Raw genomic sequence first — 144,179 nt, 5'->3', positions numbered from 1 at the left:
TCCAACGGGGGCACTCATTTTTAAACATATCATAAATTATTCTCTGCTAAATGTGCAATCCGGGTAACCCAATGGAATATAAAATTCCGTTCTGGGGGGCCGTGGAATTTATCTCCATAATCGTGTCTTTTTAGGATTTTTAGCAATCTAGCCTGCGCGGTCTGCCGCTCCAGTCTTCACGTCACGCAGATCAGACCCCGAAATCCACTAGTTAAGTCCCTCGCCCGTCTAATTCTAGTATTCCTCCTCCTCTCCCTCCTTCTTCTATCCGCTCCACTCCTTCCAGTAACATTTGTAACAATTTCAATCTAGGCAGATGTCAGAAAAACCCATGCAAATACTTGCATGTCTGTTCTTTTTGCGGTGGAGCACACGCTAAAATAATTTGCCCGATTTTCAGAGCAAGCAATAAAAAATATAAAAACTACCTATCGACTCCAGTGAATATTCCTCACCTCATTTCTGAGTTAAAGAGCCCATATTATACATGAAATAGGGTCAAATCTTGGTTGTAAGGGTCTCCAACAACAGTTTATTATGCATGCAAGGTCAAAAAACACTTTCGTGGTCTTATAATCTGCATTTATTTTTACCTAATTATCCCAGCGACTCCTGTATGAATCGTCCAGTGATTCATTTGTTCCCAAACCCCTCCTTATCGCGAAGCTAATCTGCGCTGATTGGACCAATGACTGTCTGTTGCGATTGGTCGACTGCCTTCAGTCAGAGAGTGAAATGCCAAACAGCTAATCAGCAATATAAAAGTAATCACAGTTCATACACGCTCGATAGTGTAGGCGTGGATTTTAGCTGCCAGTGGGTCAATGTAAATACAGACTATGGACTTGAAAATTCAGACGACTAACTATTTTATTGAGCAAAAACTTCAAAAACAGTTGAGGAGATCTCCTAGCTTCTCACTCTGCTCTTTTCACAGACACACACACACATATTGCACACAAACACACACACACACACATGCACTTAACCCTGCTCCGGACGACAACGCGCGCGCACACACACACGCACACACCTCCGGACGACAGCGCGCGCACATGCACACACAGACACACACACTACTTACTCCTCGTCCACGGAGCTCCGTTAAAAGCAGCACGCGTCGTGTTTTTAACGTGACTTTGCACGCGATAAGAGAATATAGCCAGTTAACCTGATACAGTACACGCGGTTACAAGTAACAAATCACAACTAAATACATTTGCAAGCTAGAGTCAACGAGGCAACTTTAATCGCACGTACTTACACTTGAGAAATGGAGGAAGAAAAATCCATCCTTACGTCCATCAGTAAGTTACTCTTTACTGATCCTTCCTTTAACAAAAGTATTCTTGATGAAGTATTCTTTGTAGCATGTAGTTTCCAGAAGTTTCCAGTAGTTTCCAACTGCTTGGCTATAATGCTGAGGTTTCATCTTTGGGTAGAGACTCAATATATCCATCTGCAGTGTGACTTCAATCGACCGGCATGTTTGTGTGTGTGTTTGTTTGTTTGTGGGTGTGTGTGTGTGTGTGTGTCTGGGTTTCTGCGTCAGAGGGCGGGGCCTCAGGTTTGAAATCTCCCGGGTTTGCACGTGCACGTGAATAACTTGGTTTTGTTCGTACGTCATGGTGAAACACCTAATGAATCGGTATCAAAGCGACTCGTTTGAAGCACTATGAGTCGACTCTTTTATAGATGAATCAACAGTATTAAACACTGTACACTAACAGATTTAAGCCTTAGCTGGATACTTCACTTCACTTAGAGCTGTGTTACACACTACATAGAGGGGAATTTTCAAAAACCCATAATATGGGCTCTTTAAAAGATCACCCTGATACTAACTTCTCTGATTTTCTCATTTCAGTTTTAACTCACGGATTTCACCCAAGTGTTTCAGCCTCCCCCTCATACAACCTCTGCTGTCCTAGCAAAAGCCGAACCTGAAACAGTCGATCAGCTTATCAAAAAAGAAATTGATAACGATTTTTTGATCTGGCCTTTCGCAGCTCCGCTGTTTGACATATTTTTTCAAAATGTTTTTTTTAAAGATATTTTAAATAAGCTATAACCTCACACAGTGATAAAATAGCATAAATAAATCTTGTAATACTTTTAATAATAAATAAAACATAAAATATATTATTTCAGTACCCAACAACCAGTTTGACATATGCAAGTTACAAAATATGTACAATATTGTACCTGGTGTGCTTGATGATGAAGTCAAACAATTAGTAATGCACTGATGTAAGAGTTGTCCTTTTCTTCAGCTTACATCCTTGCATGATTCCATTCTTTTCTGTAACAAATTAATACAACACAATCAATTTATAAAGATATTATTTTTACTTGCCACAAAACCATTTGTTTGGACTTGATACATAGAGTACAAGATTAATGGTGCAATTCAGTTTCCAGGCTGTTAAAAGTAATATAAAACACAAAATATGGATTTTATGCTTATTTAACACAATTTTTTTTAATAGTTTAATATTTCATAACACCTTTAGCCTTCTTTTTTTAACTAATTAATGTCCTTCATAAGTAAGTTAACACATCATGTTTCAACTGTGGATTTTTTTTCAAACGTTTTGGCTTTAAAACATTTTGCCGCTTTAATGCAGACCTCTCTTAACAGTGGCCAGCAATAACCACTAACGTTACTCTGCAAACTTTAGCTGAAACTTGATAAAACACACATTAACAAGCAAATCAAGATCATCAGGATTAACATTACAGAAAAGAGACCAATTGTTCAGTGTTTGAAAACCAGTACAAAACCGGAAATCGGCACCTGTCACAACTGTATCTATAAAAGGGACAGCATATGATTCATTCACGCTCCAGTTTCGACACTGTTCTTCATATAACATGTCTTATTGATAATTTAATTAGGACTGACAAGCGGATAAAAGGACATTTGTAACTTAAATTAATTCGTTAAAACCCCAAGAAACAATCAACTTAACAGATCACTGAACTGACGGCTGACATGGCCATCATACTCAGCTGATTTTAGCCATATTATCCACATATTAGTTACAGTTTTATCACTATTCAAAACAGAGGCTTTTCTAACAAATAAAACATTACCTGATGACAAATATCTCAGAAATATGATTTTAAAATAATAACTTACCCGATGTATAGAAGAAGATGAAATGGCGGACTTGACATCTTTTCCTCGTTTGAAAAAAAATAACCGTCACTCACGAGGCTCTGCCCACTCAACCGTAATGCAAGGATGAAGCTAAACACATATTTGCCACCAGGGGGCAGTTTTATGATTATGTTTTTAAACAGTCTGAAGAAAACTGGTTAGTTTATTTATTTCACAATTTGTCAAGAAATTAAATATGATGTGTTAGGCAATATATAACATATAAAAACAATGGCAAACTATGGAAAGTCACCATAATTCACAAAAACACCCTGTGTGTGTACTGATATATTGGTGTGTAAAAAAATCTTTTCCAAGTGATTTTACACTGGATATGTAAATTTACAGTATTTTCCAGTTATTTTAAGATTTCAGAAAAACATGAAAAAAAAACTGTAAAATTATATATATATATATATATATATATATATATATATATATATATATATATATATATATATATATATATATATATATATATATATATATTAGGGTAAGGGTAATTAGGCAAGTTATTTTATAACAATGATTTGTTCTGTAAACTGAGGAAAAAATATATAGCTTAAAGTGGCTTATAATTTTGACCTTAAAGGGCACATAGTTTACACACAGTTCAGATGTTTTTTATATAATGTGGTTAAAAGGCAAGGCAAGTTTATTTATATAGCACATTTCATACACAGTGGCAATTCAAAGTGCTTTACATAAACAGGAATAAAAAAGACAAGTTTAGGAAAATAAGATGAGACAATAAAAATTATTAAAAACAGATAAAAACAAATTAAAATGAGTTAAAATAGGTTATAAAAGAATGAAAAAGAAAACGAAAAACATAATAGTGCGATCTGTCGGACACAGCACAGTGCTCATTCAGTAAAGGCACAGCTAAACAGATGTGTTTTCAGTCTTGATTTGAATGTGCCTAATGTTGGAGCACATCTGATCATTTCTGGAAGCTGATTCCAGCAGCAAGGGGCGTAGTGGCTGAAGGCAGATTCACCCTGCTTAGACTGAACTCTTGGAACTTCTAGTTTATATGATCCTAAAGATCTGAGTGATCTGTTAGGTTTGTATTCAGTGAGCATATCTGTAATGTATTGAGGTCCTTTGCCATTTAGTGATTTATAGACCAGTAATAATACTTTAAAATCTATTCTGAATGTAACCGGCAGCCAGTGTAGAGACCTGAGGACAGGTGTGATGTGCTCTGATTTTCTGGTTCTGGTCAGAATTCTGGCTGCAGCATTCTGGATGAGCTGCAAGTGTCTGACTGTCTTTTTGGGAAGGCCAGTGAGGAGTCCATTACAGTAATCCACCCTGCTACTGATAAAAGCATGAACAAGTTTCTCTAAATCTTCACTAGAAACAAAGCATCTGATTCTTGCTATGTTTTTGAGATGATAGTATGCTGATTTACTGACTGCTTTGACATGACTGTTGAAACTCAGATCTGACTCCAGCGTCACACCAAGATTCTTGACCTTATTTTTTGTCGTATGACCTTTAGAGCCTAGGTACGCATTCACCTTGAGAACCTCATCTCTGTTCCCAAACGCAATGACTTCAGTTTTCTCTTTGTTTAACTGAAGAAAGTTTTGGCACATCCAATTTTTAATTTCATCAATACATTGGCAGAGGGTGTCAATGGGGCTGTAGTCATTAGGCAGTAAGGCTAGGTAGATCTGAGTGTCATCAGCATAGCTGTGGTAGGAGATTTGATTCTTTCTCATTATTTGGCTCAGAGGGAGCATGTAAAGGTTGAACAGGAGAGGTGCCAGAATCGAGCCTTGTGGGACTCCACATGTCATGGGTGTCCACCTCGACCTATGATCACCTATACTGACATAGTAACCTCTCCCTTCAAGGTAAGATCTGAACCATTTGAGGACTGTCCCAGACAGCCCAACCCAGTTTTCCAGCCTATCCAGAAGTATGCTGTGATCGACAGTGTCAAATGCAGCACTGAGATCCAACAATACCAGCACTGTTATTTTACCTGAATCTGTGTTTAGACGTATATCATTGATTATCTTTATAAGAGCGCTCTCTGTACTGTGATGTGCTCTGAAACCAGATTGAAAATTATCTAAACACCCCTTGAAGTTTAAGAACTTGTTAACCTGGTTGAAAACAACTTTTTCAATGATTTTGCCAATGAAAGGGAGATTTGAGATTGGCCTGTAATTGCTCAATAGGGTGTTATCCAGGTTGCTCTTCTTCAAGAGGGGTTTAACAACTGCAGTTTTAAGTGAGTTTGGAAAAATCCCTGAGAGAAGTGAATCATTTACCACTTTTAGAAGATCCATTTCTAAACAGGTAAACACCGTTTTGAAGAATGATGTGGGGAGCGTGTCAAGACTGCAGGTTGATGTTTTTATAATTTGCACCATCTCTTCTAAGATTTTACCGTTAATTGCCATGAAATCAGACATAATGTCTGACTTCTCAAGTTGTGGTTGAGTTTGTTTGATATCGACACAACTTGGCTGATTGGATGAGCTGATTGCCTTTCTGATATTATTGATCTTATCAGTAAAGAAATTAGCAAATTCATTACATTTGCTTACAGAGAGTAGCTCACTGGGAATCCGACTGGGGGGGTTTGTGAGCCTCTCTACTGTTGCAAAGAGTGTGCGAGCATTATTTACATTGTTGTTTATAAGGTTTGAAAAAAAAGTCTGTCTAGCAGTTTTTAGTTCCACATTAAAAGCCTGAAGACTGTCTTTATAGATATTATAGATACTGTCTTTATAGATAAAAGTGTCATGTTAGGGGCGTTTACACAGTTTACTGTTTTAGGGGCATGTTGCTTCACAGTTTCGGCTTTCCGTCAAATGTAACAAGGGGGCGGAGCCAAGAGCTCCTACGCTCTGTGCTTGCAACAGATAGGCTGACAGACAGAGAGAGAGCTAAGCTAACCTGAGCTAGGATGAGCATTCAGCCGTACATGTACGAGTCGGACACAGACCAAGCAGAGAGTTTAAAATCTTTTGTGTCTTTGAAATATGAAGTGTCCAGAATCGTCGCGCCACGCATTCGAGAAATCCAAACCAGGCAAACACAACGGCGACACGCTGAGCCGCTGACCCGAAGCTTCGCCGTGTGCACCGCGACAGAAACCCGCGCCGAGCCGCTGACCCGAAGCTTTGCCACGTGCTCCGCGACAGAAACCCACGCCGCGCCGAGCCGCTGACCCGAAGCTCCGCCGCGATGTGCCATGCAAAAGGTACAAGCAATAAATCCAATTACAGCGATAATGTGGAGAATATTGATCTTGTGTTGAACCCAATAAGCTTTTCATTAAAAAAATAGAGCAAGGGTGATCCTTTAATGATATCGCTTTGACTCACACACTGAAAATGGTGTTTAAATTGTAAATTGTCACAGTAAAATCTAGTATAAAGTAAGCTGATAGTTATTATTGTTATAATGCTTTTCTAATGTTTGTAACTATTTGTTTTTCTCCACAGATATTTGAGTGTGTCCATGTAAAATGAGCAGACTAGCAGGTATGAGTTGCTTGAACACTTTAGACTACTACATTTACACTATGACCACATTTGCTGGTTTCCCTGTCCATATGCAGATTGCCCATGTGCATTCACAAGCTGGATGAAGCTTTTGAGTCACATCAAACACACAGAATGAATATTAAACAATGTTCATGCATAATCTATATAACTGCGGTTGACATAAAGAAACATTGAATATAACACATTGACATTAAAATAGTTAAAATAAATTAATAAATATTTGAATTTAATTTTGTAAATAAGTTATAAGCTTTAAGCTGTAAACCTGTGGCTAGGTGTTTTTTTCTTCTTCTAGTTTTAATACGTAACCATCAAACACGATTGTGTTGCGAAGACCTACCTTATTTGAAGAGTGTGTGCATCTACCTCAATGAAGACTTGTAAAAGAGTATGTGTTAAGTTTGTCAACCTATCTTCCTTTCATAAATGTATTTGTAAAACTTACAGGGTGACAGGACTGAGTTTAGAGCACATATTTTTTTTCCTTTTTCTCTAGGACTGAAAGTGCAGTGGCTAAATTTCAAAATGCACACACAGCAGTGGAGATCTTTATTATTTGAGCTGAGGATGCTGGTCCTGGGGACAGACCTACAGATGTTGGTGTAGAAGTTCTGCAGAACCTGCTAAGTGTCACTTATGGATTGGATGGACTTTTGGGTTTATGACAGTACATCTAAAGGGTTTGTTTAACAGGAAATGAAATCGTTTAATTAATCATGTTGTACCAAACATTGATTTGTCTTCGATGTACAAATTAAGAAACTTCAGGTGAAATCTGAGAGCTCTCTCATTCTCTATAGACAGCAATGGTACTAACTTGTTTAAAGTCCAGATAAATACCTAAAACATCCTCAAAACAGACCACATGGTTTTAGTTGTTCAATCAGAATATTTTTAAGCTACAAGAATAATATTGAGTGCATATAAAGCAAAAAAAAACAGCCTTTTAATTTTCTTTATTCTGTTGAACACAATATATTTTGAAGAAAGCTGAATACCTGTAACCGTTGACTTTCATAGTATGTTTTTTTTATAGGTTTTCAGCTTTCTTCAAAATATCTTATTCTGTGTTCAACAGGAAAAATATCTTTGATTTATCTTGTTTGTTTTGTCATAACTTTGACATTTTCATTCATTCATTGATTTTCTTGTCGGCTTTGTCCCTTTATTAATCAGGGGTCGCCACAGCGGAATGAACCGCCAACTTATCCAGCAAGTTATTACGCAGTGGATGTCCTTCCAGCCTCTACCCATCTCTGGGAAACATCCATACACACATTCACACACACTCATACACTACGGACAATTTAGCCTACCTAATTCACCTGTGGCCCATGTCTTTGGACTGTAGGGAAACTGGAGCACCTGGAGGAAACCCACGCGAACGCAGGGAGAACATGCAAACACCACATAGAAACGCCAACTGAGCCGAGGCTCGAACCAGCGACCTTCTTTGCTGTGAGGCGACAGCACTACCTACTGCACCACTGCTTCACCCTACTTTGACATTTTATATATATTTATTTTTTATTGTTTAATGTTTTTAATATTGTTAATGTTGCTTTCATTAATAAAAACTTTGTTTAATCAGTTTGAGTTGATTGCATTTTTGAGAACCTGTTAATTAAAAATGTTGATATGTATATGTGTATTTTTGTTGTTTATTAAATGTATAAACATAGTCATTCATTAGCTGAAATTTTGATGACTTTTTTGTGATTGGGCTGTACTTAGACGTCTATTAGATTTTCACTGACAGCCCACATTTAACCATAATTTAGCCTTGACTAAAACTCACCAGCTATTAGACGTATATATATGTAGTCATTGAAAAGGCGTCTAAATCACATCTAGTCTAAACTTGGGCTATGGTTAGACATCTATTAGATTTTCACTGACAGCCCAAATTTAACCGTGATTCAGCCTAGATGTCTAGGCTATGTTTAGACGCCTAATAGACATCTTTTAAACCAAAAAATGCTTGATGGGTGACAGCTTCTAAAAGTGTCTGAGAGGCATCCCCTTTTTGCCCAGTAGGCCTACCTTGTGTTTTATTTGCTAATTTAAGCTATTTTTAAAAAGATAAATATAAAGTATAAACGGCTTGACATTATCTTTTTTGATCCCCAGCCACTTTGGCCAGTAGCTTTCGAAAACTTTTTTTTCGTTCGACATTACGAGCACTGCTCTGTTTAAGCTCTCGCAATATGCGTTTAGCCGGGAGAGCTCGTACGGAGCTCTTAGTAAGGGACCGTCTGAATGTGTCAGGAATATCAAAAACAAAACCAACGTAACCCCGCTTGACAACTGAAACGGCAGAAACATTGCCAATTCTGTCAAAGCGGCCGGATTTTTAACGCATATACGATGCTTTGCTCACACTGTTAATGTGGCTGCGCAGAGAGGGATGGGCGTTCACCAGATGCCCCGACTCCTCTGCAGAGTAAGGAAAGATGTCACGTTTTTTCACTGCAATGTTGACATGATGGTGTTTCTGAAGGATTTTCAACTCCCTTAAATCAAACGAGTTTGGTATTCTTGAGAGAAATACGTTTTTTATTTGTTTAATGTTTACTTGATTTGTGGTTTGCAGCACAGGCATTAAGCCTCAGTGTGAAACAGTAGCCAAAAGGTAAGTGAATTATAAAAGCGCAAACTTTTCTGTAACCTTGCTGTGCACTTTCTGTTTGAACCTTTGGAAGTGCTGACTGACAGGTGCGCGATGCTTGAGGTCAGGAAACTCGACAAAGCTTTCAGTTAAGATGAACACAGTTTCCATAGTTATGCTTTATTTAGAGTTAAAGGTATATGGCTCTGTATATAATCACTCTATCTTGCTGGAGTTTATAGCCGTTTCGCTTTACTTTAGGATGCATTAATGTCACTCTGAAGGTCTAATCGCTGTTTTAAGTTATCCAGAGCTGTATGAATGTACAAATCTTCAATATCACAATAGTATTAAATATTACAATTGTAACAACACAGACAGCAACACTTTTACACAATCGATACCCAGCTGATTCAGTCGTTTCATAAGAGGATTGCGCCTCTTCTTTTTTCCTTGTCAACATAAAGGCAGTGAGGTGCGCCATGTTTTCGGCCCCTTATTCAACTGCAAGGCATACTTAATTTGCGGGACGATAACGTATAACCCGTGCCTACAGACACATTTGCCAAAGAAGCAAAATGGAAGAAGAATATTGCTGTTTGATACAGATGTGTTGATGCTAAATCAGCGCTGATGTTGACCTGGATCTGCGTATTAAACGCAACAAATAGGCTTTACCTTTTATTTTACAGTTTATAAAGCATGTATGCAAATTAATGCAATATCATAATTAAACAACAAAACTGTTTACAAAAAGTCAACATATGCGCGCGTTGTTGTCTTTTCATCACGCAGCGCGCACTTGAACTGCGAGGGAGAGAGAAGAAACCATATAGCAAGACATAATCTTTAAAATAATGATTTCTATTAAAAATGTAAAAAAATTTTGTGATTATAATAATAACAGCGGGGCATTAAATAAATGCATATTTTCCGTGGAGCGGGCAATTTAAGAAAGTCAGCTATTTTTATTTGACGGAAGAAAAAAACATTTGATTGGAAAAAAAACAGCCTATGCCGGTTATTAAAAAGAATCAGTCAGTATTTTCGTTTTTTAATATAAATTAATTATTTAAGTGAAAATAATTTAGGGCAGTCCTATTTATTTTATTTAGATTATTCTACTCTTCTGTGCTAAACACTGCAGGTGCGTGAAGATGCTCTGTTGTTCTGTTCCGTTATTAATATGTTAGCATATAAAAATAAATCAGTATTTTAAAATGCAATATTTAATGTGTCAGACAAAAAATAGACACGCCAATTTGTTTAATATAAAATTAATAGTAATCTGATCAGTTAACCGTTAATAACCGATTAATGAGTGGCGGTTGTCGGTTAGCAAAATTAACCAAAATGAGCATTCCTAGTAGCCATTTAATTTACTTTTTCTATGTAAGAGAACTTGATTGAAAAAGAATTTTCAACATGCTTGAACCATCTACACAATGGAGTTTAGTTCTGTTTGTTTTTTTAACAGTATTTTGTTACAAAGAAAACATGAGTGATATAGCTTTGGCTATATCTATTTATTTGATTTTATTTATTTTATATATGGCTATTTATATTGTTAATAATTTGCATAGTTAATATTGTTCTTTGATGTTCAGTTTATAAAGATTTTTCAAATGTTATTTAATAAAAAAAAAATTTAAAAAAATTTTTCCCACCCCCCACGAAAACAAAATCATGATACGAACCGAATTGTGGGTCAAAAATTGTGATAAGAACCGAATCGTGGGTTTGGTGTATCGTTACAGCCCTACGATTAACGTTAGGCCTATCAATTAAATTAATCTGTCCCAAGTCTGATCACGCTGTCTTTTTCTGTGTGCTTGTTTACATGTCACGAGTGCATGTGAATGTTTTGTTTTGATCTGTCACCTTGTGTTTACCTAAGGCATCCCTCCCTCTTGTTACCCAATCTTTCTATTTACATGATTGATTCCACTCACCTGCACTCCATGAGTAGCTCTCCTCCTGCCCTATTTATTCCCCTCGTGTGTGTCGTCCTGTGCTAGATCGTTATTTGCGAGTGCGCTCACGCTCAGCCACTCGTGTCATGTCGTGTCCTGTCTTGCTCCCTCTCTCTCTCTCTCTCTCTCTGCTAATCCAGTGGGATTTCTGTGTCGCTGCATCGCCAGGCCCATTACATCCAGTGTTGGGTCTTTTCCCTCATCTCCTGTTTCCAGGCCGGACTTCCTCTCGCTCTCGGAGCCCGCCGGCTTTCTCCAAAACACCGGCTTCCTCTCTCTCTCTCACTCGCTGCTCAGCATTCCCCACACGTCCGCCTCATTGAGCGCCCCCTGCCGGGCAGTGTTGAGAAGACAGCTGAATTTCTGTTATTATTTATGACTTTATTCCGGCTGTTGTTTTGCTTTTCCTTTTTGTCTGAGAATCACAAAGGGGACGATCTCCACCGGAAATATTTGTGCCAGGACTGTTGTCAGTTGTAGACGGCCCACATACTTTTTGTTCCACTATTTTTTTTCCTCCTCCTGGCTGGATTTTTGGTCTTTTTCAAGAAAGATAATTTTGTTTTGAAATTGAAAATAAATACCCCTGGTTCTCTCAAGCCTGCATTTGTGTCTGTTTAAGGTTACTGACAGAATGATCTAACTGCTATGGACACAGCAGGCTCAGATTCCGTCCGAACCGCCGTTACACAGCAGGAAGCGTTGCTGGGGCAGCATGAGGTCAGGTTGACCAATACTTCACGAGAGGTGGATTTCCTGGCCAATCAGGTAGCTGAGTTGACAGCAAGAATTCAAGAGCTGCAGCATGACGTTGCCCAGGGAGGGAAAGCAGCTCCTGGCCCTCATTATCAACATGAGCCTCGCTGCAATATCCCGCCACCCTCTAATGGACATCTGAATTCCTGCAGAGCCTTCCTATCCCAGTGTTTGGTGGAATTTGCGCTACAGCCACGCACCTATGCCACAGAAGAAACTAAGGTGGTCTTTGTCCTGATGCTTCTCACTGGTCAGGCTCGTGACTGGGGGATTTCAGTCTGGGACACTCAAGCTCCTTGTTGCACTTCTTTCAACAAGTTTAGACAGGAAATGATAAGACTGTTTGACCGATCTGCTCGGGGTCAGGAGGCTGCTGACCAGCTGGCCGATTGCAACAGGCGGGGCGTTCAGTGACTGAGTACGCCATCCAATTCAAGACACTGGCAGCGTCTTGTGACTGGAACCAGGGGGCCTGCAGATCCATGTTCCACGCAGTACTGGAGGAGGAGATTCAGGACGAGTTGCCATTATCGATCTTCCTCATGACGATTTGATCAACATGGCTCTACGGGTGGAGGGACGTCTACGCCGCCGCCATCAACGCTCGGTACCACGCTCTTCCTGGAGGACTGAGGACACCTTTCCCGTCTCTAATGCCTCCAACTCCGCTTCCGCTGGTCCAGAGCCCATGCAGGTGGGACGCCTCTGGCTCACTTCTCAAGAGAAGCAGCATCGCCTCACTAAGGGCTTGTGTTTGTACTGTGGAAAGCCAGGACATTTCGCAGCCACTTTTCCTTTAAAAGGCACAGCTCGCCAGTGAAGAGGGGGATCCTGGTAAACGCTACTCCTTTTTTGCATTCCTCCCCTTCTCGTACTGTTATTCCTGTCTCTGTCCAGTTTGGGGATCTTTCTAACTCCTGTTCGGCCCTGATCGATTCTGGAGCCGAGGGTAACTTCATGGATCGCTCCTTGGCCGCTTTGTGGGGGATCCCTGCTCTTGCTCTTTCTGACACTATCCCTGCCCATTCCCTTAATGGCACTCTTATTACCACTGTTTCCCATAGCACCCCTCATATCACACTCATTGTCTCAGGCAATCACCGTGGGGTCACCACGCTGCTCCTCCTTGACTCCCCAAGTGCCCCTATAACTTTAGGGCACCCATGGCTACTGCAGCATGGTCCACACTTTGATTGGTTGAATAATTCAATTTTGTCATGGAATGAGTGTTGTCTTGCTACATGTTTGGGTCCTGCCTCTTTTCCTGTTTCTTTGTGTCCTGTCCCGCAGGTGGAGTCGACTGATCTGGCTGAGGTTCCGGCGGAGTACCATGACCTGCGTCAGGTGTTTAGCAAGTCTCGGGCCACCTCCTTGCCTCCCCATTGTCCTTATGATTGTGCCATTGAACTCCTCCCTGGCACTTCTCCGCCAAAGGGTCGATTATTTTCCCTTTCTGGTCCTGAGAGAGAGGCCATGGACCGGTACATTAACGAATATCTTAAAGCTGAACTCATCCGACTCTCCTCTTCCCCTGCAGGCGCTGGGTTCTTCTTTGTCAAAAAGAAGGATGGCTCCTTGGATGACTTAACGACATCACTATCAAGAACAGGTACCCCTTACCTCTCATGTCGTCTGCCTTTGAGTAAATGCAAGGAGCCAAGGTCTTTACCAAACTTGACACTTTGAGTACCGGGTCCTACTATTCAGTGTGACCAATGCCCCGGCGGTCTTCCAGGCCCTGGTCAATGATGTGTTGAGAGACATGGTTAATTGCTTTGTCTTTGTGTACCTTGATGATATTTTGATATTTTCCCCATCCCCACAGGTACACACTCAACATGTTTGCCAGGTGCTACAACGGCTGCTGGAGAACCAGGTCTATGTTAAAGCGGAGAAGTGCGTATTCCATGCCCAGTCAGTTCCCTTCCTAGGATTCATAATTTCGGCAGGAGAAATCCAGGCATACCCCTGTAAGGTAAGGGCATTTGCCGAGTGGCCAACTCCTGACTCACGTATGGCTCTGCAGCGATTCCTGGGGTTCGCCAACTTTTATCGGCGATTCGTCAGGAATTTTGGTCAGATTGCTGCACCCTTAACGGCACTCACCTCTCCTAAGGTACCGTTCAAATGGAAAGCTGATGCACAGGAGGCCTTTGATAAATTAAGGTCCCGTTTTATCTCTGCTCCTGTAGTGTCTATTCCAGATCCTGAATGGCAGTTTATTGTTGAGGTAGATGCCTATGATGTTGGAGTTGGCACATCCCTATCTCAGCGGTCACGTCTGGATGGGAAAGTGCATCCCTGTGCCTTCTTTTCCCACCGCCTGAATCCTTCTGAACGGAATTATGACATAGTTAACCGGGAGTTGTTGGCGGTCAGGTTGGCGTCACTGGTTGGAGGGGGCAGCTCAGCCTTTTCTGGTCTGGACGGATAACAAGAATCTGGAATACATCCATTCAGCCAAGAGGCTGAGCTTCCGACAGGCTCCCTGGGCCCTTTTCTTTGGTTGTTTTAATTTTACCCTGTCTTACAGGCCAGGATCCAAGAACATGAAGCCGGATGCTATCTCCCGTCTGTTTGAGGACCCAGGGGAAGTGGAACCACCCGACACCATCATACCCAAGGAAGTGGTGGTGGCATCCCTCTCCTGGGACATCGAAGGACGGATTGAGCAAGCCGAGCAGATGGGTCCAATACCGAGGGGGGTCCCGGCGAGCAAACTGTTTGTTCCAGCCAAGATGTGCTCAGAAGTTATCCAGTGGGGTCATTCCTCCAAGTTGACCTGCCACCCAGGAGTTCGGAGATCACTGGCTGCCATCCGCCACGTCAGGCAGTTTGTGGCCGCCTGCTCGGTTTGTGCTCGGAACAAGACATCCAGTGCACCTCCTGTTGGTCTGCTCCACCCTCTTCCCATCCCTTCACGCCCCTGGTCACACTTGGCCCTTGATTTTGTCACTGGTCTTTCTGAATCTAAAGGCAACATCGTCATCCTCATGGTGGTGGACCACTTTTCCAAAGCAGCCCATTTTATTCCCCTCCCCAAGCAGGTGGGACAACGCAGGTGGTGATTGATCAAGTTTTCCGGATTCATGTTCTTCCGGTCAATGTGGTCTCTGATAGGGGCCCACAATTTGTCTCCCGGTTTTGGAAGGAATTCTCTCGACAGATCGGGGCCTCGACGAGTCTGTCTTCTGGATTCCATCCCCAGACCAACAGGCAGTCCAAGCGGGCAAACCAGGATTTGGAAAGTACTCTCCACTGCCTGACGTCCCACAATCCTAGCTCTTGGTGCCAACACCTGCCCTGGGTGGAGTATGCTCATAACTCCCTCCAGTCATCTGCCACAGGTATGTCTCCATTTCAATGCTCTGTGGGTTTCCAACCTCCTTTGTTTCCCTCACAGGAACCTGAAGCTGCTGTCCCGTCTGCCCTTGCGTTTGTCCAGCGATGTTGCCGCACTTGGAAGAGAGCTAGGGAGGCCTTGGCTCGGGTTAATAGACGGACTAAAGCAGCGGCTGACCAATATCGGACTCCTGCTCCCCGCTACAGGTGTGGTCAAAGAGTATGGTTTTCCACTAAGGACCTGCCTCTTAAGGTAGCCTCACGCAAGTTGGCACCCAGGTTCATTGGACCATACCGCATCACCAAGTTCTTGAGTCCGGTGGTGGTACAGCTCAAGCTTCCCCCCACGCTTGGTCGGGTACACCCTACTTTTCATGTATCTAGGGTTAAACCTGTGCTGTACTCACCCCTTGTTCTATCTGCCCCAACCCCCCCTCCCCCGTCTAGTGGATGGCTCACCATTTTAAACTGTGCAGAGATTGCTAGATGTCAGACAAAGTGGTTGGGGCTTCCAATACCTAGTGGACTGGGAGGGTTATGGTCCAGAGGAAAGAAGCTGGGTTCCGGCCCGGAAAATTCTGGATCAGGCGCTGGTCAGGGACTTCCGTCGGCAACGAGGTGAGCCCCTCCATGCAACGCCTGGTGGCGTTCGTAGGGAGGGGGGTACTGTCACATCCCCAGTCTGATCACACTTTCTTTATCTGTGTGTTTGTTTACATGTCACGAGCGCACGTGAATGTTTTGTTTTGATCTGTCACCTTGTGTTTACCCAAGGCATCCCTCCCTCTTGTTACCCAATCTTTCTATTTACATGATTGATTCCACTCACCTGCACTCCATGAGTAGCTCTCCTCCTGCCCTATTTATTCCCCTTGTGTGTGTCGTCCTGTGCTAGATCTTTATTTGCGAGTGCGCTCACGCTCAGCTGCTCATGTCGTGTCCTGTCTTGCTCTCTCTCTCTGCTAATCCAGTGGGATTTCTGTGTCGCTGCATCGCCAGGCCCATCACATCCAGTGTTGGGTCTTTTCCCTCATCTCCTTCTATTTCCAGGCCGGACTTCCTCTCGCTCTCGGAGCCCGCCGGTGTAGTGGTTTCTTCGGTTTTTCTCTTACTAAATCAAACTCAGTCTGGAGGTTATGAATATCAGAAGAATATACTTTATTGTCGACAACAATGGAAAACTCTCAGGAGACCCCCAGTAGCATCTCTGTCTGAAAAATTCTGTCTCACTCATCTTTTGGCTTGCTTAAATACATATGTCACACAAGATCCCTCCTGGTTTAACCCTTGACCCCAAATTCCACCTCTGTCATCTGTTTTTCCCTTATTTCTACATATATCACACAAGACCCCCCTAGTTGAGAGGGTGTTTGCTGCAGAGCCATTTGAGGAGAGCTGAGCTCCAGCGAGGGGGAGCATGAGCTGTCGCTCCTCCTCCTGTAAGCTGTTTTAATGCGTACACCAACCCCACCCCTAACCCTACCCCCAGTGACATCACTCGTAAAAGAAGTGCAAAAAAGGTGGAGCTCACACTTAAGCTCCCCCTCCTGGGGCTCACCTCTCCTTAAATGGCTCTGCAGCGAGCACCACTTGCCCTAGTTTAACCCTTGACCCCAAATTCCACCTCTGTCATCTGTTTGTCCCTTAGTTCTACATATATCACACAAATTCCATCTAGGTTAACCCCTGACCCAAACCTGATAACTATATAACTTATCCATTTCTTGTGATATGGTAATTCTTCTAATGGTATGCAAGTCTACAAGCAGATTATACACATACAATTTGAACATATACATTAACTTCACACTTTAAAGAGTATAAAATCCACTTCATATAATCCCTCCTCTTAAGACTTTAAGTCTTAATCTTCTTGCTTTTGGCCCATGGTGCAACTCCATGATCTAGCCCTAAGCCATACCACCTAATGACAAATATATGTCACAGTATTATTACAAATGACCAAATCATGTAATTGCACTTTGGAATAAAATCGAGCCAAACTTCTGCGTCCACTTTTGACGAGGACACAGTAAAAGACTCGATTCTATTTTGTTGTTATCATAAGAGGTAATGTTTTAAGCATACAGGTGGTTATACATTTGCTTCTGGGGGTCATGGTTATTTAACACACAGTAAAGAATAAAATTAAAATACTAAAATAAAATAAAAAATAAACATACACAATCTCCCAATATATGGTCACAACATAATATTCTAATCTAACACCCACAAAACATAATCAGTAGAGTACGTTGATCTTCAGCCCAGATACTTTGCGTATCGTAGAGAGCCGCCATTTTGGGGTAGAGGTTGACTAGCACTTACACCCAAGGCATGGATCCTCTTCATCATCCTCTTCTTTATCTAAACTTTTAAAATTTTTAGCACTCTGCTTTCTTAATCACAATCAGATTTACTCTTGCAAATGAATAGTTTGTTTATTTCTTTCATTCTGGCCTGAAGAAATGCTGCTAAAGACTTTATGTTGAGAGTCTGTACCCTGAAGTTATGATTATCATAGCTTGAACTTGTGGCACCTTCTGTATATCTCACTCAGGTATATTATCAGAGTTACTCTTTTAACTTTTCTGATAAACTACTTCTGCCACACTTTGCACTTTGTTGGTTTGAGCTTTGGGATTTTCTGCCTCCTCTGTTTCCCGTTAACTTTCTCTTGCTGGAGTTTTTTCCTTTGGCACCCTTGTGCAGTGGCTCCGATGGTACCCAATTGATGACATCCCCTTTGGCAACCTTGGCATAAGGTCCATTTCTCCTAACTTCACTTTCTCCAGAGCACCTCAGATATACTCGATCACCGGATTAATCTCCTTCTTCTGCTCCTTTCTGGTTTCCTGTACAGATATCGCTTTGCACAATGCAGTTAGTTTCCTCATAAAAGACCAAACTTCTTTTTCCAATGTATTAAACATGTTTGCCAAACATTCCAAACGGTTATATGTGAAGTTATATGCGAGTTTACATGCAAGAGTCGACCCAATAGCATTTCATGCAGTGTTAGTTGCTTGTTTCTGTCAGTTTCCATGCAATCACTTATTAATGCAAAAGGTAACAAATCAATCCAGTCAAGTTTATTATTTTAACATATTTTGTTAAACTAGGCCTTGAGGGATCATCTTCAGCTGTTTCAATCATTCCTTACAATTATGTGTAATTTGCTCAATTTTGTTTTCCAATTTCCACAACTTTATCAATACATTTACTCATCTATTCACTGAATCACATATCCACTTATTTATCTACTTAATTACCTTTATTCACTTTAATTGACTTTAATTACTCTAATTTATTTTTAAATGCAGACACATTGAACTTATTTCTGAAGGTATTCCAAATATGAGACTTACTTCTTTTGTCTTAAATATAGTAACTGTTTCTTCTTCCCTGCTCTGCTGATGGAATTACCTTCACTCATCTACCACAACTGCCATGCCCAAAAGCTTGTATCTCTTGTCCTAAGCTAATTTTATTATATCACAACATCCACAATAAAGTTCTTAAATATCACCTTAGGCCTATTGCTGATCTTTTACTCACATTCTACTTTGCACAGATGTCACATGTGGACAACAATTCAGTAATCACTGCATTTAAAATGGATAATTTTTTCCAAATCATTTTGCTTGCTGCTTAATTTTCCTTATCGCTTCACCCATGATTCAAACCATGTACATCGCCAATGACAATATCTAGAAATGCTGTTGCCTCAACAATCTGTACTTTGTATGTATTACATAAATCTTATTTGTCTTTTTAGTTCACCTCTAATGCTACATATATTGTTCATGGAGACTAATATGTTGTTTAATTTGCACATAATCTAATTAACGTTGTGACTCTACTATTGTTAGACCTGCTACCCTATTTTCTTTAATGAAAAATCAACTTCTTATTTATCATCTTAACAGTTATTATTGCATCTAGATTAGATACAGAATCCTGTTAACACTAAACCCGTCATCCCTAAAAAGTTTTATTTATGTCTTTTAATTAGCTTGAGCTAGATGTACCTGCAGATAACTAAATCCTACACGTTACAATATCCATCACAAAATATTCTAAATCCTTTTAGCATTCTAATGTATGTATAACAGCCTATTTACTTTAAGTGTAGCCAAGTGTCTACCCTCCTCTGATAATTAACTGAACAGAAATCAATTACTTTAACATATTTGGCATCCAAACTAACAAATTTAAGTACAGTGCGTGTTAGGAACCTCTGCTAAGAAATTCTCTATCACTGACTGTTCTTAAATCATAAATTTTACAACATCTACTTTTGTCTGTTTTGACTAATGCCATTATCAAAATTTAAATTCAAATCAAATTCAAATAGAATCCATTTCATTCATCACCTACACAATCACAACCGAATTGAAATTGACTTTAATTAGAAATGCCATAACATATCTATATGTTTCTAATATTGCTATGTTCTCAAAAGTTTCAATAATGCCTATTCCAGCATATAACAGAACTGCATCTGGTTTAATTTTAATTAATCCTCCCTATGCTGGTTAATTTTGTCTACCTTTATGTCCTGAACTGTTAATCATTATTAAAATTTGACACTTACCTAAATAATTTCTGATTTTGCATTTTATATTAATAAGCATTTTTGCTTTTCAGCATTTTCAGCTCCTAATTCCTTCCTGCTCTCACATCAAACTAGTTATACATAAATTTTTGTTGTAATTTTTTACAAGTTGACTGAAAAATCACTGGATTTCTTTATAGGTTGCTCTCTATCTGATCTAATTTTTCATCTCTTAGTCCTTAATTTTTTTTGCTTTTAATTATTTCTTCACATATGTAAAACAACCTGTTTCCTGTTTTCAAACACTTTTTTCTTTCAAATATTCTTTTAGTACATTTAGAATTGTTACTTTTTGACCTATTCAGTATTGTGAGTTCATTTTATTTTTTTTGTGTTTCTCTCTCTTCTTTAAATCACTTTTCTGTTTTAATCTCTGACATAATTTTTCTCCCAAATCTTGGTTTAGTTTACTCAAAATAAGTTTTTCCTAATTTTAACTTAAATACTTAACTCCATCAACTTCTAACCCAAATTATTTTTTTTAGTTATCAAAAACTGTCTTTTATTATCTTTTTTATCACCACCATGCATTATAATTTATCCTCTTATGTTCAATAATCTCTATGAGTTAACCTATGAAAATGAACCAAAATAATTTAACATTCTTCATAATTTATCATTTCAACATTACACATTTAAAGTTTTATCGTACATTATGATCTAAGACTTTTCTTACAGTTTACATGATACTTTTCTTTTTATCAAATTGATAGGAGTCTGATTTGATACAAGAATGGGTAGCTACACTTTTGCTCTTATTTTGCCCTCTGAGTGGTCACATTGTACTTAATTTGGACTATAGACTATAGACTTTAGACTATAGACTGCTTTGAGATGGACTGCCATACTCTCCCTCCTCACACCCTGAGAAGACAACTGGTTCATAGATTGGTGCAGTCTTTTCTGTGGTGTCCATATCAGGGCACAGTGTTTCCCCCTTCTCTCTTAGTGCTGGCTTCTTTTCTTTCATTGAGCTGATGTAAAGTTTAGGTGGAGCGCTTTTTCTCTTTGATCAGTTCATCATTAGCTTGTTTGCCTCTTTTTAGTGTCTCTGAACATAAGTAGCTTTTCCAGTCCTCAGTAATTCCTGGGCATGCAGTGCCTGCCTCACTGCTTTCACAAATGTCCGCAGCCAACAGTTTGTCCATTGCGTTTTTCAAACACCTTTTCCATTTGCCAGTGCACTTAGAGATGTCTGGTAGGTAAAAGACTACAGTCCCCCAAAGTCTATCCCTATGTCCTCCTTATTAATATATGGAATTGAGCTTATGACCTATAAAAGTCTTTTCTTCTTTCCCATTTTTTCTCCATCAAATGAAGACTCCTTCCATTTATTTTCTTCCCCTTACGGTTTTAACAGTTTATTTTTCTCTAATTCACAATCATTTTATCATATGTAAATATGTTTAATTTTTTTATTTCTTTAGTGTTATTCTAATAAATTTCTTTAGCTCCAGATTGTGTTTCACTTTACATTTCTCCTCATCTATGCTAGTGTTTCTCTACTAACCACTCATTTTTAAATTGTAACATTTTCTATACTCAGTTTCTATTTTCTCACAGCTTACATCAAATGTTTCTTCTGTTTGTCATTTGTCATTATTTTATCTTTTATTTTCTCTGCCACATAATTGAGTATTGCATTTCTTTTTTCCATATCTGTTTTTCCATACTTGTTTTAATTTAATAGTATTACATGGTGGCCCAATATCTGATTTAACTATTCAAAATCATTACTGCTATAGCTCAGGGTTCATATTATTAATTAAACCCACATATTTATTTACTAAAAGCATTTTTCATTTTTGAAATGCAATGTTTAATTATCAATTTAGCTTCTTACATCCTACACTCTCAAATAAATATGTATATATATATATATATATATATATATATATATATATATATATATATATATATATATATAATATATATATATATATATATATATATATATATATATATATATATTTTTTTTTTTTTTTTTTTTTTTTTTAACTCACTCTATCATGTTTTTTAACCTTTACCCAGTTTGATTTTCATCTAAATCACTGTACTTTACTACAAATAGATGATGGCTCAGATCACATTATGTAGCTGACTTTAAGAAAGATGAAACAAACATTTTTATTGCCCTTAAATACAAACAAATTCTCTAAAGTGAATTCTTTCTTCAAATTGTTACTGCTATTTTACTTTTTATCTTATCTGTTCACGGTACCTATATTGTAAGCATATTTTAAACATCTATTTTTATGCTTGAAACAGTGAACTTATTTTTTCTATTTCTATTTTATTCCTTTTCCTTTATTTTATTCTTTTTTTAGCTCTTAGGTTTTCTTATACATTTTAAAGCTTATTTTGTTACACATTTTATCACTAAATCTTCAATTAATCACTATTCATTTTTCAAGTTTTCTTTTTCTATTTTATTTTCAATCAAAGAACTAACTTATATGTTATTTATTCATGCTTATTTAGTAAATCTATTTGTTTATTAATACATTCTTTTACTCCATACTTCCTTTATCTCCATATATGCTGGGCTTCATTTATTCTTTTTCATTAGTAGAGTTTCAAAACTCTTTTCTATATAATATAACTCTATTATTAGTATTTCCTCATTTCATTTATCTTACTATACTACTTTATAATATATCTATTCATTAATTACTTATATTCTATCGACAATTATGCTAAAGTCTATGTCATTATTTTATCTATAGTTTGAAACTTCTCTTTTACTCTTCTCTGTTTGCCTTGTGCTGTAAATAGACATAATCTATTTATTGTTCACACATGGACACCATAAATCTTTCTCTTACCCCATCCTGGAGCAGACTGTCTCCTCTCTTTATATCATAATCTCTTCTCTTAAACTGCATAAATCAGTATTCCTATTGTTCTTTAAATCACACCACACATTTGCAGCCCTCCTTTTATATAATCTACTATAATCATTATTTTAACCTACTCCTTATTGAAAACATACTTTTAAACGCATTCACACTTCTAATCTTATTACTTTTCCTCTTCTCATTCACTCCTCCCTTCCGCTTAGTGTAACCTGAGCTGCATCCCCCATCCTCATTCCAGTCAAGGAGGAGGAAGGCAGTCTTCTCTGCACACCAATGTGGACTATTTTGCCTCAACCTGAAGCAGCAAATACACAAACACTACAATTAAATAAATACTTCTACACTACACTCCTCTTCAGTGACCTGTCATAGCAGCCTCTAACCTTAGAGCGGTAACCACAGGTTTTCTTGCCTACCCATGCAGCCCTCTGCTTCACCTTTAACAGAGCGGTATCACAGGACTTTGCGCGCATCTCTCTACTTTAATCTGCTTTAATCTCTTAACTGTTACCATACATTAAGGACTCTCTCATAAAACTTATAAATGCTCTATGCATATCTTACATCATTATTCATTTCCCAAATCTGGGTAACAGTTACTAGTTAATGTTTATCCTATCCATCAAGGCCCACTTAGGAAAACACAGATCATTTGCATACCTTACTCTGCTTTAATCTCTTAACTGTCACTACACATTAAGACTCTCTCTCAAAACTTATAAATGCTCTATGCATATCTTACATCATTAATAATTTCCCAAATCTGGGTAACAGTTACTAGTTAATGTTTATCCTATCCATCAAGGCCCACTTAGGAAAACACAGATCATTTGCTCATTTGCATGCAAATTACTCTTTTTCTTCTGTTATTCAAAACCCCTTTTTTCTTTAATATCTTTTTTACATTTACTTTTAATTCTTTAAATCTGGAGAAACAGTTCAAGTGTATTTACCGTTACAAGCAGGTCCTGGCAGAAAAAACACAAACTAATAAGCATAAAATCGCTTACCGTTTTTTATTGTGGCCACATATTTGTGTTTTCTCTCCAGTCCAGCATGCACAGCAACACCAGTCCTGCTCCTTTCCAGCCCACACACAGGGACGCCAAATGTAGTGGTTTCTTCGGTTTTTCTCTTACTAAATCAAACTGGAGGTTATGAATATCAGAAGAATGTACTTTATTGTCGACAACAAAGGAGAACTTTCAGGAGACCCCCAGTAGCATCTCTGTCTGAAAAATTCTGTCTCACTCATCTTTTGGCCTGCTTAAATACATATGTCACACAAGATCCCTCCTGGTTTAACCCTTGACCCCAAATTCCACCTCTGTCATCTGTTTTTCCCTTAGTTCTACATATATCACACAAATTCCATCAAGGTTAACCCCTGACCCAAACCTGATAACTATATAACTTATCCATTTTTTATCATATGGTAATTCTTTTAATGGTATGCAAGTCTACAAGCAGATTATACACATGCAATTTAAACATATAATTAACTTCACACTTTAAAGCGTATAAAATCCACTTCACCGGCTTTCTCCAAAACAGCCGCTCTTTCTCACTCGCTGCTCAGCATACTCACACGTCCGCCTCATCGAGCGCCCCCTGCCGGGTAATGTTGAAAAGACAGCTGAATTTCTGTTATTATTTGTGACTTTATTCCGGCTGTTGTTTTGCTTTTCCTTTTTGTCTAAGGATCACGAAGGGGACAATCTCCGCCAGAAATATTTGTGTCAGGACTGTTGTCAGTTGTAGACGGCCCAGATACTTTTTGTTCCACTCTTTTTTTCTCCTCCTGGCTGGATTTTTGTTCTTTTTCAAGAAAGATAATTTTGTTTTGAAATTGAAAATAAATACCCCTGGTTCTCTCAAGCCTGCATTTGTGTCTGTTTAAGGTTCCTGACATAATGGTTAAAGCGAAAGCAACTGGTGCTGCTTACAAAAAGACAAATCTGGAGCTCTTAACAGCAGCAGAACTCTGGGTACATGAGCATAACTTTTTGTCTAGTCTATTGTAATAAGAACCGATCACACCAGTTGCGTTTCTAGGTACAGTTGCTTCAAGCAAGGAAACGGGAGCATGCACTTGTTTTAAACAGTTGAGCGCATCACATCAGCTGTTGGCGCAAGTGATTATCCTCTTATTCAGTATTCACCTTTCTTTTGCTTGCATATTATTTTTGTCAGTCATGCTGCTTCTTGATTCTAAGATCGCATTTACACCCATATTGGGCCATCTTTATTGTCAAACCCTGTTTTGAAGAAAACAACAATTTAAAAATTACTTTCAACCAGCCAAAGTGGCTAGTGGCAGTGTCTGTCTACCCCGCCACAGCTAAAATCTACCCAGATTTGCCGGGTTGGTGGGTGTTAATGTAAAGCCCTGTGTAAAAACTATACATTATTCATACTACTTCATAATGCCTACAGATCTGATAAGCTTTTTATATTAATGGACAATGCACAGATATTGATGTTTCACGTTTTTACACTACATTATTTGAATATACCAAGCTTCGCTTACAATCTTTGAAATGTTATGTTCTGCTTACATTAAATCTAAATCCAAAATATCAGAAATGATAACAGATTGTTAAGACTTAATTAATGTCAGCTCTAATGTTATTGATTAATACAAATTTCATTCATTCATTTTCCTTCTGCTTTTTCCCTGGTTTATCACTCTTACTTGATAGATTTATATATTTTAAATTTCAGGTGGTTTGTGTAATGTGTTTTATGTTTAAATTGTTTATTGTAAAAAAACAAACATTACATCAGAACAGATAGTTACATATCATTCTTTTTCTTTCTTTTTTTACAAAAGAGACAAAAAAATAATAACAAAAATATATATATATAATATAAAAAAGAGAAATATTAATAATAATAATGATAATAATATAAGAGGAAAAGAAAAATAGAAACATAAGTATTAAGTGTACTGAAAATTACAATCAAATGTTCAGATACATTGTCAATGTTGAAAGTAAATATTTACAATTAAACGGTATAAAATGGTATTAGATAAAACAAAAAAGTTTAATTAATACGAAATAAATTAAAAGAGGAGGGAACTCAGGAAAGTGCATCTATTAAATGGAAGGCAATACCTTAAGAGAGTTAAAGTAAGTTATAAAACATTGCCACTTTTTAAAGAAATTAGTTTTCCCAGAGCATCTAACCTTTTCCAACTTAAGAAAATGCATGGTATCCACAAGCCATTGGGATGTAGTTGGAGGCTTATTTGATTTCCAGTGAAGTAGTATACGACGCCTGGCTATTAGTGAGGTAAAAGCCAAAACATCAAGTTGTTTATAATTAAATTTGGACCAAATCTTTGGAACCCCAAAAATGGCAACATCAGGGGATGGGTTTATATTTACCTGCAACACCTTGGACATAATTGTAAGATAATTAATCCAATATTTCTGTAATATTGGGCACATAAAGAACATATGACTCAAATTACAACTTGGTACATGACATCTGTCACATTTGTCATCGATATTGGGAAAATTTTCAGATTTCAGGTGTTTGAGAAATGGACTCTATGAAAGACTTTGAATTGTATCAGACTAAGCCGAGCGCAAATTGTACTAGAACGTATTCTCTGCAGTGCACCAAGCCACCATTCTTCCTCAAAACATATTCCCAATTCATTTTCCCAAGATTTTTTAATTTTAGTAAGAGAACCATCATCCAAGCTCAAAATGCACCCATAGATTTTAGAAATTTGTGATTTGTGTTGCGGGTTTAGTTGCAGTAGCTCTTCCCATACCTGTAGTTTAGGTGGGGATGGGTAGCCTGAGAATAAGGTAGCAGAGCAATGTCTAGCCTGTAAGAATTTAAAAAATGGGATTCTGAAAGCTCCATTTTAGAAGAAAGTTGTGAATAGTTGCAAAAAGTGCCATCCCTATACAGGTCCTGGAAATTTATTAAACCTTTCGCATACCATTGCTTAAATACAGGATCTGCAAGGGATGGTGGAAACGTGATTTCCCAGTAGTGGCATTAATATTGAAGCAGAGGTAAAATTAAAGTGTCTTCTGAATTGGCACCAGATCCGAACCAAAGCAACAACTACTGGATTTTGTGTTAGGGAAAAAGAGGAGACATTGAAAGATAAGGAAGAAGTAAGGAGAGCCAACAGTGAAGTAGATGCGCATGAGTTGGCTTCCAATCTGCACCAAGGCACAGTAGATGAACTAGACCAGAATGTTAATTTATGAATATTTACGGACCAATAATAAAACATAAAATTTGGTGAGGATAGCCCACCACTTAGTTGACATTGCTGCAGCAATGATTTCCGAATTCTAGGAGATTTGCCGCCCCACAAAAAATTACTAATTATTTGATCAAGGGATTTAAAGAAATGCTTGGGTAAATACAAAGGAACACACTGAAATACAAAAAGAAATTTGGGCAAAACATTCATTTTCACAACATTACTACGACCAATCAATGATAAGGGTAAACTGCTCCATCTTTGAAAATCAGACTTGGATTGCTCCAACAAGGGGAGAAAATTTGCAGCTAGTAAAGAAGGAAATGATCTAGTTATATTAATGCCAAGATATCTGAATCCTGATGAACTGAACTTAACTGGAATATCTGATTGCGACAGATTCATAGCTAATGCGTTAACTGGGAAACATTCAGTTTTATGAAAATTCATTTTATAACCGGAAAAAGAGCCAAATTGATTTAATATAGATAAAATAGTTGGAAAGCTAGGAATTGGATAAGAAATATATAATAATAGGTCATCTGCATATAAAGATAATTTAACTTCAACACCTGAACGCACTAGACCATGCACCAAAGGGGAAGACCTAAGAGCTATTGATAGGGGCTCGATGACCAAGGCAAACAGTAAAGGGGAAAGTGGGCACCCTTGACGTGTGCCCCGTCCCAATTGAAAATAGCTGGATCTAATATTATTGGTATGCACACTTGCCTGAGGGGAATTATATAAAAGTTGTATCCACTTCAAAAAATTGTCCCCAATCCCAAATTTTTTAAGAACTGCAAACATAACCCCCCACTCAACGCGATCAAACGCCTTTTCAGCGTCACATGAAATCATCACTTCAGGTGTATTTAAAGAATGTTTGGAATAAATTACATTTAAGAGTGTACGAACGTTAAAAAATAACTGTCTCCCTTTGATAAAGCCTGTTTGTTCCTCAGATATAATTTTTGGAAGTACGTTTTTAAGACGAGAGGCTAATACTTCGGCCAATATTTTGGCATCTACATTTTGCAAAGAGAGAGGCCGATATGAACTACATAATTTAGGATTTTTATCTTTTTTTAAAAGGAGAATTATAGATGCTTGTGTGAGTGTTTCTGGTAAGTAACCATTCTCTAGAGATTCTATGTACACTGATAAAAGTAGGAGGGTTAATTTATTCTGAAATTTCTTTAAAAATTCTACCGGAAAGCCATCTGGCCCGGGGGCTTTATTGCAGCGCATAGTTTTAATTGCCAGATTTATTTCATTAATATCTAAGGGGGCATCAAGAATTGTGGCATCTGCTGAATCAATTGTGGTGACATTTAAACTTTGAAGAAAAGAAATCATAGCCTGTGAGTCAGATGGAGCTTCAGATGTATAAAGAGTTGAATAAAAAGAATTGAAAACTGCATTAATTTCTTCAGGCTCAGATACCAGATTACCAACTGGATCCTAAATTTGTGGGATTGAACGACTAGCTACCTGACATCTTAATTGGTGTGCTAAGAAACGACTAGCTTTATCACCATGTTCGTAATAATTACTACGAGAATGCAATAAAAGCCGCTCTGCATCATTTGTGAAAAATAAGATCCAATTCAGCCTGCAGGTCAAGACGTTGTTTAATCTAACTTGTGAGGGAAAGCTGGCCAACTGTTGATCAATATTAAATATGTCAGAAGTAAGCTGACGTATTTTTTCCGTACGAAGTCTGTTTAAATGTGCAGAATAAGAAATGATCTGGCCACGTAGGTAAGATTTAAGTGTTTCCCACAATAGCGAGTGTAGTGAGTCAACGGATCGTTCCAGAACCGAACAAGCCACAGACCATGTTATCCTTAAAAGATTGGTTGGTGCCTACATGTCTGAGCTTTGATTTCATTTTCAAAGCAATCCACTGGCACCCAGCAAAAGGCAATCCATAGGATGACTAGCCAGTCAACATCACAGTTGCGTGTTAATTAACTTTACACCTTAAAACAATAAGAGGCTGTACAATTAAAAAACCCACCAAACCGGTTTTTGAGAAGTACCTTTTGGTTCGCGTGTCCTTTGGCGTCTGCAAGGAATACACATTCTCAGGCAGACACAGAAGCGATCAGAAACGCTTCCAAAGTTTAATGGACATTTAAGTAAAACAGTTTATTTGAGTAATGTACGTTTGGTTTATGTTTCTGTAGGTTTTTGTGTGTACATGTTCCATGTGTTCAACAAAACTGTTATGGATAGTTATTGAGTAATAGCCCTCAGTGACAAATGAAATCTACAGAATGTTTGTGAAATACTTCATGTTTGGTATTGATTGAAAGCTAGGAACATTTCAAATGCATTAGTTTATATGAAGAAACCATACTATGAAAAGTGTCCATGTTATGAGACTTTATTTTAACCACTATGCTATCAAAGCAGCACCCACACCAGGTGCCAACCCGGCCTCCTAGAGGGCAGAATTGGGGTGTGACTCCACCCCGCACCTTATCTGATTGGACAAGTATTGTGTAGACCCAGCCTCTACCAAAGCCTATAAAACTTTGAACAAAGAAATTTCATCGTCGTCTTTTGCCGGTCTTCTTTGCTAGTCGTCACCGCCGTCGCTGCCCGGACGTCGCTCTTCTCGTGCTGTGGCCGTTACATTGCCTCGCCGGAAGCCTCGTTACATCACGGAGCAGACCGCGACCTTCACTTGCTGCCGGCTCGACCCCCGATCTGCTTGTGCAACCGCTTCAACAACAAGCCATCGGGTCAACACATCCAAACTCTGAAACTCATCATAACTACAGGAACCCAGGAAGGACTTCGAACGCCGTCTTGTCCAACATCCGTATCCCTAGCAACCGACTAAGGAAACCCCTCTTCACCGACAAGGGAATTCCATCACGTCACTGAAGTTGCTACGCTGACCAATCAGCTTCGCCGGGATTTCCCTTTGGACCAGTCGAGGAAACCAAAATTACATCAGAACGCAAGTAGCACAAACAAGGTTTCTACCCATTACTGAATCTGGTGTGAATTATGTTTAAGTAGTAAAGAATAGCAAAATTCTCTGCTTTTATGGTTTCTCTCAGGTTGCAATGCTAAGAACTTAGCAAAGGCTAGAAGTTAAATCCACTCAGCCAAAACTCTCCTCAAACTGCTTGTGCGTGTGTGTATGTATGTGCATTTGTTTGTTTTACGTAGATTAGTACTTTGTGTTATAGAGTAGCAATAAACTTTTGTTTCGTTTTAAGATCCGTGTTGGTGTGTTGTGTGCTTTATAAGTTAATACCCCAGCTTCAAATACTGCTACCTTGCTCATTAAATAATTAGATACTGTTTTTATGTTGTTATTGTTGGCCACATAAAAATATAATACAGAATTGCTTTACACTAAACGTTCTATTTGCTGGACAAATACTTAAGTTAAGTGTAAGCTTTAAATAATTCTATGTGAATCATGTTCGAATCTTTGATTCGAATCCCCAAAGTTTAAACATGATTTAAACCAAAGAGCTGATTCTTACATAGTGGTGGAGAATGCGGGCAAGCAGATCTAACTTTTAAAGCACAAAACCCAGAAATCACGTTGTTAATCTTTTCTATTTTTGTCCGGAAAGAATAGATTAGAGGGAACAAAAGTTTTGCTACTGCACAATTTCATTGTGGTACCATTTGTTTTATTGCTTGACTGCATTTATTGTTGTTAAGAAAGTAAAACTTCATTTAAGTTGTCCGCCGAGACACACTGTAAGCCGCTCTAAAGCGCATGTAGAGAAAGACAAAGCGTATTCCTTTGTGCTTATCTCATATATAAGGCCTTCACAATATGATTTCTTACGCCGCGATTCCCGGCTGGAAACTCAGCTGTGTTTTCTCCTGGTAACTGATTTAGCATAGCTAACTAAATTCTTGTTGCCCTGTAATTTGCTAATACTTAGTAAATTATTTAAAACGTGGAGCTCATAGAGAGCTGCCTAGCGTAGTTTATAGGAGAAGTTTTGAAATTGATCAATTGAAATTGTGGTTTGAATCCACGGATGTGTTTGCAGTCTACACAGACTTAACACAGAGTGCTGAGATCCCCCATATCTCTGTCACGATTTGTATTAATCTCAGAAATCCTGTTGATTAATTTATCTCACTTTCATGAGTTGAGATCGTTCAGTACTGTTAAGATATAAAATCTAACTAGTGCTTTTTGCTTGAACAGTGTGAGATGCGCCGTCATCTCAAGTGATACTGTGAAATTTGCTATTATTCCACTTTGTGGTCGTTGCCATAGCAGCAACCTTGGTCCGGAGGTACAGAGAGACTTGCCGGAATTACATTCAAGTGCGCATGTGCAGTACGCCAGCGCCAGGTTGAATTGTAAACAAAGAGCATAGCGTGAAGCTAAGCTAAACTAACGCTAACGCGTTTGCATTGAAGTTTATGCATTTCCAGTAGCAGCGAAGGCTAATAGATAGCACGTAGCATTTAGTGGTCTTAAATGCATTGCATGGCTGATGCTTGAAATAACTCTTGCATCTCAGTTGTTTCTCTTTACTCACCTTGGAAAAGTTGACAAATGCAAAGTTAATAAAAGTGTGCACGATCTAACTGCTGAGTTTAATCACTATTATTTAATTTAATTTTTGTTTTTCCTGCTGTACTTGGCCTGTTGAATTTGATCAGTTTGAACTCACATAAGCTGTTGGTTTTATAAGTGATGAATTATAGTTTTGTTTTCATTACTATAAATTAATGCTTTCTGACTTATTCAATTATAAATACTTTTTCCATTCATCAACATCTAGGAACACCCATTTCCTATAACTGTTGAATTATACAGATAAGACTCACTGATTAAATGAATTATAATTGTTTAATTTAATGATAAACTGCATTAAATGTTACTCTAACCAACTTCATTGTTTTGAAACTTAAATTTCATTAATGGTTCATTAATGTATGGTATCATTTTAATAACATTTATTAATAAAATTTAGTCATAAGTGTTCTCATCAATTTTAAAGATAACTTACAGATTTAAAGTTAAGTTAAATTCAAAATTGAATTTAGTCTATTAAATTTAGTTTATTTTAAGCCTGCTTACAGACAGTGCTCCCCCTGCTGCTTCATTGATGCAATTGGACAGTCCAGCCCAGTGAGCTGTAAGGTACCAACCTAAGTCATCATTGAGCCTAGTCTTAGAGCAGTAGCCCTCCAATTAGCCAACTTCAAGAGGAAAATTCTGATTTTTCTAATACGTAGACTAAGTGGTTACTATATAACACAATAAAACCAACAGTTCTTGTAGTGTCAACTCAACAGCGCCACCGCTTTGACATCCTTAAATACACCTAATGCTAAGAGAAAACTAACTCCTTTGTTCTCTCTCTCTACTAACTATCTTCTTTTAACTAGACTATTGATGCTGGTTTAAGGATTGTGCTTGTGAGAGTCAAAAAGCAGAGAATTTTAGAAACATTTAATAGATGTTTGGGACACTTGAACACTTTTAATTATTAAAATTGTCTGATCTCACCCCTCCTTTCTCACTCATCAGGTCACCAAGAAGATAGGCGTCGTTAGATCCAATTCTAAACACGCATCCAGAAACAATTTATTTGGTGTACGGAGTCAATCCTATTCAGAAGCCAATACTGTTATTGTTGTCCTACTTTCTGTCACTTCAGAAGAAAGTTTAATAGCAACCACAGTCCTGGTGTTTAGAAATCTTATTTTTATATTTAACAAAAGCTAAAGGAACCCTCTCTCTAGGAAAGTGGAAACTACAGATTTTCACCCTACTCCTTAGTCTCCTTATCACTTTTGTTTTTCTTTGTTCTCTCACTTTGTCTGTGCTACTGACTCTTTCTACAGAGACTACCAGTTATACACGCGTACCCACCAGAGGGCCACAGTTCCAGAGAACCACACTTAACTCAACATTAGTACACACTTAATATTGCACATTAACATTTCTCCTTGTCTGTTTGCGTTGTTCTACCTTGTTTTTTCTTTCTCCTCTCTATCTCTCTCCAAGGTCTGTGTCAGTTTAATTCTAAGTCCTCCCCCCTGCCGCAAAAGATGGCTCACTCCAAAGATCCAGTTGGCCACTGGAAGGACCTGGAATGCTGGCTGAGCTTTGTAACAGGCAGTCTCCTCCCTAAAGCAGCCCAAACACTGCAGCCCCTGACGCAAAACCAACTGGATGAGAACATAAACAGCATTATGAAGCAAGACCCAAGTCAAAGCTTCAACCACAAGGAGCTGGCCAAAATCACTGGTACTTTGAGGCACACACTCATAGCCACCCTCAAGTTGAGTGACAGACACACCTCCCAACTCCAACACAAGCTGACACGCCTGCAAGCCCGCACCGAGCAGCTAGAGCTAGAGGCTCAGGAACGTCTGGAACAACCAAATGAGGTGGATGAAGGTACCACAGAGGAGATCGACAAACTACAAGAAGCCCTAACAGCCGTCACAGAAGAAAGAGAACAAGCCAGAGCAGACCACGCTGACGTCACTAACAAGCTAGATTACGCTGAACAACTACTGAAGGAAGCGAAGGTGGACTTAAGAGACAAGAAGGCCAGAATCAAAGCCCTTGAAACTCACCTGAGCGAAGCAAGACATGAGATCGACAGACTAATGCAGGAAGCGGATGACATCATAGAGGAGTCCGCCAGTGAACTCAGGCATGCCTATGCACTGCGCTATGAACCTCCAAAGACAAGATGTGCACCAGCCTCGCCACAGCCAAGCAGGACAGGATCCCCTTTACCTGAGCTCTCACCTATTGAAAGAGGTGAGAAACCACGCCGAAGATCTTCGCCAACACCTTCTGAAGAGCCTTACCTTACCCCACAGCGACGAGAGCCTGTGATAGTCAGTCACAGATACAGTCTGGACCTCAAAGACCTTTACAAGCTGGCCAGAAACATAGGCAAGTTTACTCCAAGTGTGTCAGGTGGGTTGGAGGTCCACGCTTATTTGCAAGACATTGATTTCCACCTGGAAATGAGACCCAATGTCTCTGATAAAGAAAGACTGTATTTGCTTCGAGCCACATCCAGCACTGAGGTGCGCAGCTTCCTGGACCGACAACCGGCTCGGGTAAAGAACGATTACCGCTTGCTCCAAGAAGCCCTCATCAGAGAGTTTGCAAACCCTGAATCAGATCAAGGACTGTTAAGTGCTCTGGAGACAAAACAAGCTCGCAATGAGTCCCCACATGCTTACTACAACCGACTCAGGCAAGCCTTTTTCGGGACTCGCAACGAACCGAATATGGAAGAAGACCTGAACTTTAAGATTCTCTTCCTGAGAAACCTCCATCCTGCAGTAAGCCAACATCTCGGAGTACTCGCATGCCCACGAACAATGAGCATCCAGCAATTGCGAGATTTGACACAAAGCCCACGACAAACAAAAGATGGTGTTAGGAAAAAACACTAAAACTGCAACAGTTTTTGACTTTAACACCTATCCAGAACTGGCACTAGAGGGTGCCCAACGCCCAAACAGCGTGAGACCACTATCCACATGGAATGCGTCTTCGTCTAATAGACAACGAAACTCCTACGCTGACACGAGATTCAAACAGAGGAGCAGTCACTGGGATGGACCGCGTGGACAACGACGCTCACCTGAACACTACCAGGAAAGAAACCAATGGGGGTCAAACAAAAGCTGGTCACCATCCAGTAGTCCCTCCAAGGGAAGACATCAAAACCCTGTATCATCAAGTCCAAGGAGTCAACGAAGGTACTCCAAACATTTCCACCCTGACAACGCTCAGACTCAATCCCAGCAAGAGGAAAATACCCCACCGGGATTTGACCCTCAAGAACTGGTGAAATTGATGATGAAAGAGTTTCTCAAATGCATAGAGGAGGACAGGAAACAGGAAAAAGCAGATTCAGCCTGACTAGTTGCCGAGCGGAGAAGCAACAACCACCTGAACCAACAAACACTTGCAGGTGAAAACCCTCAGGTTTCTAAAAGTGCCGTTCTGGTCGTCTGCCACTCCTCCGACAAACCTCAGTTCAGTCCTGAAACCCTTCCTGACCAATGCCAAACTCCGGTACCTCCATTACTGGATGAACATTTGACTGCTCCATCATCATTAAACAACAAATGGGGGAGGACCACAACTTGACACAGATCAACTGTTCTACCCTCTACACACTAACATAATCTTTGACATTCTAGGGAAACACCTAGTTAAACATAACACTAATACTTTCTCCTCTACAGCACTGCTAGAACAACCTCTAGTAGAGAGGATCCACTCCACATTTGCAACACTGTTTTGCTGGTTTTTAACCTACCTTGTTTTGTTGCATCACTATGCCTCTTGATTTCCTTCTTTCTCTCTCTCTCCCTAATTGATTTGCAGTTCCAGTCCCCTCTAAAGGGAACTCCTGCAAATTCATGCACAGGGCCTAAAAGTAGGATTGACTCCTTCTCCCAAGTTAGTGTCAATTGCTGCAGAATTATTGCTTATTTAAGTTGAAGCTAGCGCCACTCCATACTTGCAATGAAGTAAACTAGCTAAATAACTAAATTTGAATTATTTCAGGCAATGTTACACTACACCTTGTGTTCTTAACCTGAACAATTTATGCTAAAACCTGCACCAGAACTCAGTCTATGGAATGGAAATGTGGTTTGTGTCTTGTGTGTCTGTTCTCTCTCTACCTATGCCTCTTGTTCCAGTGTCTGCCGATGTTCATGCCAGGAACATCACCATCCAAATGGGGGAGATGTAGTGAGTCAACGGATCGTTCCAGAACCGAACAAGCCACAGACCATGTTATCCTTAAAAGATTGGTTGGTGCCTACATGTCTGAGCTTTGATTTCATTTTCAAAGCAATCCACAGGCACCCAGCAAAAGGCAATCCACAGGATGACTAGCCAGTCAACATCACAGTTGCGTGTTAATTAACTTTACACCTTAAAACAATAAGAGGCTCTACAATTAAAAAACCCACCAAACCGGTTTTTGAGAAGTACCTTTTGGTTCGCGTGTCCTTTGGCGTCTGCAAGGAATACACATTCTCAGGCAGACACAGAAGCGATCAGAAACGCTTCCAAAGTTTAATGGACATTTAAGTAAAACAGTTTATTTGAGTAATGTACGTTTGCTTTATGTTTCTGTAGGTTTTTGTGTGTACATGTTCCATGTGTTTAACAAAACTGTTATGGATAGTTATTGAGTAATAGCCCTCAGTGACAAATGAAATCTACAGAATGTTTGTGAAATACTTCATGTTTGGTATTGATTGAAAGCTAGGAACATTTCAAATGCATTAGTTTATATGAAGAAACCATACTATGAAAAGTGTCCATGTTATGAGACTTTATTTTAACCACAATGCTATCAAAGCAGCACCCACACCAGGTGCCAACCCGGCCTCCTAGAGGGCAGAATTGGGGTGTGACTCCACCCCGCACCTTATCTGATTGGACAAGTATTGTGTAGACCCAGCCTCTACAAAAGCCTATAAAACTTTGAACAAAGGAATTTCATCGTCGTCTTTTGCCGGTCATCTTTGCCAGTCGTCACCGCCGTCGCTGCCCGGACATCGCTCTTCTCGTGCTGTGGCCGTTACATCGCCTCGCCGGAAGCCTCGTTACATCACAGAGCAGACCGCTGTGGTGTTTTTCAGTTTAAATATAATTTTGACATGTTTTCCATGCATAAGAAGGCTTAAACAATATACCTACAGTAGGTGAGAGCCGCCGTTTGAAATAGGAGCCGCTTTGTTTTTAGTGTATGACCGCAGTTTGTGAATGAGCCGCCAGGGGGCGCAAAGGGACGGGATGCGAACCGACAGAAATAGCCCACACAGCAGCCTTAAATATGCTATTGTGCTTGTAAATGAGATTAAACAATAAGTCAAAGCATTATAATTCCTTTATTAATCATTTAAAATTTGTTAACACGATTTATTGTTATTCTAAACTTTTTAAGTGCAAAGAGGATTCGTTTTGAAAAATAGAATTGAAGAAGTTAAAGACAACTAATATGAAAGCACAAACATTCAGTACAAATATTCTAAGTATGCCTAAATTAAAAAATTAAAGCAGTCTTTTAGCCTAAATGTAAAGAGATTTTCAGTGTTTGCTATTTTGGTAGGACTAACACAAGACCTTTTCATTTATGTTTTAATTTACCTTTTTATTTACATTTTCGTTGTTGATTATATTTCACTATTTAATTTTATGTCACAATTATTGTACATAATAATAAACGAATAATGAAAAATAATAAAAATAGGCCTTATGTATTTAAGGACATGTGGTGAAACACTAAGAAACGGTCAGGCGCATGGTCTAAAGAGATTAAGTTGAATACTGCTTCATAAAATAATTTTGCCGCAGGACATATCTCGCAGGTTTATTTTTAATAGTTTTCAGTTATTTTTTTGTTTCAAAACAACAATGTTCTCTTTAAAGTTCTCTTTAAAGTATAACTGTTGTTTTGTTTTTTTTACTTAATGGCCCAGTATGTTTTGTATTTTAATTTCAATTTCAGTCACCTTGCATATGCATTTGAAATATAATGCGCGCATAACCGCAGAAAGAAAAAAAAAACTGTCAAAGGTTAGAGCTAATTCATCAAAAGGTCGCATTCTGCTTTCACTCTCCCCAAAAAATGCTCTGTTTGAACGATTTAATTATTATCATCGTACCCACTATATAAATATTTAAACCTTCTCTGGTGTTTATTGTTTTTAGAAAATATCTAAAATCTTTAAAAAAAAAATAGGCCTATCTTGTAAAATGAAAGTTTAATTTGACTTTAACGGTTTCATTTATGTAGGCTACATAGACCTACCTAAACTGTTATAGCTTGCTTTTGCTTGTTTTATATTGGTTTATTTATTTAATGCGGTTTTATCCGATAATGTAATTCTTTAAATTATATTTTAATATGGCTCAGGCAATTTTTTCAAGATTTGACACTTGTTTTGAGTCTACAAAAGGGGACAGGTAATTTGTAAAGATTTATGTCTTTCTGTTGTCTTTAATATGGTGTATAGATAATTATGCGTTATTGAAACATCAAGGGGACGCAACAAAGTCACTTATAAATTAAAATTGTATTATGCAACAGCCTTTAAAACGGAAACATAAGGGCGATTATAAGCAAAAAGACCTCCTATACGGTTAGATGTTTTCTTTCCCTTATTTATTTATTTATTTATTTATGTGTTTGACGCATGTAACTCGTGTGCGATCGGTGTAATGACGGCAAGCCATCTTTCCCAGACTCGGGGCAAAAAAAAAGTGTTATAAAAATAAAGTTGCCGCAGGACATAAACGAAGTCCTGCAAGTTTAGTTTTAATAATTTAGTTGCAGTTCTGTTCAGTTTTTTTTTTTCTCAAAACATCTGTTCTTCTTTAAAGAAAATTTTTTGTTTTTTGTTGTTGTTTTTTTTACTTGTAATGTCTCAGTATCTCTCTCTCTCTCTCTATATATATATATATATATTAATAAACTTCACAGCCACAAATATAAATAACACAACTTGCGGGTGCAACCAACAAGGGTTGTGCATTTTAGTTTAACTTTTTGAGCGTTATAAGCAGTTCGGTGTTAGTTTTTATATCAAGCCGAAACTAAACAGCGCATTCTCTCCGCCTCCTCGTTCATAACAAGCTGGACACACGCTGCTGAAGCAAGCAGGAGAGATAGCCTACTCCGTCATTCATAATCTTAGCTGATGTATCTGAGTCGAAAGAATATATTAAAGAGGAATGTTCTTTTAACAGTCCCGATACGTTTAATCTTTTTATTTTTTTTATTACTTTTTTTCCTGTCATTTCTCTTCATCAAATTATTTTTTAAGCTGCTTGATTATGTTAAAACAGAAAGCAGAGCCCGTCAATTGAGAGTGATGCATGTCATGTGTTGCATAATTGCCTTTTTTCCTGTGCGTGCGTGATCAATTTCTGATCCTTTTTTGCTCGGGCTCTCACACACAACCTTTATGTCTGCTGTGTCTTTAATATGGTGTGTTGATTATTATGCGTTATTGAAACATCAAGGGGGACGCAGCAAAGTAACTTATAAATTAAAATTGTGTTATTTTATGCAACAGCCTTACATTTAAAACGGAAACATAAGGGCGATTATAAGCAAAAAGACCTCAAGGCTAGATGTTTTCTTTCCCTTTTTTATTTATTTGTTTATGTGTTTGGCGCATGTGTGCGATAGGAAAACTAGTGTAATTACGGCAAGCCATCTTTCCCAGACTCGGGGCAAATTCCGCCTTTCCTTTCACTCCATCCCTCCTGCCATCCACTGCGTAAAACATATGCTGGATAAGTTGACGGTTCATTCCGCTGTGGCGATCACAGACTAATAAAGCGACTAAACCGAAAAGAAAATGAATGAAGAATGAATGAATAAATTAATAATAATAAAATAAAGTAATAATCTTTAAACACAAATGCCGCGTAAGCGGCCTTTTTATTTTTAGAGATGGTACATTTGAATTGCCTCTTCCCACTTCCCCCACCTCAAAATTGAAAGTTGCAAAGAGAACTATAGCTCATTTACACCTTGATGTCTTAGCCTCAATAGCAAAGAGCACAGCCCATTTACACCTCAACACAGAGCAAGTTTAGCGGAAGAATGTCAAATCAGAATCACGCAGATGAAGCACACCAGCTACTACTTTCATGAAACTATTAAATGTGTATTGTCATAAATTTGCTTATTTGCAGCAGCTTTTTTTCGCGCAACAGAATTGCGGCGTTGGGAAGCCGTCAATGAATAAAAACAAGGTCAATAGTGAAATCGGCTTTTCATTGTATCCCTATTACCTATATCAATGCATTGAAGGCCTTTTATGGTGTCATCACGATAGAATAGCCTAAGTTATATTGAAATAATTTAAAGAACAAAGTTATAAAAACTCACATTACATAAATTAACAATTAAAAATATGTTTAGGTTGTCTATTTAATTGCCCTCGTGATGATGGTGTGCTTTATCATTATGTGCGTTTTACTTATAACGTGATTCAAATGATGGATCTGCGACAGAGAAACTAGGGGTTTTGGGAAACATGCATCACTATATCCTTTTTTTCTCCAAACTCTGCATAGTTCAGCCGCAAGTTACTGTACGTCTTTTTTTGGGAAAGCACCCCACCGACACATCAGCTAAGATTATGAACGACGGAGTGTCTCTCCTGCTTCAGTAACGTGTCCCGCTGGTTATAACGGAGGAGGCGGAGAGAATGCGCTGCTTAGTTTCGGCTCGATATATTTAATTAAAAACTATCACCGAGCTGCTTATAACGCTCAAAAAAGTTAAACTAAAATGCACAACTCTTGTTGGTTGCACCTGCGGGATGCACAATGAACCTACGCGCCATTATTTTAATTCTATATTCGTGAAGAATGAGCCAACCGCATATGCTAAGTCAGTCCTGTTGGTCGGGACTCTCTGCTTTATAACTTATTAGTTTATTACAATAATCACACTTAGCTTTGCCATAGTTCTTCACCACATATAGCCACTCAACACATCTTGCGGTCCATCTTTAATGTTTAGATTATTGAAGGTGCTATTGATTTTTTGAGAAAAAAAAAATTAATAGTACTGAAACTAAATTATTAAAAATAAACTTGCGGGACTTCGTTTATGTCCTGCGGCAACATTATTTTTATTACACTTTAAGCGATCTGCTTGAGGTAGGTCACGTTTATCAATGGTAAGTTTTAGCCTAAGTTTACATTTAAGCAGGCTAGGGTAACCCCACTGCTAAAGAAACCCAACCTGGACCATACGCTACTTGAAAACTACAGACCAGTATCCCTGCTTCCATTCATGGCCAAGATTCTGGAGAAAGTAGTGTTCAATCAAGTTCTGGACTTTCTAACTCAAAACAATCTCATGGACAACAAGCAATCCGGCTTTAAGAAAGGCCACTCAACTGAGACTGCCCTGCTCTCGGTCGTGGAGGATCTCAGACTGGCTAAAGCAGACTCTAAATCATCAGTCCTCATTTTGCTGGACTTGTCAGCTGCTTTTGACACTGTCAACCACCAGATCCTGCTATCTACGCTTGAGTCACTGGGCGTTGCGGGCACTGTTATACAATGGTTCAGATCTTACCTCTCTGACAGGTCATTCAGGGTGTCTTGGAGGGGAGAGGTGTCCAACCTACAGCATCTAAACACTGGGGTACCTCAAGGCTCTGTTCTTGGGCCACTTCTCTTCTCCATCTACACATCATCTCTAGGACCAGTCATCCAGAGACATGGATTCTCCTACCACTGCTATGCTGATGATACCCAGCTATACCTCTCTTTTCATCCTGATGATCCCTCGGTTCCAGCTTGTATCTCAGCCTGCCTGTTGGATATTTCACACTGGATGAAAGATCATCATCTTCAGCTGAACCTCGCAAAAACGGAAATGCTTGTAGTTTCTGCCAACCCGACTCTACACCATAACTTTTCAATCCAGATGGATGGGGCAACCATTACTGCATCCAAAATGGTGAAAAGCCTTGGAGTAACGATTGATGACCAACTAAACTTCTCTGACCACATTTCTAGAACTGCTCGATCGTGCAGATTTGCACTCTATAACATCAGAAAGATCCGACCCTTCTTATCTGAACATGCAGCTCAACTCCTTGTTCAAGCTCTTGTTCTCTCCAAACTGGATTACTGCAACTCTCTACTAGCTGGGCTTCCAGCTAACTCTATCAAACCTCTTCAGCTGCTCCAGAATGCAGCAGCACGAGTTGTCTTCAATGAACCTAAACGAGCACATGTCACTCCGCTGCTAGTCCGTTTGCACTGGCTGCCAGTTGCTGCTCGCATCAAATTCAAAACTCTGATGTTTGCCTACAAAGTGACTTCTGGCCTAGCACCTTCTTATCTGCACTCACTTCTGCAGATCTATGTGCCCTCCAGAAACTTGCGTTCTGTGAATGAACGTCGCCTCGTGGTTCCATCCCAAAGAGGGAAAAAATCACTTTCGCGAACGCTCACGCTCAATCTGCCCAGTTGGTGAAATGAACTCCCTAACTGCATCAGAACAGCAGAGTCACTCGCTATTTTCAAGAAACGACTAAAAACTCAACTATTTAGTCTCCACTTCACTTCCTAATCTGCAATTGCCTCTTTGAATATCACACTAACTGTACAAAAAAAAAAAAAAAAAAACTACTAATACTTCCCTTCTTAGACTTTACAGACCTGAAACTTGCCTTTAGTACTTATTCATTGTTGCTCTTAGTTGTGTAAATTGCTTCCTTGTCCTCATTTGTAAGTCGCTTTGGATAAAAGCGTCTGCTAAATGACTAAATGTAAATGTAAATGTAAATAACATAATGTGCATTGTCCTTTACCATACAAAAAAAGTAAAAAAAAAACATTTATTTATATAGCATTTATTTTTAAATGCATTAAAAAACAAGCGCATATCTTAGCCTTGAGTTTGTTCACACTCTGCCTGTATTAACATAAATGCTGTATTTTAATATAGCTAATTTTGATTAGCTTTAACTGACAGCCTTTTCTTTTTCCGCGGTTATGCGGCATTATATTTCACACGCATATGCAAGATGACTGAACATGAAATTAAAATACAAAACTTACTGAGCCATTTAGTAAAAAAACAAAACAAAACAGTTTTACTTTAAAGCAGAACATTGACGTTTTGAAACAAAAAAACGGAATTGAAACTAAATTATTAAAAATAAACCTGCCAGACTTAATTTATGTCCTATTTTCATTTATTTTCATTATTCGTTTATTATTATGTACTATAATTGAAACATAAAATAAGATAGTAAAATATAATCAACAACGAAAATGTAAATAAAAACGTAAATTAAAAACATAAATGAAAATATCTTGTCTTAGTCCTATCAAAATAGCAAACTACATCTCTCTATATTTAGACTAAAAGACTGCTTTATTTATTTATTTATTTATTTATTTATTTATTTATTTATTTATTTATTTATTTAAGACTACTTATTTGTACTGAATGTTTATGCTTTCACTTTAGTTGTCTTTCATTTCTTCAATTCTATTTTCCAAAACGAATCCTCTTTGCACTTAAAAAGTTTACAATAAACCAGGTAAACAAATTTTAAATGTAAGTTGAGGTGATCGCAAGTTCACAACTGTGAGGTGATGTGCTCTACCGGCAGGATAATCTATATTATTTTGCTGTTTTTTATATGCGCACATTTAAGATTTGAGATAATAACATTGCCATGATAGTCAAAGAAATCAAAACATTATTTTCACCCCAACGCAATTTAATCGGGCACTGAAGGCTAATAACTTAATTCTTATATTTGCTTTTTGACTTCTCACCACGTATCTTTTCTACAGCATAGTATAGTGTAAGAGCATGTCTATTACCAGAAAAACTAAATTAAAATTATATTTTAATTGAACACAACACATCACATACAGTAAGCTACGCCTAAAGAACAGTCTGTTTAGCATTGGGAAAAGGCAAAGCTGAATATCTGTGGTTAAAGTGCCACCCAGCGGTCAAATGCTGCTGGCGCATCAAGTACCGCCGTCGCCGCGGTATGAATGGCGGCACAAGGAACACATTGAAGTAGTAACATCTGTATAAAGTGTTAATTATTGTGAAACTGCCAGAAGTGTTGCAAACTGCTAAGTGCTGCAAATTGCATGCACAAAATACAGAAGTGTCACAAGGGTGCATAGAAAGGGCAAAGAGTTCTGAAAAAGGACAGGATGTATGAGCCGTGTGTGTGCTATAAGGAGACATTTGCCTTAAAAGGTTAAACCAAGTGAAGATGCACGGAAGACAAACAACTGTGGTATAAAAAGGATGTGTCTCTGAAAGAAAGTTCAGAGTTGAACCTCTCCTGCGCAGTGTATTGCTTTTGGTTTCTTTCCTGCTTGAGCAAATAAAACTTATAATTTTTGACTGGCTGACTCCGAACCCATTTTTGAACATGCACTGGACCCTTTAAAGTCCAACACCGCGACCTTCACTTGCTGCCGGCTCGACCCCCGATCTGCTTGTGCAACCGCTTCAACAACAAGCCATCGGGTCAACACATCCAAACTCTGAAACTCATCATAACTACAGGAACCCAGGAAGGACTTCGAACGCCGCCTTGTCCAACATCCCTATCCCTAGCAATCGACTAAGGAAACCCCTCTTCACCGACAAGGGAATTCCATCACGTCACTGAAGTTGCTACGCTGACCAATCAGCTTCGCCGGGATTTCCCTTTGGACCAGTCGAGGAAACCAAAATTACATCAGAACACAAGTAGCACAAACAAGGTTTCTACCCATTACTGAATCTGGTGTGAATTATGTTTAAGTAGTAAAGAATAGCAAAATTCTCTGCTTTTATAGTTTCTCTCAGGTTGCAATGCTAAGAACTTAGCAAAGGCTAGAAGTTAAATCCACTCAGCCAAAACTCTCCTCAAACTGCTTGTGCGTGTGTGTATGTATGTGCATTTGTTTGTTTTACGTAGATTAGTACTTTGTGTTATAGAGTAGCAATAAACTTTTGTTTCGTTTTAAGATCCGTGTTGGTGTGTTGTGTGCTTTATAAGTTAATGCCTCAGCTTCAGATACTGCTACCTTGCTCATTAAATAATTAGATACTGTTTTTATATTGTTATTGTTGGCCACGTAATAATATAATGCAGAATTGCTTTACACTAAACGTTCTATTTGCTGGACAAATACTTAAGTTAAGTGTAAGCTTTAAACAATTCTATGTGAATCATGTTCGAATCTTTGATTCGAATCCCCAAAGTTTAAACATGATTTAAACCAAAGAGCTGATTCTTACACGAGTAAGAGACCACGCCATCTTGATTAATATCCATAAAATCATCAATAGAAGTTGAAATAAAATCAATAAAATTTTCATTCGACAAAAGGAGAGAATTTAATCTCCATGGGGATGAGTATCGTGGAGTTGCAGACAACTGCAAATCAACAGTAAGTGGGGCATGATCAGAAATAACAATGGGGTGGTACTGAACAGATTTTACTTTAGGAATTAAGGAGCTGTCTATAAAAAATAATCGATACGGGAATATGTTTGATGGACTTCTGAAAAAAAAGAAAATACCTTATTTTGAGGGTTGTAAAATCTCCAAGGGTCAACATAACTTTTTCTATTCATAAACTCTATTATTAATTTGGAAATAGATGAAGGGGTAACTGTTCGAGAGCTGGATCGGTCCAAAACTGGGTCAATCACAAAATTGAGATCACCAGCAAAGATAAGCAAATGAGTATTTAATGAGGGAAGGATTTCAAATAACTTATTAACAAAGTTTGGATCATGAAAATTTGATGCATATACATTAACAAGCAGCACAGGGGTTTGACATATTGTGCCCACCACAATCAAATATCTTCCATTTTTGTCTTCAATTTTTTTAACAGCAGAAAACTGAACCCTTTTATTAATTAATATCGCAACACCTCTAGCTTTTGAATTGAAATTAGAATGGAACATTTCACCAACCCAGGGACATTTAAGCTTTGGATGATCTTGACTTCTCAAGTGAGTCTCCTGTAGGAAAACAATATCGGAATTTAGTCTTTTCAAATGTGAAAATATTTTTGACCTTTTAATAGGGCTACCCATCCCTTTGACATTCCAAGAAATAAATCTAAAATAAATCTAAAATCTGCCATCTACCCTACTTTACACTGAAATTTGAGAAAGCGTGTAAATAGATGCACCTCCTGAGGAAAAAAGAAAGAAAAAAAAGAACAGAAACTACACACCAACAAGAACACCCCCCCATAGCACATCCAATTACCACATCCCCAAATGATGCGGACATGAGCGCAGACTCCAACAGGAGCCAAATTGTACAGTTACAGCTCACGATTGGGAAGTATCAAACACAGTCTTATGACCTGCAGAATATAACACTTCAAATTATTGATAATGAAAATGCACATAAATTCGGTTATTGCAACATAAGTCCTGCTTCGGCCATTACTATCGCACATATTGTATAACATCAATGTATATATAAATATATATTTTAATAATAATAATAATAAAAGAAAACATTGAAAATTACCCTGGTTTTACTTCTTAATTCAATAAATTTAGAATTTGCACATATGTTAAACACTATAACAGTATCAGAAATTATGCAAACCAAACCTCTTTTCAAGTTATCCAGTCCGGTACCTAGTAAGGCTATCGCTGAAATTAAAGCATTAATGTTAGATCACTCCGATGGCAAAGTCAAACCTAGTCACTCAAGGCAGTTCATCTGCTCAGTGGAGGCTTGATGGCATTGACATATTCTCCAGCCAATTCCGGCGAACTAAACTGTTTCTCCACTCCGTTATAAGTAACGCGTAATCTTGCTGGATGAAGAAATCCAAATTTTACTCCAGGAATAGAGCGAAGTTGCTGGCGGACACCATTAAAGGCTGATCGGGCATGTGCTGTTTTGGCAGTGAGATCTGGAAAGATAGACATTCTCATGTCACCAACACAGACCTGTTTCATCTCACGTGCGCAGTTCAATACTTCAACACAGTCCGAATAATAATGCAGCCTTGCCACAATAGCTCGTGGTCGCTGCCCAGGTCTGGGTTTTGGCTGCAATGTGCGATGAGATCTGTCAATTAGGATGTCCTTATCCATGTTGAGTGCGTCTTTAATCAGCTTGGAGACCTCCACAGCAGTAGAAAGTTGGTCTTCCGGAACACCAATAATCCTTACGTTATTCCGGCGAGATCTGGCTTCCAAATCTTCACACTTTTCTTCTAATTTTACCACAGTAGCCGAAAGAGACTCAACTTTTTCATGTAGCACCGTGATATCATCCGAACATGTGGAAAGAGACTGTTCCATATCCTTCACCGTACTTCTCAGTGTCGACATTTCAGTTTGCATCGATACCATCGTGTTAGAGAATTCCGCCTTCACGGCTTGAAGTTCACTTTTGATGGTCGATAAATCATCGCCAAGCACGGACCGTAGTTCGGAGCGAAATATTTCTGCCAGATCCCGGCGTAGTGAGTGTAATGTGTTTTATGTTTGGAAAAATAATTTCTAATGGCATCTTCATTTTTAACAAATTAAACTGTCTTGTTCCAATAGATGGATTTAGAGGGTTTAGCAAAAAAAAGCAGACATGGATTTAACTGGTTTTGACGCAAAAGAAAATCTACCTTGTTAAAAAACAAAAGATTGTCTAAAGCGACATTTTTTAAAAAGCCATTTAATTTACTAGCTAATAACCTTTTCATTACATAAAAAAATTAAACTTCTGAACCTAATCAGAGGAGCCTTCTAGAAAATGCTCATTTACAAGAAAGGAGATCTGATGGATTTAGAGATTTTTGCATCGGTTCATCTTCCAGCAGGACAATGACCTAAAACACACCACCAAAATATCAATGGAGTGGTCTCACAATAACTTGGTGAATGTTCATGAATAGCCCAGCCAGAGCCCAAACCCAAATACAATTGAACAACTCTGGAGAGATATGAAAATGGCTGTACACCGTCACTTCCCATCCAACCTGATAGGGCTTGAAAGGTACTGCATGGAGAAAGTAAAAAATTAGATTTTGAAAATGCAGTTTTTTTAGTTGTTTGGAACAACTAACACTCATTTGGGGGATGGTGGGTCTCCAGCGGGGGGGGGTCTTTGGAACGACCGCTGGGAAACGCAATGGATGACCTCACTGGGGGTGTTGATTAGACCCAGGGCAGAGCCCACCAAGCCATGCCCGGATAGAGACCACTCTCCCCGGCGTGTCCCGCGCCTGGAGGTGCTAGTGTGACCCTGGGTTTCGCTGACCTGCCGTCGCGGTTTCTGTAACGGCGTAAAATGTAAAATAGAGCACTTAGTGGAAATTTTGATTTAGCGGTTGAACGAACCAGGGCTCTAGAGGGGGGCCTGTTGCCCCAGGAGATGCGTTCGAACCCAGGCAAGCCAGGTGCTTGCTACTGCCCTGGTCCAGCCAAAGACCCAGGTCTCAAAGGCAATCAAAGCAGCCTCAAGACATGCATTCGAACCCGGGCGAGCCAGGTGCTTGCTACTGCCCTGGTCCAGCCAAAGACCCAGGCCTCAAAGGCAATCAAAGCAGCCCCAAGACATGCGTTCAAACACGGGCAAGCCAGGTGCTTGCTACTGCCCTGGTCCAGCCAAAGACCCAGGCCTCAAAGGCAATCCAAGCAGCCCCAAGACACGCGTTCGAACACGGGCAAGGATAGTGCGCTGAACCCCATGGGAGGCAGGGGGACGCAGCGGAGCTGGCAACCCGCGCTAGAGCGTGAATTTCCCGGGTAGAGACCACTGTCCTGGGCCTGGAGGTGCTAGCCCGACCCTGGGTTTTACTGACTTGCCGTCGAGGTTTCGGTAACGGCGAGAAAAAGAGCACTTAGTGCAATTTTTGATTTAGCGGTTGAAGGAACCAGGGGTCTAAGAGCAGGCCTGCTGCCCCGGAAGGCACAAGCGAACATGGGCAAGGGCGTTGAGCTGAACCCCGTGGGAGTCAGGGGAACGCAGCTGAGCTGCCAACCCGCGCAAGAGCGTTCATCTCCCCGCTGGCCAGCGCGCTCGTGCCCCATGGGAGTCAGGGGGACACAGCGGAGCTGCCAACCCGCGCTAGAGCGTTCGTCTCCCCGCAGGCCAGCGCGCTCGCGCCCCATGGGAGTCAGGGGGTCGCAGCGGAGCTGCCAACCCGCGCTAGAGCGTTCGTCTCCCCGCAGGCCAGCGCGCTCGCGCCCCATGGGAGTCAGGGGGACGCAGCAGAGCTGCCAAACCGCGCTAGAGCGTTCGTCTTCCCGCAGTAAACACGGGATTTCATTGCCCCTTGAGGCTAGAACTACGTGCCGCTGGTGCCCCATCCACGTGCCAAAGGTCGGTGGTGCCCCATTCAGAAACCCAAAGACCTATTGGGCCACCAGCGGTACGTCTTGGCCAGTTGGGTCACCAGCAGTACGTCTGTCTTGTCCGTGCGTTTTGGAGAAGTTAGTGTCCCCGGGCTTAATAGTGGGGTGCCCGGGCACTGCTGGTGATCAGGTGCCAATCTAGAGGGTCCTTTGGAACCAGCGCTTGCCCCCGGAGAGTGGGGGGTCCTCGGGCAGTGCGCGCATGGCACAAGGCCCTGGAGGTCAGTGGCTCCAGGCCAGGAGTGGAGCTTGGCTTGCCCCCGGAGAGTGGGGAGTCCTCGGGCAGTGCGCGCATGACACAAGGCCCTGGAGGTCAGTGGCTCCATCAGTGGTTCACCAGCGGCACCTCCATCAGTGGTTCACCAGCGGCACCGTTTACGCATCTGGAGCGGTAAGGTCCAACAGGAGAACATTCGGCCTGGCGCTCACCGGGGGCGTTGATTAGACCCAGGCCCGAGCCCACCAAGCCATACTCGACGGGAGGCCACCTGGAGGTATTTACCCGACACCAACACTCGTTCTATCAGGGAGGCGTGGGGGTGTCCCTCCGCACACAGCGCCCCCCCCTTTCCCGCCTCGATCCATGGGTGAGGACCCAGATGGACCGTCTGGCTATGACCCAGAGCTTGTCTGCCGCTCAGTCCGCTGGCCCGCCCCCCTGGACTCCGTTTCCCCCACGCCGATACTCGGCCCGTGCCCCCGCCCCACGGCGTGGTGAATCGAGTCCCCAGGGGCAGCGTAGGGAACGAGCTGGTGTAGGCTTCAATTCTCCCCCCGCCCAAGTGTGTGAGTTTGCACCCCGTCCGTCCGTCCGCAATGCCGCCCACCCCCCCCGGGTTTATCCTCGCTGGCTCACGGCCGACCCCCACCTACCCTGCTCCCCTGCTCCCGGGGGAAGTGAGGGTGGTTGGTTGGAGGAGCTAGTGGTCTCCGGCGAGGTGAAACGTGCCAGGGTCAGTGGTGCCGGGGTTACAGGCTGTCTGGACCCCCGTTCGATGGTTGGTGCGTATCGATGTGGTTGTAGCAGGTCGTAAAAGCAAAAAAAAAAGCTCCCGCTTGGCTTTAGCGCGGTCATGGCTGAATGTGCCCTCTGCTTGAACGTCTACAGCAGGCTGTCTCCTCACCTGACAGCCGTTCACAAGGTGACCAACTCGGACGAAAAAAAACTACTGCTCGCGCTGGCTGCCGGCCGCGTGGACACGCGGAAGAAGCCGTGCTCGGTGCCGGGCTGTGGCAGGACGCTATCCCGCCTAGATAGGCACTTGAGGCAGCACACAGAGCTCTCACCCTCGGGCCGGAAAGAGGCTATGGGGAGGGCGAAGCGTCGGAAAGTGGCTCAAGAGTTGCAGTGGCTGCAGTCCACCCAGCCGGCAATCCCTGTCGTGTCTCGGCTAGCCTCGTCCTCCGAGGAGGAGCGGGACTTGGAGGGCCCGGAGGCCGGCCGCGGCTGCAGGCGCGTTATGGAGTGCATACAGGCTCAGCTCACGGATCTGGGGAAGCAGGTGAACAAGATGCGGTCTACCCTGGTTCAGTTCACACGCCTCTACCGGGAGTTAAGGAGGGGAGAAGGGGGAAGGAGGAGGAGGAAGAGAGCGAGGAGGACCAGGTCGCCTCCAGCACTGCCGGCTCCCGGGCGAGGAGCAGCCGGAGGTCCGACGCCCCCCGAGCCTCCGGAGGCTTTGGACCCCCATGCCTTTCCATTCCCGGACCACGTCCCCGCGCTGAGTTCTGCTAGGCCAGACGCGGATGGCCGAGCCCACGAGGCAGCACTATTTGAAGAACGTGGCCCAGTTCCTCAACTACCTATCGGAAACCCTGCCGGCCTCCTGTCGCCTCTCCAGCACGGCCCTGGTACTGATTCGAAGGGACATCAGAGCTCTCATTCGCGGCATACGCCGGCGTGTCGTCGTGCACGAAGTTCGAACCAAGCAGGCGAAGGAGAGCAGACTGATCCCCAAGGCCAGCCTATTGCGCTGTCACCAGACCGCTGGGAGGAAAATCCCCGCCCTGCTAGGTAAGCCAGCCTTCCGCCGTTCCAACGAGTCCTCCTGTTCGTTCCTCCGGGGCACCAACAGCTCTTTGTTCACCCACCCATGTCTGTCTGCCCCCCCTTCCCGTCTGAATGAATCCCATTCGCGGGGGAGAGGGGCAGACAGACGTGGCTGGCTGGGTGAACCAAGAGCTGCTGGTGGCCTTGGTTTAATTTCCTCTCTGGGTCACCAACAGCTCTTGGTTCACCCACCCACGTCTGTCTGCCCCCCCTTCCTGCCCGAATGAGTCCCATTCGCGGGGGAGAGGGGCAGACAGACGTGGCTGGCTGGGTGAACCAAGAGCTAATGGTGGCCTAGGTTTTATTTCCTCTCTGGGTCACCAACAGCTCTTGGCTGTTAGTGACCTAAGTTTAATTTCCTCTGTGGGTCACCAGCAGCTCTTGGTTCACCCACCCACGTCTGTCTGCCCCCCTTCCCCCCGAATGAGTCCCATGTAGCTGTGTTATGCCCATGTATGTTATATAGCTGTGTCATGTTCATGTATGTACGTCAAGAGGGGCCAGGGTCTGTGGTGCCAAGGCCAGATAATACAGAACGTAAAAGGACCACACCCAGCCAATTCCTAGAACACCAGTTGTTTACACATGTGTATAAAAGTGGTTGGAAGAAAGGAGTTGTTGTTGAAGATGGCCTGAACATACGTGAGGGACACCTCCAACCCGGAGCTCTGTATCTATTGAATTATTCAATTGTATTCATTAAATGGCCAATACTTCTGCATTGAAGAAAACCTCTCCTGACTCTCATTGAACACGCAGGGAAATGGCTAATGCCATCAAAAAATCCCAACAATTGGTGACCTCCGACGTGGAGGGGGAGAGAACATTGATCTGTCGTGTTGCATTGACATCAAGGCATGCCAAAACATAAGGTAAGCAGAAAACCTGTTTTTATTCGAATTTCTGCTCTTGGCTACAACTAAATTGATTGATGTCATGTGATATGTAGGATTTATGTAGTTAAAATTTTAAAGCATTTGAATAATTCGATGATTTCAAATGTATATATGTATTAAGTGTTGAGCATAAGTATTGTTGTCAGACTAAAAGTGTTGAAAGAGGAAGACTTTGTGTAGAGAGGAAGACTTTGTGTAAGACAGGCGTGTCCAAACTACGGCCCGCGGGCCATCTGCAGCCAGCAATCAGTTTTGTGGCGGCCCGCGAGGCTTTTTATAAATATCAATAGAATCTGGCCCGCTATACAAAAATGAACGTAATTCAATAAATAACCACCGGGTGTCGCTATTACATGCATTCAATTAAGCAGCAGTTCTTGTTATGATCTATCTATCTATCTATCTATCTATCTATCTATCTATCTATCTGCACTCTCAGAAAAAAAGGTACAAAATTGTACCTTTTAGGGTACAAATGGCCCGTCACTGGGGTGGTACCCTTAAGGGTACAAATTTGTACCTCTATTTAAAGGTACAAAATTGTACCTTCTACATTTGTACCCTTTAAGGGACAATTTTGTACCCCCACCGAAGGTACAAAAATGTACCTTTTTATATTATATAGCATTTTCAGGGTACTGACCCAGGCATTTTGATCCATTGGTGACTGCATGCACAAATAAATAAATAAAACATTTCGGTTCGCAGATGTCCATTTTTATTTATTAATGTAGAAATATTTCATTACAACTCACAACTGAATGTGTCAAGAAATAAAATTACACAGCAAGTATAAAGCAGACATGTAAAACAGTAAAAAGAACAATTTAGATAACAAATAAAAACTAAATAATCTACACTCAATACAAAGACCACAAGAATACTGTTTAAGATTTATAAACACATTACACAGGCTACATCAAGTACTGCACTTTATAAAGTCCAAAGTATTTGTCTTGAGTCAGAATACTCGGTCATAATAAATAATTTGTCATCAAAATTTTCTCTGTTTTTCAGAATGAAGGCAATGTTTCTCTATAAATTGCTTCAACAGTGCAGAAAACCAAATACATCAGTAGCCTCTTCCTCAACATCAGTAGATTACTCCTCATCATCCTCAAGTGGAGTTGTAATTTGTTGTAACACCATATGTGTTTATGCTTTTGATAAACATGACATGTAAAGCACTCATAACTGGAAAATGTTCTTTGATAGTCATTAGGACCACAAGTTATTTAAAAATTTGCTTTATGCATGAATGAGAGCAGTGTGCTGGATTAACTTGATGATTGTGATTATCCCACGAGCATGTAGAGAAACAAAAAACAAGGTTGATCACTCTGGTAACTGGAGTAGATTGAGGCTTGTCACCGTCCACCGTTCATTCAAAACATTCCACTGCAGAAACATCAAGGTGTTCTTCTAATAAGATGGATATGTCAAAAATGTATATTCGTCCACATCATTAGCCCGGCCAATCGCAATCCCTCTCAATCAACTCTCAAGACTGCCGTGACTCGTCTTGTTAACACAGTTGTCCAGTCGGTGGCCTCCTCCTGTACTTGAACTGTTGGATGTGGTGAAGATGATTCACTGTAAATGACAAAGCAATAATTACATTAATATCAGTCACTCTATCACTGATGAAGAGAAAATCAACATTAGAAAGTAAAATAATTAATATTCACTGATTTAAAAAAAAAAAAAGTATCACAGATTAAAAGACTAATATAAATTTCATTCATTCATTCAATTTCTTTTTGGCTTAGTCCCTTTATTAATCTGGGGTCGCCACAGTGGAATGAACCACCAACTTATCCAGCATGTTTTATGCAGCAGATGCCCTTCCAGCTGCAACCCAGTATTATGAAACATCCAGACACACTCAGACAAATAAGCTTACCAAATTCAGCTATAGCGCATGTCTTTGGACTTGTGGGGAAACCGGAGCACTTGGAGGAAACCCTCACGAACACTGGAAGAATATGCAAACTCCTCACACAAATGCCAACTGACCCAGCCGAGGCTCGAACCAGCGACCTTCTTGCTGTAAGGTGACAGCACTACCCACTGCGTCATCCTAATATAAAGAATATCAAGCATTATAAAATGCATTTATCACAGCATATACTAAACAGAAAACAACATACACACCTGAGCACAACGAAATGTTGAAGTGTCTCGCTTAACAAGGCTGGCAACATGAGAAGTGCTGCTGTAAAATCAATTCCTGGAACATAAGATGTGGCATACAAACAAATATGAAGGAATCCATCTAAAGCTAGAATTTAATAATATTAATGAAGTGGAGAAAGTTTAGAAAGAGTACCTTAAGAGTCAGATCCATAGCATTCTTCAGTTGATCTCTCATCTTTCGATGAATACCTAGAAAATAATTTTAAACACGTGGGTGTACATTTATTGTTGTTTGTAACTAAAAACCTACAAATTTAAAACAGTATGTAAGCCATTAAAACCATGGTATAGATAATGAGACATACTTACATCTTGTAACTGAGCCATGCTTTCATATGACATGCCTTCATTGGTCTGATGCTGTTAGGCTGCATTATGTTGTTCAATCTTGTCCTGAAATACAATTGGAAACTTCATAAACTTCTGGAAAGCAATAAGATAAAGCAATAACTATTTATTTATTTTGAGATATTAATAAAATAGGTAAAATAGCTCAAGGTAAGTTACCAGTTTCAGAACAAATAAGACAAATTATTACATTAAAGAACAAAGTATAACTTAAAACGTCGATTTATACAACGTGGTATGTTAAAAATAATTCTACATTAACATAAGTATAACGTTAAACGATAGTAACGCACCAACAATTCTGGACATGAGAGTTTGTGGACACTCCTCAACATTAATATAACTTAGACACTGAAACAAAGATATGTACAAGCATACACACGCCACGTTTGTAACTAGCCACGTTTACATAATCAGTTGCTTTGCCGGTGACAAAATTGTGATTTTTCTTCACAAAATGGCGGTGTATATAACCTTCTAAAATTACATTTCCTCGGTCAACCGTGGCTAGAAAATGGCCTCAAAATATAAAACATTATCGATAATTACAAATTCCAGTATTAATAACAAAACGTTTTATATCAAGGTATATGAAGACTTTAGTCGCGCCAGCTCCGGGCCACACCGCACATTACTCACGGCCCGATTCCGATGCACGGTTACGGCAGCGTCGGCTCGCTTCTGCCGCCGCATCTGGCCCGAGTAACGATACAGCAGACGGACTCGGGCAGGCGAGAATCTAGCCGCAACTGGACCGAGTGTATTTTGCTATCTGGGTTGCGATTATATTCCGCCGTGGCAACACTTATTAATAAAGCAGTTACGTAAGATATAAGGCGCGAATACGTAACGTAGGCGATAAAGGGAGCTTTTACACCGAGAAAACTAACAGCATATAATACTCACCTTCTATAACGTTATGTCCCTCGGTGACTTCGATATCATATTGTATTAACTTCTTTAATAAGCTGCAGACATCTTAGCAAACTCCATCCTGCAGGCCAACGTACACCAGCCAGTCTGGAGCACTTAAAGCGGGGGAAAGCCGAGACCCGAGAGTCAGACAAAATCAACAGAACACGGCTTCACATGTAAAAATGAGACTGAAAATATATCTTTAATACATTCTTACCTGATAAGTGTGGACTCCAAAATAGACTTTTCTTTGAAAAGCATGTGAAGTTCTGTGTAAACAGCCAGCATACTCTACCGACCGCCTCAGTAACAAACACTACTATAACTTCTCAACAAGCCAAATTCTTAAAGAGACAGCAACATCACCACCTGTATGAAGATGCTGTCACTCTGCATGGTTCTTATTCTACATCCCATATACTGTAGGGTCTTTAACAGTAAGCAAAGACCAGTATTTACGTTTTTAATGATTAAAATTACATTCAATTATTAATTAAATTATTAACGATTTTGAGAATTTTTTTAATTTAAATACATGAAAAAAATTTAATTATTAAAATATTTAATTCAATCAATTTATTTATTTATTATATTTATAAATTATGTATTTTAGTATTAATGTTTAGTATTAATGCATTTAAATTAGTGTTATATAGTGTCTTGATCTTATCATGAGCTGAGGGTGCAATTTTGTTCCTATAGGGAAACAAAATATATAATTGTACCTTTAAAGGTTCCAAATTGGTCCTTTACGGTACAATTTTGTATCCAAATGTGCTATAAAAGGTACAAAAATGTACCTTTCAAACCTAAATCTGGACATTTGTACCTTTATAGCCCATTTGAGTACAAAATTGTACCCTAAGGACCAATATGGGACCTTTAAAGGTACAATTATATATTTTGTACCCTCTAGGAACAAAATTGTACCTTCACTGTACCTTTTTTTCTGAGAGTGTGTCTATCTGTCTGTCTGTCTGTCTGTCTGTCTGTCTGTCTATCTATCTATCTATCTATCTATCTACACACAGTTGAAGTCTGAATTATTAGCCCCTCTTTGACTTATTTCTTCTTTTTTAAATATTTCCCAAATGATAATTAACAGAGCAAGGACATTTTTACCGTATGTCTGATAATATTTTTTCTTTTGGAGAAAGACTTTTGTTTTATTTCGGCTTGGATAAAAAGCGGTTTAAATTTTTTTATGAATCATTTTAAGGTCAAAATTATTAGCCCTTTAAGTCTTCAGAACAAACCATTGTTATAAAATAACTTGCCTAATTACCTCAACTTAACTAGTTAACTTGATTAACCTAGTTAAGCCTTTAAATGTCACTTTAAGCTGTATTGAAGTGTCTTAAAAATATCTAGTCAAATATTATTTACTGTCATCATGGCAAAGATAAAATAAATCAGTTATTAGAAATGAGTTACTAAAACTAATATGTTTAGAAATGTGTGGAAAAAAATCTTCTCTCCGTTAAACAGAAATTGGGGAAAAAATAAACGGGGGCTAATAATTTAGGGGGGCTAACAATTCTGACTTCAACTGTATTTATATATATGTATTTAAATATATGTATTTATATATATATATATATATATATATATATATATATATATATATATATATATATATATATATATATATATATATATATATATAAAATTTGGCCCGCGACAACGTTTGTCTTTTTGCATCTGGCCCTCGGCCCAAAAAGTTTGGACACCCCTGGTGTAAGAGGAAGACTTTGTGTAGAGCAGACAGTAACTACGGCATGGAAAAGAACATATAGTAGGCCCGCCATGAAATTCACTAAGTTAAGAGGGATGAAACATGATGGAATAATATTTAAGTAAATAGTTATATGAGCGGAAACTTGTGTTGACTGTGCCCCGGTGAAGTGACGACTGGCCGGTTAAAGTTGGACTATAAAAAGGAGTGGAAGCCCGAAAAACCTTTTCTGGGGGCAGATCCCGACATTTTAGTAGGTCCAAGTGTCGAAGATAGGATTAGGGAAAGATTGTAAAAAAGTAGGGGAAAGTTAGTTCGCTGATGAGATTGTGACTGTGTATGAAAATACATGGAATAAGTCAATTGCGTGAAGGCGAATGTAAATAGAGGAATGAGAACCGAGAAGTCTGGAGGCGTGCATTTTTATTTTGGTCGATCATTTTTGTAAGTAACAGCTTAAATGAGTTATCATATGCATATTTAGTGGGTCATAAATACACATTTTATATTGAATTAAATGTAATTTAAAACTGAGATTTCAGTATTTTTTAAAGCCTAAAAAGACTACTACTGTGGGTGAATTTGATCAAGAATGTGAGTAGTATGGAAAAAGACAAAAAACAGAATTATAATTACAGTGTCACAAAGTAGGAAATCAATTACTGAGGTTGAGAAAAATAAAAAATAAAATAAAAAAGGTCTGCCTGAGGTGGGGGTAAGAATCTTTCTATTTACAGAATAGAGTCTGTGAAATGGCAAACAGAGGCAGAATAGCATAAAAGAGAATATCAAACTATTAGATCAGATAATAATAATAATAAGACTAATAATAATAATATAATATAATAATAATACGAATATGATGATGATAAGACTAATAATAATAATAATAATAATAATAATGGGTACAATATAGGTTATTAAATAAATATATATTGTAAAGCAGTGTATTAAGATAAGTGAAATAAAGAAATGCCGAAAGTAAGAGTAAGATATACTCAATATCGTTATATTAGTTGAAATGGAATGTGAAGCCATATGAATGAATATAGTAATAAAGAAATAAATTTACCAAATAAATAAATATGATTAATATGATTAAACAATAGATAAGTTAGTACATTGATTAAAATATACACGTATAATAGAAAATGATATTGAAAAAATTACATTACAATGGAAAGACCAGCTAGTAAATACCTATTAGAATAGATGAAAAGAAATGGGGAAAGAATGAAGAAAATTACTTGGAACTAAAGAAAAATAAGCTATTAAACAGCAAAGAGTTAAATAGATAAATAACTTATTAGTGTATGTATAAATTATTGCAAGTAAACTTGGCTAAGTGAATGTGTAAAAATGGAGAGAGAATTTGACAAAGTGTTTGAGGAGGATGAGACTTTATTTTGAAACAAAATTAAAAGTGCAGTGAGATGATGTAATTAATCAATTAATGAGTGAGACAGAGATAAATAAAAAGCATGAACTAAAAAAAAAAAAAAGAAATTAGAGAAAGTCAATATAATGTAAAATGTGCAAATGGCTGGGAAGGTGATCCAAGAGTGAAATTGGCTAAAGTTCTGAGAAATAAAGTCCAGTCTCATAAACAACTTAAAGAACAAGGCAAAATAACTTCAAGGCTATTGGGGTGCCAGAAAAAATATATAAATAAATTAATAAATTAATTAAAATAATTTGAAATAAATAAAACTGAAGAAAGAATTACTAAAAACTTCTTACTGTGCCACAATCTTGCTTTAACAGATGAGGGGCACGCAAAAGAGAAAGAGCAGAAAAAGAGAAGTGAGCACTCAAGAAAGGCACTGAAGGCAGTGTGGGGGGTGTGTGTACCCTATGTTAAAAGCCACTCCTTCTGCTCCTATACAAGACTTTAGGGTGACAGACAGTCAGAAACAGTGGATGAATCAGAAACAGTGGATGAATCAGAAGTTGGGTTCAGCACAAGAATCAATGCAGAAAGTAAGGGAAGCATTAACACAAAAATTAGTAAGTGATAATACAAGATCTAATGTGAAGACATGGAGGCTCAGAGTAGAAGATATTGAGGGAGAAACAAAGGAAGACAAACAGGAAGAGAAATCACTGAATGACACTAGAATTTCCCTATATCCTCTAATAGTGAAAAATGGTAGAGACGAATACCAGCCATGGTGCTTAACTGATATGCATGCTATTATGGAAAGAATTACCACGTTACCAAAGGGGGAGACAATTGGCTAGCTAGAGTAATCTCGCTAACCCAAGGCCACAGATTAGGCTTTTTCAAGGTATACCGCGGTTTGGAAAAATCAAGGTTTTAAAAACCGCCAAAAAGTTTGGTAATACCGTTCCTCAGGTACAAGTAAGATTATTATTTTTTTTTATTTACATTTTTCATTTTTAGTACCTCCAGCCGAAAATATAAAATATATCCAAAGACACTGTTTTAAATTAAAAAGAAATCAGTGTTTTTGAAACAAATGAAGACAGCAGAAGTCAATGATGCATTTGAATTACTATTTAAATTATTATCATTTGAACCTGTTTACTTCTGCAAAATATCATAAATCTTTCGTTTTTTACCCAGACAAGGGGAATATATTTTGGGGCAGTGAGCACAATACTGTGAAACTGTGATATTTTTGTCCAAGGTTATCATACCGTCAGAATCTCATACTGGCCCATGCCTACCACAGATTGGCAGCAAATAATTTCTAATGGGGAACTGAGACAAATTGAACAGCAAGCTGACACTAAAAGATTTTCATGAAGCACTTCTTTTGGCAAACGTACCAACTGCTTGAGGGGCAGTGATTAGAAGAAAGTTTCCAGCTCCAGCTGAGGCAATACATAATATAAAATTTACCCCTAAGGCAAATGAAATACCTGCAGCTTGTGTGATGTAGTGCAAACAGGAGTGGGAAGCCCAAACTGGGACACATCCTCTTGCTAACCCCATACATAAAGGGGTGTTTAGCAGTCGTGGCTGAGAGTACGGAAAGCTGCGTCAAAGCAGCTTTAAAAGAAAAGCCCAGATATACCAGGAAGTGCTCCTGCCACCTGGGAGAGACATTTGACACATCGTATGAACAGGGCTAAAGACAAAGCTGACGAGAGTCTGAAATCAAGGAAGAAGAAGAAAAAAGAAAAAACTATTATTAAAATTACAAGTGAACAAAGCTAGACATGATGTCAATGGTCAGAACTAAAAAGGTAAACAATTGGTGCTGTCACCTAGGCCTGAACAACCCTACATGGCACCCGTGTACAACCCAATACCTTAATGCCAACATTAATTTAGAGGACAGAGTAGGGGAGACATGAGGGTTCAATGGGGTCCCAGGGCTGACAGGGAACGAGAGCGTTGAGAGGGTTACTTCCTGTGTGGGTTACCCAACCATCAAGCATGTGACTGTCAAAGATGCTACACGTGCAATCAAGGGGAACACAATTCAACTAACTGTCCCCAGAGCCAGAACCAACAAGCCCACAGAGGGGGTATGCAAGGAGGCCGAGGCTTCATGGCATCACACACAGGGCTAGCTCTAAACCCTGGCAGACAGAACCCAGGGCAGGGTGGAACACTATATCCACTCTGAGGAGCAAAAGGACAGTACTGAGGAAGCCTACAGAGAGAAGGAAGCAGGGCTAGGGAGGAGCCACTGCTCTCAATGGATGTTAACAAACACTGTCTGAACTTTTTGGTTGACACTCAGGCCACATGCTCAATGTTGGTCACCAAAGTCGACCAGGACTTAATTTCACAAAAAAAAAAAAAAAAAAAAAAAAAAAAAAAAAAAAAAAATTCCTGTGGAGGTGATGGCTTTCTCTGAGAAATGTGAATGTGAAAGACTGCCTTAAACTGAGCCTATATCAGTGTCTGTGGCTAGACAACAACTGAAACACAGATTTCTGTTATCAGACAGAGCCCTATGGACTTATTGGGCAGAGACTTGTGGATAAAAGTGAGTGCATCAATTCTGTGCTGTGCTAATGGTGTCATTGTAAGATTTTCCACAGGCCTCACCAAGAACTGTTCATTAAACACACCTGGCATGGAAGGACAGTGGCTACTGTCATCTGCATAAGAACCTGAGGAAGCTGACAAATACTGGAGCAAACTGTAACCAGATACCCCACAAGGAGAGGTGCCAGCTCTCGCTCTATGCCTCATGGAAATCTTGGGTAACCCTTATTGCACCATACATGCCTTTCAGCGACCCAACACACATGACTTTATTCTATAACAGAAACCAAACCAAATGGGATCAAGAAATTTTTTTAAGTAAATTGGAAGACTATGATTGGCAAATTGGGTGAAAGGGAATTTGGGTGAAAAAAAAGGAGTGGAAGGGCAGTTGACTTGCCTAAAGAACCAAGAAACTAGTATATGATGGGTCCAGAAGCAGAACCACATGTCCCATTGACTACATCCAGAGCACCAAGTTAAGGATTTAGGGCCAATGATAAAATGATTATCTAAATTGACAGATTAGGTTGCCACCAAAATACCAAATGTATTTTATTCACCACGAGATATCGAATTGATACATTGACAGTAGATAGCTTGACAGTGAAACATGTTTTAGTCACGAGGTGGCATGGAAGGGACAGAACAGATTATGAGCTGACAGTACCAATGTTAGACCTTTTACCAAGCCAGTTATGGTCCACAGGACCAACAGATGTGTATTTTTGTTCCTTGGCGTCAGACAATTGAATTGACTGAAAATAGGCTGATTTGACAGCCACACTATTCTTACAAGCCACAAGGTGAGACAGTCATTGCAGACACAATAGAAGAATTGATAACAGTAGGTGTGTTAGAGCCATCAAACTCACGACAGAATTTTACTCCAAATTTATCTGTAGAAAAACTAATACAGGAAACTACTGGATGGCTCATGGAAAAAAAAGGTTAACACTATAGTGCAGACAGCCACATTGCCAATGCCAAAATCCATACACTGCACTATAAGCATTGAGTACAGAACATGAGTGGTTCACCTGTATAGATTTAGCTAATTCATTTTTCTGTTTACCACTGGCACCAAAATTGAGGGACATATTTTCATTTACCTTTAGGGGGCAGCAATACAGGTACACAAGGGTACCTCTAAGTTTCATATTATCTCCAGGGTTGTTCAATCACACCCTGAGAGCTCTACTGAGCGATTGACCTTTGCCAGAGAGAGTGGTGTTGATCCAATATTTGGATGACAATTTACTAGCTGCAAAAACAGATGACACCAGTTTGAATGTGACTAAGCAGGAGTAATTATAAATATTTCAAAGTAAGTAAATCAAAATTACAAGTGTGTAGGCCACAGGTTACATTGATGGGACGAGTAGTGTCTGGACTGGGCATGGGAATATCGCCCAACCACTGATCAGTTATTTTGAAGAACAAAAAACGATGACTAAAAAAAATATGCTGTCATTTTTGGGCCTGGCTGGGTTCAGTAGACACCTCATACCACAATTCATTGATAGAACAACACCATTAAGACAACTAGTGTAGGAAAAGGGAGCTGGACAGTTGAATGCTACACTAGATTGGACAACAGAAACAGAGAAGCAGTTCAGCAGCCAGTGCAGTTGATTTGGCTAATCTTGATTATAGGCTTCTTTTCTATTTAGATGTGTCAGAAACAGAAAAGACAGTGGAAAAGTATTGTTTCGGTAAAAAAAGGAAAAAAGATGGTTTTGATGCATCTTAGCTTTTTAATGGACAAGGCAGAACAATGCCAGCTTCCATCTACAAAATTTGCAGCAAAGTTAGAAAAGATAATTCAGAAAACAACACATCTGATCATGGGACATGAAGTCAAAATGTTGACATCACACTTAGTGATGGTATACGTAAATTCTATTGCAGTAACAATGTCATCACTAAGACAGAATAGATTGTTGAAAGTGTTGAGTGCCCCAACAAACCTGATTTTCACAAATGAAGGCATCAACATGGTTGAATATATGGTCAAGGGAGAGCCACACAATTGCTAAGAGTTAATCTTGGGGGATAGTAAGCTGAGACCAGATTTAAGAGCAGTGGCACTGACAGGTGAGGTAGAAACTTGCAAACGAATGGGTATTGTTATAGGGATTCTGAAGTAGAATTAAAAGCAGGCTATGCAGACAAAAATCGGCACAGACCAAATTAAATTAGGTAAAGGCCTTAACAATTGAATGTATGGGTATTAAATCATCACTGAATAGAACAATGGGTTTACACCTTTTGAATTGTTGACAGGTCATCAGTATCCAGGACCATGAGCAGCCTTGACGTGCACTGACAGTCCACCGCTGATGAACAAGCCATATTATGACAAATTAACAGCTTTAATCTCAGATTTTTTTAAACGGATTTCTGTTAAAAGCCTGGAGGGGGCTAAAGAAAAAGTGGTCCCTACATCTGAATAGGTGTTGCTGAAGGTATTCAAGTGAAAGTGGGAGGAGCTAAGGTGGTCTGGTCTATAAAGAGTGACTGAGAGAACATCACACAGAATGAGATTACAGGCTAAAGGTGATACATGATAGTAATGGAGTGTTTATGTTTTAAACAGATTCACCAAACTGGCAGCTGAGGAGTACAGGTGGCGGCCATGAAGAAAATCAAGGCCGAGAGGGGGAGTACGTAGCAAAGAACAACATGAACAAATGATTGACCCTGCTGCCCTCATGCCAAGAGGGGACGTCTGACTAAATAGGGAGTGCAAGCATGTATTGGGGTAGGAGCTGAACACGCAGTAACCTCAATACATGGGAGCAACCTGATAGTAGTGCAGGCCTACGGATGACAACGAGGAAGTGTGCTATCACAAAAGAGGGACAAAGAACAGTGTTCTGTTTGATCACAAAAGAGAAAGTCACTGATTTACCAACAAATGACAATTTGACCAGAACGTTTGAGGTTTTGATTTACATCTTAATCAATGTTCTGATTCTACCCATAATGTTACAATTTTGATTTCCTCATTTTAATCATTGTAAAAGTTTGAACCTTAGATCTCAATGATATTATGGTACTTTTGAATTTTTCATTGGAGCATATTTTTTACGGGTTTGGATTTCCTTTTTGATCGTAATCAAATTTCTAAAGCTTGAAATTCTTAATTTGAATTATATTGATAACTAATAATAACTGAATAAAATAAATAAATAATTATACATCTTATAATAAAGTGCATAAGGTAGGAAAATGAAATTGTGAAATAAGTGGAAGTTAATGGGAGTGTTTGGCAAAATAAGCCTGAATATAGTGGGCATAATGTTTATGATAAGAAAGGATCAGAATGAAGCCACGAGTAGAGAGACTCCACCACTCAAGGGGAGAACTAGGGGTGAACAGATTGTTGAGTGAATCCAACAGATAGGGAATTGAGTTAAAAGGGTTTATGGGCATTTTCTAATATAATGAACGAGCACTATGTAAACAACAAGGTGTAAGCAACCATTTTGGAAAAATGGGTAAAGGATTTTTTTTGGCAAATGTTTGTAATAATGTTAATTGATTTTTATTTTTTTTCTTTACGTTTAGTTTTTGGTTATCTGTGGTTGTGAGCTCCTTTGGAGGAGCTCAAAAGAGGGATTTTGTTAGAAATTTATTACGTATTAATTGTAGCTCATTTATTTATACTTATTAATTGTAGCTCTTTTATTTCTTTCTATGAATGTAGCTGTGTTATGCCCATGTATGTTATATAGCTGTGTCATGTTCATGTATGTACGTCAAGAGGGGCCAGGGTCTGTGGTGCCAAGGCCAGATAATACAGAACGTAAAAGGACCACACCCAGCCAATTCCTAGAACACCAGTTGTTTACACATGTGTATAAAAGTGGTTGGAAGAAAGGAGTTGTTGTTGAAGATGGCCTGAACATACGTGAGGGACACCTCCAACCCGGAGCTCTGTATCTATTGAATTATTCAATTGTATTCATTAAATGGCCAATACTTCTGCATTGAAGAAAACCTCTCCTGACTCTCATTGAACACGCAGGGAAATGGCTAATGCCATCAAAAAATCCCAACATGACCCAGAGAGGAAATAAAACCGTCGGTGGTCTAATTTGTCTAACCTCAATGTCCTTCATCAGATAGCCTCGAGTCCAACCCAAGCAGTAGGTAACAGTGGCGCTTTTATGGCTTTCTGACTGGTTACCTAACCTCCATCTCTGGGCACCGCTGTGGAGTCTTCCAGAATCTGACAATCCAGGAGGTTGAAGAGGCCTCCAGAAGCCCCGACGAGTCTGCTTATGTCATTAACGTGAGTATGGCGCAAGTAAGGTGGGGGTCACCAGTAGCATGCTCTCACTCACTGCTTCTCTCTGCTTGTTCTCTGATGCCAGATCACCACGCATAAGACAAACAGAGCCTTTGGGGCGGCGCAGTTGTCTCTAAACAGGGAGGAATACAGCTGGTTCCGCAGGTTCTTGGCGCTGCGGGCTGGTCTCCCCGGAGGGAGCCAGGCTACCTATTTCTTTTTTACCTATTTCCGTACTGACGTACGGACTGCGATCGCGACCCATGTGAGTATGCATGTGACGCCCACCGGCAGCTTCGATCCTAAACAAGCTTCTGCCTGTCTGTCTCTCTCCGACGCAGGCAAAGAATGCACACTCTTCAGAGGATCGCCGCAAGGTGGCGCAATTCATGTGCCATGACACTTCAACCTCAGATAAGTTCTACGCACTTCACCTCGGACCTCTCCAAGCACGCGAACGCCGCAGACTATTTGAAAGGGCCCTGGTGGAGGAGGAGGAGGATGGGGAGGCAGCGGGCACTGAAAGCCCCCCGCGGAAAGGGCGCAAGAGGACAGAGACTCCCGTGTCTCCCCTGGTAAATCAGTTTCTCTTTGGCGTGGACAGCAAAACGTGTGGCATTGGCTAACTGCCCTTTATGTGTCTCTTTTCCAGGAGGGAACCAGCAGGAGGACGCTGCCATGGCGCCCTGCCAAGGGGAAAAGCCAGGGCGCTCGCCCACTCGAACAGAAGACTCTGAATCGTCCTGAATAAATATTGTACAACTTAACGGTCATATGGTGTTCAGTGTCTTCATTATTCCTTTTATTTATTATTTGTGTGGTAAAAGTAGATTCAGTAGGGACAAATAAGCCCTGTCTTCTAAGTTCAATGCTGGAACTTTCTAGCTCCTGTTTATCTAACCAACCTTCTGTCTCGCTACGAACCAACTCGTTCCTTAAGATCTCAAAATTCAGGGCTTCTGGTAGTACCTAGAATAGCAAAATCAAGTAAAGGAGGTCGAGCCTTCTCTTTCATGGCTCCTACACTCTGGAATAGCCTTCCTGGTAATGTCCGAGGCTCAGACACACTCTCCCAGTTCAAAACTAGATTAAAGACCTATCTGTTTAGTAAAGCATACACTCAATGCATCACCTAGCGGGTTCCACACAGGCTTCTGCATCTTGCTTATATACACTATGAACAGCAGCTACGCTAATTATTCTCTTTATTCTCTATTTTCACCTGGGGATACTCATCCCGAGGTCCTCAGATTAGGCGGAGTCACTGATTGGATCCAAGACCAGCGACGTGATGATCCCAAGGATTCCATATCCGGGACCAGGCCATATCCTGAGCTGCTGCTGCGCTGATGGTCGTGGGGAGTGGAGAACATGTGTCTGATTCCAGCGACGCTCCAGGGACAGACGAGTCTTCATTGAGGCCATCTTCCAGCATAAACCTTGGCGAATGAAGTTCTGCACAAGACTTTTGGCCAGCGGAGAAATTAAAATGGTCGTGCCCAACTGAGTCTGGTTCTCTCAAGGTTTTTTTTCTTCACTCCCATCAGGTGAAGTTTTTTTTCCCTCTCCGCTGTCGCCACTGCCTCGCATGGTTCAGGATTGGTAGAGCTACGCATCGATGAATTTGCTCTTCAGTGTTTGAACTCTCAGTAATGATTAAATCACACTGAACTGAGCTGAACTGAACTGAACTTAAACACTAAAACCTGAACCACACTGTTCCAGTTACTGAACCACACTGTTCCAGTTACTATGACCATTTATGTGAAGCTGCTTTGACACAATCTACATTGTAAAAGCGCTATACAAATAAAGCTGAATTGAATTGAATTGGATGCCTGCTGCGTCCAGGTTCTGCCTTGGCTACGTTCCGATTGGGACAAATTATCCCTGCCTTGTGTGTTAAAAGTGTCACGCGGGATGCCCTCGTCCAGGTTCAGCCTTGGCTATGGGCCGGTTGGGACAAATTATCCCTGCCTTGTGCGTTTAAAGTGTCTCGCGGGACGCCCCCGTCCAGGTTCAGCCTTGGTTGATAGCTCATAGGGAGAAATCCTCCCTTTTGCAGCACAAGGAGGTGCTGGGCTGGACGAATCTGTCCAGGTCTGCAACTGCTTTGAATGCCCAGATGGCCTAGAGTCCAATTCTGCATATTAGCAAGCTTCTCCCGGGACAGCTCGGTCTTTTGAGATGCATGAAGACGTCAGGACAGGGCAGCTGGGGAGTGGAGGTTAACTTTATGGAGGAATGGGTAAAAATTCCCAAAGACAGGTGTGCCAACCTTGTGGCATCAAATTCAAAAAGACTTGATGCTGTAATCGCTGCCAAAGGAGCATCAACAAATTATTGAGCAAAGGCTGTGAATACTTATGTACATGTGATTTTTCTTTTCTTTTTCTTTTTTTTTTTGCAACAATTTAAAAAAATATTTTTTAACATTGTCATTATGGGGTAACAATTTTTTAAATTATATGAATAAATAGTCTCACAAAAACAATTAGACAGTATGAGAAATTTTCTAAACGGTAAAAAATATCTTTTTTTTTAACCTTTTTTTATTCTCCTGCTGATTTTCATTACTTATACTTGGTTGTCATAAATTTTTACACAATTATGATCATTTTCTCTACATTGTCAAATTGTAAATTGGTATTCTTAAGGAATATGTTAAAAATAATTTAATAGTTTGATTAAAATTCAGAAATTATAATTTTACATTCTAAATGTTTAAGTGATATGTAAACAAAATGCAATATATATACTTATAGCTACACCCTGATTTAAATTAATGCATTTTTAAGTGATTTCATTGTAATTTACCTGTATAACTTTCAGAATGTAAAAATATTAATGTCATAATCTGCATTTGTATTTGGGTTCCCCTAGAGGGCATTCAGCAATGCACACCCCTTTTTAAACTACTGAATTCCTATCAAAACATGTGACTCATGGAAGGGCTGTCTGTTCTGACTTCATAACCAGTGGTTTCATTATAATGTGAATATAAGCAAGCCTTCATCCCACAAAGACTTCATCCTCCTGACTGACGGATCTAAAGAAAAATTCTGCAAAATAAAGCATATGACTTTAAGGTATGTTTTGTAAATGTTTGTATTAAATGCATAGCCTATGACAATAATCAAACTTAATATGCAAAAGTGGTTTACTTTTTACTAAAGTCTTAAACTCACTGTAAATGATTTCTGTGTTCACAATATTATACTGCATTTCTCAACAGTTTCTTACTGTGTAATGCTATATACATTGTGTTACTGTATATTGTTGTTTTCACAGGATAAAAAATGTATTCTCAACATTTTATAGTGTACATGGTTTACAGTATGTCACTGCAGATTTTACAATGAATTCTGAGAAAATAATCAGAGACTGTGTACTGTTTTAACATTTTACATTTGTATATTCAATTTACAGAATATTTCTGTTAAAAAATATATTACACATGTATTTTTCATCGAACACATTTAACCCCTTAAATCCCAGAGCAAAATCCTCACTAGTGCCCTCACTACAGAGGGTTGAACACTCAGACAGTGATGAAGTTAATGAGATAATTAAGTGTCTAATTAAAGGAGGATTAATAATTATTGATGATCAACTGTTAACAGCAGAATCACTGAAGGAAAGAAAAACACATATTACAGCCAAAACCAAAGATGAAATCTACTAAAAATAAAACTAAATGAAATAATAATTAATAAAACAAATTACACAGTAAAAGATTTATTTCTCAAGATCTCAGCAGAGATCCTTAAACAACTTCACATCAGGAGCTTCACTTATTACTGACATTTGACCTTATTTCTGTCATGTGAACAAAAGCTCTTAATGAAATTTCTGTTTTTCATTTGAAGTCACCATGATGGGGGTCAGCATCTGTTTTAGTTGGGCTCTTCAACTACAAGTTTGTAAATTGGTAGCTGTAATTAATTGTGATACTTAGGGCTGCACGATTAATCTCAAAAAGATCATGATCTTGATTCAGCTTTTCTAAAATTCAGCTAATTATATTTTCAAGATCAGGAGAGAAGCTTTAAGGCGGTTGCAAATATCTTCATAGGAACATGAAGACCTTCAAATGGCGTTAAAAGTATCACACATTGTATTTATAAATATATTTGTAAATAATGTTCAGTTTGTTGCACAGATCGATCGCTTGAGAGCGGAGTTGAAAGAATGATTTGCATGCGTGTGTGTTTTATGGTTTTATCACAGTGACCAGCAAGCAATAGCATTTATTTCACCGGCTAGGTGAAGTATAGACCAGATCTAGTCCAGCTACGTGTAACCCAACTTTAGCCCGGATAACCTTAAATTTGGTTGTATGTTGTTTTTTGCTAAATAAAGTTTATGATATGTATGATACTCCATCATGTAAGCAAAGTCAATAACGTTTATGAGGTTCCTGCAAGTAATAAACATAGTTTCAGTTTGTCGGTGAAGTATAGACCTAATCTAGCCCGGCTGTGTATAACCCATCTCTAACCCTAAAAAACTTAAATTTGCTTACCTGTCTTTTTTTGGCAAAATACTTTCGAGATATGTGTGATATTCCTTTAAGTGAATAAAGTCAATTGCATTTACAAGGTGTTTGGGCTTTTAAAAGAAAAATATGTTATTTTCATTGTTAAAGCGTAGCCTTGAATTAGCTTGTCATCCGGCTGGCTATGGGATATATGAACGCATTACTACCGCATTTGTCTAAGGCCGCAGTCCAGCTTCCGGTCCAGGTGATTTTAAACGGAGGTAAACAGTATTATGGCAGAGTCGTCAATATTTACTCGCTTTTTGCGAGTAAATTATGGTCAATGATGTGCAAATGACTGTCCGGATGTTCACTACAACGTCGCAGAGCAAATTTGAGAAAGGTTTCAAGTTTTATGCATCTTCTTCCTGTGCAATTATTAAGGTAAGTTCAGCTAGCCTGTAGGCTAACATTACTATTCTTACGATCTGTTCATCTGCAACTTTATCACGTTAGTAAAATTTATGTGTACATAATTCTGTCTCAAAGTGTCAGGTATAAACAGGGCAGGAATCTCTGTGAGAGCTCATTACTACCGATTGATCTATGAAGAAATCAGTCTCCTTACCAGCTGTAAAGAAGGGGCTGACACAGAGGGATCCATTTGCAGTAAATTTATTAAACACAGTTTAATAAACACAAGTACACAGATGTATTGCGTGTGCGAACTCACATCAAACACAATAGTGTTACGTTGAAGAATCAATGGCAGGTTGATCACAGTATGAATCTTCAGGCATGGGTCAGAGACAGGCGGCGAATATCAAGGTTGGTGTCCAGGCTAGAGTTCAAAGCAGGCAGCTTGGATCAGAGTTGGTAGTCAGGCTAAGGTACAAGTCAGGCAGCTGGCAGGATGAGGTTAGAGAATAAGGCAGTGTAGAGAACCGCTTCGTAATCTTAGCCAGGGCAGAACAAGACTTCACAAAGACTGAGTGTGTGTGTGTGTGTGTGCGCTGCTTATAAGCTCGAGCGTGGGTGATTAGCTGGATGCGCTTCAGATGTGTAGGCTATCAGTGTAGGTGGATGACGTAATTGTTAAAAGTCAGGGGATGATGACCTCTGCTGGCCAGTGAGGGGAATGACTGGGACCGAGTCGATGACTGAGAGTAGGACAGCATACATGTGAAGTTCTGTCCCATTCATATTTTTACTGTTCTAAAGTGACCACCACTGTTCAGTTCGGATAATCACAGAAACGCAGATGCTATCTTAACTTGTAAGCATAATTATTGAGCAAGATATGTTAGGAATAAAATAATACAATGTTGTTCCATTCACAACAGACAAATAGCACTGTGCCATTGCTGAGATTTATTGCTGAAACAGTGGAGATGACAGATGCAGTGTAACAGTGTAGATAGCATGCTTTCTATTTAGTCTATAACATTGCAATTAAATGGGAGGGTGACCAAAAACAATAAGGTGTCATTAGTTAATTTCACATCAACAATTTGTCTATTGCAATATTTATTAGTTTTTTTTACGTTAATGAACGAATGCTTATTCATTGTGCTTGTTAACTCACAATGTAATTGCTAATGTTAAGAAGCATGACTTTGGATTTTTATTCATTAGAAAATTAGTTGAACAATGCTAACTATTAAATGTTAAATTGTTCTTTTAATAGTGAGCAAATACATTAACTAATGAAACCTTATTTTAAAGTGTGACTAAAGGGAGATACTTTTAAATGATTTAAAATGATCATTTACTGTGTAGTTTAATCTGATGATATTGCTGCAGATGCCTTTCAAAAGAAGATATTTTGAAGAAAGCTGAAAACCTGTAACCATCGACTTCCATAGTAGGATAAAGAACTACCATGAATATCAGTTGTTGCAAGTTTTCAGCTTTACTTAAAGTATCTTTGTTTGTGTTAAACATCAGAAAGAAACAAATGTTTGGAACAAGTGAAGGATGAGGAAATAGAATTTTCAGTTTTGAGTGAACTGCCTTTAATGACTCTCTTAAAAAAACTATTAATATTCTTGTTTCTGTTTTCTAGGTAACATTATGAGATTCAGAGCTAGAAAATTTTGTGTGTTACTCCATCCTGGAGCGGACATCTGTCAGAAAATCCATGGCATCGTCTGCTAGTTAATAGCTCCTGCTCTTGTGTGGCTGTGAGTGGGATACGCAAACATTTGGTTACTTTGCTTTTCCAGACAGCCCAGTACTCTAAAATGCGTAATGTGTGTTGTCACATGAACAATTGTTTGGAATGGATCAATTATGTGTTAAGTTCCATGAAACAGATGGGTGATTTATTTAATACGTATCAGTCCAAATACCTCTCTATGCACAAGTTACAGAAGAAGCACCTGATTCAAGAAAACAACTGATTCAATGTTATTGTTTCTGTTCATCTAAATAAAATATTTTTCAAAATGTTACATGTTTTGATAATTTTTATATCAATTATATACAGTGAATTATATTTTAATGTCTTTATTCTGAATAAAAAATTGCAATTAGAAAGTAGCTTAAGAAATGTTTATGTATATTAATGTTCAGTTTTTTTTTTGTTTTTTTTTTTTACTTTAAAGGCAATGAAAATAAACTATTATTTGCCATAAAAGCTCCTTTCTTTAAACGTTTGCATCTGGTTGGCACTTAAGCCTTGATCAGGTTGCTAGACTGAAAATGTCAGCTACACTGCAAATTTTAGATAGTTGATTTAACTGCCTTGGAGTTAAAATTAACACTCCCTCAGAGTTTATATGGGAACCACTATAAGTGTTAAAAATAACACTTTTAAAAGTGTTAACATTATCAACACCAAGAAAGTGTTAATTAGCAAACTCTTATTGTGTAAAATATCTGTTAAATTTCCGAAAAAAAAATACCAGCAGCTGTGGTTGCCAGAATCTTTCTCTGAAAAACATGGAAGTTTTATATAACCATACAAATTTACAAAATATAACCATATTTCATAAACTGATACAAAGTTCAATTTACAAAATCCAAGCTTAGTACAAAAATAAAGTCTTTAGTTGCAATAATGTGTTCATGTGTGATTGCAATCCGCAAACAGATTTGTTTTTTTTTTTTTTTTTTTTTTTTTTTTTTTTTTACTGCATTAGTAACTACACAGTTACACTACTAACCTCCACAATGGTGACACAAAAAACATTTTGCTGTTTTTTTTTTTTTTTTTTTTTTTTTTTTTTGATTTTACGGAAAAATACCAGCAGCTGTGGTGAGTAGGGGGAGGCTGCAGACTTGGATCCAGACAGATCTACGGCCCAAGCAGTTTTACGGCCCAGGCAGTTTTACGCCCCTGTTGTTCCTGTTGTGTCCAGTAGAGGAAGGCAGTACAGTATTATTTTAGGCCTCCAGAACTTTATCACAGCCAACCAAACGCGACACCATGAAGAGGTATCTATGTTAAATACGTGTTTAAAACAGAAGCAACCATGAAACTTAAACCTTTTTTTTTATTAGATTAAGGTTGATATAAGTGTATGTCAACACAAACAAATTGGTGTAATATAACAGCAATGTTTTACTTTGACTCAATTTTAGCTAACTATGTGCAGGCCAGCTACATGTTCTACATCAACAAAAGAGTAAAAGAACATTAAGCTATATAAGAAAGTGTGTTATGTAGGCTAATTTTCTTTTACCTTTTTGTCTCAGCAAGGGAGTAATTATTATATATTTTATAATTATTTAAAGATATATATTTTCTCATAGATTAGACAATATACTTGCATGGTCTGGGTTGTCAGCCAAATCAACACTTAAACTACACTACATTATTCCTCCAAATTTGACTTTCTTAAATATTGCTTTCAATTACAATCAATATAATACAATCATGTTCTAGTTTAAACAATTAAACTATCATATATCTATAAATGCATATAGAAACTCACAATTATAAATGGTCTACTCATTTTTGTTCATAAAGCTATGCAGTACATTTTATATATTACCAATGAAGTTTGCATTGCACATGCAATCATATTGTTTATCCTTTATTTTTTCATAATAATTTTTGTAACAATACCTCTGCATTCTTATCAAAGCACATCATTACTCCATATTGCACTGTATTGTTTGGTTATCATTTTGTTATTTTCAAAATGCAAATTTATATATAAACAATACAACAAATGCTACAATTAACCATTACAGTATCCAAAAACTTGTGTTTTTAATTTTTTAATTAAATGAATCTAAATTAATTTGCAATAGAGCTTTTGCAGATCTGGAATTATTCGGTGAGTGTATCAATTTTGCATATTTTATAGTGAGTTTATAACTCACTTTATGATACATTGATCTAGCATTCATATTTAGCGTAATCTAATTAAAAATTTATATATTTATCAACAGGACATTTAATAATCTGGGAGCGTTGACTTCAAATGTATTATGTGGTCATGTATCTTTCATCCCCACCTACTGAATGCATTAGGAACAACAGGGGCGTAAAAGCTGTGGGGCGTAAAACTGCCTTGGTCGTAAAACTGCCTGGATCCAAGTCTGCAGACGCCCCATATATAGCTTTTAGTTGCCTGTTTGTGAATTAAACTGTTAATTTTGTTACTTGTCACCATAGTTGAGGTTCATATGCTGATTATTAATGTATGTTTGAGTGCAACTTACATCATAGAGAAAACAGTTTTTGTCCAAGATATTCTTAAAAACTTCCAGAAATTATTGTCACATATAATGTGAAACAATAGAATAAACATTGAATAGGAGCAGTAAATAATATTACATTAAATTAGAACAGATTCTGCCATTTAATAGCAACATGAACATTATCAGATCTTATTTAGGTTTTTGGCTGGCTTGCCACATAAATAAAGCTCTTAATAATTGTAGCAGCCTAAATATATTATTGACAATGATGTCAGGGCTAATTATTTAATCATTTGTTGACCTTCAGGTTATTTCATTATAAAGCTGTGACTAAAGTTGTAGTTTTGTATGTTCTGTTCCTGTTTTTTCCCTTCAGTATTTCTTCATTTGTTCATCGTTAATCCTCAATCATCATTTAATTAGTCGTTTGTTTAATTCATTTACTTCAGCTTTGCTACACGTTTCTTGAACACTCAGTAGTGTGGACACTTCAATTAAAACTGAAGTATATGCTCTGGGGTTTAAAGGGTTAAAGGTGTGAGAGTAAAAACACAGTGTAAAATGTATTTTAACAGTAATATACTGTTAATTTAAACTACGGAAATAGACTGTAAAAAAACAGTAGATTGCTGGCAACCACAGCTGCCAGTAGTTGACCGTTAAATCAAGGAAAAAACAGTATTTTAGTGTTAAACATGAAGCAAATTTCTTCTGTGTGTCACCGTTGTGGAGGAGAGTAGAGCCACTTCATAAACTCATTCACCAGTTGACCAATTTGAGGCAGTTGCTTTCAGTGAGCAAAATGAGTTCACTTGAGTATTGTGTAAATCAATGTAGTCCATGTATTTTTACAGCAACATACTGCAAAATAACAGTACATTGCTGGCAACTGCAGCTGCCAGGATTTTACTGTTTTTTAACGGGACAATTTTTAACAGTGTATATATGTGTGTGTTTTTGTTATTTTTATTTATAACAACAAAACATTTACAAATAAAATAGAATACAGTCTCTACAAACTATACAATAAGGAAGAATTATGAATAAAATATATAACAAATGCATGAGAGAAATAAGAGGAAATGAGAGGTTAATATAAACATAAAAACGAACAGGTTTATTAAATACAAAGCAATAAGCATAAATTCTAGGAGTTAAACATCAACCTTTAGGCTAATACTTCTTGTTTGAATATGCTTAAAAAGGTTTACATATATGTAGATTTATAGATATAAAATTTTCCAATGTAAAAAGTAAAACAAGGTGTTTTGATTAGGTCTTAATAAATGAGATTATTTTGGATAATGAAAGCATTTTCAAAAAAGCATTTTAATCCAAAAAGATTGTGTTGAAAAGAACAAAAGGTAAAATAAGTAAGCTATGTAGAAGTTTCCCAGAAAGAGCAGGTAGCCTTTAAACTGCTAGACAGGAAATAAAATATATATTTATATTATAAAAATAAAACCATTTTATAATTATTTAATAAAATAGTTCTTTAACTTAATTTGTTAAAAGAGGTAGGGTGGCAGGATCAATGATGATGATTATTTTATTTCAAGTCTGTAAGACTTATTTGAGTTCAAATTTAGGTTATTTACTAAAATATACACTAAAATATATAATTTAAATCGTTCATGGAGATGAATGCAGTAAATAGTCTGTATAAAAAAGTTAAAAATAAACCTGTGCAAACAAGCTAACCTTTATAACCAGATTATTTAACAAAAGATGATTACTGCAGTAAAATATTTGTAGTCTTTTAATAAGCAAGATGTGTACAGGATAGAGAGGATATGATTTGTTTGTTTTGAAACTTTTGAATCGGAATTCGTCCAATAATAAACCTGAAATACACGTGTTTGTTGTCATGCGGTGAACTCGGCCAATCGTGTAATATCGGTGTCGTCATCAAAGTTCCTGCAGTCCCTCTTCAGAAGCTGCACGGTCTGATTCTGCCGTCTGATCTCGGAGCGCTGTCGCGGTACTTAAATGCCACGTGACAGTCCCGTGGCGTCGGCGCAGCATCAATCCGGACAAGATTTCAAACCAGAATGCACCGCTTTAAGACAGATTTCGATCGATCTGCGCAGCGCTGCATGAAGTCAAACGCACCTTCTGTTTGTTTGTTTGTTTTGTTTTTTTGTTTTTTATTGAATACAAAAATAATAACATCACTGCATTGCAGAAAAAATCCAATAACAAAAAATAAGAAAGAAGAGAAAAAAAAATAAAAAAATACACAACCTCAAACATTAACAAAAAAGATTGTCATAAGCTTTAAGAAACTTATTATTCTTCCTCTTATTAATAAGCTTAAGAGATTCAATATTATACGAAATTTCAACAAGGAAAGTATTATAAATAGGTATTGTTTTTAGAAACTTATTTTTGTGTATAAAAAATTTACAGTGTAACACAAAAAAATGTACAATAAGATCGAGAGCATGATCATCATCCGAGAAATACAGAAATATATCTTTTATAGACAAATTTAAATCATGTTTAAAAATGGATGATAAATAAAAAAATAATGTAAACATTATGCAAGATCTTAAAATGTATCTCTCTTATTTTTTTGGATATGCTGAATTTTTCAGGTAATAACCATGCTCTCTTCCACTGAATGCAGTCAGAGAAGTCGGTCCAAAAAAATGTACATCTTGGGGTGGTATATACAGAGTAATGTAACAATCGTCTGACATGTCTGTTGTCACATTTTTTATCAAAAAAAGACACTCCATCCAAAAAAAGTTTAGGCATAATTGTTTCCCTCTCATTAAAGTAAAGAAAAGTTTTAAATAAATGCACATAACTTTGTGGCAAACTCTTTATAACACAGTTGAAGGATTTAGCTGGCAAAGGGAAGTTATACAATGTCATAAATTCTTCATATTCCAAAATCTTGCCATCATTTTTAAATAAGTCCAAAACAAAAACTATTCCTCTTTCAAACCACTTATCAATAAAAAGAGATTTCCTACGAGTTAAGACATTAGAGTTGTTCCAAAGAATTTCTTTGTGTGGGGAAAAATTGTGCACGTAACACAATTTCCAAGCAAGTAAAGCTTGTTTGTGAAAGTTAGAGAGGGAGATTGGCAATTTAGAAGGGATGAAATTGATAGAAACCACCTAATTTATTAAATATAACATTGGGGATATGGTACCAAATTGAATTATTACTACGGAGACATCTTTGTAGCCAATTAATTCTAAATGAGCTAATTAAATCTTTGAAATTTAAAACCTCTAATCCACCCACTGAGCGCCTATTAGATAAGACTGATTTTCTAATTTTATGGGTTTTATTCTTCCATATGAAGTTCAATAACACTTTATTTACATTATCAGCAATTTTGTCACTGATAAAAAGAGACATCGCAGGATAAACACAACGAGACAGCCCTTCAGCTTTGGATATAAGTACCCCGCCATAAATGGATAAGTCACGTTGAAGCCATGAATTAAAGATAATTCTAGTTTTTGAAATCTTAGGTGAAAAATTCAGATTTCGATGAGATAATTTGTCTTTAGTAAGGAAAATCCCCAGGTACTTAACACAATCTTTAACAGGTATGTTGTGTATAAGAGATTGCTGTGTATCACAGAGACAAAAAATTTCACACTTTGTAAGATTTAAATATAATCCTGAGGCTTCAGAAAAAGACTGAATAATACTAAGACTTAAAGGAATTTGAGTTTGATTTAAGAAATAAAGTGGTATCGTCAGCAAGTTGAGAAATTTTTAATTCTTTGTCAAACAAAGTGAGACCTTTCAAATTTGGATTTTGTAGGATATTAAGAGATAACAGTTCAACGGCTAAAAGAAAAAGGAATGGGGAAATGGGGCAGCCTTGGCGCACACCTCTATCACAAATAAAACGTTTAGTGGTTTGCAAATTAACCAAAACCGAGGAGTTAATGTCATTATAAAGCATTTTCACCATATTAACAAAGTTATTTCCAAAACCAAAAGCTCTGAGAGAGTTAAATAAAAAATTATGCTCTAGAAAATCAAATGCTTTATAAAAGTCTAAAAACAAAATCATAGATTCTGAGTCAACGTTCTCTGAGTAGTCAATAAGATCAAGTACTAATCTTATATTAGAGCTAATATGTCTATTATTCATAAAACCATTTTGTATTTCACCAATTATACTGTAAAGACCAGATTTTAAAACGAATTGCAAGAGTTAAGGCTAGTAGCTTATAATCTATATTTAACAAAGAAATCGGCCTCCAATTTTCAATTAAAAGTCTATCTTTATCTGATTTGGGAATTAAAGAAATGAGACCCTGCTTCATTGTGGGTGTCATTTCAGTTTTTTTTAATACATTCTTTAAACATAAAATATAAAGGCTGCTTTAAAATATTCCAGAAGTGTAAATAAAATTCAACAGACAAACCATCATTACCTGGAGATTTTCCTTTTTTCATAGATCTTAATGCACCTTCTATTTCAGCAATAGATATATCAGCGTCACATAACAACTTAAAATCCTCACTAATACTAGGAACTTTATCATGGAAAGATACAAAGAAGCCATCACATTTTTCTTGAGAAAACTCAGAAGTATATAATTTTTTATAGAAATTGTATACAAAGGATGAAATAATATTAGGAAAGAAGCCCATCAACCTTTAAAGAAGAAAGTGACGTTTTTTTCTGTTTCTTTTTTCAAGAGCAAAAAAGTAATCAGTATTTCTTTTGCCCTTTTCAATCCATTTTGCTCTAGAGCGTATGAATGCACCTTTAACAATTTCTGAATACATATTTTCAATTTTCATTTCACAAATGCTATATTCTATCTCATCTTCTTTACTAAGATTATTTTTCTGCTTTAACACACCTAATCTATGAATAATTTGAAATTCTTCATGATTTTTTTCTTTTTTTATTTGTTTGATCCTGTTTATGGCAAAGTCTCTAACTTTAAATTTGAAAAGCTCACAGCTAGAGCAAGGATCTTTTTCCATATTACTTAAAGTACGCTTAGCCAGCTGAGATACATAATTATTGAATGGGGTGTCTTCCAATAAGCGATTATTAAATTTCCAGTAGCCTCTTTTATTGTTTGGCATCCTATTTTGTTTAAGGTCCAGATAAATTAACATGTGATCAGTAAATGGAGAAAAGCGATGATTAACAGAAAAAACATTTTTTAAAATAGCATGGGAAACTAAAAAGAGATCAATTCTGGCCTTAAGTGATCCAGATTTGTTGGACCAAGTAAAGCCACTCCTGTCATTATTGAAAAAACGCCATACATCAACAACTGAAATATTTTCGCATAACCATAAAATAATATTATCAGGGTTCGTTGTTGTTCTAGAAGGAAATCTGTCTTGTAAGTCATCTGGAGTTTCATTAAAATCACCAGCTATAATACCATAAGCATTAATATAACGCCTCTGAATATTAATAAGTATGGTACCCAATTGTTTGAACATAAATACATTGGCGCTTCTTGTGTTGTGTCCATAAACATTACACAAAATGAAAATCACATTTTCGATTTTACAAACTAAGACGATCCATCTACCCTCATCAGATATTAAAGATTCTAAAATGTCACCTCCAAATTTGTGAGTCAAAATTAAAGTACCAGCTGAACGGTTAGAACCATGACTCATATAAATCACATTTCCCCACTGCGTTTGCCAAAATTTTTATCTGACTCAACAGAATGACTTTCTTGGACAAAAATTAAATCTGCATTAGTACGCTTACAATACAAAAATAAAGCTTTCCTTTTCAATTTTGCAAATCTTTTCTGAGTGTTCCTTAACATCAGAAACAAGCTTATGCACTTCCAACGACAGGTTGTCTACGGCTTTCGTTGTAGCATCAGCCGAAGTCTCAATAGCGGTCAATTTTTGTAAAGTAGCATCCTGTTTAACAGACAATGTATAGATGGCATTCAAAATGTCGGTGAACTCCCCACTAGTTTCAGGCTTCTTCTTGGGTTTTTTAGATGGAGGACTTTTTGCTGGACTCGCAGGAAGGGGTGTCTCCAAACCGAGTTTCTCATGATCAAAGGTAGCAGGGTGATCAGCAAGTGCCTCGAACCTGTTGCTCAGGCCGACTTCAACCTCTGCGCCAACTTCGACATCCATTACTTTAGCTAAATCACGTCTTCCCCTTCCCATTTAAGAGAAAATCGGTGCAACAATGCACAAAACTATATTAAGCAGATACCGAAAACAAACAAAAAACAAAGAATAATGCTAACTGATTAATTACATTACTACCACTACCGCCAGAACGAAAAACACATGACTATCCCATGACGCCATTTTGGCCCCGTCCCGTGCAGCTTCTGAAGAGCGACTGCAGAAGCTTTGATGACGACACCGATATTACACGATTGGCCGAGTTCACCACATGACAACAAACACGTGTACTTCGGGTTTATAATTGGACAAATTCCGATTCAAAAGTTTCAAAACAAACAATTCACTTTTCACACCCTCTCTATCCTGTACACATCTTGCTTATTAAAAGACTACAAATATCTTACTGCAGTAAACATCTTTTGTTAAATAATCTGGTTATAAAGGTTAGCTTGTTTGCACAGGTTTATTTTTAACTTTTTTATACAGACTATTTACTGCATTCATCTCCATGAACGATTTAAATTATATATTTTAGTGTATATTTTAGTAAATAACCTAAATATGAACTCAAATAAGTCTTACAGACTTGAAATAAAATAATCATCATCATTGATCCTGCCACCCTACCTCTCTTAACAAATTAAGTTAAAGAACTATTTTATTAAATAATTATAAAATAGTTTTATTATTATAATATAAATAAATATTTTATTTCCTGTCTAGCAGTTTAAAGGCTACCTGCTCTTTCTGGGAAACTTCTACATAGCTCACTTATTTTACCTTTTGTTCTTTTCAACACAATCTTTTTGGATTTAAATGCTTTTTTGAAAATGCTTTCATTATCCAAAATAATCTCATTTATTAAGACCTAATCAAAACACCTTTTTTTGCTTTTTACATTGGAAATTTTTATATCTATAAATGTACATATAGCATATGTAAACTCTTTAGCATATTCAAACAAGAAGTATTAGTCTAAAGGTTGATGTTTAACTCCTAGAATTTATGCTTATTGCTTTGTATTTAATAGACCTGTTCGTTTTTATGTTTATATTAACCTCTCATTTCCTCTTATTTCTCTCATGCATTTGTTATATATTTTATTCATAATTCTCCCTTATTGTTTAAAAAGGAACTGTAGTTTGTAGAGACTGTATTCTGTTTTATTTGTAAATGTTTTGTTGTTATAAATAAAAATAACAAAAAAATTATGATGACACCATGTGATCGGTCATCATGACTGCAGCAACTCTGAGTCCCGAAGTGTCCAGCTGTCCGTCTTGAATAAAAGCTAGAGTAAAAGCAGTTTATATAGACCTAATAAGCTTGTCAATATAATTAACCCCCTAAGACTTTATTTGTCAAACAAACACTTGTCACTCAAAAGCATCTTGTTATGGCTACTTCATTTATAATGTAGCCAAATTAGGTTTCTTGAAAGTTTTCTTGCTGTATAAGCTGTTTATTTTGTTATTCTTTTAACGCTTGTTGAATATATAGAATTTTATTTTAAATACACCCTTTTAGTTAATGAGCTGTTCATCTTCTGTAATTCTGACCATCTTTTTGTAAAAACAGAGATATTTCTATTGCATCCACTCCCACATTAAAAATACTATAGTAATGTATACTGTAGTGCTTTTGAACCATGTTATAAAATAGCCTATTTAAATTTTATAGTTGCTCTGGTATCACAACAACTATAAACATAACCCAATACTGAAAAAACATGTTTAAAAATGCAATAATATTTACTATAAATCACCATAGCATTTTTTCATGAGGTCATTCGTCTGCGATAAAAAACGCGAACGAGATCTCCGCCACTGGTGACGTTTCCAGGTGGCTAAACGGCTGTTTCTCAATTCCAAGAACGCAAAGAATGGACTTGCATTCTTGTAGAGTGCGATCTTGCCAGGTGTCCTCGGAAGAACGAACTCAGGAGACCGCGAGGGCAGAGAACGCGTCCTTTGAGAAATGGGATGCTGCGTTCTTCCTGATGGTCATGTGACCTTCACGCGTTTTAAATTGTAAATTATTTAAACATTACAGCCTTCATACAACGATTTATTGTTTCCCCCCTCTTCAAAATATATACTTTGCATAAAAACATTATAAATATACTCAACACAATAGAAATAAAACAAATTTTAATACGAATTTCATCAAACAAACACCCTTAATGTGTTTATTCCTTTATTAAAATATTCATGTTAATGTTTACTTTCACCGTTTCATTTAGGGAAACTCCTGAGGTAAATAAGTGATATCTCTGAACTTTAATAATAAATCTAGATAAAATGCTGCGCTTCCCACCTCCAGTCGCAATGACTTCTGGGACTTCCAGAGCGAGCTCGCTGCTGAAGTCTGCATCAGTGCGTCCTCGATATCAAGAACACATCCGGGAAGTTTCACGCGTCCTCCGTACTTTCGGTCTTGAGTATTGGAACTGAACTTAGGCAGCTGATGATGAAGTTGCACGAGAACACGAGGACGCAAGACCGCTGAAGAACGCATATTGAGAAACAGCCTCCGAGATTCGGCAAGTGTCCGACTTCTGATGTAATTTTTGAGCCCTCCTCTTACTGCACATGCCTGCTCTCGTTTACAATGCAGTCAAGGCGAGGCGCACCTCAAACGAGAAGCCCCTGTCTGCAGCCTGCAGATCTGGGCGGGGATGAATGTGGGGCGGGGCTGCACATTCAGCCACGCCCACCTGTAATTTCATTGGTTAGTGGAAACGTAATAGCGTGAACGCCCACTACGTGATGTCAGTAAACAGGAAATGCCTTTACTTCTTAAATATTGTTTTTTTTTTGTTAATAAACACAAAAATACACAAAAGTGGACATTCTTGCTGAGTGTTTTATATGTTAATTATGTTAACAGTTATGTAAATTTCATAATGGTATTTCTCCTGCTAAAAAATATTACAAAAGACTCAAAAGACTCTTTTCACAATGGTGTCACTTAAAAAAATGCTGTGATTTTAATTTTGATATTTTAATGGTTTATTATTTTGCTTCAAAATGCAAATGCATATTGCATATTTACAAAAATAAAGGTGGAATCTGAAAAAATAAATAAATAATGCAGTGTTTTTAGTTCAGTTTAATTTTTTACCTTTGAATGGGAGAGTTCGCTGGAAAATTTACAATTGAAAATATTAAAATTATACTTTGATTTAAGGCTATTCAAAATATTGGGCATGTGTCCAATTGTTTCTCTTTCAATACTGCACTGCTTTAAGTTTTATTAAGAGCAGGGATAAGCTATTATTTATTAAGGTAAGTATATGTTTGTAACCTTTTTACTTATTAAATCAGATTATTTCATCATATAATGGATTTATTTTTACTTTGATGCTGCTATGAATATAAATGTATATTATCTGTCATATGTAAATGTTCCAGTATGAGTATTTTTTTTTTCATATTACATGATGTGTCATCTATGGATGCAATCAATTTTTATTATTTATTATTTACTAATCCATTAAAGTTTTGTTCAGTTTCTCCATTTGAAGGAAGACAGTGCTCTGCTGCCACCTATTGGGTGGTTTTAATATCTGTTCTACATTTTAATTAATAAGTTACAATTAATTTTATAATCTAATATATCTATAATAAAATGCAGTCTTCTTGGTTTTATTTTTGTAATATTTTTTAAATACAAGGTAAATACTTTAATACCACTTTCTAACAACCCTTCTGGATCCATTTTTGCACTGTAGATCTTTAAAAATATTTTTATAATGATTTTGTTTGGTTATTAAGAGTCACATACAACATTGTTATTTTATTTCATTTAATTAGAATATTAAATACACTTAATATTATATTAGTAGGGTGGCACAAACGGCCAGTTTTATTTATTACTTATCTATCAGGACACAAACTAATGAAAATAAATTTGACAATAATAAGTGCAGCACTCGTGTAAACTTCTGAATTTTTTATTTGACAAATGCTGATAAATACATACCAACTTCATCTTCACTAAAAACACCAACACAAAGCAATACACTTAGTTGAAAGTCCCTTTTTCTCGGTTCAAGTAAAAATCTGGCAGATCTGTGTTTTTTTAGATGTCAGATGTCTCACCTACAGAACATCTGTGTATGCACATGCACACATGTGCAAAAGGAAGACTGACAATTTATAGAAAATAATAATAATAATTTAAGATACAGCAGTTTGTGATTATTATTACCTTTAATAAACATCGAAACAATTATATATTTTTTACAGGGAAATTCCACTACAGAAGTAACAATCTGCTGAGCAATATATTGGGAGGTCATTTGTTCAACTGAATGCTTGCAGGACCCCCCTCTCGCCATACCCAACAGACAAAGCACTTTGTCAAAGTATATGGCACTCTAACTGATGACACCTAAAAAAAAAAAAGCAATACACAACCATAATTCAAAGTTTTAAAACTAATAGAGTACTGTAAAAATAGTGCTTGGCATATTCTTTATCATGTGTATACACACACACACACACACACACACACACACAGCCTGCTTCTTGAATTTTGGATGACAGGATGAAGATGAGGCAGTGGCGCAGTACGTAGTGCTGTCACCTCACAGCAAGAAGGTCGCTGGGTCGCTGATTCGAACCACGGCTCAGTTGGCGTTTCTGTGTGGAGTTTGCATGTTCTCCCTGCCTTCGCGTGGGTTTCCTCCAGGTGCTCTGGTTTCCCCCACAGTCCAAAGACATGCAGTACAGGTGAATTGGGGAGGCTAAATTGTCCGTAGTGTATGAGTGAATGTGTGTGTGGATGTTTCCCAGAGATGGGTTGCAGCTGGAAGGGCATCGGCTGCGTAAAAACTTGCTGGATAAGTTGGCGGTTCATTCCGCTGTGGCGACCCCGGATTAATAAAGGGACAAAGCCGACAAGAAAATGAATGAATGAATGACAATGGCTCAGCAGGTCCTGGATGTCAGTGAGAGTTGCAGAAATGTCCCATCACCATCCTGTGTGACAACTCTCAGTAGGATACAGTGCAGGATCTCAGGCGGCATCTGTACAAAATAACCAACAATCATCAAGATGTCGCTCAACATACAGTATATTAAAGTTAAACTCAAAGAATTAAATATGTTTGTACAAGGCATGCCCCCTCCTCACATTCCCCTTTGCATAAGTTTCATGCATGGGTTATAAATTAAACAAAAAAAAAGAGAACATGAAGTGTAAATAAATATAAAAAAAAAAAATTAAAAGCAAAAATCTATTAAAAAAAAAGAGAGAAAGAACTGGGGTAAAATAAAATAAAACAGAGAATATGCTCCACAAGAATCATAGTGATGAATATATATCAATGCCAATGATCTGCAAACAGAATGTAGTATAGATCAGTAAGTTAAGAATCAAGTTTTATATTGTACATATTTAGCATTAACACTACCAGAGTATATAAATTAGAGAACATGCCACAAAGAAAAATATATTTTGTTATCTTTGATATCAATAAACTTCGTGATTTAATGTGTTGCTCAAAACTCTTTAAACTGTACATTATTCTTTTAAGTGAATGAGCAAGACGATCAACTTGGAAAACGCCAACCCTAACACAAAAAAAAAAAAATTATACATAATACATAGCTCGTGAGGTGTACTGCACTATAATTTAACCATTTACATGACAGAAGACGTGTACTTACCATGCAGAGATGAAAACCGGAATCGAAAGCATACATTACATCAACGTCAATATGTTTCCGTGAACCAATTAAAGACTTGTAGGCGGAGCGACATATTCAGTCTCGCCCACTTATGGGCGGGACTGAATGGGCCGCCCCGCCCCGTATTCAGCCCCGCCCCGATCTGCGGGCTGCAGGCGGGTGTACTTGGGCTTCAAACGTATGGCGTGCGGAATGGGTCAATAACATGACGCTGCAACGTGTATGGCGAGTGGATAGTGCCACGGAACGAAGGAGACAGTCGTGTACTTTTACGTCTGAGAAGGTTACGTCGCCTCAACAAACGTGTGATAAGCACGTCGCCTCATACACACATCTTACACTGACGTCGCCTCAACAAACGTGTGATAAGCACGCCGCCTCAAAGACGTCTGACACTAACGTCGCCCCATCAAACGTGTGATAACAATGCTTGCCATGTGTCGCCAAATAAGATCGGAAATGCTGTCCGGTGTGGGGGCGACGAAACCGGAAATACCGGCCACTCCGCGGGGGCGCGGTTCACCTGCGTTTTGCTCATACATACTTATGGACCACCAGCTGTCCACCAGCTGCTGGTTTATAACAAAAATGATGCGCCACTCTCAATAACAGTTGAAGATTTATTAGTATTTTCACAAACATAACCATGCTTTACAACATTTAAAACAAAGTAAACCAGTTTCACAATAACCATGGCTGAGTTATTACTGTTGCAATAAAGATTTTACATACAAAATCCATTACAGCATTTACATTAAAACCATAGTAATATTTACAAGTACTTCAAAACACTCATGGTGGATACAGTTTTACTATAGTAAAAACACAAATACCTTGTGCAACCACATTCTACAATGCTGGTACTTTCTTAAATAATGTTAAAGAAAACGCATGTTTTCCAAGATTATAATATTAACATATAAGATAACACCAGTCATGTGTTCAGTATCTAGCTGAACACAGTTATGTCAAATTCTAAGACTTTCTTAAAATAAATTACAATAGAGTTATAATAAATAAAAGAGTGCATAAACACAAAAAAAATACCAGGCAAACAATATTTACAGGAGTAAATGAAATCATACAAATTAAAAATAATTTTCTGATAAAATCTTATTAAAGTCTGTAGTCATATGCTCTGTTAAAAACAAATCTTATAAACGGTATTCAACAATTTGTAATATCTCCTCTGTACTAATAACATGTGAATAAAATAAAATGACAATACTTTCTCAGAGATACCCAGTTCATTTTTCAAGAAAACTGATGCACAACACAAAAAAAACTGATTTTGTCATTAAATTAAATAACCTGTTGTTAAATTTTGTTGTATCTTGTGGAATGATGCTTACACATGAAAAGGGATATACAGGTGGAATAAAAAGTGTGTGGCCATCATCTAAAGGTGTTCTTAAATGTTGTCATCATCTTTAATCTTCACAAGTGAGGCTGGACCCACACCAGGACTGCAGTAGTCAAATCTAAACCTTGGAGTAGCAACCCTAAAATAAAACAAGAAACCAAAAGGAGAAAGATTAGTATTGCAGCAGTTAATATTACCTCAGACAAAAAACTGTTTCATGACCTATAACTGAAGTGCAAGTATGTGTTATGGAAGTTAAATTCTCTGTGAAATCATTAAGTTTTTTAGCTTTTAGTATCAATGTGTTAGTGTAATTGTGTATCAAACAGATATCCGATCTTCAAATACCACATTATATGCAAATTGAGCGAGGTTTCGACAACTTAAGTGTCATATACTGTACACCACATTTATTATAGTATTATTTTATTTTTGCTACAAAAATGTTTTTCAGCAAACAACTATTATATGTAGGGCTATATTAAGAAATAATTATTTATTTATATAATTATTAAAAAAAATTTAATTGGGAAAATGTGCAATTCACTTAAATCTTCGTAGTGATTTGAACATTAATTTCTTTAATAATGCAGTAAAATGTCTATAAAAACTATTTCATCTAGCAGACGGGGTACTGTCAAATCAATTCAAGTGAGCAAACATAAAGGACAGACTTTTGTGAGCATATGACATTATGAAAATGTATAGCCTATATACATGCAACAAATAAAAAAGATATTCTGTTGCTTAATAATGCTTTAAGGGTTACATGATATTTAATGCATCTGGATATCTATTTACTGGAGATGCATTATAGATTTAACTTTCTAATTAAATGCACCTGATTCAGCTAATCAAGTCTTTCAGACTTATTTGAAAACTTAAACGACACGTTGGAATATGGTTGGACGACGCTCAGTGAGAATACTCAGATAAAACAATAATCGAATGCACATTCTTTTTGTGCAACATGTCTGATTGTCATCAATCATCAAAGAGCCAATATTTTTTGTTTCAAATAAATACTAAGCTTTTGAAAAATTACTTTTTTTATACATCAAGAATACAGAAAAATATTAAGTTTCTTTAAATGTTTTATATTTAAAATTTCCAGCTTGAGCAGGGAATTCGTGCATTGGAATATTTTTTTTTCTGAAGGACCATATGAAACTATTAATTATATACATATTTTCACATATATATATATATATATATATATATATATATATATATATATATATATATATATATATATATATATATATATATATATACACACACACACACACACACACACACACACACACAGTGGGATAGCTGGTGTAGCTTTAGTTAAACTCAGTTCAGTTACACAAAATACTTTTATAGAAAGCTTAAGTGTCAAGGTGATAATATACAGTGTCTGTTACCGGCCGCATATGCAGTTTATATGCGGCCAGTCTCAAGCGTAGGATTTAGTGAACTAATCTGTAAGTGTTCCACAACTTAACATTTACTAGTCTGTATTAGCCAGCTCATGTACTACAAGACACTGTATATTATTACCTTGATACCTAAGCATGAATGATATAGACATGTAACAGTTAATGTGTATAATGATATGCAATTGAAATTCATATTAATTAATCCTCTGCTTACAGTTACCTGTGTTTCCTGCATCTTTGTGATCAGCTCACTTCAGAAATGTAGATATCTTGTATCCTCTTTTTTTGTAACAGGGTAACCTGGGTAGTCTGTCAATCCTGAAACCACAGAGCACTTTTAGCCAATATTTGCTTAACGTTACCATGAAACATCAAAACATCTTTAAACTTTTGATTTGATTCAGTAAGAAGCAGTTGAACACTGATGTGCTTAATGTAAAACACTATGACCACTTCTTCTCCATTCATCATAATGACTTACTGTCAGCCTTTTTCGTTTAGTGTTACAGTTACCACAGACAGTACATAGGCCCACAGAAATGCATTGTAAAATATTTCAGAATATTGTTTTTATACAAAACACATAAATACCAAATATATTTTACTGTATTTTCAGTTTACAGAGTGTTCATCCCAACCAACACAAAGGTGCACATAATGTGGTCTTCATTTGCCATTAACAGAAGGATTTACAGAATACTGTTAGTAAAAAATGAAAAAATAAAGTGTGGATTTCGGCATACACTTTCCATACCCAAGCAGGAAAAAAATCTTCAATATGATTAAGGAATGGAGAATATGGAAGGAGATAAACAACTAAAAAACATGGGTGGACAGTGTACCAGTTATAAACCAGATGAGCTCTGATTCCTAAATTGCAATTCTGTGTGACAGGTGTTTACTCATGTGATGAGTTAGTATGCAAAGTAGGACAACTGACTTTACAATTGTGAATGACAGTGTGTTCCTTGTGAAAACAAGAGATTTTCTGCATGCAAAATGCAGAGAATTGTGTGTAGTGTTTTAAAATAGTGTGTTTTAAACCTGCAATTTGGGTGTAAAGCAGGAATTGTGCTTGTAGTTTAGCTGCATTGGTTCAGGGGGTTGGTGCATCAGTTACATATTGTAGTCATTGTGTCTGAAGTACAAGTAATTGTGTGTAAACAATTAAGAAAAACTGTAATAGTGACATTCTGCCACCTACTGGCGATTTTAGTTTTTAGTTTAGATGTAACATTTAAAGCAAATTTTAATTATTTTTAATTATTTCAAATAACATTAGGCTATTCAACGTTTTAGGATTAAAAATCACTGTTTTTGTTATTATTATGAATGGTTCAGGGTTTGGGTAATATTGGGAAATAATATTACAATTTAAAATAATGCTTTTCTATTTTAATATACTTATTTATTTATATGATGCAAAGTTAAATTTTTTGACACTATTATGTCGCATGATCCTTCAGTGTATTGTCAAGTTGTGCTGTTAAATGTTTTTCTATGATATTTTACAGGATTGATTGATTGAATCCTGGCAAATTATTATTCAAAATATAAATACTATCAATGTAACATTATTGCTGAACAAAAATATACATTTTCTTTCAAAAAAGAAAGGAAACAAATGAAAAATAAAATATGCTATGTTTTTTTATTTGTCAAAGAATCCTAATATTATGTTTTAAACGTAAAATAAAGAAGAAAGGTGCTTTAAAAACAACACAATAATGGTTAATGTTATTTTTCTATTTTTCTAATATTTTACAGCAAAAGTATCAGATCTAATAGGCGATAGTGATCTATGAGTTGGTCATCACTGATATGTCGTAGGCTACGTTAAACATGTAAAAAATTAAAACACAATAAGACTCAAATGTAAAACAAATTAAAAAAGGATTTTACAAAACTAAACGACATGAATATATTAATAAACAACCTAAACTTTACCTCCGGAGACATTTGTTATTTTTGTTATACATTTTTTATACGTTTTAATGCTATCTTGAAAACAAACATCATTATATATTAACATATTTATATTTAATTTGCACATAATTATTGTATATTGTATAAGTTAGCTGGCAAAAAGCAGACAGACGCACTAAAAACTGCTCAAATATATATAAGATCAGTGTAGGGAACGTCCAAACTTTGCAATTAAAACAAATGTCAGTATAAGTGAGTCGACTTATCATAGAACATCTTAAGAACAAGATCAACAGTGATGTGCATAAATGGCTAAAGTTGCTCATGATGAGCCAAAGTATTCAAATAGCCACAGAACAACAATTCAGAACCCATTAAATGGGGGGTGTGTTTTCCTTGCCCTCAACAAAAGCACGAGCTCCTACGTAGTAAGCTTTTTTCCAGGCATTTCTCTCACTTTTGATTAAAGGCCACAGCTTTTTCCTTCGCTCCCTGTCTTCTTCACATAAGTCTTCTGCAAAGCGTAGCTTGTTGTCACGGAGGTATGCGTTGTTTCTAGCTGCCCTTCAAATTGCGTCACGATGCACTCTGCTGGTAAACTGAAGAATAACAGGCCTGGGTTTATCAGTGTGCAGTTTTCCTATGCGATGAACGGTATCGATTAAATCTGGCAGCTTGTTTTTTCCATCAGGTAGCACTTCCTGACAAATTCGAATCACATCATCCCGTTCACATTGTATTGTTTCTCCGGAAATCCGTACAACTTCAGATTCCACCTTCTATGGCAGGGGTCACCAATCTCGGTCTTGGAGGGCCGGTGTCCCTGCAGGGTTTAGCTCCAGCTTGCCTTAACACACCTACCTGTGTGTTTCAAGTATACCTAGTAAGACCTTGATTAGCTTGTTCAGGTGTGTTTGATTTGGGTTGGAGCTAAAATCTGCAGGACACCGGCCCTCCAGGACCGAGATTGGTGACCCTTCCAGCTCCTGAATTCGGTTCTCCAACCTGTTGCGATGATTCTTTTCCTCATCAATGCATTTCTCGGCATTAGATATCTTTACTTTCAAGTCTTTTACCTCTGAACAAACGAAATCAACCGTCTTTTTAAGACCTTCAATTCGCATAGCGTTGTTGTTTATCAGTTTCTCCATACCGTCTGCCCTGGCATTAATCAGTTCAGAGAGAGTAGATATAATTTCCTCACCAAATATGTCAGATTTACCACGTTTGATGGATGGTGGCTTACTTGGAGTCACAGGTAAAGAAGGAAAGTCATCCACAGAGGGTAATGGCGGAGATACATGGGTGTCATAATCATGACAAACATCCATCAGTAAATTGCTCCCTTCAGAAGTTATCATGACTTCAGGGTTGGGCTTCATAACAGCAGGTGTAGCCGAACTGCTAACCGTGAGATCTAATAGATCTTTCCTTTTCTTTTGAGATTTCGACATGTTTCTTCCGTTATTAAATTACAGATATCAGTTTCAAAAGAGGTCTTGATAAGCGTCACTTATCTTAAAGAAATAATTTGTTGCAGAGCTTGGGAAAGACAACTGTTCAGAGCGCCATCTTCCCGCCATCCACAATGAAACAATCCCGAACAATGGCAACTAACTGGCATGCATATTGCGGTGATCACTATGATGATGTCATCCACCCATGGCACTTTCACTATCCAGCGTTCTGAATTGATTATTCCCAGCAAACTTAAACAATCTGTAACGGCATTCTTGCACACAGCGTGTCTCAATAATAAAACCAGGATGAAAACAACCGTTTTGACATTTCCCTGCGATCATTTGAATTGTCGCATAAATCGCGTAATCACAGTGCTCCTATTGGTTCTTAGATTGATGCTCAACGCAGCTGTTGTCAAACGGCAGGAAAGTGTCTGAAATCTTCTGACACTGCCAGAACTTTATCTGAAAGAAAATCTGATCACAATGGGCACTAAGTGGCTGTCTGTGCACATGTCAAACCAACGATCAAAGATCACAGATTTTAGCCTAGGATTTCAGGAATGTTTTAAGATTTCCCAAATTTGTCTCAGATGACAAAATCGTGGCTGAAATCTCACAGCGTGAGCAGGGATTTACATACTGATGATATACACTTACTGACCACTTTATTAGGTACACCTGTCCAACTACTCGTTAGATCAAATTTCTTATTAGCCAATCATATGGCAGCCACTCAATGCATTTAGGCATGTAGACATGGTCAGTACAATCTTGATGCAGTTCAAACTGAACATCAGAATGGAAAAGAAAGGTTATTTAAGGGACTTTGAACATGGCATGGTTGTTGGTGCCAGACAGGCTGGTCTGAGTATTTCAAAAACTTTTCACATTAAACAATCTCTAGACTTTACAGAGAGTGGTCAGAAAAAAAAATATCCAGTGACTGGCAGTTCTGTGAGCCCAAATGCCTTGTTGATGCCAAAAATAGAGGAGAAAGGCCAGACTGGTTCCAGCTGATAGAAAACGGTAATTCAAATAACCACTCGTTACAACTGAGGTATGCAGAAGTGCATATCTGAATGCACAACACGTCAAACTTTGAGGTGGATGGGCTACAGCAGCAAAAGACCACACAGGGTGCCACTCCTGTCAGCTAAGGTCAAGCAACTGAGGCTTCAATTCACACTGGCTCACTAAAATTGGAAAATAGAAGATTGGAAAAACGTTGCCTGGTCTGATAAGTTCTGCTGCAACATTCAGATGGTAGGGTCAGAATTTGGTGTCAACAACATATAAGCATGGTTCCATCCTGCCTTGAATCAATGGTTTAGGCTGGTGGTGGTGGTGGTGTAATGGTGTGGGGGATATAAAGAGGGGTCCAACCTGGTACTAGTAAGGTGTACCTAATAAAGTGGCCGGAAAGTGTATACGCCCACATCTTTGGCATGGAGTTCTCTCAGATATATGCCTATGTTTTTAGCAGAAACTGTTGACTCTTTATCCTCTTTGAAGGAGGTTTAAACCTAAACCTCAAAAAAGATAATAGCCTACTGTAATTGTCATGTGCGTGGGGGCGCTGCGGTCTAAATTGCATGTCTATGCAACACACAAAGCTTTTATGTATCCTTTTATGCCCTATATTTTGGTTCCATCATACAATCAATAGAATACAATTTAATACAGTTCAATGACTGAATCTTTAAAAATGTTGTTTATTGACTAAACTTATTTTCTATTTTTTTAGTGTGTATCTGTGACAGACGAGATGAACATGTTGCGCTTATCTGGGTAAGTTTTTATAGGTTTTATACACTGTATGCAATTTTTTGTTAATGTTTTTAAAATGAATGATTATGCATTAATAATATGATACTGTAGGCTAAACAGAATTCCTAAATAATCAGGCGGTGTATTCACAAAACATCTTAGCTCCCAACTTGCAGATTTAGGAGAAAATCTTAAAAATAATGGGCTTGTCAACCTTGAATTTAAACATTTTTAAGGACTCCTAAATTTTTACTCTAAAAGCATTTTAAAATGTGTATTGCAGTAGAGCACCAAATCAGTGAAATGTTAGTAGTGAAGAAGACTCCTAAGTGACTAAGACTATACCACAAATGTCCCTAAAATGGTTGTAGCTGGCAGCATTATCCCTTAGAAAGAAAACATTTTGTAAAACATTTGACCACAATGTTCAAATATATATTTTTAATTTATTTTATAACACTCATAAAGATAAACTATAAAGGCCTTATATATACCTTAGATATTGGCAATTTTTGGTATTTTTCAAAATGATAAAAAATATATATTTTAAGACAACTAAACTATATTTCATTCCTTTATTCATTTTCTTGTCAGCTTAGTCCCTTTATTAATCCGGGGTCGCCACAGCATTCCGCGAACTTATCCAGCTAGTTTTTTTTTTTACGCAGCGGATGCCCTTCCAGCCGCAACCCATCTCTGGGAAACATCCACACACACACTTATAAACTATGGACAATTTAGCCTACCCATTTCACCTGTACCACATGTCTTTGGTCTGTGGGGGAAACCGGAGCACCCGGAGGAAACCCACGCAAAGGCAGAGAGAACATGCAAACTCCACACAGAAACGCCAACTGAGCCGAGGTTCAAACCAGCGACCTTCTTGCTGTGAGGCGACAGCACTACCTACTGAGCCACTGCCTCGCCTAAACTATATTTGTTTTCTAAAAAAAATACAATAAGTAAAAAATCTTTATTTATTTACAGCTTTTTAGTATTTTTTAGTAAATGTATAATATGCTAGTATCATCCAATAAGCATTAAGCTTTGTCGTCAGTCAGTCGTTTCCCATTGTGGTTTTGGTGAGTGCAGTCGGTGGAGAGCTTCTGCGCCTGACTGCTCAATCTAACAGCCGGCTTGAGAGTTTGCGAGAGTATTTTGACACTTGACATCAGATATGTCTCCCCTCATAGTTATTAATCCTGATGACATCATTTATAGCAACAAAGTTAACCTTGCTCTTACTCTTAGTCTAACCTTTATCCATTCCTCTCGACTCAGCTACCTATTTTTTTCCTTTAAAGCTTATTAAATTAAATTTTAAATAATTTCCCTTTATAATTTTATGTAATTTATTTGGAGAATATTTATTACTTTATATTTCTGTAAATTCTTTGATTTTTCACAAAATGTAATTTAATAATCTTTCTCATACCTTCAATTGAATACAAATTAACTTGTTGTTTTTTAATTATCTCCCATTTCAGTGTTTTTGCTGGACTTTTGAGGGGGAAAAAAGTAAATACAAAGATATCTTATAATTCTGCCCTTTAGATGGCCTCATAACTTTATAGGAACCAAATGAACAAACAAATTTTACAGCAGATTTTAACATGTTTTAAACCTCTATCATAACCACATACATACTAGGCAAAAAAAAATCTAATTTCAATATTTCCAATATTTTATCACCAAGTTCAATATGTAATATTCCATATAGTGTTTTTCATAATTGAATGACAAACCTTTGTGGGTCAAATGTGTCACTATTTTTTAATGTAATCTACATAAACTTCAGTTTATTTGTGTGTGTATTCCCAATGATAATGTAAAGTCTAAATAAAGTATTTTACCCCTTATAACATTTTTTAGCAAGGAGGTTAAGCTTAGGGGTTAAACTCGTCTCAGCAGCTTTGTAAATAGGTTTTAAGACAAAACATTTTCTGCTATTTAGGAGAACTCTCAATGGATAAAATGTTTTGTGAATATGGGCCCAGATGTATTTCTGAAATGTGTATGAATATTTCAATGGTGTCCAAATATTTGTTTCCCTCTCAAACCTACTTGCAGTGTTGTGGAATTGCAATCTATGGAGACGGTAATTGGGCCTCTAAATGAGGGATTTGTCTCGATCTATAACATCTGCAAGTTACTCTTGGAAGCAGAAGTTGATTCCACCACAGGTATGTGCTCAAATTATGAACAAATCAGGCAGCAAATTGAGCATGCCGAGCAGTGCCTGACAAAATCCGATGCAATAGTCAAGGAGAAACTACAATGTTTGGATGAACAAATGGAGAAACTTATTAAAGAAGACAAAAATGTTAAGCAGCAGCAGAAGGAAAAAGCTTTGGCCATGAAGCAACTACAGATTCAGAAAGAATCTGCTGAAGAATCTTTAAAGTATTCCAAAGAAGCTTTGGATCAGGCTGAAAAAAATCTAGAAACGGCAAAACATGTCTTGAGAGAACATGAGGCCAGAAGAAGCACGGGTCAAGGTGTAGCAATTGCAGGGGGAGCACTGACTGTAATACCAGTAATTGGTTGGCTTGCAGGTGAGACATCCTTTAAAATCTTTTGATCTACTATCCATTTTACCATCATTTTAAAAAGCATACACTGTTTGCCCTGTAAATTTACGGAGAAAAAATGGCAGCTGCACTAAAAAATTATAAAAAAAAAACCATACCACTTTACAATAAGGTTCATTAGTTAATGCATTTACTAACATGAACTAATCATGAACAACACATGTACAGCATTTATTAATCATATATGAACATTTACTAATGCATTATTAACATCCAAGTCCATACTTGTTAACATTAGTTAATGCACCATGAGTTAACATGAACTAACAATGAACAACTGTATTTTCATTAACTAACGTTAACCAACATGAACAAATACAGTCGTAGATGTATTGTTCATTGTTTGTTCATGTTAGTAAATGCATTAATTAACATTAACTAATGAACCTTATTGTAAAGTGTAACCAAAAAAACATTTTTACGTCAACAGGTTCTACATTACTGAGTTAGGGTACATTTAGGTAACAATGTTAAGTTAAGATAATTACAAAAAGTTAATGCTATAAGTTAATTAAAATTTCACACACACACACACACACACACACACACACACACACACACACACACAGTAAAAAAATCATTAGTGTAACTTTGTTTAATTATGGCATCTTCATTTTATATTCCTTTTGAAGCAACAAGATTAAATTATTTTCATTTGAATTATCTTGGGGCGACACAATGGCAAAGTGGGTGGCACGTTCGCCTCACAGCAAGAAGGTCGCTTAGTAAGTTGGCATTTCTGTGTGGAGTTTGCATGTTCTCCCCGTGTTCGCGTGGGTTTCTTCCGGGTGCTCTGGTTTCCTCCACAGTCCAAAGACATGTGGTACAGGTGAATTGGAAATGCTAAAATCGACAGTAGTGTATGAGTGTGTGTGAATGTGAATGGATGCTTTCCAGTGATGGGTTGCTTGATAAGGAATTACATTTATTCTATGTCATTTTCAAACACGTTGTACCTTCAAAGGTGTTTTTAAAAATCAAACAAAATTAAGATAAATAAGAGTATTTTGTATACATGAAATGGTAGTGTAAGGTCCACCCAGTTGGCCCAATGCCGGTGTCCACTGGTGGATGAAGGTTCACTGCATGTTCGGTCTTTCCAGTGCACAATGTTGATTTATATTAAACTTAACTCATATCTGACTCCAATTTTAGTATGAGATGGTTTAGAATATTAATATATTTATCCTTGTTTTATCTGACTCCAATTATAAAACATTAAGAAGATTATATCAATATGTAATTTAGATAAATGTTTGAACCGTTTGTCTTCACTAGTAACTATTACATCCGTTCATTCGGGTGCTCATGTCGCTCAGAGAAATCGTCTCGGCCGAAGGCGTCCCTCACGGTCACACTCCGGTCAGTCTTGAATATTAAACAGAGGTAAATTGACTAATACTTTAGATGGCCGCTACCAGCGCGCTCGTTCTAAAATACTTTAGTTAGTCCCGCTTAGATGTACACCTTTGAGTTAAGACAATCATCATTTCTAATTAGAGGTTAGGGCATTAATATAAATGTACCCGACTACTGGACTCTATAGTAACTTTGGTTTTCACCAAGCCCATGGTTTCCCATATGAACTTAATTTAGAATAATATTACCTTCAAACAAAGGTCGGGTACCCAATCTAGGTTAGTCGTGCAACACCTTGTTGACCTAGACGGAAGTTATCGCCCTTTCCACCTAAGTACACATGAATCAATACCAAGAGTCAGCCGGATCCCTAAAACACAATTAGTGTGCCAATGCTCCATCTCAATTGGATTTTAGTCCGTCTACTGACCTGACGCAAGACGTGCGGAAACAAGGATACAGCGTAATCTACTTGAATTAATAATTACAGAGTAAGCAAAATATGGTCAAACATTACAATTTATTAGTCAGGTAAATGTATTATGCCAATTCAATCAGTCAATTCATAAATGATCAATACAAAACATCAAATTATCAAAGATAAATCCAAGATGAAAAAGATGCATTCCTGACTTTGAAATATACATAACATGGGGCAGACCCCATGTTATGGGCTGATCTGGTTAGGCAGAATCGCCCTGAGCTTTTCTTAGGCCTTACCTTAAATAATCCAAGAATTCCCTCAAGGAAGGGGGTGTGAATGTATAACAAAAGGCATTCACACTTAGTGTCACACCCCTCACAGTGGTTCAAAAGATGCCTGAAGTTATATATTTATTGTTCTGATTATGTCTATTTCTGAGAGAATGAGACCATTGTACCAATCGCACTGAGACATTTCAAATGATATCAAACATGATAGTTAAAGTCAGTTTGGTTAATTCTAGAACATTCAAACATTGAAATGACCATATGTGTGAGTTAGGGGGATGAAGCAGACTCAGATGCAAATGCAGCAGGAACTGGTTTTTCCCGCATTCCCCTTGCTGAGTTGTGAAGTTACCAGTCTCTGTTTTCAGCTCATGTTTTGAATTGTCAAAGGCATCAGAATATTTGCAGTATTTCAATTCTTACAGATAACCCCCATTTGATCCCGTGGGTCAGATATAAATGTGTCCATGGGGTCACTATGTATCCTTGTTGAGGTCATTTAGGGGCAATTCAAGACAGTCTCTGTAGCATTTTCAGTTGTAAGTCGTGTTCAGCAGGTAGCTAAACAGGTCCAGGCTCGTTTTCACCTCTTTTGAGGAGCCTGATTCGAATGCACTGCTCATTCAGTCCATACAGGCCTTCATAGTCTCCACTGTGTCCTTCCCCTGGCAAAAGTGTCCACGTCGTGTGGGCTTCTCATAGTCTGCTTCTTCTGATGAATCTGGTCATCTCCAGATATGCAGACATCGGCATGTGGGGGGTCTACAGTGTGTATACACTGCCTTCTCCCGGACACCTAAACAGCAACTTGATGGCTCAGCGATTGAACAGTTATGAACTTGTGTCATTCTGCATTGGAGAAAGTCATGAGGTTAAGCATAAAATATATGATCAAAACATAAAAGTCAGCAAGTGCGAGTTGTACAACTGGTCTCAGGTCTCTTTCAATCTGTTTAAATGGTCCAATCAAAAACAGATAAGTCTTTGTCACCACTGAGATAGTGTATAATGATAGGGAGAATATTAAATATTCTTGGTTTGAATTACTCAAGGTAAAGCTATCAAAAGGTCAGTGCAACTTATTAAAACAGTATAACAGGCAGTATGCATCATAAAACATATCATCATGACAATACATTCAAATAAATGACATTCATTTTCAAAATGAAAAAACGTGAAGATATTTGTCATACATGATAGTAATCACATTATTTAACCATAATTATGAAGGTATATCTATAATAATGTGTGTGTTTGTGTGTGTATGTTGTGTGGTGTGTGTGTTTGTGTGTGTGTGTGTGTGTGTGTGTGTGTGTGTGTGTGTGTGTGTGTGTGTGTGTGTGTGTGTGTGTGTGTGTGTTAGTGTGTGTGTGTGTGTGTGTGTGTGTTTGTGTGTTTGTGTGTGTGTGTGTGTGTGTGTGTGTGTGTGTGTGTGTGTGTGTGTGTGTGTGTGCGTGTGTGTGTGTGTGTGTTTGTGTGTTTGTGTGTGTGTGGGGGGGCTTGAACACAATTGATGGTATTTGTCAAATTTAAATGTCCTAGTGATTATTAGAAGTGTCCTCACTTCGGTTTAATTTTAATCACTTTAGCACTTATACCTGTTATTGGTGATAGATTGGAAAACCAGGGGCCCTCTGGTTTGTCAACCATCCCCACAACAGTCAGTGTATCTATGGCAAGTTTGCCTCTATTGAAGTTTTATACCATCAATTTGTTGTCAAAGCCATGCAAATGTGTAATTTCTTTTCAGCTGACAGAGGGTGTCAGAGGGTGTTTGTTGTCTCGTCTGTCATCAGATTAATTATTCTGTTCTATGTGTGTGAGGCTAATGTGTTTTGTTCGTATAAACATGGACAAAAGATCTTAACTAAAGAGATTTGACTCCTGGGTCTTTGAAGACTAAGGTGTTATCTATGTGCCTGGGTTTACCTGTGGCTATGTGTCAGTGTAATGCTCCGAACAATGGTAATCAACTTTTATAATTGTGTTGCAAAATTTTAGTCCTGTTTAACAGGGAGCCAGCATAAGAATGTGAACATGAGGTGTGTTCCGGCTCAAATTGATTCCATATAATATCTTTTACGGAGCATTTTAAGGTGCAATGATCAAAGCTGGATCCTGTAAAAAATGCATTTTCATGGTTAATTTAATTATCACACTATATACTCCTGTTTGTAGTTCAAACTGCAGCTATACAGGGGATAGCAGAGTTTTCTACTTTTGGAGATCAAAGCATGAATTTCAACATAGTTAATTCCATTTTCATACAGGACATGTGGTTTAACATGTGTATAGTATAAAAACAAATTTAAAAATGCCACCAGGATTCGTGACAATAGAGTCTGTTGCTATTGGTCTTTGCAGGAACAATGCAGTAAAGTTCTTTATCGCCTCTAGGTAACCAGGGTTTTAGTCCCATTGCTATTAAGCAATTTGGGAAGATTTTAACTATGAGATCTTTCATGTCTCTGTTTAATTTACCATATAATAATTTACATCTTAGTTGAAGTAAGATGTTTTGTGAAATCACAAAGCCTCCTACAGTGCTGAATCCATTGATAAGATCAGCTGTGGATAATTGTTATTCTGATGACTGATCAAAGACTTTTTTCAGAGGACTCACTGCAGGTGAGGTGTTAGCACCACAGGGGTTCTTGCTTTGAGATGCAAGACGGAAGACTTTTGGCCTCTCAGGTTATGGCCTAACCTTTTGTTGCCCTCATTTGTATTTGTTTGATGTGGACCGGATCTGGAGTGTTCTTTGTTATTGGTCCGCCTAAGAGGAGAACAAAAGCAGAGAGAACCATTTTTAGAATTTTCATCAGTTTCAAATTCAATCATGTGGAATTAATGTTAATGCATCATCTTGCAATATTAATTCTGGAAGCCACATGATGTTGCTGGTCAGATCTGAACTGCTGTTGTTGATTTCAGCATATTGTGAGTGTGTAACACCTGTTTACACAGTCTGCTGTATTCTGAGCATTATCTCCAAGTTCCGCTGGGGACATTTTTCTGAATCAATCAATGATTTTTCATTAATTTCAGTTCACAATCTAATGGGCCGATACCCATAGTTCATTTTTTGCTCTCATTAACAGTCAGATCTGTTGGCAGAAATCATTTCACCCTTTTGGTGTTCTCTGCTTAACGGTTGTCATTTTATGGTGTGACTCACAGATTCTTAGATCTTTTGACCCATAAAAACTTTGGTAACTCTGAATGTTATCATATCCATCCCCCTTTCATTATGTTTTTTCTGGTGAGCTTAACTCTCTGATCAAATTTTAATTGTAGGTGGTGTTTTTCAGCGAGGATTTTATTGGTTTACAATCAGTTATGCTATAGTAGTTCTGTCAGTGTTTTCATTAAGCATAAAGAAAGCGAACCTCCTCAACGTGAAAGATGTTTCATCTTTAGTCTTTAGTGCCATGATTGGCGATTATAATATAATGTACATTATTGTTTATCCCTAATGTAATTATATTATATTAAAATAGTATGTATTAAATATAATTATATCTGGTCTCTGGAGAGTGTTTTAGAACAACAGTGCATTTTAGCTTAATGCTTTTATCTTGTGATCAGGGCTGTGTTTGCCTGTAGGCTGCATGGAGAACAAAGGGTCAGCAAAGGCTTATGGCCAAATGGAAGAATGTAATTGTTTTATGCAATTACAGCAAACACATTCTGAGCATCTTTTTATCACTGAGGTGAGATTTCTCTGCTCTCTGTCAGGCCATTTGAATATGAAAAGGTTTGAGCAATCAGGAGGTCTAAGGGCTTATTTAAAGCTAAAATCTTTTATATTTAGTCTGTTTCGAGATTAAATTAAAGTATAGTGGATATTTTAGTTGATCAGCATCATATTTGAATTTATCCCCATTAAATTTAAATGGCAAATTTCTGATTTGTAAAGGCAGAGTTTTCATTAGAGCTTATTTGTCTTTTTTGCAATCAAATCATTCTGTTCTGCTCACCTTTATTTTTCACATGCAAATGCCTTAAACAGACTGTTGTTATTAATCCAATTTAAAAGTTTACAATTGTTTTTAAATCTTAAACCATTTTTTCCTGTTTTCCTTTTTTCCGTTTTTCTCTTTTTTATAAAACAGTAGATTTAAAACAATGATAGTTTTTGATTTAAACTTTTAGGATCTAATTTATAACTCTCCACTGAGTCCCAGAATATAATTTGGATGATGTTATTCCAATTTTAAGCTTCAACTCTTGCTGCCTAGCAGACAAAGAGATTTCAGAGCAAGGGATGGCATTTATCTATAATGCTGCTATCATGTCCCTGATAATCAAAGTGGTTTTGTCTAATTCTCAACCCCACCGGATAATGCATTCCGGTCTAACATTTTTGAGCATTTCCGACTCATTCTATCAATGTGTTTATATAGGGTGCGTCCAGCTTTCCCTCAACATTTCTAATAGGCAAAGAAGAATTGACTTACCACAGCAGCTGAAGATAGAATAGAAGATCCAAACCTCTTGGTTGATATAAATCCATTTTGTGCTGGAAAGACGTAACTCGCCTGAGTTGGGAGATCACGGAGATGGGTCACCATTTTGTAAGGTCCACCCAGTTGGCCCAATGCCGGTGTCCACTGGTGGATGAAGGTTCACTGCATGTTCGGTCTTTCCAGTGCACAATGTTGATTTATATTAAACTTAACTCATATCTGACTCCAATTTTAGTATGAGATGGTTTAGAATATTAATATATTTATCCTTGTTTTATCTGACTCCAATTATAAAACATTAAGAAGATTATATCAATATGTAATTTAGATAAATGTTTGAACCGTTTGTCTTCACTAGTAACTATTACATCCGTTCATTCGGGTGCTCATGTCGCTCAGAGAAATCGTCTCGGCCGAAGGCGTCCCTCACGGTCACACTCCGGTCAGTCTTGAATATTAAACAGAGGTAAATTGACTAATACTTTAGATGGCCGCTACCAGCGCGCTCGTTCTAAAATACTTTAGTTAGTCCCGCTTAGATGTACACCTTTGAGTTAAGACAATCATCATTTCTAATTAGAGGTTAGGGCATTAATATAAATGTACCCGACTACTGGACTCTATAGTAACTTTGGTTTTCACCAAGCCCATGGTTTCCCATATGAACTTAATTTAGAATAATATTACCTTCAAACAAAGGTCGGGTACCCAATCTAGGTTAGTCGTGCAACACCTTGTTGACCTAGACGGAAGTTATCGCCCTTTCCACCTAAGTACACATGAATCAATACCAAGAGTCAGCCGGATCCCTAAAACACAATTAGTGTGCCAATGCTCCATCTCAATTGGATTTTAGTCCGTCTACTGACCTGACGCAAGACGTGCGGAAACAAGGATACAGCGTAATCTACTTGAATTAATAATTACAGAGTAAGCAAAATATGGTCAAACATTACAATTTATTAGTCAGGTAAATGTATTATGCCAATTCAATCAGTCAATTCATAAATGATCAATACAAAACATCAAATTATCAAAGATAAATCCAAGATGAAAAAGATGCATTCCTGACTTTGAAATATACATAACATGGGGCAGACCCCATGTTATGGGCTGATCTGGTTAGGCAGAATCGCCCTGAGCTTTTCTTAGGCCTTACCTTAAATAATCCAAGAATTCCCTCAAGGAAGGGGGTGTGAATGTATAACAAAAGGCATTCACACTTAGTGTCACACCCCTCACAGTGGTTCAAAAGATGCCTGAAGTTATATATTTATTGTTCTGATTATGTCTATTTCTGAGAGAATGAGACCATTGTACCAATCGCACTGAGACATTTCAAATGATATCAAACATGATAGTTAAAGTCAGTTTGGTTAATTCTAGAACATTCAAACATTGAAATGACCATATGTGTGAGTTAGGGGGATGAAGCAGACTCAGATGCAAATGCAGCAGGAACTGGTTTTTCCCGCATTCCCCTTGCTGAGTTGTGAAGTTACCAGTCTCTGTTTTCAGCTCATGGTTTGAATTGTCAAAGGCATCAGAATATTTGCAGTATTTCAATTCTTACAGTAGTATCAACTCAAAGCTAATCAGTAAAGCTATGTGTTTGATAAAAAATACAGACTGTGGAATGTATTTTAACAGAAATATTCTGCAAACTGAATTTACATAATGTAAAAACAGTATTACTGGATTAATGGAAACCACAGCTGCCGGTATTTTACAATAAAATCAAGAAAAGAAAAAAAAAAACAGCAAAACGTTTTTTGTGTCACCATTGTGGAGAATAGTAGTGTCTGAGTTCAAGTCTAAGATGAACTGAGAGCACCTGATGCTGCAGCTTCTTTTGTTTTAAATGTAACTGTGTAGTTACTGATGCAGGGAAAATTTTGTGTGTTAATTGTAATCACACATGAACACATTAATGCATCTAATGACTTGTGTGCACTAAGCTATGATTTTGTGAACTGAAAATTGTATCAGTAATGAAATATGTTTTATAAAACTTAAAACAATTTTTTTACAGAAAAATTATGGCATCCACAGCTGCTGTTTTGTCCATAAATTTAACATATAAATTTTATATAAACTCATATAAACATATAAACTCTGAGGGAGTGTTAATTTTAACTCTAAGGTAGTTAAATCTACTATCTAAAATTTGAAATGTCATTTCCACCTCTGTCATTTCCACAACACTGCCCCCTGTGATGGTAAGCAGCATGTGGTGAAAATGACATTTATGATTAAAAAACACAATTTATAAGGATTGCAAAGATACAGGAGTTAGACAATGAAAAGATATCAGTGGCCAATTGAGTGAGGGAGGTTTCATGGCTAAATTTAAGTCTTAATTCATCTTCATCCACCAGTAAGAGCAGAGTGTGAAGGCTTCATTAGCAGAGTAATAGCACAGTTTTGCTTAAGATATTGCAATGCACACAACATTATATGGTGAAAAATCAGAGTTCAAATGAGGATAAATTGTTGGTGTGTGTCTCGCCGGCACATCTGTGACTAAGACAGCAAGTCTTCGTAATGTATCAAGAGCCACGGTATTCAGAGTAATGTCAGCAAACCACCAAGAAGAAGAACAATTTAGACAAATAATTTTTTAGTAGCCTTATACATGCAAAAAATGTGTGGTTATGCTTAGTAATTTTGTAAATTGAGTTTAGTTCAAGAGTTTAATATTTTTTTTTTTTAATAAATATCTAAAGTTTTTCTACATTACAGTTTTGTACAATGGCTATGACAGTTTTTTTAATACATTTAACAAGTTTGCTAAACTCTTAACGCAGCAACACACCTAAAACACACAATTGACAAAACAGTTAATTTTATGCTCAAAATCACACATTGTAAACTAAACCTCTAAACTACTTTTCAAAATACAATAATAAACTAACACACTACACCATGTCTAACAAAACACTACAAACATGTTTCAAAATAACATAATTGTTCAAAACACTAACACGTGTTCTCTTTCAACAGAAACATTCAGTCAATCATAACACACTGACAATAAAAACACTATCATCAGTTAAATTTACAGAAACTGCATTAGTTTATGTGTCAGCTTTGCCCTTATATTTTAAGACTCTCTACATTTTCATTTTGTTGGGTTTAGTAAATGCAGTTTCTTTTTTTTACTGCAAAAGTTTAATACAAAAATAAAGAAAAAAATTGCTTTATAAGTTATAAAAATTGCATTTACAGTTGATGTAAAAAATACAGACACAGAATTGCTGCAGTAGACTTTATTTGCAAAAGGCAATCACTGCAAGATATACAAACAGAAAAATACTGAAAATTTCTATACTGCCTGGTCTTCTGCATTTGCCCGACTTCTTCTCTGGCCCGGCCTGGTAACGATGGCCCTTTAACCTATTATGTTTTTCCTACGGCGATGCCTTTTCGCCAAGTTGAAGCCAGTCTCGTCAACATAGATAATTTTATGTTGAACTTGATTGACCTCCAATTTCATGACTCTCTAAAAGTAATTAGACACAGTGTAAATGGTTCACTGTACTATAACTAATGTATGTACTAATGAATGCCAGGTTTATAGAGTAGGTTACTGCAAAACACACTGTGCATAGTAAAGAAATGACTGTATTGCATAACCTTATCTGGACATATTGGTGACGGAGTTCTGCAATGTGCTCACTGTTCCTTTCAAAAACCTCATGAGTCTTTTTTTAGAACATACAGTATGATCATGTGATTTGAAAAATCTCAACACAAGAGTGTGCTTTCTAGATGGGAATCATATTCATGGGAGATGGGAGCTGTCATCTATATATATATATATATATATATATATATATATAGAGAGAGAGAGAGAGAGAGAGAGAGAGAGAGAGAGAAAGAGAGAGAGGACTCATGAGGTTTTTGAAAGGAACAGTGAGCACATTACAGAACTCTGTATGTATGTATGTATATACATACACACACACATATATATATACATACACACACACACACATATATATATATATATATATATATATATATATATATATATATATATATATATATATATATATATATATATATATATATATATATATATACTGTTTACTTTGGCTTTAGCCTATATAGGTTCTGTTTAGAACATGATGTTATCTGTTCTGACATACTGTGTGAAAGCATTGGTAAATTGGACTGTAAAATTACATTGTTTTGGTTTTGGTTGAGTTTGTGTGTAAAAATAAGTTCAAGCATTTTAAATTTGTGTTAACTGGATGCATTTTGTGTCAAAGCAACTAGAGATGTGTTAATTGTATAGCCCACGAAGACGGATGTTGTGCTAACCGTGTTAAGAGTTTAGGAAACTTGTTAAATGTATTGAAAAAAGTGTCATAGCCATCGTAAAAAACTGTAACACTGATTCATTGTCATTTCCACCACCACACACATTTTTTTAAATACTTGAAAAGTTATTATCACACATTAAAAGTGTATTCACAGCTTATGAGTTCATGCTCTGTTTAATATACACATTCAGTTTATTTATTTTCTAATAAGCTCTTAACCAAATTAATTTTAAATTTTAGAGTGTGGCAGGTGTACAATTCAACATTTGGTCCTAATTGACTAATTTATTTCATTGACAAATGTATAATTATTGTATATATTGTGGAAAAATTAGTCAAACTAGATACAAAAATGATCATAGACTATGTTTGACTGCCATAATTTATTTCATTTTGTAATAGGCTGTATATTGAGATGTAGTGGAAATGACATTTGTTCAGTTCACGATGGAAAAAAATGTTAAATATGAATAATGTCCTCTTACAGATCTTAAAACTAGACAAATTATTTAAACATATGAGACTATGTTAAGTTACTTTTGAACAAGTTCTTTTTACTCAACTTCACAAGGCTAAAAGTGCCCGTAGTTGAAGAATTGCCCACCTACACACCGCTTACAATGTGGATTTTTTAGGTGCCCTTTTAAAGAAGCAAAAAAAAAAAAATGCTTAAAAAAAATGCTTGAATGCTTGAAATGTGTGAAATGAACCAGAAGGGTTATAAATAACTGAAAATAAGACGTCAAGGCTGAAGAGCCCGACTAAACCAGACTCTCACCACCATTATGGTGAAACGAAACTAAAAACATATAAAGTTCTATTCTCAATAAGAACTGTATAGAAGTCAAAGCAGCCAGTAAAAAGTTAGTTTGCTTATGTTGTTTATGTAGTTTAGCAGTTATTTTATTTAATGTTGTAACTGAGTTCACTGTTTGTGTTTATTGTTTTTTTCTTTTCTTTTTTCCTTCTGTGATTGTGATTGTTATCAGCAGGTGTTCATCAGTGTCTGAATTCACTCATTTGTGTTCACTGACTGTCAAGAGAGATTACATTAGTGTTTGGTATAGTGAACAAGGGCAAAAAGGCAAGCTCTAGTCTCACTGAACTTTTTTTCCCATAGACTTCCATTCATACGCACTCAAATTTGTCAGACCAGAAACGATTTGCAGTTCACGCAGAAATGTATTATATGAACCAATCGCTCTCTTTTAAACGTCTAATCATCTTGTTCCCTTTTTCGCAGCGCCGTAGGACAGAATAATGCATGCTCAAACTAGTGTGACCGCAGCATGATTCAAATTTTAAACACAATCTCTAAATGTCTGCTCTGAGCTCTATTAATTCAAAGTTTACTGCTGTTGGTTACTTTAAACAAAATGATTACCAAAAATGCAGTTTTCTACAGACTATCACTGTTTTACTGTGAAAAAAAGTATTATTTTGTAGAATGTGGCCGTTTTTACAGCAATTTTTTACAGTGTATTTAACCAATAATTGTGGCTAAGGTAATTTCTTTCTTTCTCCTAGCTTTAATAATGATACCTGTTGGAGTAACTGAAATAAATAAAGCTTCAAGCGCAATCAGGGATGCTGAAGATGATCTTAAAGAAAGTGAGTCCAGAGTGGAGAACAACAGGACAAAAGTATCTGATTATCAGTCCAAGATCTCTAATATAGAGAGAGAGATTAAAGAAACGGATGAATTGCTTAAAAAAATTCAGAGTGAGATTGAAGAGGTTAAGCAGCATCTGACCTTCACCGCTGATATTCAAGAGATGGTGAGAAAAGCTGTGAATCTTATAAGTGTTGTCAGTGGAAAAGTCACTGTTCTGGAGAGCCAAACCCGACGCTTCATCCTTTGGGAGCCTGTGATAAAGGCGATGGAAGAAGTGATGAAGGCGGTCGCAAATGTTGCAGAGAATCGTCTCCTTTATACTCACGGTGTGTCATGCTTCATGAATACTTTGAAGGAGAATGTTGGAGGAATGCTGGCTTTGTGCTCCTCATCCACTCATTCTGAACATGATATCTATTACTGAATGCAAATAACCAAAATACAAGGGGGCAATAAACAAACATAAATTTAAAATATATATTTTACAAATGCATGACATAATAACAAACACCCCCAGAATATTGAATATGCTGAATAAAAAAAACTTGTGTTTTATACAATTTATTTAGAAAAAGCATGTCATCATGGAATGTTTCTTTTTAATGAAAAATATGTTGTCTGTAGTTTACAGTAATATGGTGAACTTTAGTGTATAATAAATAGTTTTCAAGTGAGTAACATTGCTGTGAATGCTGGCTAAACTATTGTTGCAGCTACAATTAAGTTTTCCCACTTTTAGATTTTCAATGCTTCTCATTTTTTACTTTTGCAATAAGTGATAATCAAAGATTTTGCTCAATCAATGGAAATGTAATAATAATTTTTAAAATCCATAATAAAAAAATCATCTACTCATCATATTAACTGTTGGATAAATGTTTTCTTTTTTCCACACATTGCAAGTTAGGTATTCCTGACAAGCATTCTACTTGTGAATGTACAAAATAGTTGATATAGTAAAAATGCATGTGCAGATGACTCCAGTATTAAAGATCTATAATAACTGAATAACTGAATAATTTTGATTTAAATGTTAATTATAACATATTTTCTTGATTGGTGAAAGCAGTATAACATTCTGTAAAGTAACATGTTTTCAACAATAATAAAGGTGACCAGCAGATAGAGACATCGCTGTCTTTACAGAGAACAGTTTATTTTGTAAAACCAAGATCGAGGGAAAGCTTGAATGTGGTTTACAGGTTTGTCATCGCTGTTTAAAACAATGTATAGTGAAAGGTATTGGCATGTTCAACAATTCCAATAATTGTATTTAAAATAGCAAATGACATAATATAGTACGTTTATTAACATTATTTCAGCATTCATGTTTTTCATATTTCACCTCAGAAAATCCAGTGCTACAATGGGCTATATTACTTGTCACATTAAATTCACACATTAACAATACAATCCAGGTATTTGTAAATTCATGAGCTTTAAAATGCCTTTCTTTCATACGTTATTTCTTTCTTTCTTTTACTCTTTACTGTTATATTTTTATTCCAGATATCTGGCAATTTTGAAAATGTTTTGCATATATTACAGATTTACTTAGTTGCTTTGTATGTTATTCTTAACATTGACAAACCAGTAGCTCATTTGTATATATACATTTTATGTTTAGCATACCAAAATCAACATACAAACTGACACTTTTCAATATGTGGCATATGATAATGATTCATTCATATGTATAAAAAAACATGACAAGCAAATTTAAAGCAGGAAATAACTGTCTATAATAGCGGTATAAAAACTATAGCCAATGACAGGAATGTTTTCTTTTTATGTACCAAGGTTTGTTCAAAATAATTAGAAATTAGACTTTTATGAAGTGCACTAGATGATTACTATTAAGAAGTGACTTTTTCCATCTGAGATATTACAACGGAGTATTACTGTCAAAACAGAACTTCTATAAAAACTACAAAGTTGAATTTGTTTTGCACTCTGATTAGATAAAATTACATAATGGTATAAAACATGAATTTAAAAATAGGTACTTAATAATACTTAATACTTAAACATTACATCATTTTAAAGAGCCAACATTATGGGTTTTTGAAAATTCCCCTCCATGTAGTGTGTAACAGCTCTGAGTGAAGTGAAGTATCCAGCTAAGGCTTAAATCTGTTAGTGTACAGTGTTTAATACTGTTGATTCATCTATAAAAGAGTCGACTCATAGTGCTTCAAACGAGTCGCCTTGATACCGAGTGTAGCGAGGCAGAGGGAAAACAGCGGCACAACAGGATGAGTTTACAGACAAGTCCCCGGAGGGTGCTTTATTTACAAAGTGAATGTGCTGTAAAAGGTGCTCTTCTTTAGGGTGAGGTGCTCTGGTGCTCCGGGAAGTAGGTGAAGGACGGTGAGTAGTCGGGTGCAGGATCGTCACGAGCTGGAGTCCGCTAAGGAGAGACAGAGAGACAAGCATTAGCACAGGGAGTCATAGAAGGAATCAAGCTCATCTTCTCCTGGCGTAGGTTGGGCTTATATGTCTCTCCGCTTGATGAGCTCCAGCTGTGTCCGATCCTGGCTTGATGAAGGTCCAGCTGGGTGAAATTTGCGACCAGGGCGACGTGGCATATAATTGCTCGTTACATTCCCCCCCCCTTAGCGTCGTCCTGGTCCTGGGTGTCCTGCGGAGAAAAGGTAGAGTATTGTGAGGGGGGGTAGAATGGTTTGACAGACCTGCCCATCCTGACCATAGCCTTGAGAGCCCGTCGGCGTTTCCGTGGGAGGCCCCGGCTCGATGTTGTACCGTGAAGTTATAATCCTGGAGCGACAGGAACCATCTGGTGACTCGAGCGTTGTTATTTTTCGCCGTTGACATCCATTGAAGTGGAGCGTGGTCGGTCACCAGGGTGAATCTTCTGCCAAGGAGATAATATCTGAGCTCCAGGATTGCCCACTTGATCGCCAGGGCCTCCTTCTCCACCGTGGCGTACCGGGTCTCTGCAGGGGTAAGCTTCCGACTCACGTACATGATGGGGTGTTCTTCATCGCCGTGGACCTGGGAGAGGACCGCGCCCAGGCCCGAGTCGGAAGCGTCTGTTTGTAGGATGAAGGGGCAGCCGAAGTCAGGTGCGTGCAGTACCGGAGAAGATGTTAGTGCCGTCTTCAGGGCTTGGAACGCGCCGTCTGCTTCCCTGTTCCACTGTATCTTCTCTGGCTGCCCCTTTCTGGTCAGGTCTGTCAACGGGCTGGCTATGGATGAGAAATTGGGAATGAAACATCTATAGTAGCCCGCTAACCCCAGAAATGCACGTACCTGGGTCTTTGTGGTGGGTTGTGGAGTTTCTTGTAGTGCTCTGATCTTGTTCTGTTGTGGCTGTATGAGACCTCTACCGATGTGGAAACCGAGGTATTTTGCTTCTGCTAGACCCAGGTGGCATTTCTTGGGATTAGCTGTGAGCCCAGCCCTACGAAGATCAAGGAGCACCCTCCGCAACCGGGATAGATGTTCTTCCCATGACTCGGAGTGGACGATTAGGTCGTCGAGGTATGCTGCTGCATACGGCTGGTGGGGTCTCAGCAGGATGTCCATCATACGCTGGAATGTTGCTGGAGCCCCGTGGAGCCCGAAGGGAAGAACCCGGTATTGCCAGTGCCCACCGGGAGTGGAGAAGGCGGTTTTCTCCTTGGCGCTTTCACTTAGTGGTAGTTGCCAGTAGCCTTTGGTGAGGTCGATCGTGGATATGAATCGGGCTCCACCCAGCCGATCCAGCAGCTCGTCCACCCGAGGCATGGGGTACCCGTCGAATTTGGAAATTTCGTTCAGCTTCCTGAAGTCATTGCAGAAGCGGAGGGTGCCGTCGGGTTTGGGGACCATCACTATGGGGCTGGACCACGGGCTACGAGATGGTTCGATGATTCCCAATTTCCTCATCTTTTGGATCTCATCGTTGATAGCCAGCCGGCGAGCTTCTGGTACTCGATAAGGCCTCTGCCGGACGATGGTGCCAGGTGGGGTGATGATGTCGTGCTGGATGATGGTGGTTCGGCCCGGTTTCTCTGAGAACACATCCCTGAACTGACCGACCAAGGCTTGCAGCTCCGCCTTCTGATTCGGTGAGAGTTGCTCACCTATATGGACAACGGGAGAAGTTTCTTCTGAGAAGGCAACTAGATGACCTGGAGCTGCAACCCATTTCTTCATCAAATTGATGTGGTAAAGTTGTTCTTCTCTTCTTCGTCCCGGCTGACGGACTCGATAGTTTACCGGCCCTACCCTTTCTACCACTGTATATGGCCCCTTCCAAGAGGCCAAGAACTTCGAAGTGGTGGTAGGTATCAGGATCATTACTTTGTCCCCTGGTTGGAACTCTCTGGGTTGGGCGGGCCGGTTATATAATCGCTGTTGGGCGCGCTGGGCTTCGGTCAGATGTTGCTTGACAATGGGCATGACTTTCTCTATACGTCCTCTCATGTCCCGTACGTGCTCAATCACTGACCGTTGTGGGGCTGGCTCTTGCTCCCAAGCTTGACGAGCCACGTCCAATAGCCCTCGTGGTTGACGGCCGAACAGCAATTCAAAAGGTGTAAACCCTGTAGATCCTTGGGGAACTTCTCTGATCCCGAAAAGCACGTACGGGATCATGAGGTCCCAGTCGCGCCCATCCTCTGCCACCACCCTGCGGAGCATCTGCTTCAGCGTCTTGTTAAAGCGCTCCACCAAGCCATCAGTCTGCGGATGATAAACAGAGGTTTTTATTTGCTTTACCTTTAGGAGGCGGCAGAGGTCTGCCATCAACCGGGACATGAATGGGGTGCCCTGGTCGGTCAGTATCTCTGCTGGTATTCCTACTCGGCTGCACAATAAAAACAGCTCTTTAGCGATTGCCGATGACGTGGCTTTTCTCAGAGGTATCGCTTCTGGATATCTGGTGGCGTAGTCGAGGATGACAAGGATGTGTTCATGTCCCCGGGCCGACTTCGGCAAAGGCCCTATCAAGTCCATGCCAATGCGGTTGAAGGGCACCTCAATGATGGGTAATGGTATCAGAGGGCTGGGGGGTGGTCGTTGGGGAGACGTTCTTTGGCATATGTCACATGCCTGACAATACCTCTTGACTTCTCCATCCAACCCGGGCCAGTGGAAACGATCTCTGATCCTCTTGATCATGTTGGCTGCTCCTAGATGTCCTGCCATCGGGTGAGTATGTGCCAGTTCTAGAACAGTCTCCCTTTTGGTCCTCGGAACGACCAATAGCGTCTTCGTTTCCCCCCGCCTCTCTGCGACACAGTACAGCAGACCATTTTGCACAATAAAATGTGGGAGGGGGTGAGGGCTGGGAAACCGTTCGTTACCGTCTATGATCCGGACTTGTGGCCAGCAGTGCTTCAACGTTTCATCTTCACGCTGTGCTCTCCCGAAATCGCCACCTGCGGTAATCTGTTGAAAAAGATCATAGTACAGGTTAGCCGATGATGACTCACCCCCTCTGTCGCTCTCGGTGGCCATCAGCGCTGTTTGGCGGTCCCGTTGAGCCGGTCCCTTGCTGTTCTTCTTTGCCCGAGCCGATCGAGCCTGATGGTGGGTGAGGAGATCATCGAACCCCGGCCAGTCTCTGCCCAGAAGAAGGGGTACAGGAAGATCTGGAACCACTCCTACTTCGATGCGCCAGCTTCCCGACTTAGTCGCTATAGTGACTCTTTGGGCGGGTACGTGGCGTGTATCACCGTGTATGCATGTAATCGGGATTCGACCTTTCCCTTCTTGATGATATTTTAACGTGTTTGGGTGGACCAGTGTTATTGCACTTCCTGTATCCAGTGTGGCCGTCTGTGTTTTCCCCTCTAAACATACTTTACGGGTGGGAGCTTCGGGAGGGACGTTGCGATGTACCACGCACCCTGCCGTCCAGGCCGGGGCCGAGAGTGTTGTTGGCTCTGTGGGCATTGGCTCGTCGACTGGGCTGGGGACCGCCGGTCTGCTGCCTGGTCGTGTTGTGCCCTCCACCGGTCGCCATGGCGCATTTACCCTCCGGGGTGGCAGAGCCGCTCTCTCCCCAGTCTCCCGGGCCACGTGAGCTTCCGCCAGCTCCACCGCCTCCACCAAAGCGGCCAGCGAGTCGGGGTTCCTCATGCTGGTAAGTGTGCGGAGCCGTCTGGGTAGCGCCCTCATCATCTTTTCAATGACTACTTTCTCAGCGACCTGGACTGCGGTTGGATCTCCTCCCAGTAACCATAATCTTCCCAATCTGGATAAGTTGGCTGCTTGGATCCGAACCGGCTGTTTGTCATCATAGGACCACTGAGAAAATTGTTGTGCTGCGCTTATATTGGAGAGTCCCATTCTGGCGAGTATCTCCTTTTTTAATGCTTTATAGTCGTCATTTTTCGGTGTCTCTAATGCGAAATAAGCTCTTTGAGCTTCTCCAGTCAGGAATGGCGCTAGCATCCTCGCCCAACTTTCCTTCGGCCATCTCTCTCTTTCCGCAATTACCTCAAAGGTGTGCAGGTAAGCATCAATATCATCCAGGTCGCTGAGTTTTGTGATAAATCTATGGGCGCTCACCTCAGAGAACTGGCTGGAACCGGCCGCTTGGCGGAGCTGTTGTTCCATACGGTCTTGTCTGGCGGTGAGTTGTTCAGTTATCACTTGTTGTCTTCTTGAGATTTCCGCTAGATGGCGTACTACCTCTTCGATCGACATGACTCAGGAGGGGATGACAGCCGAGTAAGAGAGCGTGAGTGAGAGAGAGAGCGGATGCCTGTCTGTAAACAGAAGAAAAACAGAGAAAATTCAGTGATTACTTCTTCTTACTGGTAAGTGCTGAATTTTTTTCCCTCTGAAAAAGCGCGCATTCTCCACCAGTTGTAGCGAGGCAGAGGGAAAACAGCGGCACAACAGGATGAGTTTACAGACAAGTCCCCGGAGGGTGCTTTATTTACAAAGTGAATGTGCTGTAAAAGGTGCTCTTCTTTAGGGTGAGGTGCTCTGGTGCTCCGGGAAGTAGGTGAAGGACGGTGAGTAGTCGGGTGCAGGATCGTCACGAGCTGGAGTCCGCTAAGGAGAGACAGAGAGACAAGCATTAGCACAGGGAGTCATAGAAGGAATCAAGCTCATCTTCTCCTGGCGTAGGTTGGGCTTATATGTCTCTCCGCTTGATGAGCTCCAGCTGTGTCCGATCCTGGCTTGATGAAGGTCCAGCTGGGTGAAATTTGCGACCAGGGCGACGTGGCATATAATTGCTCGTTACACGAGTCATTAGGTGTTTCGCCATGACGTACCAACGAAACCAAGTTATTCACGTGCACGCGCAAACCCGGGAGATTTCAAACCTGAGGCCCCGCCCTCTGACGCAGAAACCCAGACACACACACACACACACCCACAAACATGCCGGTCGATTGAAGTCACACTGCAGATGGATTTATTGAGTCTCTACCCAAAGATGAAACCTCAGCATTATAGCCAAGCAGTTGGAAACTACTGGAAACTTCTGGAAGCTACATGCTACAAAGAATACTTCATCAGCGTTTGTTAAAGGAAGGATCAGTAAAGAGTAACTTACTGATGGACGTCAGGATGGGTTTCTTCCTCCATTTCTCAAGTGTAAGTACGTGCGATTAAAGTTGTTGCCTCGTTTACTCTAGCTTGCAAATGTATTTAGTTGTGATTTGTTACTTGTAACCGCGTGTACTGTATCAGGTTAACTGGCTATATTCTCTTATCGCGTGCAAAGTCACGTTAAAAACGCGACGCGTGCTGCTTTGTTAACGGAGCTCCGTGGACGAGGAGTAGTGTGTGTGTGTGTGTGTGTGTGTGTGTGTGCGCGTGTGCGCGCGCTGTCGTCCGGAGGTGTGTGTGTTTGTGTGTGTGTGTGCGCGCGCGTTGTCGTCCGGAGCAGGGTTAAGTGCGCGTGTGTGTGTGTGCAATATGTGTGTGTGTGTCTGTGAAAAGAGCAGAGTGAGAAGCTAGGAGATCTCCTCAACTGTTTTTGGAGTTTTTGCTCAATAAAATAGTCAGTCGTCTGAATTTTCAAGTCCATAGTCTGTATTTACATTGACCCACTGGCAGCTAAAATCCACGCCTACACTATCGAGCGTGTGTGAACTGTGATTACTTTTATATTGCTGATTAGCTGTTGGGCATTTCACTCTCTGACTGAAGGCAGTCGACCAATCGCAACAGACAGTCATTGGTCCAATCAGCGCAGATTAGCTTCGCGCTAAGGAGGGGTTTGGGAACAAATGAATCACTGGACAATTCATACAGGAGTCGCTGGGATAATTAGGTAAAAATAAATGCAGATTATAAGACCACGAAAGTGTTTTTTGACCTTGCATGTATATTAAACTGTTGTTGGAGACCCTTACAACCAAGATATGACCCTATTTCATGTATAATATGGGCTCTTTAAAAAAAGCCATCAAACATCTTACTTATACAGTACATTATACAGTATACATATCAAAATAGCCTTGACGATTTTTTTGTAAATTTAACAGTATTTAACTGTAATATGAAGTGTATTTTTTCTGTTGGACAGTTATGCTGTGTTACTGTATTTAAAAGTTGCATTACTGTGTATTTTACAGTAAAGATATACAATACTAAAAAAAATATACAGTAATATAAATGGTGCTGTATATGTAAATACAGTATTTTTGCTGTACAGTGGTCCTTCATTAATTGTGGGAGTTACATAATGAATAGGGGAAATCCACGAAGAAGTCAGCTTGATTATTTTACAATTATTATAGATGTTTTAAGGCTGTGAAACCCCTCATTACAATATTTTCTTAGATAGGCATTAACATTTTCACACTTTTCTCTCTTGTTTAATCATTCGCATAACTTCTACCTTCTTTTACTGTGCGTTCACACTGAAAGCTGTGAGAGCATCCAAGGTCGCTTTGGCCACCCTGGCGACAACACTGTCTGCCTTCAGCTCAGGTGGCGAGAGCGTCAGAATTCGCTACATTGATCTCGTATTTAAAGAAGACGTTGCAGCATATCAGTTACGTTCCTGTATAAAACCTGCTTTCTAGTGTGAAAATGTTGCACACTTCTTATCAAATTCATTTAACTATAGAAGATCGAGATGCGTGTGCTATGGCTTTGCTCCACTTAATTATCCAGTGTGTCCATATGTCTGAAATATCCGGAAGCAGCAAGACTTTTAGTATTAGTTTGTAAATAGTTTTGTACAGTTGCATGATATTCCCGCTTTTTTAAGGATAAATAAAAATAACATTAATGCACATCAGTAACTCGCTAGTAACTTATTTAATGCATGTTCCTGTAAGAAAACATTGTAAATAATTGAAAATCCGGCGACCGCAGTAATCAAACCCCAACAACTGTGTTCGGAACCAAGGTTCATGTCTGTGTTCTCTGAACTCCTCTCAAGCGGTGGACTTCTTCATTCTGATTGCTTGCCGCCAAACCGCATCATAGCTCATTACCATAAAGTTGACTTGATTTTAAACCTTCTCGATGCCCACACTGGCAAAGACGTGCCACGCTGCTCCTCGCCGCTTATCGCCACCGGCTCTCATTGAAAATGAATGATTTCCGGCTACTGTGACAATCTTGCCGCTTTCGATGTGAACGTACGGTCCAGAAGTCTTACATTTGTGTGATGGTTAGCATTTTACTCTGCCTTTTAGGTGCTACCGTGGGTGCTTTTGATGGTGCAGAATGTTTCGTGGACATTATTGGGTTTGTTGGAAACATACAGACGCCTACAGCACTTCAGCGTCACACTGCTAGCGAATTTGGCAAGCTAAACAGATTCTGTACTATACAGGTAAAATGACAGGGAAGAGATTGATTGACAATGGTCTACAGCCAATCAGGGCGCAGAACAGAATGCATGAATCGGGCCGCAAAATAATGCACTGTAAAAAAAAAAAAACATGTCAAATTGCACTAAAAATATCTGCAAATCGAAGGGTGAACAGTGACTTACCACTAAAATTGATTTACAGTAAGTTACTGTAAATTCTACAGGAAATTGTTAACAGTGTATCTTGTCCTTTTCATAGTTTCATACACATTTTATTAAAACACATGGCTGAAGAATCAAATGTGTCCCCTGTGTTTTCTGAAAGCACTCAGCGTCCAGTTCATTTTTTGTCAAGCAAAGTTTAATAGAGAAAAGGAAGCAGAAGAGAGTCTGATATATTCAACATTTAAAAATATCACAACATAGGTTTTCATTAATCTGCTCCTTCACACAGTGACTCTTTTTAACATAACTTCAGCATAATCATTCACCAGAACGAGGTTTGCTTCTGCCCTTTCTCTTCTGGCTGCAATTCTTCTATTTTTCATTAAGAAACGAAGGAAAAAGATCACAACTACCAAGCTGAAGCTGGTGAGAAGCAGCACCAACCCAAGTGCCAGAAGGTGTGACAGACCATTGTTGACATGCATTGAATTGTCCCACAAACCCACTGACACAACACTCAGTCCGACCAGAGTTCCCCAAACCCCAAAAGCCAACATACAGGATCTGCAGGACAGCTCTGCTCCCCCTGTCACCACTGTAACACCGGCCACAGACACCAGCCCATTGGGTAACGTTACAGTTTCTGATTTTGGGTCATATTTTACAGTTTGGGGGGCTCCAGAATCCATGGGTTCCTCCATTGTTGATGGGCTCCACACAAGTTTTTGATCTTTTTGAAGTTTCCTTGCTTTCCTGTTGATGTGTTTTCCCTTCAGTCCTTCACATTTAACAAAATCAATTTTTAAAAACGAAATCAAAACCAAAAGACTGTAATAAGCAGTTTTCCGGTCAAGTCGTGAATCTTCTGTAATTGATCTTCTTATGTTTACTCATATGGGATGTGTCAGGCATTTCAACACTTTCTGTGAATACAAAACCACAAGTCACATAACATCAGCATATTATTTTTAAAAAGATGATATTAAAAATTAAGTTTTGTTATAAGTTAGGTAAGATCCATCCAGCCAGTTGTTTTTGCAAAATTAAATCCTTTTAAGCCTGGCTATCATATACTGAAGAACTTTATTCCACAAAATCAAGAGGCTGGATGTACAGTGCTTATTCGGCTTATTACTTTACATACTTTAGGCCCAAAAATAATCTGCAGATTTCCTCAGATTTTTTAGCCCATTGTGTCTATTAATTAACTTATTTATTTGCTAATTGTGTGAATGTATATATTTACTGAGATTTTATTAATGCCAGTAATATTATTGACTAATATGCAAATGTTTATTTTTTTACTATACAGTTTGTAAAGTAATTTTTTCTGTTTTGCTTTGTTTACCAAACAAGTGCATGTCATTGGATTTGCATTGTAAACCTTTAATAAAAGTTAAAAAGTTATGAATTTTATTAATTTTTTTATATTACCAAAATCATTTTTACATAAGTCAGCAGATGTTTTTACAAAAGTACAAACATACAGAAATAGCAAAAAATGTCTGCAGATTCTGTCTGGCCTTACTTAACAAATATGCAGACAAAAAAGATTAATCTGGGCTGTAATATTTTCTAGCTCTTTAATATAATGTAAAGCTTGCAGATAGACAAAATGGCTAGATGTAGCCTCAGAATTAGCTCAGAAATTTAGGCTTTTTTTAATGGAAAAGTTGGAATTCTGAGAAATTCATTGTGAGCTAGAAAGATATTTTCTGTCTTTTAGTAGAAATAATAAATGAGAAACCTGCTTTGTTTAACAAACAAGTGGATCTAACAGGATTTGCATTGTAAATATTAAATGGAAGTTAAGTGTTATATATTTTATTTCATTTTAGTTATTATATTAACAAAATCATTTACATAGATTTGCAGATGTCTTTACAAAATTACAAAAATACAGAAATAGCAAAAATGTCTGCAGATTTTGTCTGGCCTTACTATTTAACAAAAATGTAGAGACAAAAGATTAATCTGGGCAGTAATGCTTACTAGCTCTTTAATTAAACATAAAGCTTGCAGTAACATAAAATAGCAGGATGTAGCCTCAGATTTAGCTCAAACATTTGACCTTTTTAATGGTTGAGTTGGAATTCTGATAATTTAATTGTGAGCTGGAAAGATCAGCATATTAAGCACAGAAACCACCACTGTCGTGATAACAAAAATGACGATATAAAAGAACACTATTACTAATATCTATTTCTGAAAGTGCAGACTATATAAATATAAATAATAATAATTAAATAGATTTCTATAGCTTTAAGTAAGAGTTTTTTTGCAATTAATCTCATAATAATGTATTTTTTTCCTCAGAAAGGAAAAAAAACTTTTTCTTTTTCTTATTTTTGGAGTCTTGTGAGAAACACCAATTCTCAGAAAAGTGTAAAAATTGTTAAATGTAATCTCAAGATTAGTTATAGGGAATATAAATTGCTGGCTAAAATGCTGGCTTTTCCCCCCATTTATTTTTATTTATATATTTTGTCACCTTGGCATTATAAGATTCTATCTGGCATTTTTGTCAAAATTGAGTTATTGACATATTCTTATTAAATGACAACCTATTTACATTATTGGATGTTTTTATAAGTTGTTTACATTTAAAAACATTTTTTATTTAAAAAGCAAATGTTACAAACATACCGCTTGCAATGGAATGCAAAACCTTTGAATCTCAATATCTCAAAACTATTCAGAACGCAGATAGATTCTTATAAATCCAAGGTGACGATTTTTTAAAAATATACTAATAGTGAGACTCTCAGAATTATATTAATCATTATTGTTTATCCAAATACGTTTTCATACAGGAATGCTTGTTTATACCATGGAATTAAAAAAATAAATCTGACAATGTCTTTTTTGTCAACAACTGTGACAAAAATAAAAAATAATTGTTCGACAATTTTAACTTTAAACTAAAGTGTTGGAGTTATTATCATTTTATTTTATTCTGAAGCTGAAACAGGTTACAGTTAATTCAATAAAATTATCTAATCGAAGTATTAAAAATTAATAAAAATAAATAAAATATAAATAATAATAATTAACAAATATTTATTTAGAATAAATTTCTCACCTTTTTTCCTTGTATGTAAACGTTCGCACAAATAATATAGCATTCCGAAACATGAAGAGAATCATTCATTTGACTGATTATTTTAAAACGCTGGTAATCCAGTATGTTTTCAAATGTTTTTCCAAAATGTTCTCTCAGGCTCAGACATGCTGAATGCCAGTGCAATGCTCTACAACAATTTATATAGCGTTTCACTACTTGCAGACCAGCCTGTACCCACCACAGAGTCGGCGGACTGTTGTTTTTATTTTCCTTATCATTTGTTTGTTTCCATTGCCCTTTGTGTCCCAAAGGAAAGCGATGTCTGTCATTAGACATCATTATGACCCATTAACTTGTATTTATCTAAGACTCCCTCCCTTCCTCTGCTCCCACCCTCACTGCCTTTGCTCAAGAACCCACTGGCTTTTTAAAAGGGGTATTGTTTTCTAACCAGAAAGTTTGCTTTTCCCTTTGAAAGCAATTTCCCCTTTGGTCTCCCCTGCCCTTTTTGACATTTCAATTGCTATCCTGTCTACGTGCCTCGTTCTCAGGAGTGAGAAATGGTTATTGTGCTAAATCACCACTGTCGTATATCATAATCAATTCCAAGCTCAAGAAATATCTGCTGTCAGTTGTGACTTTGAGTCTTGTCGGTATTCAAATGGTAAATTTCTTCATCTGTAGCTATGTTTACATCCAAAGAGGCAAATGAAACTAGACTATCAAATAAAACATTTGTGAATAAAGCATCACTTCCATCCAATGAGTCAAAAAGAACAAAATCATAATTTGATTATAAACTGACACCAAGTAACAAAAAGGAAAATGGAATTTACTGTGGTTAGAGAAGTCACGGTGGGCCTTTCTTCTTTTATAGTACATTACTTGCACCTTAGATGAAGACAGGTGTGAGGTGTGAGAAGATATTTGGAAGTGAAGCAACTCAAGAAAGTTCTGGAAGACAATACCAAAGCACTTTGACGACAGACTTAAATTAAGGGATTTTAAAATTACCAAAACTAAAGATGTTTTACAATGTGGTCGATCTGCTAATTTGTCAATTGATGCTGTCCCACAACAGCCATTTTTGTTATCACATGATCTCCTAAATAAAACAACATGACTTTTGATGCCACTTGTATAGGAGATCTTGTCCTTTCGGTCATGACCCAAAGCTCATGACCATAGGTGAGAGTAGGAATGTAGATTGACCGGTAAACCGAGAGCTTTGCCTTTTGGCTCAGCTTCTTTTTTTACCATAACAGTCCTGTACATCGACCACATTAATGCTGCTGCTGCACCAATCCGCATGTCAATCTCAAGTTCCATACTTCCCTCACTCGTGAACAAAACCCCAAGATACTTAAACTCCTCCAATTGGTGAAGGACTTTCCTCGAACCTGGAGATGGCAAACTACCTTTTTCCAGTGGAGCACCATGGCCTCGGACTTGGAGGTACTGATTCTCATCCCAGCCGCATCACACTCTGCTGCAAACCCCTGCAGTGGATGCTGAAGGTTCATGTTTGATGGAGCCAACAGAACAGCATCGTCTGTGAATGGGTGAGGAGCTCTGTCACCCGGGAGGAGCTCCAAGTGGAGCCACTGCTCCTCCACATCGAGAGAAGTCAGCTGAGGTGGTTCGGGCATCTGCTTCAGATGCCTCAAGGACACCTAACTAGGGAGGTGTTCCAGGCATGTCCCACAGGGAGGAGGGCTCATGGAAGAACCAGGACATGCTGGAGGGACTATGTCTGGGAACCCCTTGGGATCAACCAGAAGAGCTGAAGGAAGTGTCTGGGGAGAGGGAAGTCTGCAGTTCTCTCAGACTGCTGCCCCTGCGACCCGGCCCTGGATAAGTGGATGAAAATTACATGACATGACATGGCTTTTGATGCACAAGCTGGAATTTATTTGGTAAATGTGTTTCCATCATAGTTTATGTGCATTTTTCCTCTTTGGATAAAAAAACTTCAAGAGTTCACACTTAGTTAATGATTGATTATAAGCAAGTTTGGCATGCTGTCCCGGGAGAGAGCCCTGAGCTCAAAGGTTCTTGAGCCCTGGGCTCCCTCTTGTTTGAAGGGCGAGAGGGGAGCCTTGAGCTCAGGTAGATCTTGACAACTCCCCCTTGATAAAAACTGATGACTAAAAATTGAATGCTATTAAAAGATATGCTGCATGGTAAGAGATTAACTGTAGTGCAAAATTTAGATTTATCAATTCACTTGTTGTGCATGTTTTTGGAATGTGGGAGGAAACCGGAGGACCCGGGGAAAACCCACGCAAGCACGGGAAGAACATGCAAACTACACACAGAAACGACCACTGGCCTGTTAAAGTACTAGAACCGGTGACGTTCTTGCTGTGAGGCGACACTGCTAATCACTGGGCCACCGTGCTGCCCTATGGAAGGAAAGGTGAAGAGGTAGGGGTGGAAGGCGGGATTCTTTAAATCGAAGATGACTGTAGTGAAAAAACCCTGGCTCTTTATAGTGGGTTAGGAATGACCTGATTGGTGGATCATGCATGCTAATGCAAAATCCAGCTGTGTTCAATCATAATCACGTGCTCCTCTTGAAATAAGTTTATGAATAAACGTCACATATAGGTTTTCTATGCGCATTTTCAAAATGTAAACACAAATTGCCATTTCCATTAAGCGTTTTTATGCGATAGTCACATAAGGATACACTGTAAAAAAACGTTGACTCAACTTATAAATTTTAAGGCACAAACTTAAATCAAGTCAAGTTAAATAATTGGGTTGAAAGCTGAGTCAACACTTTCTTTCTTTTTTTGACAGTGTTGGTGGACGGAAACAAGCGTTCCATGATATCAATCTCCAGAGGTGATTTTGATGTGTATCATGGTGTTATTTGCAATTTGATCAGATTCACTCCACTGACACGAAACCACACTCAGCCAGCACAACAACAACTACGCTAAATCTCTTCACCAGTCCCGGCAATCCTTCTACACCACGTCCCACAATTTGCTGTCAAGTTGGGCGCGGTGTAATTCGCTCTGACAGGTAATCCAATAAAAGTGCTCTTGAAATCCCTGGAATAGCGCAGAGAAAATCCCTGTGCTAAAAGAGAGAAGAGTGAGGTGTGTCTGGTGTTTCCAAGGGAGGTAAATAAATCCAGAGATTAAAGGCAGGCCAGACCTGTATCATGAGAGTGTTTTGGAAAGTTACAGCTTAAGGTCTAAATGTACGTGTGACCTGATGAGGGAGAATTTATAGGGACAGAGGGAAAAAAAAATCCAGATTTTTTTTTCCTGATCATAGGAGAGTTTCAACGCTTTTATACTGTATAGGCCTACAATCTCAGATCTTACTAATTTAATGTGTTGAATTAAATCATTAATTCATTCATTTTTTTGGCTTAGTCCCTTTATTAATCTGATGTCACCACAGCAAAACCACCAACTCATCCAGGATATGTTTAACACAGCAGCTATCCTTCCAGATGCAACCCATCACTGGGAAACACCCATACAAACTCAATCACACTTATACACTATGTCTACGTTAGTTTATTCAATTCGCAACAGGGGTTCCCAAACTTTTTAACGAGCGACCCGCAAAAATACATAGCCAGTGACTCGCGACCCCCAATATTCTCAGAGGTAGTTATTAATATATAATATATAAAAATATGTAAACATACACACACACACATTCCAATAGGCCCAAGTTTATTCAACACGAAATTTTGAAGATTGCCACTCGGAGACCATCCTCCATGTTTAGTTGTGGCCTGTATTTGTTTTTTATATCCAGTACATGAGTGCCGTAAAGGTGTTCAAAAGTTCAATCTGGTGCCATAAAATCAATATGATGTGTCTTTAATGTAACCTAATCGTCCCAGGCGTAGCATAAAATTAACTACTATTTTAATTAACTACTATAACTATTAACTACTACTTTTTTCTTCTGTGGGTTATGGATAAAATATGGTAATTTTAATAAAGTTTAATAAAATTGAATTTAATTTTTGGAAATCCCCAAGCAATCATTGTCCTACAACCCCCTGGGGGTCCGGACCCCCGTTTTGAGAACCACTGACCTACAGCACATGTCTTTGGACTTGTGGGGAAAACTGGAGCTCCCGTAGGAAACCCACTCAAACACTGGGAGAATGTGCAAACTCCACACAGAAATGCCAACTGACCCAGCTGAGGCATGAACCAGCAACCTTCTTGCTATAAGGCGATTGTGCTACCCAATGTGTCGCCTGAATTGTCAAATTTTAGTAATAATTTTTGATAGCTTAAAAGATATTTTTGAATAGACACAATTTTAAAATTGGCATGAAATCAAAATTTACTCTTTGCATTTGTATATGTATTTCACTAGCAAGGCCCACACCACGCCATGAAGTTAGGGCCAACTTTATTGTATGCATGTAGGGATGAAAGGATAGAGAAAGAGGTTTATAAGGGGAAGGTGATGGCGGAATGTAGGGAAATGGGCAAAAGGGAGTAAGGGATGGGACCGTATGTTTATTTGGGCATCCTATGATGATTGCTCAAAGAGACTCAGGACAGAGTAACATATATGCCGAGTATCATATCTGCCGAGTATCATATCTGCCCCCCAATTCAACCTAGGACGAAAGAGAACCCAGCAGGCACAGGACATCAACATGATGTCAGATTGACGTTGTATCCCATTGTTGCACCGTTGTGGGGATGTTGCATTTTGTTTGTAACTGAACAACGGGTTTATGTCAGAATTATGTCGGTTTATGTCAATGTCCAACATCCAACCTAAAATCAACCAAATATCAACGTCTAATGATGTTAAAGGTTGACATTGTATGGATGTTACATTTATAAGGATGGCATGAGGTGAACGAGAGGGTTGACCTGTGATTGGATGTATCTGTGATTGGATGAGATGGCAGAGTGACACAGGGTCCTGCTCCTAAACAACAGTTAACTAGTTAACTCCATATTGTAGTGCTTAATATAAACAATATGTGCCCTTCATTATTTTCTAAACATTTATTTGGCCGCAGAATCTTTAATCAATTGCCATAACATTCCCTTTCGCTCAAACTGACTTTCTTCACTTCTGGTCACATGGAAAGCATTTAGTGTGAGGTTATCACTGAGTGTCACATTTCTGCCCTGCCTTTGTGGGAGGTAGTGATTTAAATGAATATGACAGGATTCAGTCTGTAAAATTTTGCTCACCTTTCCTGTCATCATTGTTGTCACGATCATCAGCGATCTAGCCCTTCTATATTGCTGGAAACCCTCACTATCACCTGAACTACAATTCCACCACCGAACTGCACTACATTTCCCATCAGGCACCTCACTCACACACCAGTTCCACATCACCCCTGATTACGTACACACAGCTGGACACTCATCATTGACTAATATCCTGGATTATTTATAAACCACACTTGCACACACTCAGGGCTGAGTCCTGTTTACTTGTTACAATAGAAAGTGTTATTCGCGTCTAGTTTTGCAGTACCTGTTGATCCTTGCCTTGCTTCTTGTTTATGCTGTTTTCTACCCGCACTGACCTCTTTGCCTGTGACCACAACTACTCTGTGGATTACTCTCATGCTAATGTTGGTTTCTGTTTGACCATTGCTAAGCTTTCAATATATTGCATGTGGATCCTCAACTCCGTTGTACACCGACTCCAATGTTACATCTGAAACACCCAGACATTGCGGACGGCCGACTTTCAACAATCTAATCAGTCCTCAAAGGACATTGTCATTCTATTCTTTAAATAAGTTAAGTTTCCTTAAATAAGGAAATATTTGCAGCAATGATGTATATTTGTTATCTATATTGCTGAATTCACAAACCATCTACAACATAGGTCTCGAACTCGATTCCTGGAGGGCCACAGTTTTAATCCAACCCTAATCAAACACAGCTGATCCAAATTATCGAGTGTTCAAAATAGTCTTGAACACCTTGATTAGTTGGATCAGCTGTGTTTGATTAGGGTTGAAGCAAAACTGTGCAGAGCTGCGACCCTCCAGGAATCGAGTTTGAGACCTATGATGTACAATGCTGAGAGCAACATTTAGATTAATTTATAAATATGTGCAGCACTTGCTTCTAGAAACACTTTTCAGAACAGCCCGATCTCAAAGGTAAAAGCTTCTCATTCATACAAATTTCTAAGATATTACTTGTATCTAAATGTATGATTTATAAAGAGGCATGCCCCAAAACCCACCACTAAACCTACCCCTCATTGGGGGATGAGCAAATTATACTAAAATGTAAGAACAAGATCGTACAAATCAATAAGATTTAGACAATAATTTAAAAAGCTACGAATTAGCATGAGATTGTGTTTTCAGAACTACATCTAAGAGCTCTCGGACCCGCACAAAAAGCAAGGTTTCTTGAAATTCAATTCATAAAAAAAGGTATCAAGAACCGCCCATATACCCACACACTGTTTCAAGCAGGGAAAGTCCTGTGCAGGCATCCTGGTTATACGTCAGCGGCAGGACTCACAAGTGAAGTTTCATAAACTAATTTCGAGAGGAGCACTTGATATGATTGTGCACCACTGGCCACTCATCCGTAATCAGTAATAATCCAATCAGAATGATCCTAGCTTAATAAAAATGGATCACTTTCTCCTTATTGCACCTTCGTTTTGGAAGAATCCCCCCTTCCACCCCATCTCCTCCTTTTTCTCCCCTTCTAAAGGGGGAGCGATCGAGACCTACCTGATCTCGGTTCTCCTGATATGCTTCTAGACCAGGCGGGAGCCCTGGGCTCAAATATCTCCGAGCTCAGGGTTCTCTCCCGGGACAGCATGCCAAACCTGCTATAAGTGCCAAGCATATCTAAATGGGAACTCTTGAAACGCTCTTTTAAATATGCAACATGTACTGAAGAGAAGAAACTTAAATTTAGTGCTTTGAGTCTAAGAAAAACGCCTTACAAATAAAATGTATTATTATTATTATTATTAAATAATGTTTATTTTTGTGCACCAAATTTTCTCAATGCTTAATAAAATTACAATTGAACACATTTAATTGAAGACATGGACTGTTTTGCTGATGCAGATTTTTGCTGAAATCTGCAGACTCTTGCTGTTAGAGAGTTTTCGGATTTAATAAAAAAAATTGTGTGTGTGCGCGCACTTGGATGGATAAAATGTAGAGCACAAATTCTGAGTATGGGTCACCATGGCATGCATGCCACGACTTGCCACACCTTCACATGCCAACACCTTCACATTCTATTTAATCAGCTTCTGAAGGCCATTTTTAAGGATTTATTTATTTTTTAACATTTTAAGATACACGTCTTAATGCTATTTTTGTAAATATAACTACTTAATGTTTCTGCAAATTAGTGGGTAATTCATATGACTTTGTGAAGTCGTAACTAAAAAGTAAGTTGTAACTAAAAGTTTGACACTAATCACCACAGTGATGACTTACTGTATGGTCACACTTCAACAACTTTATACACATTCCTTAAAACTTCATTTCATTTCATTCATTTTCCTTCAGCTTAATCTCTGATTTATCAGAGGTGACCACAGTGGAATGAACCGCCAACTATTCCAGCATAGGTTTCATGCAGCGGATGCCCTTCCAGCCAGGTCAGGGTATATTCTGGCAAACCGTTTCCCAATCACGCTTTGCAATCGGCAAAGCAGAACGGAGCACACGCCGTTTACCAATTCAGGATGGATAACTCGCAAAGCAAAACTTTCCTGCGTGCTTTCCTAACATATCGCTATCAATCCGCATTGAAAGCAAGAGAATATAAACGTAAGAGGCGGGGCAAGGGTTTACGTTTTTCAAATTAAAATGTTTAAACGTATATGTAGGTACATCCGAATAAATAAATTGTGGGAATAATTGGGGAATTATTCGGTAATTGTGATATGGGAATTCAGAAACTTATTGTTTTTGAGTATGTGGCATGAAAAAGATAAACCTTGGTTAAATCATAAATTATAGCTCTAAATTGATAAATAGGAAAGGTTCAAGTCATTGAGATCGTTGAAGTATATTTAAAAGTTAAAAATAAATAATTAATATAGTATCATATATTTATGTAGTTATTTATTATTTATTTTTCTTGTAAATATAGACGCACACCGGCCACTTTATTAGGTACACCTTATTGCATAGGTGTCAGTTAATTCTTTGAGGATAGGAGCTCTGCAGTTTTGCTCCAACCCTAATCAAACACAGCTGATCCAAATAATCAAGGTGATCAAGATTCTATTAAACACTTCGATTTACAATTACGATTACGAGTTGTGTTTGATCAGGGTTGGAGCTAAACTGTGGAGAGCTGCTACCCTCTAAGCATTTACTTTGGCACCTATGTCTTACTAGTCTTCAAAACTGCCTTAATCTTTCGTGGCATAGATTCAACAAGGTACTGAATAATATTCCTCAGTGAATTTGATCCATATTGACATGATAGCTGTATGCAGTTGCTGCAGATTTTGTCGGCTGCACATCCATGCCAATCTCCCGTTCCACCACATATATAAATTTACTTTTTTTTTCTTTGTAACTGCATGTGAGCATTATTATATTTAAGATGTCTCAAACAGATATTCAATTTACAAGCCAGAATTTTAGCATTAATCACTTTAAACTCAATTTAGCCACTAGGTGGCAGCACAAGACCACTTATTGTGGATTGCTGCACTTGTAGGCTTGTTTTTCATTCTTAAAGTCACTAAAATTGAAGTGAAGACCGTTCTGAATTACATCTCGACATGGTCAATGTAATTACATTTAAAATAAAATTTAATCAAGCTTACAGCTTAATTTCTATATTATAATTTCCCAGTTATTACATTCCAGCATGTTTGTGTTTTAGTGTCATCCTAAATAATGAGACTTAAATAGCTTAAGTTTCCTAAAAGCTTTTAAAAGCTTATATATACATGCGTTTATGTGTATAAATGCTCTATATATGTTTATGTGTCTGTGTTCATTCATTCATTCATTTTATTTTCGGCTTAGTCCCTTTAATAATCTGGGGATGCCACAGCAGAATGAACCGCCAACGTATCCATCACTGGGAAACATCCATACACATTAATTCACACACAAATACTAAGAATTTAGCCAACCCAATTCACCTGTACCACATGTTTGTGGACTTATGGGGGAAACCGGAGCACCCAGGGCAGAGAAATCCAAGCGAACACATGGAGAACATGCAAACTCCACACAGAAACACCAACTGACCCAGCCAGGACTCAAACCAGCGACCTTCTTGCTGTGAGGCGAACATGCTACCCACTGTGCCACCGTGCAGCCCATGTTTGTGTTCCAATTGATTAATATGACTTAACATAAAGTTACTAATAACTTATTATCTTCATTATAAATCTGTGATAGTTCAACAATATATATTTACCAGGCAAAAAAATGGATTTGTACTGAATAAAACACTTTTCTTAGTGCATTTATAAATAGTTATAAATAGTTTTATTCTCAACACCAGTACATAAAGTAGAATGATCCACCTTTAAACTAAATGAGCAGCTTATTAAATATGTTAATCTAACTACCCAACGCATTTGACCGAAAAGAAAACCTTTGACCAATGGAAAAAACTATTGCCACGCCCCTACTGGAAAAAAACCTAACCAATGAAAAAACGATTACCACACTCCCTCCTCCCTGATTTGATACCTCTCAGTCCCTTTCAAATTTCACACTTTTATTACATTATGCCTAAATTCAGTCGTTCAGTTCAATATTATATATTGTTAATACCTTTATAAGCTATTACATTTATATCTATCACTATTAACATTTGTGCATAATAGCATACATAAATTTAAATATTTCATTAATTCCTTCTTACTTGTTTATGTACAAAAATGTCCTGCAAAATCAAGCACCATGTCTAGCACTTAAAGTTTTTTTGTCTGCAGTTTTTCTCTCTTTTTAAAATATATTTTCATGACAAAACAGTAACAGGGAGAGTTATAACTCTTACACGTGAAATAAGAAAATGCAGGGGGAAAAACAACAAAGAAAGAAAACAAACAACAAAAAAATGTGGTATTAATAGGTTTGCATGAATCAAGTTTTGAACATCATCAATATATAAAAAGGCGAAAATGCGAGTAAAGTGTATCCTTAAAAAGATTGTCACAATGCATTAAAAAATAGCACCGGTTTTCTTAAGCAACTATTACTCAAAAGTTATGTTTTCAAAAGAAGACAACAATTTTGAGGAGAAACGTGTCGCATTTGCACATTTAACAGCTTAATTCAACCCAAAATCTGTTAGTGACACCGCATTCAAAAAACAAATGTGAAGCTACAGATACTTCATCTACATATCCACAAAACAAGCAAGTCACATCAAAATAACCATAACTATAAATAGATAAATTAACAGGATAGATTTTGTGCAAAATCTGTTTCAGTAGCACAAATTTATGTTTTTATTGTATGTTTTTAAACAGAATGGTTATGTGCGTATGATATGTAATAGGCTACTTTTGGTTAAGATGGTGTGTGTAAATGGTACAGACGTATTTAAGCATACAAAAGGTAATATCTGTGTGTAAGAACACACCAAATACAAACAAATCTATGGATGGCAATTTTCAACAGAAAAAAAAAAAGTGCTTTAAAATAAAAAACTGAATTTTGACATAGGCAGTTGACACAAATTTTAAGTAAAAACTGTTATATTTATGTAGTTCAAAGTCTGTTTGAGAAAAAAGACTCACTCACTTTATTAATATTATATTTTTATGTTTTACTTGAACTGTACCATAAAAATATTGCCAAAATACAGCCAAAAACATGTGTAATTGCTAAAAAGAAAAAGAAATCTTGAAATAATAATATACAAATAGTGTGAGAGCAATTTATCTGCATTGTATGGACATTTATCTTCATATAGTGTTTTTTTTTTTAATAAATTATAAATAATATTTTTTCTCTATGACTTGTCAGAGTTGTTGGACAACAAAACTTAACTTTTTTATAGTGGACTATTTTATAACTATTTTCATGAAAGTTAACAATGTAAATAAGCTCCGAGATAAAACTTAACAATTGCACATGGGCTTCACAGGGAGCTTCAGCTGCATGATTTGTATGGGGTCCTTCCAGTTTTTACTTTACAGAAATTAGTTTACAGAAATAAAGAAAATAATTACTATACTAATACTATTCAGTGCCATTTGTGTCCCTAGGGCATTATATGGTACAGAATAATTAAAAATTCAACAAGAAAAAAATTCTGATAAGATTATCCAATTTCAACAATAAGACCCGATTACAAGTGCTAAAATTAAATTAAATTTAAAATAATTACTCTAATTTCAGTGCAAGTGGCTGAATTGCCATGTCCCAGTTTATGTATGCCCATGTTCAGTTAAAAGTATAATTTAGAAATCCGAATAAATACTATGCTTTTTATTGATTTTTTTATTGTCATATAATACTTCTCACCAAATGCTATAGTTTTTAATAAATTAAAACATTTTAACAAAATCTTTAAATTAATGTGTGTCCCTGAAATGGATGTCTCCGTTACTTTAATTGTAATCCACATAAAAAAATGCCCACTGATTGTTTCTCTAGTCACATGATTCTCAGGAATTCCCACAATTATGGAAATTGTCTACAAGAAGCAGAGTTAGTCTCACTCTTTTATCTTCTTTTATTTTAAGCATTTCAGAGTAGTTTTCTGTTGTGATAAAACATAACATGTCTACCCTGTTACCCATTTTCATATAAGGCAGGGGTGTCAAACTCAATTCCTGGAGGGCCGAAGCCCTGCACAGTTTAGTTCCAACCCTGCTCCAACACACTTACCTGTAGGTTTCAAACAAGCCTGAAGGACTCAATTAGTTTGATCAGGTGTGTTTAATTAGGGTTGGAACTAAACTGTGCAGAGCTGCGGCCCTCCAGGAACTGAGTTTGACACCTGTGATTTAAGGGAAACATTTTCTTTTCTTTTTTGTAATTTTGAGAAATACCGTTATTAACATGTTTCAAATCTTCTTCAGATCCTCATGTGCTAGCTCGTTGTTCACCATAATGGTAGTAATGCCTGAGTTTTGCAAAAAATGTCACTCCTGTTACTGTCCACACTGTTACTGTTTTGCTCATGGCTTAAACATGGTTTATAGATCAGTTTAAACCATGTGCATGATTTTTTCAGGGAACGGCACGCTTGTCGGCTACAGAAAAGCGGAAATGATACAGGGCACGTCATGGTGCAAACCAAAATAAAATATCGATTTTAAAATAATAGTTTTATTTGCAATTTTCAGTATTTCACTATTTGTACTCTAATATCTGTATGAAAATGCTCTTTATATTTAATGTGGCTTTTTGGACAATTAATGTGATGTCTTAGATGTGACATTGAAAAATGTTGCTGTGTTTTCTTTGGTAATCGAATGAGAGTGTGGCAAACAAGTTGCCTATATAGTTCCTATTGTAATGTTATTGTAATGTTAACCCTGGTACTCCTCTCTCCACCCTGTTAATGATTATTATATATTATATAATATAGTTTTTTCATATTAATTAAATAAAATCAACATAAATTACACATTTTTCTGGTTACTTGTATCCAAAGAACTGACAAAACTAAATCACTTAAAAACAGGATTTAATTGCATTGCAATCTATTTTTATACTAAATGAAATACATAAATTTACAATGTGTCATCATAGCAAGCTTTTTTAGAGAACTCTTGTTTAGTAATAGCTTTTAAAAAATACTATTGTTGGTGTTCTAAGCTATAACAGGCATGCGCATTGTAAAGTGAGGGACATTTTAGCCCTTGGAAAATGTAAATATTATAGTAACTATTTATTTTAAACACCTTTAAAATGGTATGAGAATGTTCTGTAAAAGGGGAACATTTGGCCTGTGTTAAATGTGAAAATTCTGTAAAAAATGCTATGTAGTATCCTGAACTGGACCAGTATATTTTTTCTTATAGTTCAACATGTGCTCCTTCAACTGAAATTATAAAAATACCAGAAAATGTAAAAAAAAAAAAAAAAAAAAAAAAAAAAAAATCAGTGACAGTTACTACCCTGAAATGGCACTGAATAATAGGAATGAACCATAAATTAAAAAAAACGATTAATTAATTTGATTTATGAAATTTCTTAATTCGTGCATTCAGTCTTCTCTGTCAAATTGCATTACATCCTTTTTTTTTTAATAAAACAGTTTCTTAATCTTCTGACAAAAGACTTCTGACTCTGTTCCCCCAAATTGTCATCTCTTGGTTGTACAAAAATAGAGGACTACTTGGATTAAAAATAGTCAGAGTATAAAGGTTACAATGAGTTATTTTATCTGAAGAAGGAATATTAGGTTAGTTGTTGTTCATCTTTATAACTATGACTGGTATTGTATTTAATTGAATTATTATTGACTACTGTTTTCTCAAAGTGCTACAATACTTGCAGATAATTGCTACTGTTTGCAATAGATTACGTTAGATGGCCCATAAGGAGCAAATATTTTAATCATTTATTGAATCATTTATTCGTTTTCAGCTTAGTCCCTTTATTAATCTGGGGTCGCCACAACGGAATGAACTGCCAACATATCCAGCTTATGTTTTATGAAGCTGAGGTCCTTGCAGCCGCAACCCATCACTATATATATACTTAAATCACCTGTACAGCATGTTTTTGGACAGTGGGGGAAACTCAAGCACCCGGAGGAAACCCACACCAACACAAGGAAAACATGCAAGTTCCCCATGGAAATGCCAACTGGCTCAGCCCAGGCTTTGAGGCGATTGTGCTACTCACTGCACCACCATGATATATTTAAATACTAAAAATAAAATACTGTGCTGCTATTGTCACATCTTTTTACTAAGAGTAAATATCCTGTATTACTAGCCTACACTCAGTGTAGGCTTAAAAATATAGAATGGGCGCAAATGCGCTGTACTTCACATTAACATTAAGCATATCTTTTTTTTTTTCATTTAAACGTACGCCCACTTTTAATTTGAAAAACGTAAACCCTTGCCCCGCCTCTTACGTTTATATTCTCTTGCTTTCAATGCGGATTGATAGCGATATGTTAGGAAAGCACGCAGGAAAGTTTTGCTTTGCGAGTTATCCATCCTGAATTGGTAAACGGCGTGTGCTCCGTTCTGCTTTGCCGATTGCAAAGCGTGATTGGGAAACGGTTTGCCAGAATATACCCTGACCCAGCCAAAACCCAGTACTGAGAAACACCCACAAACACTCACAGACTTATACATTATGGCCAATTTAGTTGTAATGTAAACTCCACACAGAAATGCCAACTGGCCCAGCTGGGACTCGAACCAGCGATCTTCTTGCTGTGAGGTGAAAGTACCTGAAAAAAAAACCCAAAATGAATTAAAGCAAGTGAACAGCGGATCTAAAGCTGCGAGTGTGAGTCAGTTGTTGTTGTGCTAAGGAAAAGGTGTGTGTTTGGCTAAAGAAAGCCTGGAGTAGATGTCAGATAAACATGCAGCTAAAGCACTGCCAGCATTTATTTAGATTGACCCGACTAGAGGGAGGCTGTATTTGTCACAGGTTCAACAATCTAATGATATTTACAAGCGGACTTAAGCAGAGCCGCTAGAACAGCATTAGCCAATGAGCCAAACATGACCTGATGATTTTATATGCAGTTCTCTTAAGGCCTACAGTGTATGTACCATACACATACCACTACACTGAGGATAAAACAATTGAAAAACAGATGTCCAACCAGATAATTACCCGTATGTTTTTTTTTTTAATTAAACCTTGATTAGAAATAAATTTGATTAACAGATAGTGTTCATTTATTGATAGATTTTTTTTTATTGACAACATTTCAAATTATTATTATTTTTTTACAAAACTGTTTTCATAATAATGAAGTCTTTAGAATTCATTAGAATTAGCCACTTTTCTGACAATAATTAACATAATTATATCTTTTTTATAAGATTGGATTGGTATTTTTTGGCAGATTTTTTTCAGTGTACAAGCACCATTCAATCATTGAGGAGGATAAAATACTGTTGTTTAAGTTTACTAAGGAAAAACATGTCTTTATGATTTAACCCTCTACCTCACGCATTATGATAAACCTGTAAATATATATATATAAATATATATATATATATATATATATATATATATATATATATATATATATATATATATATATATATATATATATATATATGTGGACTGTTTTTCTTTTCTTAAAATGGCTTAACTTGCAGTGCTGTGGAAAAAAAAAAAGGAAAAAAAATCTTTTTTAAGGTACAATGTCCAACAGTGAATCTTAGAAATTTCGAATTTACAACTTTCCTTATAATTAATATATTTTTTTTGTGTGTGAAATAACTTAATTGGTGTTGCAGCAATATGAGCTTTAACACAGAACTTATAAATAACACCTTGACCATACATTATCACAACTCATATTCCAAAAGCTTTCATTTATTCTATTTTTTTTTGCTGAATATTATTGAAAACAATCATAATATTGTATTATCATGTATACTATATTCAGTAAATATAAATATTTTCTCCAGTAAATATAACAAATAAATAACAAGTCTAGTATATCCAGATGCATCAGAATAATGTAGTTACTAGCTAACAATGTTTATATATATTATATTATATAATATACTACGCATGTCTTATCTGCATCTGAGCTAACTTACCTGAACTGTCTCTATCAAATCTCCAGTCTGCATCCTTCTCATGGTCACTAAACCCATCTCATCCTCACTTTCATCTGCAGGAAGGCAAGGCAAGGCAAGTTAATTTATATAGCACATTTCATACACAGTGGCAATTCAAAGTGCTTTACATAAACAGGAAGAGCCAGTTCTGTCCTTTTCTTGTTTCACTTACATGGTGATGTTCGCTAATAAACTGCTCCTGTATTGGTATCTATTCAAAAGTAGTATTGCCATTAAAACTAGATTTTATCTATAATGCAAATGCCATTAGCACATGACTAATCAATATGATATTACTACCAATCATGTTGTTTATGTTACAACTTAAAAGTTCAAAGCTGACCTTGCTAGCTTGCTAACCTATTGCAATATTTTATGTTCCACTGTTGCACAGTGTTGCCATTTGGTAAAACAAAACACACATGTGATTGATTTACAAAAAAACTAATTTGATTTAAAATGAGTTGTGAACATGTCATCATAACTTACTGGAGGTGATGTTTCAGATTTTTTTGTGAATCTGACATAATTTTATCCTTTATTTTTATTGTTGTTTACATTTGCATTTACCAACTACTCACAATAAACGCCCGTCTGTCAGAAATCAGGCTACAGAAAAACACTGGATGTCATGTAACTTAACCAGAGCACATCATTGGCTACTCTAAGGTCTTCTCTTTCCAATAAAAAAAATATATATATGTTGGTCTTAAAGAAACAGTGGCAGGGAGATGAACATAAGTATCATGTTGCCGTATGGTTACGCTGTGCAGTAGAGGGTTAAGGTTTTATTTTGAACATTACAAAGGGTCAATTTAGTTGTCTATTGATGCTCTTTGTGTTGAAAAGCTCTGAAGTCATTAAGAGGACTAAGGGCGTACTCACAATATGTACAGTTGCCTAGAACCGGGCCAAAGCACACTTGTCCTTCCTCCCGTCTACCCCGATGGTCCGCACTCACATTACAATCGGGCCTGGGCACGTTTACGTCATCGACGCTGCGCTGTTCACTAAGCGCTCTTGCCCAGCACACTGGAGATTTCTCTAGATATATCGCTTTAGTCCTTAAGGATGCGGTGACACACAGTCAGATATTTTGCAGAACAGATCCGCCACTTTTGACGCTCATAAACAATCATAAAGTCCTCGTGCTGCAGGAGTTAGGAGGTTTGCTGAAGGTGCAGCTGTGGTGCAGTGAGGGGTTTGCGTATTTAATAAACTACGGCAGTTTGCGTTTACTTAACAGTAAGAATGAATTATAAATCCACATGAAACAGCCCCTTAAAAGTCACGTCTAGCTTTCAGTTTCAGGCTTTGGCACACACACAAGCGTACCGCGCCAAAGCCCAAGTGAACCGCGCCTGAGCCCTATTCAGCCCACTCACACTTTGTGTGAGTAGGCCCTTAGGCTATCAGACGAGGACATGAATGTATGTTCAGGACTTATAGTTATTTACTACTGCTTATTTTCTGCTGAAATAATATCCTGCTGAAAATCATTTTTTTTATTCCACAATAATTATTTACCATTTTTGCTAATTTGTTTCTATACTTTCTATACATTTAACTAGTAATAGGTGATATCAGACCAGTGGCTGTTAAAACACTAAATATTAGAGCCACTAAGAAAGTACTAATATAATACAATAACTTACATTTCATTAATATTACCAATTTATGGTATGTGACAAAAGCTGAAAACTATACTATCGATATCATTCATAAACAATCATAAACCCTTGCTTGCTGAAAAATCCAGTTCTCCTTCGGTTGCGGAACTTTAGTGCTATAAGCGGATTTGATCTTGGAAAATCCTTGTATGGGAGGATTCGGTTCAGAAGCCGCTTGTCTGAAAGAGTATTGAACGGGCCAATGAAGCAATGAATTGGCAGCGTAAGCTTGCGCAGGTGTGCCGCATTGCCAATTATCTCAGCATATAAGCACACCTGGAGCGAGCAAACGCCATCCTTTTCGCTTCAGAGACTTTCTGATCAAGTCGATGAGGGTTCCTCCTGCTGTGATCCAGCGATTCCGAGCGAACGAGAGCATTCTCCCGGTCCAGAGTGTGTACACGCAGCGGCAGAAGGTCGAGCTGGGTTTTTCCCTTGCCTGGCGTTCTTTGGGTCCGGTCCTCCAGAGCGGTGCGTATAAAGTTGCAACTTCGCAAAGAGAGCAACACTTTTCAGGACGGCGCTCCGACAGTGCGTTTCTGGATGCAGTGGTTTCCTGTCCTCGGATGATGGGCACGGGCACTGCGTTGCATGCCTGGGGGGTCCAGCATGTTAATGCGCTGCTCGCGGGCAGTTCATGTCGTCATTGCGATGCCATGACTGTTGCGCAGTAAAGATTGCAGCTAGCCTTTGCAAAACGGCAAACCACCTCAGTTGTCCCCTGCTCTGCAGCGGGCACTCGGGCAGATCTGAGGGTTTCAGCGAGAGATAATCCGTCGCCCACGGGCCCGCGGACCTCCCGCTCCTCCAAGCGCTCCATCCAAGCTTCGGGCGGGGGAAGTGATCCGTCTAACAGATGGTAGCCCTTACGCTCGATGACACCGGAGACCAGACGTCCACCGCAGCATCGGAGGGTGAGCTTTCATTGTCCGATGATGATCCAGACCCGCTCGCCCCCTCCGGGCAGGTGAGCGCTGTCAAAACGGATCCTGAAACAGACATGTTAGCCGTGCTTTTCCGGGCTGCTTCGGCCGTCGGTTGGAGGTGGTTTATCCCCCAGCTCCGCGGCCGGACCGACTAGAGGGGCGTCCCCTTTTTCCCAGAGGTGCACAGTAAGCTCACGCGGTCTTGAAGGGCACTTTTTTCTGCTCGTGCTGCGTGTCCCTCCACCCTCACTGCTCTTGACGGTGGAATGGCCAGGGGGTATGTGGCGATTCCCCAGGTTGAGTGCGCGATGGCGGTCAATCCGCGCGGCGCCTCTTCTTGGCGGGGTCTGCCTCGTCTCCCATCCAAAGCCTGTAAATTACCTGCCCCCCTCGGAGCTAGAGCTTACAAGGCTGCGGGCCAGGCTGCTTCCGCCTTGCATGCGATAGCCACCTACCAGCGCTACCAAGCGCAGGTGCTGGCCGAGCTGCACGAGTGTGGGTCCAACCCAGGCTTGTGAGCTTCGCACCGCAGCCGACTAAGCTCTTCGGACTACTAAGTCCGCTGCGTGTGGGTTGGGGAGGACGGTGTCCACACTAGTGATCCAGGAGCGCCACTCCTGGCTGATATGCGTGAAGTCGACAAAGTCTGCTTTCATTACTTTCCCATATCCCAAGCTGGCATGTTCGGCGACACCGTCTGTGAATTCACCCAGGAATTCGAGGCGGTGAGAGAGCAGTCTGATGGGTGATGTCTTATCGGTAAGCCCGCTCCGCCCGCCGTGCCATCCAAACCTGCTCCTCGCCGAAGGCGCCCGCCTACGAGAGCTGCACCGCCCTAGCACACGCCTCTGGCGAAGCGAGCGCGTTGGGCACCTCGGAAGCAGGCAGCCCCCCTGCCCAGAACGCCGCTAAGTCCGGCAACGGACCGTGAAGCATTCCTGGGACAGGCCATCTGGAGAAGAGGGAACTTGCTCTTTCCCCGCTGGAGGGCGGGGCCCCATTTCCAACGGCACTTTTTACTGCCATGAAAACATCATGAAAGAGCACTTTTCCACTTCCCCGGATGTGAAAGCCCGAAACCTGCCAGTCTGGAACGCTATGCTTTCTAGCTTGCAGATTCAGTGCGTTTCGCCAGTGGCTCACGAGCGCTGGGAGGACGGTCTCTTTTCTCCCACCCCTCGAGCCTCCCCTCCGGAGCTCAGGTGCGGAGTGAGAGCAAATCTCTCACCTCCAGCTCTTCCGTGGAACCCACAAGCTTCCCGGATCAGCACACCCACTCCGCGCTGCCCCACTGCTTGTACGTCAGCGATTGTAGTGATGAGTCCATTAGCGAGAGCTCTGCCTGCCTGGTTAGCGCGGGCCAGCTCTTCGCGGTGGCTCCTACGCACAATCAGACTCGGCTATGCGATGCAGTTCGCGAAACGGCCCCCCAAGTCATGGGTGTATTCACCAGGGTCAGCCCCCTGTCCGCCCCTGTCTTGCGAGAAGAGATTGCTGTCCTCCTGGCAAAAGATGCAATCGACACTTACAGCCCATACTTCATCGTGCTCAAAAGAGCGGTGGGTCACGGCCAATCCTAGAGATCTGCGCGTTTTGAACCGCTGTCTGCACAAGCTGCCGTTCAGAATGCTCACGCAGAAGCGCATCCTCCGGTGCGTTCGTCCTCTGGGTTGGTCTGCAGCATTAGACCTGATGGACGCGTATTTCCATGTCTCCACTCTTCCTTGCCACCGTCAGTTTCTGCGGGTTGTGTTTGAAGGTCGAGCTTGGCAATACAAAGTCCTCCCATTCGGGCTCTCTCTGTCTCCGCGGGTCCTCACCAAGACCGCGGAGGGTGCCTTAGCGCCCCTTCGGCTCGCAGGCATCCGCATACTCAATTTTCTTGACGACTGGCTGATTTTTGCCCACTCTCGGAGCAATTGATTATGCACAGAGACAAAGTGTTCCGGCACTTCCACCTGTTGGGGTTTCAGGTCAACCGAGAAAAGAGCAAACTCGTCCCTGTGCAGAGGATCTCTTCTTTCGGGCTGGAGCTGGACTCGGTCACCATGGCAGCGCGCCTCTCCGGAGAGCGCGCTCAGCTAATGCTGTACTGTCTGAGAGAGCTCGACAGTAAAATAGTGGTCCCACTGAAACTATTTCAGAGGCTCCTGGGGCATATGGCATCCGCAGCTGCTTCACGCCGCTCAGATTACTCTACATGAGACCATTTCAGCAGTGGCTTCACGATCCGAGTCCCCAGACGCGCATGGCACGCGCGCGCACACTGAGCCCTTGGAGCGACCCCTCGTTCCTACAGGCCTGAGTGCCTCTAGGACCGGCGTCCAATCTTGTTGTCGTTTCAACAGACGCTTCCAACACGGGCTGGGGGGCTGTACGTTGCGGGCATGCTACTGCGGACCTGTGGAAAGGTACCCAGTTGCATTGGCATATCACCTGGAGCTGTTGGCAGTGTTCCTCGCAGTCCACCGTTTTTTTGTATGAGGGGTATGCGCTCTCGCCGCATGTCTCAGCTCGCTCGCCGTCTGCTCCTCTGGAGTCATCCATGGCTGAAATCGCTGCACGCCATTCATATTCAGGCAAGCTCAAACGTGCAGCCGATGCGCTCTCACGGCAGCCTTATGTCCTGGAGAATGGAGACTCCACCCTGAGTCTGTTCAGCTGATATGGGTGCGATTCGGGGAAGCTCAATCTGTTGCTTCCCCTGAGATCGCTTATTGCCAGTTGTTCTTTTCCCTGACCAAGTGCTCTCGGCACGGATGCACTGGCTTACAGCTGGCCTCTGGGCATGCGCAAATACGCATTTCCCCCAGTGAGCCTGCTTGCGCAGTTACTGTGCAAGGTCTGGGAGGACGAGGAACAGGTTGCTGGTTGCGTCCCTCTGGCTCAACCGGACCTGGATGCCAGAGCTCTCCCTCCTCGCGATAGCCCTCCCCTGGCAGTTCCCTTCGAGAGAGCACCTACTCTCAGGGACAGGGCACCATCTGGCACCCTCGCCGATCTTAGACGCAAGGAAGACTTAGGTAACCTCCGATTGCGGTGGCTAATACGTCACTCGGGCTAGAGCCCCCTCCCCGAGCGCACCTATGCCCTGAAGTGGAGTCTATTCACTGAATGGTGCGTCTCTCGCAGAGAAGACCCCCGTAATTTGCCAGATCAGCGTTGTGCTTTCTTTACGCCGAGAGAAGTTGGAGAGCAGGCTGTCGCCCTCAACACTCTAGGTTACGTGGCTACTATCTCCGCTCTCATGGCGCAGTGGCTGGCAGCACCGTGGGAACGCATAACCTCATCATCTGGTTCCTCTGGGGCGCTAGGCGAATTAATCCACCCCGCCCCCTCTTATGCCCTCTCAGGATCTCGCCCTTGTTACACGAGCCGCGTCAGATCCCTTCGATCCTCGACTCAGTATCTTTCTGTTCCTGAAGACAGCTCTGCTGGTCGCGTTGATATCGATTAGAGGGTTGGGGACCCGGAGGCATTTTTTCGGTCAGTGACTCGTGCCTGTAATTGGGCTGGC

General features: G+C 38.5%; 2 protein-coding genes and 1 long non-coding RNA gene across 6 annotated transcripts; 1 reads left to right on the top strand and 2 right to left on the bottom strand.

Annotated features, from left to right (window-relative positions):
* Nucleotides 1-52,646: 52,646 nt before the first annotated feature.
* LOC147840199 (uncharacterized) lies at nt 52,647-55,832 on the bottom strand. 2 transcript variants are annotated; one of them, XR_015512346.1, is made up of 7 exons: nt 55,628-55,832; nt 55,402-55,523; nt 54,457-54,540; nt 54,281-54,336; nt 54,106-54,181; nt 53,855-54,031; nt 52,647-53,544 (listed from the first exon to the last, which is right to left on the bottom strand). It is a non-coding gene; the product is annotated as an uncharacterized LOC147840199 (long non-coding RNA). The 2 variants fall into 2 exon arrangements; XR_015512345.1 differs by lacking the exons at nt 54,281-54,336; nt 54,457-54,540; nt 55,402-55,523; nt 55,628-55,832 and having other exon boundaries at nt 54,106-54,194.
* A 12,579-nt stretch (nt 55,833-68,411) lies between these two features.
* On the top strand, nt 68,412-110,793 carry LOC147840198 (uncharacterized). 3 transcript variants are annotated; one of them, XM_087286803.1, is made up of 4 exons: nt 68,412-68,517; nt 94,196-94,317; nt 96,367-96,851; nt 109,282-110,793. In XM_087286803.1, exons 2-4 carry the CDS (start codon nt 94,295-94,297, stop codon nt 109,791-109,793), a joined length of 1,020 nt encoding a protein of 339 aa, XP_087142929.1. In that variant the 5' UTR covers nt 68,412-68,517; nt 94,196-94,294; the 3' UTR covers nt 109,794-110,793. The 3 variants fall into 3 exon arrangements, with proteins under 3 accessions (XP_087142929.1, XP_087142928.1, XP_087142927.1); XM_087286802.1 differs by having other exon boundaries at nt 68,412-68,611; nt 94,274-94,317; XM_087286801.1 differs by having other exon boundaries at nt 68,412-68,655; nt 94,274-94,317.
* An 8,699-nt stretch (nt 110,794-119,492) lies between these two features.
* On the bottom strand, nt 119,493-120,091 carry LOC147840197 (transmembrane protein 100). The gene has a single exon (XM_087286809.1). It carries the CDS (start codon nt 119,975-119,977, stop codon nt 119,558-119,560), a length of 420 nt encoding a protein of 139 aa, XP_087142935.1. The 5' UTR covers nt 119,978-120,091; the 3' UTR covers nt 119,493-119,557.
* Nucleotides 120,092-144,179: the final 24,088 nt, after the last annotated feature.

The sequence above is a fragment of the Danio rerio genome, chromosome 16, assembly GCF_052040795.2.
Source record: "Danio rerio strain M-AB ecotype USA chromosome 16, GRCz13ab, whole genome shotgun sequence".
Taxonomy (NCBI): domain Eukaryota; kingdom Metazoa; phylum Chordata; class Actinopteri; order Cypriniformes; family Danionidae; genus Danio; species Danio rerio.
This window is presented reverse-complemented; position numbering and strand designations above follow the sequence as displayed.

Coding starts and splice junctions, on each gene's coding strand:
- LOC147840198 (XM_087286802.1), top strand. Junction 94,318..96,366: donor AACATGTTGCGCTTATCTGG/GTAAGTTTTTAT, acceptor ACCTACTTGCAG/TGTTGTGGAATTGCAATCTA. Junction 96,852..109,281: donor AGTAATTGGTTGGCTTGCAG/GTGAGACATCCT, acceptor TCTTTCTCCTAG/CTTTAATAATGATACCTGTT.
- LOC147840197 (XM_087286809.1), bottom strand. CDS start 119,977: ATGGAGGAACCCATGGATTCTGGAGCCCCCCAAACTGTAAAATATGAC.